At 40.5% G+C, this 144,179-nt stretch overlaps 2 protein-coding genes across 2 annotated transcripts; one reads left to right on the forward strand and one right to left on the reverse strand.

Annotated features, from left to right (window-relative positions):
* Nucleotides 1-9,469: 9,469 nt before the first annotated feature.
* Nucleotides 9,470-73,104, reverse strand: zgc:153039 (uncharacterized protein LOC767698 homolog). The gene is made up of 13 exons (XM_054602132.1): nucleotides 72,728-73,104; nucleotides 68,286-68,420; nucleotides 67,021-67,158; nucleotides 65,131-65,457; nucleotides 63,386-63,493; nucleotides 63,128-63,239; nucleotides 46,185-46,342; nucleotides 41,464-41,546; nucleotides 34,978-35,102; nucleotides 20,388-20,580; nucleotides 15,520-15,694; nucleotides 13,434-13,580; nucleotides 9,470-11,876 (listed from the first exon to the last, which is right to left on the reverse strand). Exons 1-13 carry the CDS (start codon nucleotides 72,939-72,941, stop codon nucleotides 10,918-10,920), a joined length of 2,874 nt encoding a protein of 957 aa, XP_054458107.1. The 5' UTR covers nucleotides 72,942-73,104; the 3' UTR covers nucleotides 9,470-10,917.
* A 24,287-nt stretch (nucleotides 73,105-97,391) lies between these two features.
* chrd (chordin) lies at nucleotides 97,392-116,839 on the forward strand. The gene is made up of 21 exons (XM_054599083.1): nucleotides 97,392-97,521; nucleotides 99,921-100,024; nucleotides 100,134-100,260; nucleotides 102,781-102,933; nucleotides 103,081-103,201; nucleotides 104,168-104,253; nucleotides 105,296-105,439; nucleotides 105,684-105,821; nucleotides 106,050-106,132; nucleotides 107,668-107,815; nucleotides 109,096-109,202; nucleotides 109,795-110,074; nucleotides 110,902-111,143; nucleotides 111,270-111,383; nucleotides 112,820-113,011; nucleotides 113,130-113,223; nucleotides 113,383-113,439; nucleotides 113,620-113,723; nucleotides 113,962-114,225; nucleotides 115,338-115,431; nucleotides 115,943-116,839. Exons 1-21 carry the CDS (start codon nucleotides 97,392-97,394, stop codon nucleotides 116,005-116,007), a joined length of 2,847 nt encoding a protein of 948 aa, XP_054455058.1. The 3' UTR covers nucleotides 116,008-116,839.
* The last annotated feature ends 27,340 nt before the right edge of the window (nucleotides 116,840-144,179 follow it).

Here is a 144,179-nt window from a genome sequence, read left to right on the forward strand (position 1 = left end):
AAGCAGCAGGACTGAACGGAGCAGATGAGGTCTGTCGCCTCTTCTTTTATTATTTTTTGTTCTTTACTTTTGGGTCACCGCTCTGAGTGCTGAGGATGAAGCGAGCACCGCTGAGCTCTCTTCTTCTCTTAATATGGTTTAAGCAGACCGATAAGGAACATTAGACACAATGTCGCAGTCGTGTGGTCGGGTCTTGTCGCGCTCAACAGGAAGAGCATGATTAAATCCTCACTGAGGAGAGTAATGTTCCAGAAAGGAAACGAGAGTGTTCCTGAGGTAAAAACCTGTTATATGGGCCGTTTAAGGGTTGAATAAAGATTGTTTTTCATGGAACAACCAACAGTTGTTACAGTTTATTTTAAGTGTGAAGTTTATGCACCAATGTAAGGAAAGATATCACACGTTTAATGCTTCTAATACTGTAAATTGATACATTTGTAACAAAAGGGAAGCCAGTGTTTCCCCCAGGAAGTCCTTAAAAACTTTGTATATTTAAAAATGACTTAGAGAGTAATTTACAGCAACTCGGCCCCAGGACGGGTCGAGTTGTGCTGTAAAGCTCAGAGAGCCGCAGACGGACTCCACCCGTGGATATTTTCCAAAATATCTCAAGTTCATACTTATTGTTATGTTTCTTTTTTCAGTTGTTATTTTGGAGAAGCTAATAATTAATATTGTATAATTTAGTAGGTTATTTTTTTTAATGTACATATATTTTTTCAGTGATACTTTTGGAGAAATGAGGTAGTTGTGGTGGTAGTATATCATTAAGTTGGTTACTTTTCATTCAGAAAGCCCTCAGCGTTCAGTTCCCCAACTCTCTTAAACCATAAAGAAAAGGAGTCGCTGCATTCTGAGAGAAAATGCACCAAGCTGCTCTTAATTCTTAATCAGGAGTCCATCCTCAAACTCTGCACAGCAGCTGATCTGAATAACCGTCAACTCCTGTGACTCCCCTTTACAATATGCAACTTCTTTATTTGTTTTTCTTATTAAATTTTATTTTCTTCTGTTTATTGTATTATATTTTAGGTCTCCTTATATTTACCATTTATTTTCTTTCTTTTATGGACGTGTGAAAATGTTACTTGTTTGTATTTGTACAACCGGAATGACAATAAACATCATGAATCTTGACATTCAGCTAAAATGACTTTAGGGAAAAAGGGAATTACAGCAAGTACCAAAGAATGATGGACTGCTGCAACATATGGTAACTTAATTGTTGAACAAGCAAACTTTAAATTCCTACTTTTTTCATTCCCACCCAAAAACTAGGGAAACAAGTATATATATTATATATATATGTCTGCCCTGTGATATATATATGGGATCGGCTCCATATTAACTGGATAAGCAGGTTACGGAAGATATGGATGGATGGATATATATATATATATTTTTTTTTATCCATTAAGGAAAATCTGACCAGGTGCCCAGAAAGAAGTTTCTCTAATATTCCTCATCATGAATACAATCCTTTCAAAATAAACTTCAGTCTTCACCAGGAACAATTTAGTTGGTTTAGGCCACAAAACTACTTGGTTAAGTTTTGGAAATGATCATAAAATTCTTAGTTAGGAAGGAAAACATTGTGAAATACTTAGGTTTATGCAACAAAGCTGCTTAGTTAAGTTTAGGAAAAGGTCGTGAAATAACAGTTAGGTTTAGGTTTGTGTTCCTTTTTGGTCCTTATACTTCCTTGTTCATGATTACGTGGATAACATACCAAAAGATTTCGTGAAATATCAATGAATTATGGTGCATTATTTTATATTTCTTGTAGGTACAGCTACAAATGCTGCATGAGATCCAGCCTGATGAATAGAGTGCAGATGGCTGGCAAAGGCTTCTAAATCTTCCAAGTCACAGTCTCATTTGTTAAGTTATTTACTTAATGCCTCAAAATCAATACAGCAGTGATTTTTTTGATGTCAAAATGCTACATGTAGCTTCATTTATAAAAAGGCAAAGCATTACAGAACAAAAGGAGACAACAAACGAGAGCTAATCTGGAGATTCATTTTGATTGTAAACGAGGGGAAAAGGAGCAGATCTGTGGATAAATGGTGGAGCGGGAAAACAGATGTTAAAATGAGGAGGACGCAGAGAGGAGCGCTGCTGTAGGTTTGTTTACACAGCCTGCTTCAGTGACGTGGGATTAATGCAGGAATCTGCAAGGCGACGGCACCAATTTATTCCCACAACTCAGGGACACACGGGGCTCTAACAATGGCCCTGAATCACCATCAACAAGGACACGAACACTGGATGTCTCCAAGTTCCACCTCACAGAACATTCCTGTTACTGGTAAACTTGAACTAAAGGCCATGAACAAACTGGAATGAGACCTTCCTGTTTCAATATACTCATGGTAGTGGAGATGCGCTCACTTTCTTTAAAACTGCAGTGGCCCCAGAATGGTTCCCCTTCGATGATGTCACGTTTTTTTTTTTCTTATCCCCCAAACAAAACAACACGAACAAATGTTTCCAGGTCTCACGGTGGGACGGTAAATGGAAAATGTAATGCATTTTAGCCATCTTGATGCACGTTATCCTGTCAGACCTGTGTGTGTGTGTGTGTGTGTGTGTGTGTGTGTGTGTGTGTGTGTGTGTGTGTGTGTGTGTGTGTGTGTGTGTGTGTGTGTGTGTAAATGAGTGGATACGACTCTGCAAACATGAAACGGAATAAGCAACAAGGAGCTCTCCTCCACCTGTGGCTCTGAACCATCCATATTCAAAAACATGACGGGAGGCTCAGCAAGCAGCGCAGTGTGACTCAGAACACAAGCTTCATGGATAGAATTTCATGGGGTTTGTTTGTCAGATGACCCTTTAACCCTATAAAAACGGAATCAAGAGCACATTACCTCAGTTTCAGCTTCACTCCATTGACTCCCAGTATCTTTTCAAGGTTGTTGTACTTGTTTTTAAAACTCTTAATGCTTTATTAACAGCCTTCATTGCAGACTCTGTTGTTCTATAAGGCTCCACAAGTTTATGGGGTTTACAAGTTCAAAGTTATGCTCACAAGAAAATATGTAGCTCATCTTTTTTTTTTGTTTTTACTACGCTCCAAAAATGTGGAATACCCTACCAAAAGCTTTAAGATCTGTGAACATTTATAAATGACACCTTAAAGCCTATTTATTTAATTTAGCCTAAAATAAATGTGATTCAAACGATTATAATTATTATTTTATTATTATCTTTTTTTTTATTGTATTATATTTGTATTTTAGTAATTCTCTAAACGGTCTTTTTTTTCATGTATATTTTTTTGCCCCAACTGTCTTTTTATTGTCTATCTGCCCCGTTCATGTTGTTGCCTTTTTCTTTTTTTTTTTGTGAAGCACTTTGAGATACATCTCTTGTATGAAAGGTGCTCTATAAATAATTTATTATCATTATTAAATGTATCTACTGTGAGCTGGAAACAAACGAGCCGTCCAGTGAGAGCATCTATCACAGAGCTGAAGGTAATAACTCAAAGAAATGCTCTCTGTTTGCAGCCCTGAGTCCTTCTCATTTTATTTACCACTCATTTGTTTTGAGGGAAATATGGAGAAATATGGTCCCACATGTGCTCGTTTAAAAACAACCAAAGCACATTGGAGAAGATTAGGGAAGTATCTTGTTATTCATTTTGGTAAAAAAATAAATACATATTTAGCCAAAATTTGAATTTGTCCAATATTTTTGTTTTCAGAACAGATGACATTTTCATCAGTCTTTTGTTGTACTTTGTGTTAACGCTTATTAGCAAATGCTAGCATGCTAACACAGTTAGGAGCTTAATACATATAGTGCAGACTGTGCAGTTATACTTGGACCTGTCGGGTTTTCAAGTAATTAAGAAAATACGGCTGTGAAAACTCACTTTTAATGACAAAAATAAATAATACAAATTGTGCTTTATATTCCCTTGAAATTATAAACACATCTCTGTCATGGTTTAAGCTTTTGGGGGTCAAAAATGTCAATAGCAACCTATGACAAAATGCTTATTCTACGTAAACTATAAACAATTTAACTAAATGATAGCAAAATACTTTCTTATTTTCTTTGGCATATAGAGACATGCCATAATGATTTTTGGGTTAATATGTATACATACGTGTTTATGTTGTCCAAAGTCAAGTCTCATTTGATCATGTGACGAGATTAAAGTAGCATTTATAGGGTTGAAAGTTTATCTGTAAAACCTGCATGCTGCTCATGGTGTTTCTACCCTGATTACAATGGTTTCCCAGGACTACTGTGCTGTACGTCTGCAGAGTACTACTGTGCACAGTAATATAACTAATTAGTATCAGTAAACTCTCTGAGCCCCTCAGCACCTTCCAATTATTCTCCTCTGACGGAGGTTTGTTCTCCCCGCCATCGGCTCAGAACATGAAACTCACACAGAGAACTCATCGCCGCTTTGAGGCAATCTCTAAAGATGTTCAACAATTCTCCATTTTATTTTCTAACCTTCCAAAAGAGCTGATAAACAGTTCAGGTTTGCTTTTGTTTAAGCTCCTCCCTAATTCAATTCCCTTGTTCAAACATGTGCACGCTCCACCTGCAGAGATGTCGGATGTTTTTGAGTTCAAACAGCTTATCAAGCTTCCTGCTTCCTGCTGCAAAGTGAAATCTGCATTCTGAAGAGTGTGTCACGTTGAGAAGAAGGGTTAGAGCACAACATGAGGAAAACACTTTTAAATAGAAGTTTGCAAATATCATTGCACTGGAACAGTTATGTGACGCATACCTGAAGAGATGCAAGAGGTCACATGACTTCATTACACTTTCTCCAACTGTATAAAAGGGTGCACAGTAGTGAAAACACAGATATGCCCAAGCCAGGTCGACTAGCTGCTACGTTAGCAGCTTGGATGGAAAGACTACACTTACCAATAATATATCTATAAATATTTATACATTTATATAAATTTACATTTATGTTCAAATTGACCAACACAGTCTCACAGCGGTTTGTGAAAGGGACATGCATTTTTCATATTTTTCTATTTTGAGTGACAGGTGAGATTGTCACAGTCAGTGAATAAAGGGTGACAACGGTAGAACCCTCACGAAAACAAAAACAGGTGGAGAGGATTTATGCAAAAACTTCCAGTCACAAGAAAAAGAAAAGGGTCAAAACACAGCAGTCTCACCCGGACCGGTGAGGAGCGAGTGGGGGAAAAGGGAACATTAAATACCTGCAGGGCTGACGAGGAAAGTGGGAACAGGTGTGTGGATGGGCGGGGCAGTCAGGTGATGGGGGGGGGGGACTAAACTGACGTCACCTGTTAAATGGTGAAGTGTGAGAGACGACAAGGCGTCAGAAATTGTTATGCACAATCGTGGGTTTTTATTTTATATATTTTTACTCCCTGATTTGAACGTCTTCCAGGCTTTTGCCTCACAAGATGAGAGGTGATTGTCAAATAATCAATTTATTCTTAAGCTTCAATAAGCAAACTAACATGTTTGATGAATAAACCTGTGTGTTTTATGTTCCACCTTTAATCTGTAATGTTTTTGTGGAAATCCAATACACCATGCTGAACACCCATGTTCCTGGTCCTCTTTGTTTACCTTTTTTACATTTCCAATTACCCTGTTGTTTATCGTCAAATTGCTGTGAATTGTGGGTAATTCCCTCAGTCAAAGTCTGCAGAAATGCCCTCATGGACTTTGAGGAAAAGTGTGAGAGTCTGTAAGTGTCCACAAGGAAGTTTGATTTCGTTTTTTAACTGTATGACAACTTCTTCCATCCATTTTCTTACCCATTAAAAAGAAAACTGATCTGCCTACAGCGAGAGAGGAGCAGGAGAGGATACCACCTCTACCTTTTAATGCACGGGTATCTTACAGTAATGTCAGACATCGAACAGCGTCATCTTCTCAGCTTGTGGACACGTTTGTATGTTATCTACCAGATACACACAATGTCACATAATGTGTGTATCTAGTTGAACTATTTCTGGTTGTCACAGAACTTAATGGTGAACGTATAGAACAGCTCTTGAGGTATAATTTCTGCTTAACAGCCCCAAATGTTATTTTTAGGAATGCAAACTCTGAATGTGGTCATACCTGTACAGTCACTTGAATTTGCATGGACATTTTTGCCCCCAAAAAAATAATTCTCAGACCAAAAGTATTTGCCGGCAAAAACCCACCGCGGTTTATTTCATAATGTGTGTTAGAATAAAGTGGCTGAGCATCACACACACACATGACAACACTTATTGCACTTTCCTCTGGGATGTTTGCCACCGAGGAGCATACATACGTGTAACAAACGTAGGTCCTGGCTGAGTAGTAGTACACTCACAGTACCACTCTGATAAAAACATTCAGCAGCGCTTTAGCAGCTCAGAAGTTTGAAGACTTTTTAAACGGCTTCCTCCTGTATTCTGAACGTGCACTTTCCAAAACATTATAATGCAGACAGGGTTGGTAGGAAAAGCCAGAGGTCTGTTTGGCCTCCGAAAAAAAAAGAAACCCCAAGCCCCAAACTAGTGATCAAATCTGGGTGTCAGCGTGACCAAATCCTACTTGACACCCCGACCGTCCTCTCCCTCCGACCCACCCACCACTCTCTGTGTCATGTGGCATTAAGCGGATCGGAGGATGCAGATGAAACAGAAAGTGTGGTAGAAATAATAAGTGTGTGTGTGTGTGTGTGTGTGTGTGTGTCCCGGCGGCGGGCCCGGTGGTCGGACTGTGACACACGGTGGAAGTGACAAGGTAGCGACAAGTTTCCTCTGATCAAGGTTTGCAGACTTGACAGAGTTTTTAGACTCCGAGGCGCTGATGGTCTCCATCTTTGATTTTTGTCACACACACACACACACACACACACACACACACACACACACACACACACACACACACACACACACACACACACACACACACACACACACACACACACACACACACACACACACACACACACACACACTTTTAGGAAACCCCCCGTGGGTGGGCGTTTCTTCTCCTCCTTCCCTTCCTGTCACCATCTTCTCTTCCTTTTTTTTTTTGCAGCCTGAAGATTTTTTGTTTTAATGAGCGAAACACTTTGAATGCAAAACTGAAGTTCTGACGCCTGAAGTGTTTGGAGAGAAATTAGCGTCAAATACAAACGTGTATGACGATTTCTACACGTGGTGTTCATGCGTGCAGTTTCCTATTTTCAAACATTTACCAATTCTAGTAAAGATTATTTAAAATTGAGCAGATTTAACTGCATTGCCACATTATCAAAACTTCTGTTTTGTACACAAGCTTATCTAAAAAGATTACATTTTGTTAAATAACTTAAAAAAGTTTTCAATCCATGTGTATGAAGTATTTAGGTTATTGCAAATAAAATGAATTAATTTAACTGTTTAAATGAAAAAACAACTAAATATCTTGTAAACAAGCTTAGTAAAAGTGTTTAATGTTAATTCAAACCAGATTTATTTTTAGTTTAGAGGGTAGGATTTACATTTTGTTTCATATTTATTCTCATTATTATCCACCCAAGATCTTCTCCGTTGACAGTGTTTTGATACATTTTTAAGTTAAATTAAATCTTAAGTAAAGCGGTGAACATAATGTATAGATATACATTTCTTCTTCTGCTAATTCTTTTGAATTTAGTCATATTGATTTTATATATTTACACGTATACATAGGTATTGAAGTCTTAAAATTACTTTGACAAAAAGATACATATGATACATAAATCAGTAATAACACATCTTAATAACACATCTTCCTTGTAAGAAATAGAGTCTGGCAAGTTTTGAGGACTTGTTGCAGATAACGGACATCCAGAGATCCAGCTTTGAGGAACACAATCCAGACTCGGTTGTCCACGTATGAAGAACAATGCAGCTAAATCACAAATCCAGCTGGTGGAGGCGTGACCCGACCTACATGCCCCAAATAATGAATTATTATGAGTTTATGTTGAAGTTGTGAGTTTATGTCAGGATGCATCTTCAACTTCAAGATTATATTTTTTTAAATAAACCAACAAACCGACATTCATCTCATGCTTCATTTCCACGCGTGGTGCGGCCGGACTCTTTTTTATCTATTTATAAGCCCATCGCCATAGCAACAGCGTGGGAACCTGCAGTGACATTATCTTAAACTTTCTGAATCCTTGAAACGTCTGAACTTTGTACGTGTAGAACACTGACATTTATGTATTTGTAAAAATACATTTTTTTATTTGTTCAAATTGATTGGTAGCCGGTTTGTTTAACAAAAAAAATGGAAAAAAAGCATTTTCTATATACATAAATAAATCATAAATTACTTAAATGTCAACAATTGTGTCACCAGCGTTGAGACTAATTTCTCTTGGTAGAAGTATTTAATAAATAAAAAACAGGAACATTGAGACACGCATCACAAAACCTCGTCCTGAACCTATTGTTCACACACACACACACACACACACACACACACACACACACACACACACACACACACACACACACACACACACACACACACACACACACACACACACACACACACACACACACACACACACACACACCTCTCAGAGTCGGGCTCTTTCTCTCGGAGATAAATGTGAGCCTCCCTCCTCCTGAGCAGATATCGATGGTTATTTGGGTTTATTCCTCCAATCTGTTGTTCACCTCGGAGCGGAAATGGAATCCATTTCTGCCTGGTTGGCGGCGAGGGTGACTGTAGGACGAGGTAATTTGGCCGGCTGGCAGCCTCTCGTATCTCTCTGTCCTAGCCGCTGAGCTATCTCACCCCTATTTCCTAAAGTTTACCTCAAACAAGCAAAGTGCAGCCGAAACACAAAAAGCAGCTCGGAGACACAAACTGGTCCTCAGCTGAAATGAAACAAAGTCCCAGACGCTCTGAGAGCTTGTTACGTTTGATCCAACAACCTCCAGAGGAAGGAAGAAGAAGAAGAAGAAAAGTACACGTAATACAAACTTTTTTATTCTTTTCAGTCATATCAGTTTCTTTCATGAAAAGTATAGATCTATATATATATATTCATGATTTCAACAGGAAATCAAACACTGAACATTTCATCTCTCCAACAAATGCATTTCTTTTTGTGAAATCCAGGGCGACGATTGGGAGAAATGTAGTGTGTCGACGGTTTGTCGAGGAGTGTAGTGTCCAAATAAAAACAAAGTAAACAAATATCTCATTTCAAACTCATATTAAGGTAAAAACCAAGAGACAGACTTTCCTTCAAATACGGATCACAGATTGTCAGGATGCATCTTCAACTTCAAGATTATATTTTTTTAAATAAACCAACAAACCGACATTCATCTCATGCTTCATTTCCACCGCGTGGTGCGGCCGGACTCTTTTTTTTAAAATCTATTTACAAGCCCATCGCCATAGCAACAGCGTGGGAACCTGCGGTGACATTATCTTAAAACGCGACATTTTCTGAATCCTTGAAACGTCTGAACTTTGTCTATTGAATGACGTAGTGTACTCCAACTTTTGCAAGCTGCCATTTTTTAAAATCTCGGTTGAGAGAATAAAAAAAATGATAAACTGCAGTCGACCAAATTTAGCTATTTTTTAAAAAATGGCGGGTTTGTGCAGGATGTCCCGCGTCTCGCATGGAACCTTGACGAGGTCGTACCATAAAAAAAAGTAAAAATATCAGCAAATTTAGCAAAAGAAAACCCATGAAAGAGCGAGTTGATTGAAGCCGAGCCGAGCCGTGCCGTGCAGAGTCAATGCAGCATTAGAGGTTATCCATCGCATCAATGCATTAAAGGAATAAAAACACTCATTTGCCACAAAATGCTTTTCAACACTTAAAGTGAGAGTATGTATCTTTTGTCACATGCTTACATGTTTTCCTAACTCAGTATTTGGGTTTAGCTTAGCTGATGAAGCCTGATGTAGTCTGGTATGAAGCTACGGTTAGCTGATGTTAGCATCTGTAGAGAAATACTGCTGTTCAGTTGTTATTACAGACTCCTCTTTGCGCTATTAATACATTATGTTTTTGCATTAACTATTATCCTGTAAATGCATCTTGTGGCCTCAATTCAACGAAAGTTACAAAGGTTCACTTTAAAGGTTACAAATATTTTGGGTAAAGGCAAATAATACAATTAATTCAGGCACAACTCAGTCACTGTCGAGTAAAAACTATTCTAAAGTTTTAAAGTACCTAAAAATACATTAAAAGAATCAATACAACTGTGTGGATAACCACAGTAGTTATTGGCACTGTAAACATGTTTAAGGAGTTTTTGCAGAGCTTGCAGTTTGGTACAGCGAGGAAAAAAAAAAAAGTGCTTTTGGGAGGAAAATAAAGTCTTCCTGAGATCCCACAAGAAATCATTTTCTGGAATAAAATGTTTTAGGACTTCTATAGTAGCACCGTCGTTATTATTGTATTACCTAAAGCTCCTTAAAACGGAAAAGCAGATTTCCTGCAGACGACTGCTCCGAGGTGGAACGCAGTCCAAACTTTCCTATCTAGCGAGGCACTTTTTTTGATCTGGAGGCATATGGAATGGTCATTTCAGGGGGTTTGAGCAGCGGGGGGGGGGGATCAAGGGGAGACTTCAGGTTCAGGTTGGAGTGTATCGGGATTTAAACCGCTCTCTCTATGGAAAATATGGATGAGGAAGTAGCTGACGGAGGCCGACTGAAAATATAAATATACCCTCTATGATACTGCTTTTATTGGCAGGCTGTACGTTTGTGTGAAAAGCTGTTAACTTAACTTGCATACATTCAATCAGCCTGTTGCTTTGACTGCTGACCTAAAAGTTTACCTTCTTGTTTCTTCAGAAGTTTGATGGGAAACCAGAATTGTTCGTGTCATTGGGTGGAGAAGTCAAACCTTCGGAGAGATCCTCCTGCTGATCAGGCCTCTGGAAGGAGGACTGTTCAGAGGTCAGTGGTGATGACGGGCGTGACCCCGTGGATGAGCAGCGTGGGGCCCAGGCCCTGAGTCAGCAGATCCAGCTGGTGTAAGTAGGTGGTGTAGCGACGGGTGTCGGCTGGGGGGCGGGGCAAATACAGGAAACGCACGGCGGGGGCGGGCCGAGCCGAGTCCAGGATCAGCGTGTTGACGGCCGACAGGTAGTCGTCAGAGAGGCGCGTGGCGTTGCTCGGGAAGCTGTTGACGTAGTCGTCGTCGTCCTCTTCCTCCTCCGCCCTCTGCTCCTTCTCCTCGTTGGCGGTGGCGTCGGGGGACTGCGTCGGCGGCTTCTTCTTCCCCCACTCGCCTTGCCGCTGCCAGTGGAGCGCCACCTGCTGGTCCCAGGGCACGGTGTAGACCTGCGCTTTGATCCTCAGCTCCTTCAGCAGCTGGCCCAGCTTCTCCTCCGAGCCCCTCACGCTCCGCCCGTCCTCCACGCACAGGAAGAGGCGGAGCGTGGCCCGGCGCCAGGCCCTCACCATGTTGAGGATGCACGCCAGCTGCAGCAGGAACAGGGAGCAGGTGTCCACGTAGCTGCAGCTGTCCGGGCGGAGGAGGTTGACGGGCCAGACGTCCACGTAGACGCCGCCCTTGGAGGAGGGCGGCGAGAGGACCTGGGCTCGGTCGAAGCCGTTGAAGTATCGGGCGAGCACCACGTTCTTCAGCATCTTCATGGCGTCGGCGATGATGGCTACGTACTCCTCGGGTCCTAAAACTTTACCGTCTCCGAACTCGCCACAATCCTGCCGGTCGCTGGACCCCCGCAGCGAGGAGAAGTGGAAGAGAGGGGGTTGTTGATCGGGATCCTGCAGGGAGTCGGGGAGATCCGTGGACAGACTGGTGACGAGCGACGGATCGATCAGCTTGTCCTTTGGAAGACAGTCGTCATAGAAACCGAGGATGAGGATGTTGGGACGCATCCCACCTTTAATAGAGGGGACGGAAAGAAAAAACATGAGAGGAAATAATGAGACTTTATCATTTGTAGCATTCTAATAGCAAATAGTTTCTTCTTCATTATCAGTGATTCCTTTTTATTTGTTATGTGAAGCATCGAGGTTCTATCAGATGAAGTGAAAGTAATGTGAGGAAGACGCTGGAGTGAGAACTGAAAGGGAAGCCGAAGAGAGATAGGATTAAGAAGTGGAGGGATGAAGAAGAGAGGTTGAAGCTAGACCTGAGTGACAACTCTCAGCAAAACAGGACGACAGCAAATAACTAGAAAACCACAGAGAGTCAAATCTCTTTTTAGTGTAAAGAGTAGGTGCTGCTGAAGAGGAGAGCATGCTCAAATAGTAATGTAGTGCTGAAACAAAGACTAAAACTAACTTGACAAAAGTATTTTAAAAAAACATCGGCCTGAAAACAAGCAGAAATACATAAACTAGAAAGGAAACATTACGTGTGCTTTTATTATCTGAACATTTGCAGTTGAAAAATCGGAATAGTTGCATGTCGTAACATGTCGAGTCTTTTAAAGTGCCTTTGTATTGCAGTTATCCAGTAGCTAAAGGTTGAACATATTTAAGGACATAATATTGAACTTGAAGTTTAAAGAACTGAAAGCAATCGAAGCGGCTGAATTACTGACATTAGTTGAAATTACAGTTACAATGGAAGTGCTGAAAGAAACTGAAGTGGCAGTTAAAATTAAAGCATTAAGAGGATGTATAGTCTTAGTTGAATAAAGATAAAGTGTCAGTTTAGGTAGAAACTGAAATAAATTGAAGTGGCACTTTAAAAAGCAGTTAGAATGAAAGTAACAAATGAGTTAAAGTTTAAATGTAAGCACTGAGAAATGACAGTGGAAGAGCCGAAAGAAACTGAAGAGGCATCTGTAAAAGCATCAAGGAAAGAAGATAAAATGTATGTTAGAATGGAAGTGATGAACAGGGTTTAAGTGTTGACTGGAAACAACTGAAGTGGCGGTTCAAATTGAAGTGCTGAAATGAGTTGAAGTGTGTAAGCACTGAATACATTTTAAGTGTGAGTTTCAGTGTAAGCACTAAAATAAATTGAGGTGGAAACTGAAACAAAATGACTAATGTAGTCAGTTCGAATCTAAGCACTGAATGAAGTTGAAGTGTCAGTTTCAGTTTCAGTGTTAGCACTAAAATAAATTGAAGTAGCAGCTGAAACAAAATGACCGACTGAAACTGACTTAAAATGGAAGTGATGATAGTTTCAGTTGAAGTGGAAGCATTGAATGAAGTTGAAGTGGAAGTAGCAAGACATTTTTTCCCCACAAATCATTCAAACCACAAGTAAAAGTCCTGCCTGAAGACGTAAACAACCAAAAATACAACCAGTTATGTCAAGTTTTACTAAAAATTAAAAACCTATGAAAAATGCCAATTTGAAAAATAACATAAAATACTTTACATAGCGTCTTTGATAATAATTTCTGTACTTATCAGTGTAATCTTTCCAATGTCCTTATTGGCCAGCCATGACATTTCGTGGTGATGATCGTAACACTCACCTAGTCCGGAGATGAAGAGGAGATGCTGGACGCCGTGACGCACAGAATCGGCCAACGTCAAGTTGACAAAAGATTTGATGTTTAGATGGTCCACCAACGACAACCAGGAGTCATACTTGGACTGCAGGGGGTCGGACGGCAGAGTGTCTGGGAGGGTGGGAAGAAAAACAAAAAGATATACGAATCAACTGAGAGAACGGAGAAGTCGGTGTGACGGAGCTGGAATCAGAGCGTGAGAGTGGTGAGAGATGCTGAGATGTTTGGAAAGACGCATGCACAGAAATCAGAATGTGAGACGGAGAGGAAGATACAGGGCAGCACAAAGAGACAGCCAGGTGATCAATCATCCCCAAAAACAGCAATATGCATGAAGAGAGCAAACCAGAGGCCACATCTATAGACTCGCCAGTGATAGTTTGAGGCGTTTCAGGATCTCTACAGACTCCTAAAATGGTTTCTTAAGTGGATTAAGTCTTCTTTTAATTAACCTTTAATGAAAACGTTGAAGTACTTGGGAGTCTTCAACGATAAACTCCTCCTCGCTGTTGTTATGTGAATGAATTAATCCTTCATATTTCTCAAGACTGAGTGGACGATTAGTAGTTAAGAGCTCTCCAGTGTGAACATATCACTTTTTCACTCAAGAGGATTTGGATTTCTGAAGACTCCTTTCAGGGCTCGTCATGGGCCACAAAAGGCCCACAAATATCCTCAAAAGACAAAGAAAACAATCAATGACCCTGCTGCTTTAATACTCTGCAGAAAAAAGAAAGGAGACGCCTCCAGAGATTTGTGTCCGCGATTACTTCCTCCTTTAATTAAAAAAACAGCAGCAGATGAGCCGATGTCACGGAGAAAAGGTCTAGAATGCTAAAACGGTGCATTAAATGATGCTTTCTGCTAAACCGTATACTTACATATTTTTAAAAAAGACATCACGGATATTTTTGAACCGATCCTGCATGAAAACACTTAAGCAAAGTGCCAATTTTACTACAGTCTTCGTTGCAGAGCGGTGTAACAATCTGCTATTAAAAATTCAGCAATAGTGTTGACAGGCAAGTCAAACAAGCTTTTAGTTTTGTCATCGCCGCCTCGAAATATAAAAACTATATCTTATCACCATCGCTGATTTGTTTTGCTCATAATTAATAGTCGACCTGTCACGCTGTGCTGGATTAGATGAGAAATGGTGCAGAAGAAAACTCTTCAAGTGATCCTGATGGCAAAAAACTTTGGAAAGTAAACACTGTCTGGTTTCCTGATTGTTCACAGGAGATAGAAGAGATTTATAAGAATTTTTCAAAGTAAGAGTCCGCTCCTTCGTGACTGTTGAGTGTTATAAGTTGACTATACAACATTCAGAGCGTGAACATAGTGCCAAAATGTTCAGGGTTTTGTGTCCCACTGGCTAGCTAATAGCCGCCGTTATGCACTGATTTTATACAGCGGTTAGCCTCGATACCCGAAAGATAGCGTTATCGCCGAAGCGTAGCATACACTCCAGTTCCACCTCTCAGGTAAATACTGTTTGCTCTGTCTGCACTGTTGCCATTGTTTGCACTGTTTGAGCTGCTGGCTCCGTCAGCTGCTAGCTAACTGCTGCCGTTCTGCACTGCGTTTATACGGCGGTTAGCGCTGATACCCAACTGATGGTGTTGTCGCGGAAGCGTAGCATCCACCCTCCGGTTCCCCCTCTCAGGTAAACACTGTTAGCTCTCTCTGCACTGTTGCCATTGTTTGCACTGTTTGAGCTGCTAGCTAATAGCCGCTGTTCTGCACTGAACGTATACGGCGGTTAGCGCTGATACCTATCAATGGCGTTGTTGCGGAAGCGTAGCATTCAACCTCTAATTCCCCCTCAAGTAAATACAGTTAGCTCTTTCTGCACTGTTGCCATTGTTTGCACTGTTTGACCTGCTAGCCCCGTTAGCTGTTAGCCGCCGGCTCAGTCATTGCCATGTTTAAAAGACCTACGGAGGCAGTAGATTTGCTCTGAATTCCGTGTAGAGTTATTTTAAGTAAATATGATATAACAGCAAAGCCGAACACAATCAGAGACTTAATAGTGGGTCGGCGTCCTTACTGAGGTCTCCGAGCTGAACGTGTCCCAACACGTAGAGGCCGCTCTTCTTGATGTCGTTGATGAATTTGATGAGGCCCACGCTGCTGCGAGGGTTGGAGACCATCAGCAGGACCTGAGGCCTCCAGAACTTGACGTGGTCCTTCCTCACGTCCAGCATCAGCAGGTACTTGCGCACCTTTAGGAGATGAGAGAATTGGGATGTGGGTTATTGATTGGAAGTGTGTTTATTTTTAACCCCCATATTCCTTCTCATATAAACGGTGTGGTCCATACCAGATTCAGAATGGCAATTGCATAATTTATTGTGATCATTATTGAGATAGTATAGTCATGTAGATTTATAAAACCCAATTTAATGCTACTCCAAGATGTTTGTTTGCATCTGGTCTTATTTTCTCACTTTACATTTGTTTTTCTCGTTTTATTTCACTAAACCCTGCTCCAATATTTATGTAATTTATCAAGCCCAGATTTTTATCCCCTGTTTTCTTTGGGATTAAAGGAAAATGCAAAAAACAAATCCCCAAAAGCTCCCACGAGACAGATCTGGCTTTCGTCAGAGGTGTGGACTGGATGAGAGTGATTTCAATTACTTGAACGAGCTGCCAAAAAATGTTGTTAAGCAAATGAGTTGCAGAGATGTGACTTGTGCAGAAGAGGAACAAATGGCACATCTTCCTCTTACAAATGAAAAGTTAAATTCACAAACAATTAAACCTTTGTGCTGCTCAGTTTCCGTTACTACAGCCTTACATGGTGTGACCAGGAGCTTATGGTAACTAATGTTACATATAGCAGACCTTATATACTATACTATACTATATATATATATATACATTTCAGTCTCTTTATCACATAAGTAAAATAGAACTAGACACGTCATGCCAATTTTTGGAATGTAATTGCTACAAGTGGCCACAAAGGGCGCTGTTTAGCAAAAGACGCATATCGAAAATAATAACAATGAGGTGCAAATTTAAAATATAAGCAATGCCAGAAACAGGTTATCAGTAAGGATCATAAAATATATCAAATATTATCTGGTAGAAGGATCAATCAAGGTGGGTTATGTATAAATATGTTTTTACAATATCAAATCTCAGATATTGGTAAGTGTTTATGTATCGTGATATTCAAGATTATGTTATTGCACATTATGTGTATTATGTGTATGTCCTGTAAGCAGTGGATAAAATACTGGAATCTTATTTCATCAACATCAAAGAAATCAAACGATCAGAGCAGAACAGAGCAGAACAGAGCAGTAATGGAGGCTGGAGACTCCTCATGTTCTCTCTGTGTGTGTACCTCCATCTTATATGTATTCATGTGCTGTTGTACTTAACTGCACAGACGTCTCTCATGTAGAGACAAATGACATCTCCAATCATGATGTGAGACTGTGGCAGGGACCAAATGGACTGTGTGTATATATATATATATATATATATATGTATGTGTGCAGATCTGAACATGTGTATGTGTGTCAATCAAACTGTTAATGGAAAACAATTAACCCAGCTGTGATTGACTATAAGTGCGGTATGTTTTAAGTATGGCTAGTGCGTATTGGTTTGTATTGCGATGCGCACTATAACACAATACTTATTAGGATTCTTGATGCGATGCCATCAAGGTACCAACAAAGTGGAACCAAACATTAGATCTAAACCGACAGCCTACTGGGAATGATTAACACTCACTTTATACCCTCATTGGAATTAATGAGCAGCTAGCTCAGTGCCGACATGTCCGCCATGTTAAAGCTGCTGCTTACACTGTCTGTAATTCTTTGTTTTCATGGTTTTTAATACTCTTGAGTGGATCCAATAATGTAGAGATTTTTCCTGCCTTTATTCAATTTGAGAGGACGACACTGCCTTTGCACTCAAATAGCCCTTGCATGCACTTGGATTTACTCTGCTTCTGCTACAACTGTAACTTTGCTCTCAGATATGTTGTTTCATGCACTGATTTCCTGCACTACAGCTTCAGCAGCTTTCATAAAGAAAGCAAGGAAAGTACATATAATAAGGCCTTGGTGGGCGGAAGTGGATGAGCCTGTTTTAGCGGGTAAACGCTTGTTTGGGGTGCTCTAGTAAAGCAAAAACACAAAGCAGGGTGCATTTCATTGATAGAAACTATACCTGGCATTGTACTTAACCATTTTGACAGGTTTTTCTCACAAAGAAATCAGAGAGCAGACATTTCTGGAGTACACAGAAGCAACCTGAATGTAAGGAGTGCAGGAAATCTGTGCAAGCAAATATATATCTGAGTGCAAGGGTTCAGTTTTAGCAGAAACAAAACAGATCCAAGTGCAAGCAGGTTCTTTTTGAGTGCAACAACAGAACCACGCTCTCTAATAAAGATAAAAAAGCTGCATAAAGTCACACTGTGTTCCAAGAAAGGTGGTTGAGAAAGTCATCTCTGATGCGGGAGGTGATGTAAAGGACGCAAACTTTACTGCAGTCAACCAATCACATCACACTTAGAGCAGCTGGGATGGGATGGGAGGCAGTGGAGCCTTAAAGCACAAGCCAATTAAAGAAGAAGCCTTTTTTCTTTATTTAGAAAATCACTCCTTAAATGGAAGTGCATAATTTGAGAACGACTAAATAAAATACTTCAAATTGACTTTCATTTGAAAACTCTTTAAGGTCGTGTTTGATAGACTTGTGGTAATGATGTGAAATTGTGGGAAAAATGTGTTGCGGCTCCACTTATGGGTTTTTATCCTGAAAAGAACCAGAAATAATGTGACTGACTGAACTCAAGGTCCTGATGCTCTGTGTGTTTGTGTCTATTCAGCCATCAATCAAAAGACTCAACCATTTGCGACATTATTACCATCGTAATCACCATAACTGTTCCCATGCTCCCGTCCGGTAATTGTAAAAAACAAAACAACGAAAAAAAAACAAGAGGCGCCAGAGGCGAAGTCCAACTGCCTCCACTCATCTAATCATCTGTCTCTCTTTATCTCTCCATTTCCTCCTGTCTTGTCATCCATCAGGCTATCATCATTTCTCTGTCGCTTCGGTCTCATCCATCACTTAGTTTCCCAATCACTCATCCCTTCTTCCTGCTGATATCTCTACCTCACGTGATACCATCAGCGTTTCTTGCTTTAGTTTGTCTTTTTTCTCCCCTCATTCTCTTTCGCTACTAAACACCGTTTTCAGCCGCCTGTTATCTCACAGTGCGTTTTTGTTGTGTTTTGCTTTTGTTGTGAGCTGTTGTGTCTCCAGTTCCTGATTCAATGTCACCCAGTTGGCGCTCTGCCACACATGGATACCGATAGAAGGTGCAGGAAGTGAAGACGAGCGCATGTGTGAGACATGAACATGCACACACTTGGCCTCTTCTCTTGCTGGGTCTATTAGTGTAATCGATTAAATGGGACTGGGCTCTTTGCCAGGGGCCGGTTTAGAGGGTGGGGGGGGGGGGCAGCATTAAAGAAATGAGGCACATTTGTAAAATTAGTAAAAATTGTGTTAAGACATACATTTAAAGCCTTGGTTGTTGGCAATAACGATCTGTGTCATTATTAATAGTTACGTTGTTTTATTCAGTGTAATTAACAAATGCCAAATAAAGAACTTTTAATATTCTAAAATGAATATGCTCCCCCCCCCCCCCCTATAAAGGAGCAACACACCCAGACTGTAAGAGTCATAAAACTACAACAATTATTTTGTGGTTGTTTCCGTCTCCTTGTTGTTTAACAGTCACTTCATAGACTGTATATAAGAAGTGGACATAGTCACGGTGACATCATCTGTTGGTTTGTGGTCTGTCGTATTGAAGCCTAAATTCCGCATTTTGGCAGTTGCCATCTTGGCTTCTTGCAAGCAGAAGTGACAGGAGAGGGTGGAGCTTAGTACAACCGAATGCTGAATAAGATATTTTTAAGGCAACCAAAATTTTACAATAACTCCAAGACTGGACAACGCCGTAGTAGCGACCTGTCAATCACAGTAGCCCCGCCCTAAAGCGTCCCCTGCTTTATGGTCTGTTTGACTCTAAATGGAGCATCATTTACTAAATGAACATCATGCTGTATTGAAGAAGACTTGAAACTAGAGATTGAGACCATAAACTCATGTTTACAATGTTTACTGAGGGAATAAATCAAGAGAGAAGTAGAGTCATTTTCTCATAGACTTCTATACAACCAGAGGAGTCGCCCCCTGCTGGACAGGAGAGAGAATGAATTGTGTTCTCTGAGTCTTGGGTTGAGAGAAACAGCTGAGGAAAATCTGAGGAGGGGGATGAAGAGGAAACAAAAAAAAGAAAGGGAAGGAAAGATCAGGAGGAAAAAGCTCAATAAGTTAAGTGGTTGTAATAATGTTCTACCTCCCGGCAAGCTGCTGGCAAACCCAGCCGCCCTCACCCTCTCTGCCCATAACCCCCCGCCGCCTTGGCAACGGGCCCTTCCTGGCAACCGGGCCCCCTCTCCTTGAGAGCAACAGGCTCGTCACATAGAGGACACCGGAGAGCCGGATGATGTAAAGCTGCATGCGAGTAATAAATGTGGAGCTTTGCTGTGGGGGAAAACATGCTGATGTGTGTGTGTGTGTGTGTGTGTGTGTGTGTGTGTGTGTGTGTGTGTGTGTGTGTGTGTGTGTGTGTGTGTGTGTGTGTGTGTGTGTCTGGTAGGCCTGATATAAAGGTGATGGATAGCTGCTGTAGGAATGAATAGGCAGTGATGTGTGTGTGTGTGTTTGTCTGCTAAATGCAAAGTGTTTGTGCTGAGAGAGAGAGAGAGAGAGAGAGAGAGAGAGAGAGATCAGTCCGTCTGTCCATGTGTGTGTGTGTGTGTCTCTATAAATATGACCACGGCGGCGGTATTGAGGGTGTCGGACCTGGTGGAAGATGAGCGCCTGGCTGATGTAGCCCCAGCTGGAGGTGGGGCTGAGGTAGTGGATCAGCAGCAGCAGCAGCAGCATGAAGGCGATGCTGGCCGAGGCGTAGATGGCGTTGATGAGGAACATCATGATGGCGCAGCCCACGATGCCCAGCACGCAGGTGTGCCAGGTGAAGTACCGGAAGGTGGGCCTGAGAGGAGGAGGAGGGGGGAGAAATGATGGTTTATATGTATATTTCAGTTTCAGAAACAGTCCCTCAGGCTGCATAAAGACATTCTTTCTTCTGCTAAGTCTCCTGTTAGACGTTACATACGTTATCATTGAGGTTTGATAAATGACAAGTCTTCCCTTTGAAAACCATCCCAATGTAAACATGAGGCTGAGGTGAGTTAGTGAAGGAGTGGCTCCTCTTCATAACCCTGCTGTTATGAATGTTTAGCAGTAACTTGTGTTGGAGTAGATTCTGTGCTGAATTGCTCAGTAAGCTTTCTCGGTTATTACAAATTTCTCCACCATATGTTTCCTTTTTTCTTTCTCTTTCTTCTTCTCCTTTTCCCCCTCCTCTTTATCTTTCTCCTTATTCTCTTACTCCTCCTCCTCCTTATCTTTCTCTTCCTACTTCTCCTTGTCTCTCTTCTTCTCTTTATCTTTCTCTTCCTACTTCTCCTTCTCTTTCTCCTTGTCTTTCTCCTTCTCCTCTTTCTCCTTGTCTTTCTCCTTGTCTTTCTCCTCTTTCTCCTTCTCCTCTTTCTCCTTGTCTTTCTCTCATTGTCTCTTCATCTTTCTCTTCCTACTTCTCTTTCTCCTTGTCTTTCTCCTTCTTCCTCTTTCTCCTTGTCCTTCTTCTCTTTCTCTTTCTCCTTGTCTTTCTCCTTCTCTTTCTCCTTGTCTTTCTCCTTCTCCTCTTTCTCCTTGTCTTTCTCTCTTTTTCTTTCTTTCTCCTTGTCTTCTTCTTCTCTTTCTTCTTCTCTTTCTCCTTGTCTTTTTATTTGCTTTTAATTCTCCTTGTCTTTCTCCTGCTTCTTCTTCTCCTCCTCATATTTTGTCTTTGTTAATGATATATGTGTTCATCCTTGGACAACATTCCAATAAAATATTTTGTTATTTAATTTGACCATATGTGAATGTTTCTCTCCTGCTTTGTTCAGTTCTGTTGTTTAAAACAAAAACAGAAAGTGGGAAAGAAAGAAAAAAACACATTCCTCCTTCCATTGTGGAAGTAATTCTAACTGTCCACATTGATCCGAGTTTACTCATCACCACTGCTGTGACATCTTTTTAAGACTACAAGTAACATCTCCTCCCATAAATACTGCCCAACAAGCTGTAAACATGACATATCACCTCATCAAGAGAACGTCTGAGCAAACATCGACTCATGTTCAGGTCCAGCAGACATAAACACGAGAATCAGAATCAGAAAAACGGGTCATCGCCAAGTACTTTTTGCACATAAATGGAATTTGGATTGGTATAAGATATGATTTAAGAATAAAAAATATGTTTATTTACGAAAACATGTATGATGAGCAATCAAACAAATTAAGAGTGTGTTTCAGGACAGCTCTCTCTTTTTTTTTATCTTCGCCAACTCCTGATTTACTACGTCAGTCGCTGACTGTGTCTGCCTGCTGTTGAGTGCTGGGCAGCTAGTGCATGAGGGTTTAGATGAGAGTCTTAGCTGCTGCTATCCATCAATACCACATGATGAATGATGATGGCATTTCTTCTAAAAACTGAAAAATTGCTCTGATTTAATGAATGAACCTGATAAAGGATTACCAATTTCTAAAGACAGAGGAAAACAAGCCGAAGTTCTACCACACATACTTCAAGTTTCTTTTTTTTTGTTTTCAGTTGAAAGTTCAAATGATCTGTAATAACTATACAAACTTTATGATAAAAGCGTGATGTATTTTTGCAACGTATCTTAGCACAACGGTTCGTATTGTATGTGACTAAAAAGCTTTTCTGTGTGAATTTACGCCCGTTACATGATGACGGTATTTACAGTGTGTGATTTAGGGGTCTTCATACGTCCTCGTTCAGGATTACAAGTATAACATACGAAAAAGATTCTGTGGGATATATATATATACGAATGACGTCGCATTATTCTACCAGGTATTGCTTCAAATACTGGATCAGACAGTCTGCTATATGAGGATCAACTCTTTTTCCCCAGACACATTAAATGTGACTAATGTAATCATGATCTCAATGTCTGATATTCTTCAACAGTTGTGACTGTAATGTGGCATTTTCCAAGTAATAAAGTCTAGACGTGGTGCTGTGTCTTTGTCTGAAGTTATTCAGGGGATATTATAAGAACAACCTTTAGGTGGAGGAACTTCACAAATGTCAGCTCTTTAGGCTGAGAGGGGTTTGATAAACCGATGGATGAGTTTGGTGAAAAGGAAGCGGGAATAAAATCTGATTGTCCGAACATGATTATCCACCATGTGGGTTCAAAAAGCTAATGATACAAGAATCTCATTAATACATTTTCAGTCAGAGTATAACTACTTCCTGACCTTATTCCCACGTTATCGGGTCCATTTTCAGAAAGCTGTTTTATAAGTCAGATCCTGAATCATCTTTTATGCTTTTGATCCTCTTTTCTTTAGGTCTGGAATTAGTTCATCTTAGCATTTCATGGCACGAGAGGGGTGGAAAGATTTAAAGATATTACCACTGCGAGGTGAAATGTTGCGTAATGAAACGTCATGACAACCACTGGATGGATTGCTCTGAAATTTGATCTCCATGGCATGAATCCTAATGAGTTTGTCATCACCACGGTGATCCGTTAACTCTTCTTCTAGTGCCATCGTCAGGTCTAATTATTCATCTGTACAGTCATACTGTGTGGGACACATTTAGGCCAATTTTGACAGGAGACATTGTCCCCGGTTTCCTCCTGGGGTCAAAGATTCTGTCGTATTTCTCAAAACTTATGAGAAATTTTATCTCACTTTTCTTACAGCGTTCATCAGCCCCACGACTCTGATCCCACCGGGGCCACAATACAACTTCAACAAATCTTGTTTCCCGTCATGCTCCTAAAAGCGAAAGCGAGCTGCTCGTGCCTCATAAACAAGAAGAACAAATTGAGCAAATTTGAGTCGTGCTCGCCGCTGGTTTAAGTTCAAATATCAGCGTGTGGCGCCTCAAAGTTCCATGCCGATTTGCGCTGCGCTTGAAATTTGCTCAAACGCAGCAAAAAAGCCGCCGTGGCGCGACACAAGACGTTGGAAATCATTGGTTTCAGGGCGCAGTGGTGCCGTTGTGTCTGAAAGAGCCTTAAGTAAGTGAAAGAGAGAGAGAGAAATGGAGAGTAGCCGAAAGAGAGAGAAATACTCAAGCTGAATTAATTAAATGAATTAAAACTGATGAATATTAGTTTATTCCAGAGATTCATCCAAGTATTCTTTCCTAAGAATTTTAATGAAATAAAAGAAGGCCTATTTAGGATTTAAAAAATGGGTTTGTAGTGTACTTATTATTATTTTTTCCATTCTTTAAAAGTCATCAGAATGCAAGAAACAAAGCTCAAATCATTCTTGGGGAAAACCCCTTTGACCTTCACTTTGGTTTTGAAAAAGAGCAATGATAAGCAAATACCTGCAAAAGTAATACAATTTCCATCAGCCTCAGTTATAGAATATATAACATTATATATTTACACTATATTTAATCTTTGTTGTAATTTTACTTATCTATTTTTGCTGATTCTTTTTTACGTTATTTATTTACCTTACTCTTATTGCTATTCTATTTTGCACTGGAGTCATATTTACATTTTCTTAATAATTGTTACTCTATCGTTCATAAATATTTATACTATTAATGTGTTTTTTTGTTATTCTTCTGCTGCTTTTACTTTGAAAAAGTAAAACAAAAACAAAAAATGCAGCTACTTCATAATAGGGAGTGAGCCATATGGAAAATTAACTTTCACAATTACTGAGAGAATCTTTTAAATAGCTGCTGCACCAACGGAGGGAAATCCATTTGTCTGGGTTTAACTGTTGAGTAAATCCACCACACAGGAACATCTAAGACTCTTAATACCGGTTGTTCATTTAGAAAGTGATATGAGATATAGAAAAATAAAACATCTTTCAATATCATGATCCTGTAGAAGAAAAAAAAATGTATCTGGAGAAGTTTTTGTTGAGACTAACAGGGTTGTTAGCTTTTCTTTTTTCAACTGAATGCTAATTTTTTGCTGTGTAGCTAAACAAACATTCTGTTCTGGGTGTTCGATCCCCGCCTCCAACTGTCCGCACTTAATTAGTAGCCTCTACTTAATAATAATAATAATAATAATAATAACTACTATATTTAATAAGCACCTTTAAAATCAGAGTTCAAAAAGAGCTCTGACACACAAAGCAAAGCTACTTTTTCTTGGCTTTTCATCAGGTTTTCATCTTGTTTTTAAACCCCACTCTCATTTTCAGTCTGGTGTCTTTGTACCATTGTGCCATATAACCGCTGTAGGATGAATACTAATTATCAGTACGTGACGGCTGATGTAAAACGTGCAAATAGGCTCCTGGGTAAGCGACACAGTCTCTAGAAAAGTAGACGTACAAACCCTCGACTATAATTAGGAGGTGTTACTTTGGTCAGCTAAACAAATAATACCTTAATAAAGCAATATACAGTTACGCTGCAATATTTGTTTTAAAAAGGTCAGATGTGAACCGAAGGTTATGTCTGAATCTTAAAGTCAGACAAACTATAATTACCTCAACTCTAATTCTCTACACAAACACACACACACACACACACAAATATGGAGTTGATGGCGGGACAGGAGCAATAATACAAAAACAAACAGCACATATGGATAATAAGCTTCCTCTGCAGACTGCCGAGCTCCTCTCGGTGCTCGTGTTCTTGAACTCGTATACGAATGAGTTGTGTTCACTGAGCACACATGTACCTGTCAAAATAACGTGTGTGTCACTGGAGGCGCTCTCGTGCTTTGGAGGATCACGTAATTGACCCCAATTTCCCCTGCAATAACTGCAGCCGCGTAGATAAACAGCCATTAAGTAAAATAGTCCCAGCTGTAATTACACAACGCAGCTCCAATGAGCGAGCGGCTTCCTCCCCGGATACATTAACAGATTCAGACGCTCTAAAGTAAACGCTGCCCAGCGGGAGAGTATCCGGAGGGGGGGGGGGACGGATCCACAGACTGAGAGAGTCATTAGTGATCCTATTGGTCAACTCTTCTTCATTGATTCTAAAAGGGGCAAAGGAAAATGTGAGCAGGTCTCAGGTTAAAGACTTTAAAGTGAACGCTTTTAAAGAACAAAGTTGCTAAAAGTCAGTATTTCATCCTGTGGAACTGAGACAGTAAATTAAATAAATAGAATTCATAATTTCTTAGTAGAAGAAGCGGATCAGATATGTTTTTTTAAAGGCAGATATCAAAATTTGAGAGTTTGTTTTGTTGACTTTCAATTTCAAAACAGCCGGATTTCATTTTTAAAAGCGGCATTGATGATGTGTAGAGTCTCCATACGCATAACGAGGTCCACCTTTGCTGAAACATATCTGTGTGCATGTGATTAACTCCTGATAATAATTCCCTGGATTGGATAATCGTGGTCCCCAGAGGATGAATCCTAATAACTTTGTTGAACCTCTGACGTTCCAGCAGGTCAACATTTTCCTTTGGTGCAATATCTAGAAAACTACGTCGGGACATTTGCCACACAAATTCATGTTCTGCTCTGGATTCATTGTTACTGACTTTTCATCTAGAGCCATCATCATGTCACCATTTTCTTTTTTCCAACACTTTGGTTTATGCAAAACTAATGACATTCCCATCAGCCTCAGCTCTATACTTGACATTTGTGTTTTCAATCAGCAAATGTCACTAAGATGATGAACATGCATGAATATACATGTCAGTGCTGTCTGGTAATGGATGCACTTCAAGAACATTTTTTTCTTATGACTTATTGGCCAACATTTACTCTGATATGAGTGTGTCTTAATCCTGCATTCTCTCTCCTGTCCATCAGGGGGCGACTCCTCTGGTTGTATAGAAGTCTATGAGAAAATGACTCTACTTCTCTCTTGATTTATTCCCTCAGTAAACATTGTAAACATGAGTTTATGGTCTCAATCTCTATAGTGCTTCAAGTCTTGACTTCAATACAGCAGTCTTGATTGTTCATTTTCCCATGTAAGAAAAGTTTATTGTAAAATTTTGCTCCAAAAATTTTATTCAGCATTCAAACTAGCTCCACCATAAAGTGGAGTATTCTATCGGGCTGGGCTTACTGTGATTGACATGTTCCTACCTAACCAAAGACGTATACGGCTCCGGTTGGGTCATCTCCGTTAACTGACTGCAAATCAACAAGTAGATTACAGCAAAAACACCAAACTCGAGGCATCGAATCAGCGGTTCATAAACTAATGGGTGACGTCCCGACGACTACGTCCACTTCTTGTGTACAGTCTACGGTCTCATCTATAAAACGAGTTGGAGCAGGAATCATCATCATGCTGAAATTCTCAGCACGACATAAGAGACGTATCCTCTCGTGTCCCTTTTGTTTCTTTTGGCATGTAGCATCACAGCTGCTGCGTCGCTTAACATGAGCCTGCTGTCACCAGTGTACTGATGTAAATACAAGATATCTGGCTTCAAGTAGTTGACTCTGTCATTTGGAGTTTTATCCGACGGATTCTACGGCGTTTACATTCCAGACAAATTGCAAAACTCATTCTTGTCCAGATTGAAAGTCCTCTGAAACAGCATTTAGAACACACGGGACCCTTCCCACCACTCAATGTCACACTAATGAAGTCAGTCTGATGAGCTGTGAGTCAGAGTTTGACAGGTTTGACTGAACCGGTGGAGTAAAATCCTCCAGTGGACCTCTAAAATGAAACTAGGATAAGAGATAACTGCTTGTTGAAACTCTGAAGGAAGCTTCCTCATACTGTAAGTGGATGAGAACACCACCCGGCCCTCTGCTGCAGCGTTCTGACCTACCGCCTCAAAACTTTGCTTTTATTTCTTCTCCACTTGATCACTTAGGCGTCGGCAGGGCCCAATAATCCTCTCGTCTTCTCCCTCTCTCTTCATCCCGTCGGAGAGCAGGTGTAATTACGATAAAAGCTCGCCCACCCATCTCTTTTGTCTCCGAGGTCCCTCTATCTCACCCTCCCTCTCTCTGCCGCCTCTCTTGCTCGCCAGCGTTCTGATGTCACTTCGCTGACACAGCAAAATAATCGGCAATCAAAGTTCCAAGAGACATAAAGAGAAACGAAACGGAGAGCGATGAAGATGGAGAGAGAGGAGACCCGGCCTGAAGCCAAAAGACACAAAGTCATAAATTGAGGAGAAGTGGGGACAGAAACCATAATCCTTACACTTCCTCCCCTCCCCCACGGGTTGCCAGGTTCTTTAAGAGAGAGGTTGGTGAGTGTGTGAGACGTTACGTCAGGCAGTGTCCCAACACTGGCAGGACACCAGTACAGACTGGACTGACCTTAAGAATCCATTTAAGAAATAACGTGATTTCAGTTCAGACTGGTGTAACACAGGAACCTATTGACCGTTCCTTAAGCCCCGCCCCTCGAGTGCAAACTAGCCAATCAAAGGGTTGAATTAGCGGGATATGACCTGGGTCCGACAACTATCCGTATCTGCTCCATAGACTCTAAAGAAATGTTTTTTCAGATGTTTATTATATTTGGCTGGTTATATTTATAGTCATGGTTAAATGTTGTGTTATAGGGATACTTGTTAGCCAGGTGTGTTTCTACCTAAAAACCAGTGGAGCTATCTTTAGAACGTTACGTTAGCACATCATCAACCAGCGTTAGCACTATGCTACGCTATCAACTGAAGGTATTCTGAATGAATGAACATGCTGCTCTTTCATTTGAATGATTCTAACAGTGAATAAAACCCACCCAGCTTCACAGGAACAGTGTTGCTCCTCAATTTCATCGACTTCTGTCTTTATCTCCAGGAATTGGTGGTTCACTTTAACACTTTAGCTTCTATCTTTTAATAAAATATATATATATATATTCAGAATATATCCTTCAAGCACATCTTATTGACCCTTCTGTCTGCTTCTCTTTACAATTGCTTTTCTATTTTCCCCCAAAATTTGATAATTATTCAGGGAGTGCAGTTAGTGACAGTGTGGGCTCCGTAGTAGCTCTCATAGCTTAATGGAGAAGCAGCAGGAGCAGGGGTTAGCAAAGGGTCAATTCAGCTCAATGCAACTTGACCTACAAGCTACCTGAACACAAGTGCATGATGGGATCTTGTTTCCTGCCTTCCACACAACATAATCAACCACTCATGATCATGATCTAAGTCCTCTTCTTTATCATCTCCCGTCAATACAGTATATGCTCTAACCAAAATATCCCTTTAATGTAACATGACAAAAGCACTCGAAGTTGAGATACGTTCTCAGTAACAATTACCTGAAAACAAAGATGGAGATAAATAGGGTCAATTTATAGCTCTATAAATAAAAATATATTGTTCTGAATAACTAGTTTGAGTTGAAGCACGCACCTCAATCCTCAACCATCATGGACATGTAATGATGCTCTAAATAGTTCCCTCTCATCCGTCCTCACACAGTTGGTGATCCATCTGGTTTTCTTCACTCTCCAATCTGTCAAATCACTCACGACTCGTATTTGGACAAAGGACGGTCCCGACAGAGGACAGAGCTTTTGTGTTTTTTTGGAGCGAGCGGGTCAGCTGGTCAATTCGATCAAGGTAGCTGCAGAGAAATCGCTGCTGTAATTTGGACACCGAGCAGGTAAAAGTAAAAAAAGAATAATTTTTTTCCATTTACTCCACTCTAACTGAAGGTCGTCGCCTGCGTGTGACCAAGTTCAGCGTTTTACCACAAACATCCTTTCGGCGTCAGCGTGCAGAGCTCAGTTGTGTCCTGAATCCTGGCCAGTGACCCTGTGACACTGCATGTCCACGTTTTCATGTATGTATGTGTGTGTGTGTGTGTGTGTGTGTGTGTGTGTGTGTGTGTGTGTGTGTGTGTGTGTGTGTGTGTGTGTGTGTATTCATGCGTGTTTAAGCCACAAGTACGAGTGTTCGGTGCCCACGCAGCTTCAGCAGCAGGACAACACAGCGACGCCCCCGAGGAACCCTCCACACAGCTGGAGCCACTGCTGATAAAGCTGCAGCCAACAGGAGCCTCCACACACACACACACACACACACACACACACACACACACACACACACACACACACACACACACACACACACACACACACACACACACACACACACACAGACACACACACACAGACACAGACACAGAGAGAGAGATCCAAGAGACAGATGCGCTCACACATCAATGATAAAAAAAAAAAAAAAAAAGACAAAATCACGCAGCGTGACTTGGATCTCAGACACACAAACTGCCTCCAAATCGCATGCCTTCACACTCACAAACACACACACACACACTCACACACAAACAAACAAACACACTTAACAAGCAGACATCTTTTCCGCTACATCATAATTTCAATCCCTCCTCTCACGACAGCGAATTTAAGGGGAAAGGGAAATATTTCTGCTAAATTAGTTATGCTAATTACAGAGCAGTTCTCAGGGGGAGAGACGGCGTTAAATGGCTTTTAATTCTGTTGTTTTGCCTGGAAAGAGACGTGGGAGAGAGCCAGACGGAGAGAGAGAGAGGGGGAAAAAAAAAAACAGTAAATAAAAACACACTGGCGTTGAGTTTTGCCCGGTGACACGGCAACAATGAACCAGCAGAATTAACAACCCCGGGGAAAAAAAAGAGGAAGGAGGCCCAAAGCAGGCGGCCGGCCAGACAACAAGCCGCCTTATCAGCTCCGGGGCCCGGGGGCCCTGGGTCTCCCCCCCGCCCGCCCGCCCGCCGACAGGGACCGGAGAGGTCGGCGGCGATGGGAAAGAAAAGTTTTGTGGGGAACTTTGTGTCCTGTAGCCTTTGCCAGCGGTCACACTGCGATAACGAGGCCGGAGCAGATAGCACACAGCTGGAGGCACCAGAGGAAACGCCGGGCACTCCGAGCGTGTTGAACACAAAGTTAGTTACCATGTACTCTCACACGAATACTAGAAAAGTACTGACACTGTATTCTGATGCTCACAGCGCACTCGTGTGGCGGTCGAAATGGTTGTATTTAACATCCAACAAGCAAAGAATCTGTTTGTATGAATGCGTTTGTCCTTCTTATGTCTAGAGAACCGTCCATCTGAGCGTCTTCACACCGGGTGGGATTATTGCTCTGGACCATAGACAGTATTTAAGAAGTGGACGTTGTTGTCGTGTAGTGACCCATTGATTTGTGGACTGCCGTTTTGAGACTCAAATTGAGGATTTTGTTTGCCGCCATCTTGTTTTTTTTTAACCCAGTGTAACCATATTTGGACTGTGGAGGAGTGATGTAGAGACGCTGTATACGTCTCTGGTTGAGACCTGTCAATCACAGTAGCCCCGCCCTAAAGCATCCCCTGCTTTATGGTCTGTTTGACTCTAAATGGAGCATCATTTACTAAATGAACATCATGCTGTATTGAAGAAGACTTGAAACTAGAGATTGAGACCATAAACTCATGTTTACAATGTTTACTGAGGGAATAAATCAAGAGAGAAGTAGAGTCATTTTCTCATAGACTTCTATACAACCAGAGGAGTCGCCCCCTGATGGACAGTAGAGAGAATGCAGGTTTTAGACATTTCAGCATTGTCTTCCTTTTTCAGAACCGGAGGTTTCAGCCCGCTGGAGGTATTTAAATGAATCTCAAAGCAAACCCATGACTTTACTCAACACCATGGTAACACTGGAGCACATTGCTGATTACCAGGTCAGCCTCAGCAGCAGAGGATGGAGACGGAGTGTCTTAAATGTCTTAGCTATGCTCGGTACAAAAATCACACCTTCCCACAGACGAAGAACATCTGAACATGATCACTTCAGACACTGACAGCTCTTTAGTTTCTACTGCAGCTCTGTTCAGCCAAACTGGATTATCAAAAGCCAGAGCTGCCGTTATACATAGGTTGTTCCTATGGACTCTATGGATAATAGTGTCAGAAAACATAGACTATGTCCTTTCTTAGTGCACACAAACAGAAAAGTAGATTTTTTTGTCCTGAATTGAGCGATCTTTCTTCATATTGATGTGAACATTTCACTCTGCCTCCTGTCAATCACCTGACACCCACAGGACGACATAATCAAAACATGTTCTCTGACAAACTGCACCGTCACTGACACGCTGTTCTTATTCCGGCTCTCTTTATGTGCCGCGACAGATGTTCCTTTAAAGCATCTGTCTCCGAATGGGTCTCCGAATGGTTCTCCTAATAGTGCAGTGCCTGTCCAGAACGAGACGAAGCTTTACTGCCATTACGGTAAAATGTGGACAAATTGTGCATCCCTAATAAGAAGTAGACTCTAAAGTAAATATTTGCTTATGAAGGCTTGGTAGGAGAAACATGAAGTAACTCCCAAATATATGGTTCCAGAGCTCACAATGGAAATACTTTTTCCTACCATGCAGGTCATCTTCCCTAAATTGTGACGAGAAAATTTCCGTACAAACTTCATATCTGTGTTTGGGATGGCACAATGCCAGAAATGTAGTCGTTCATACCAATACCAGTGAAAATCCACCGTTCTTGATACTAATTGATATCCAAGTAAAAAATGTTCATAATTCCCCTCTAATAACAATTTTACGTTGATGAAAGAACGTCTCTTTCCAACTGTATTTATTCAGGTTTCTCTGCAAAAACTAAATGTTACAAGATTACATTTGAACACATGACAATGTTAGAATTTAGCCTGGCCTCAAACAATCTTATTTAGTAAATAAAGCATTAACGCATCATAATGAAACTCAATGGATCCTCCGCTAATGTTAGCCGTTAGCTTCGTGCCGGACTGTGCTGCCCTAGTTGACTAGCTCTCGTCCGGTCAATTTGTCAAAACTGATTTGTTGTTCACAAGGTAACATTATCAGGGAACAAATAGGATGCAATTTTAGACGCCTTTAGTCTCGAGCAAACAAGTAAAGTCACATGTTCAGAGTTTTGGCATCGACTAGGTACCAAAGTGACAACTATCCTCACTTCTGAAATGTTTGCCTGCATTTGTCCGTTCCTACCACATCAACTGGCATCAAATAGGAAGCTAGTGGTGAAGTAGTAAAGCCCGGCTTTTGCTCGATTTGATTGGCTGCCTGGGCCGAGTGTGACATTGATGAGTGGTGCGACTCGGAGCTAAAAAGGGGAGAATATCTTAACTTTTACGCGGCTCTAAAACCGTTAGACAAACGTGAGAAAGCGAACGCCAGACGCTCTGTACCGAAGGAGAACACTGGTTTCTAGTGACGGTCTCGGTGTGATCGAGGCCTCAGACAGTTTAACTCCAATATGCAACTATCAATCTAATCCACTAACATCTTCATACTAATTATTCTGAGGCACAACAGTTAAATGACTCATTGTGCTGTGAATAAATAATTCAGAAGGATAATGACTTTGTTCTCCAGATGTACAGTATGTTTAAACTCTCCGTCGCTCTATCCTGATTTCAACTTCACTTGACTGATGTGTCCTTGACTTGGGAAGCTGTAAATGTTCTCATCTCAAACTATCACTGCAGAGGAATATATATATAAAAAAAATAAAAAAAACACCAAATGCAGTGCGGGAGGCAATCTGTCATAACAAAAAAAAAAAGTGATGCATGGCGTTTAAACGGGTTCTCTCCTCCAGAACAAATAAAAACAGAAGCAGTTGTCATGTTTGAAATGTATTTCACAGCCAGCGGAGGAGTTTAATCAACGAGGGTATGTCTTTAGAAAAACAATATTGGATTTCGAGGATGCACTTTTATAAATTAAAGTAAGATAGCACAGATTTGGATGACAGCATTTGTGACACCATCAACGCTCGACACGGAAAATGTAACTCGTAAAAAAAGTTGAATGGAAAAGCCAGGCGGCGTGGATGTAATCATCGAGCTACATATACAGTACACACCGTCCTCGGCTGGTGTGAAAACGGCTTTTATAAATCAGGATCATTGCAAGTGTCCTCGGAAATACAAACAACACACACAAACACTGTAAATTTAAATCTCTAAACATCTCCGTGAGCATCCAGTTCACACACACACACACACATATTTTTATTGTCGGCCCCTCTGCAGCATGGGGCTATAAGCAGTGGCCAGTTTTATGACTTTTAATTAGTACACTGTCACCATGGCAGCAACCGGCTGGCAAACGGCCACCTCTTAACACACATGCATAAACAATGGCAGAGAGAGGAGAGTGTTTAGGGAGGAGAATGTGCTGCAGAGAGTCACATGTCGGCCGCCGGCCATCCTTATGACAGCTTAGTGCTTCACCAGCAAAATGAGCATTTGTATATCAATTACTCCCACAGTGTTACCTTGAGTTCTTAAATAAACTGTTTTTCCTCTCTTGCCTTGACATTGAACGAAGAATATGAAACTGAGAAAAGTTGTGGTGTAATGAATTAATACGTGGCCGCCAAACAGCAAAACTACATAATTACTTCAGCATAACCAGTCTCAGGCTTGTGCAGGAGCACTGCACGTCTTTATGAGGAGCGTACCCGCCTGCTTGGGTTAGCGGTTAGCATCTGAATGGATAATTGAGAATTGGTTGGGAGAGTTTTTAAACTAGTGTTTTGATCAGGCTGCAACTTCCAGTTCTGAGAAGGGAAGCCAATTCAGAAGTACCTGCATTCTCTCTCCTGTCCACCAGGGGGCGACTCCTCTGGTTGTATAGAAGTCTATGAGAAAATGACTCTACTTCTCTCTTGATTTATTCCCTCAGTAAACATTGTAAACATGAGTTTATGGTCTCAATCTCTAGTTTCAAGTCTTCTTCAATACAGCATGATGTTCATTTAGTAAATGATGCTCCATTTAGAGTCAAACAGACCATAAAGCAGGGGATGCTTTAGGGCGGGGCTAACTGTGATTGACAAGTAATTCACTGATTGAAAAAAAAACAAGACGATGGCTAAACTCCAAGATGGCTTCAGTCGAAATGCCTATTTCGAGGCTTCAAAACATCAGTCCACAATCCAATGGGTGACGTCCCGATGACTACGTCCACTTCATATATAATCTATGGTTCTGATATATATTAGTATTGTTAAAAATGGCCCCCATTTACTTCAATTCATCAAGAGTTTTCTCTGTTGTTGGATTCTTCGTTTGCCGTTGAGGAACAGTTTTTTTCAAGGATTCAAGGCAAAGCGATAGGGCTGTGTATTTGCATGAATCTGCCGATATGATATGTATCATGATATAGGGGTTGCAATTCAATATTTTGCTATATATTGAGATACTGTAAGGGCCGCTGTCTGCCACAAATCTTTGCTTATAAACCTTCGAAAATCGAATCGAATCACAAAACATAATATCTTGATACTCTTGTGTGTCAATATGTCCTCACACTCCTATGACACTGGTGTGTGTGTGTGTGTGTGTGTGTGTTATGTGTGTTTACCTGAAATTAGGTGCGGAGGCCCATTCCAGAGCGAGGCAGGCCAAGTCCACGGCCGCATACACCAGCAGGAAGAAGATGGTCACAATGCTGGCGATGGTGTTGAGCTTCCCGGAGAAAAGCACCAGCTGGAAAAGAAACAAAACAAAGGGATTAACATGTCATTCTGACAGCTACTGACAGTAAGGTGTATTTTCAAGCATCCACCTACATTTCACCCTTAATGTGAACCTCAAAGCCAACCACTGTATTTTCATGTTCATGCGCTCCCGGGAGTGAAAATAAGCCGATTAATCATCTGATTTATAAGCAACTGACATAGTTTACCTCACCGCTGTCTTTCTTCACATGGAAAGAGGCGACACAAGCTCATGTATTAGTCTCTAAAGCCGCTATGTGTGGGAGCTAAAGGCTTCAAGACATTTAAAACTAAACTCGGTTTTGAATAATGTATGGCATTTCCAAAAGAAAAGTTCAATTACCTTGTTAAGAATTCTTAAAATGGCATCTCCTCCTTCTCCCTCATTGAAAAAAAAACTACATTTTATGACAATGCAAATATATTTCATTTCAAAAGTTTAAGTGCTGGACAAAAGAAATCTCCTACTTCGCTCAAACTCTTTATGTTGTTTGCTGGAAGTTTCAAGGTGAGAAAACAGAAACCTCCCCCCCTTCCTCCAGCTTTTTAGTGTCAAACTCTGCACCGAAAAGGTGGAACATCCATGCAAGGCAACAATAAGCAAAACAAAACAATTTGGATGGAGGATGGTGTTAAAGATTTCTTACCATAGCAACTCCTAGATTTGGTATCTACTATGTGATGTTAGTACGTATTCTACTGGACTCCTGGTCTCGATTGATCGAATCTGAATTCTTTCAAATCCATTTTCATGAGTAAGCAACTCAGTTATACGTTCCAAATAATTAAAACTTCATTAAAGATTCATTTTAAATTCGTAATCTCCTTCACTGAAACACTATCGTTTTTAGTGGACGCCTGATTTATGTTCACATTCTGTGGCTACAAAGTTTAAATTATATAAAATGTTGCACTTCTACTACTTATAATTACACGTTATTTATAATGAATTACTTTCTGAAAATACTCTAGATTCCAATTAAGACCAATTTAGTTTATGACTTTAAAATTATTTAAAAAAGAAAAAGTAAATGCTTCCCATAGACATTATAAAATGTTCACGGTTTATGAACTGTAAATCTTATATAACCCATGTAATCTTGAGCCAGTAAGTGGACGGCTGCAGCTAACAAAGTCAGGTGACGTAGTATAAAGAGGGACAAAGAGAATGTTGGGTTGATTGGGCAAACAAACCGGTGTCCTGTTTGGGTACCCTGTGAAGGGAAAAGTCATCATTGACTTCTTTAAACTTACTTTTTTTACGTAACTGGCATACTTAACAACCATCGCCTATAAGCTACATAACAAACATTTATTTTACGTAAGAAAAGTAGTTATGCATCCAAATGCAGAACTTCTTTTCCTAAACCTAACCAAATACTTTTGTTGCTTGAACAGGTTTTGCACTGCAGGGGTTTTCAACAAACCATTGTATGAGGATACGTTATAAACTCACCATTCATATACATTCATTAATACAGTGGGGTACTACAGGTTAAATGACGTTTGTCATATTAACCGTAAAAAGCAACATGCCCAAACGGTCACCAATGTGGATGAAAGTCAACCATTAAAGGTCAAAGCCGGCTGAAAATTAAACGTCTGACACCTGAATGTTTAATAAATTGCTAATTCTTTATTTATTTAAGACGAGCTTGAAAATCAGGGTATTTTTCCAACTTTGAACTGAATCCCAAATGGAAGCGGTTATCAGATCCCAACGCAAACCACTAAGAATGACTGACAGAAACCCAGGATGGACCCACCTATGTACAAATATATATAAAAAAAAATAGATGCCATTAAAATAATTTGCAACATGTTAAAATTAAAAATGGAAATCTTACACATGGGGGTTTTATGTAAGCTGCTAACAAGATGTTTTGGAACCCCAGATAATTGAGCATTGGTCCATTTTGGTCCAAAGAGACCTTTTAAAGATGTTCTGCTGTTAGATATGATTATCTGTCTGCACTGAAGAGGTGACACCAAGGTTAGATTTGACCGACGTCTAGGGAGAGAGACGCCGTTAAAATTAAATTGTTCTTGGGGACCACTGTTGGACCAAAGGTGTTCCCCAAGCTCCACTTGCTGAGCCACAGATGGAGGCTAATGTTCACTGTTAATTAAGATGCTATCTAGGCTGCAGTTTGGTCGCATGCAGTCAGTTTGTGACAACACAGCCAAGTGGAGTTACACTGAGAATACTTCGTGTCTTGACGACCCCATTATAGGTGCTGCTCCCTCCCATGTTCTCCGACACCAGGACTTCACTCACTGTGAGTTACCACGGGTGTGAAAGCCAAGCAGCTTCCACCGTTTCACCTGCATTATATCTTGCTTTAACTACCATGATTGTGGTAACATTTGTGACGCCAGAGCTATGAGCAATAGCTTTCACATGACAATAGTCCTTTGATTGTTGTTAAAATAAAAAAATGTAAGGTTGGTGCAGCTCCAAAGGTTAAAGGAACTGTAGCAGCTTCAAGGAAATCAGGGTTTGGTCACGGATATGCACAATTATTCTTAAATCTAATCAGGTATGTATTCTTTATGCTGCATTACCCTCATATTAAAGTTATCAAACTCATCATTTTCTAAATCACTCATACAGTTCACATAAACAACCAAGCAATAATTACTACTTTAGTTCTTACTTTTTTTTCTGAAAGTGAAGGTATTTATTTGACTCAAAACTTTACGATTCATTCAGTGTGTAAATTACACTCGTTTCCAAATGTGCTCTGCTGAAATGTGAACACTTTCAAATTATAACAATTGAAATCTTCCCCATCGCTTCCTTCCATTCCACATGAACCACACTTTCTTGTGTTTCATTGACATGAAATCTTTCAGGAAATGGTCTTTATTATTTCTTCTGAACTGAATTAATCTTTTTCTGCGGATGTGTCTTCATCATCAAGTGTGCTTTTTTTAGATCTGTAAGCGACTGATTGCTCAGAGAAGGAGGTAACTACTTCACTGTACCTGGGAACAAACACAGAATAGTGTCTTTCTCTCCAATTATGTGTGTGACGATTGTTGAGAAACTCCGCTGGAGTTGGAGCTCAAGGGCGTATCATTGGTATTGATGGAGGGGAGATCACTAACTTTGTGACCATGAAGCAGAAGTAAACTGAAGGGGATAGAAGGTAATGATGGGGAATAGAGATGAATGATGTGACATTATCGACAGGCGGTCAGAAAGAGAGAAAGGAGAAAAATGACGAACAGAGGGAGCAAAGAGAGCGAAAAAAAGAAGAAGATGAGTGGAAAAGAAGAGAGAAAGAGGGTAAAAAATCTTCTCTGACCTCTGGCAGTCAAAGTCAGTGGGTGTCTCTCCAGCGCTCCCCCGGGAGTCGTCTCTACCAGAGCATTAATTAGCCATTAACTCACAGACACAGGCCAGCATGGACAACTGCTGTCACCGTGCACGTGTGTGCACGTGTGTGTGTGTGTGTGTGTGTGTGTGTGTGTGTGTGTGTGTGTGTGTGTGTGTGTGTGTGTGTGTGTGTGTGTGTACACATGCACAATAAATCTCCTCTGGGTATGTTTTTGTGTGGCCATTTCAAAGAAGGAAAGGAAAGCGGTGTGCATAAATTGCCATAAATTTTTGCAAAAATAAGTGGGCTCACACAGGCACTTATATTAAATAGAAATAATTGAAAGGCAGCAGCTGAGTCATGTTTTGGACCGCAAAGCCAAAGCTTTTCCAGAAAGGCCCCGGGTTACAAGTCACCATTGGACAGTGGATGTTTGAGTTAGATGCAGCTAATGAAGTGATTAGTTAAATAAATATTTTATTATAAAGTATTGTGTGAGAACACATTGTGCCCTCGTTGTGTGTGATCAATAAATTACATGACAACGAAATTTGTAAAAGCTTTTGCATAAAAGTCTGCAATGACTTAGTAGAAAAGTAAAAAACAAAATGTTTTTTTTAAGAAATTACTGCTAATCATGATGTGCAGCAATATTTCTTAGTTGGTAGAAACTGCATTGGACCACTTTCTTTATGTGCCTCTCAATGTTCATTTGTTGGTCCAAGAAAGTTTTTCTGAGGTTCGCTTATCGTTTGCTGCTAAAGAACCAATGCACTGCTATATTTTATCATAAATGCTCTCAGGGCCTATGATGAGGACTTTATACGCAGGGTGAGGTTGGAAGAAGTTATCCGACATCTGATCCTTGATTACGGTTAAGAAGTCTTGCAAGGTAGAGAGATTACTAAGGTAATGTCATTTGAAAGAATAGCTGTGTATCGTCTGCATAACAGCGATTAGAAATACTTCTGAGGGCTTCTGACAGAAAACTGGGGTTTGCTTCCTTCAGGGTAAGAATGAATCCCACATTTACAGGTGGATTGTTGCGATTAACCGGTCCAGCTCTGTTCCAACCGTCCCCTATTGTTAATGAGCTTTAGTTAATGATCAGAATAATGTAATCACAATTGAATGGGCTTGAAAAGAACAAACAATGCATGTCCATCTTTTTCATTGCATTTACTTGTGCCAGGCTGCAGACTACTTTCACCTTCAGCCTTCTCATCTTCTTACTTCTCTTTCAACTTTTTCTGTTTTTCTGCTCCCCTTGTTCTTGCAGTCCGCCCATTTTTGCTTCACTTAAAAGTCAAATAAAAGAAAGCCTTGGCCCCGTGTCGCCCCCCCTCCTCCTTCCTCTTCGCTTTCAATCCAGCAGTGTGTGAGGCGAGATTACAATCAGACCTTTGTCATCAGTGAATCATTCAAATGGCGGAGGAAGAGGCAGAGAGAAAGAGGACGAGGGAGTCAATGATCTCTGATGGAAGCAGCGGCACGGCTAACGATTTCCATCTAATTGCTCCTCCTCCACTCCTGGAGATTGGCGAGGGAGGAAGAGTAGAGGACGGGGGAGAGAGCAAATAATGACAAACCATTTAGGCTTCAACACTCACCTCTGATAATGATGGGATGGTCCGGCCTATTTACTCCAAAGATCCTCCACCTTCTCTTTGTCTCTCTGTCCTCACCTCTTTACCTCTGCCAATATTTTTCTCTTCAGGCTAAATGTACTTCTTTCCAACATAGATGGAACAATAGAAGAGGAAAAACACGACAGCATTTGTTTTGTTTGTTTGTTCCGTTCAGATGTTCTCCTGTTCTCCTCTGTCTGTCCAGGGTAGCTCTGCCATAATTAAATAACGACTCCCAAGTAGATACGGTATATATTTGATCATCGCCCATCTTTTAGCCCTTAATAATAGAGATGTTCCGATACCAGTTTTTCTTTCCACATACAGATTTCAATACCTGAAGTTGGGTATCAGACAATACCGATATATAAAATCATTACTATTTAACAGCTCTATACTACTAACCCTGAATGGATGTGGTATGATTGATCATTGTTGTATGGCGTGGCTCAGGCCATTGGACGCCGTCACCTTGCAGCATCCATTGGTTTGTGCTCTGCCTTTTTGAGCGCCTCGATTTCAGCGTTTTAGACATCGCCATCTTGGATAACTGCAGTCGCCATCTTGACTTTTTGCAACCAGTTAACGAAAGTGAACATATTATCGACTGTGTAGGAGTGGCGGTAGGGACCTGTCAATCACAAGGTAGCCACGCCCTAAAGCATATCCTGCTTTAAATGGACTATTAATTACTAAATGAACATCATGCTGTATTGAAGAAGACTTGAAACTAAACCATGATTTGCCATTATCCCATAGCAATGCTAGAGTTCATGCATCATTTGGTTGATCAAGAAACAAAGACAATAAACTGAACTAGTTTCTTCAGTTCTGTTTGAGGAAAGAACTATCTCGAGTTAAACAGGAGGACTTTCTGCCTGAGGACACTTTCTATGACTAGCCAAACAATCCAAACAAAAGGAGCTTGTAACTTGGATCTATTATCTAAAACCATAGTAGCTTGTTTGAAGCTTCTCTTCCTTGCCTTTGTACTGAGCTCCACTGCTCCTGTAGCTCAGCAGGAATTTATCGATTTCACTGAAATATTTAAAACACAGTCCAGTGTTTCAATCTTCATAGTTGAACTTGGCTTGAAGCTCGATATTTTAAGGCCCATTGATCGGACAATCAAACAAGTGAGTGCAATCAAAAACGTTTTCCAGTCCATTATCAGGGGAGTAAATGAGTGAGAGTAAAGAAATTAGATTTCTACGCCCCTAAGGGTTACACTTCGGGTTTAGCTTTCTTTACATTTGTGTTTTTTAACACCACATCAGATCAACTAACAAGCAGCTTTTCTGGGATTTCCCTTTTGTGGTTACTGCAAGTTGCTTTTGTCAAGTATCAAATGTATATGGTGACTCTCTCCATCATTCTGCTGTAGTTTATCTCCACTAACCTGCACAAGGAACCAGGATAGGAGCACCGATACCCAGGGGTTACCACTGTGGGACGTCTTCTTCGCCGGAGATAGCACCTTACCTGCAGGGAAGAAAAGAAATGTTTGCAAGAAGGTTATTCATTGGCATGAAGATTGCACAGAACACTCTCGAGCAGCAGCTTCCATATAATATATAAATATAGATATGTTGACCTTCAAACCCACAGAGTGGAAACACTGGATGCATACGGCCTTAAAGGTTGAATCAAAGAAGGAAAAAAAAAAGCAATGGACAACCATCCTTGGGATTGATGGAGAATTTCTTTCACAGAATTCTCTATTTAATGACAGCAGGTATTACTTCCAACACTGGAAAATGGTGCACAAGGTTGGACAGTCAGAAGTCACTCACAACGAGATACCCGTTCACTTGTCGATACTTACGTTTAACTTGATCTCCCCTATTGACACCTCCTCCTCACTGCTATTCCTGATACTATTTCCTCCCACAAGTCCCCATGAGATATTAATGTATTCACTTGGCATGCAAAGTTTGGTGCCAGAGGACATTATCTTAGTGATTTGCACAAATTAGAATATGAAATAAGGAACAGAATAGTGAAAGACTACAGCGTGGTGGAGTTCTGCACTCAGGATGATGTTTCAATTTAATACTTTCAGTTCAGAATTGATGCGTCATTTGATCGGCCTTTACAACGAAAACCGGCCGATAATGACCAATGGGGCGATCCATCGGAGCAGTTTTTTGAAACCCATACCAGACCAGTCCTGCAGGGTTTATGACACTGAAAGCTCCTGCAGATACGACAGCCACTTTGATTATGCACAAGCCCACATCATCCTTTTCTTTACCTTTATTTAAATGCCGGACAACCAGCGCTTCACCTGGCTTTATCTTAAATAAAAGGTGCTGGAGGCATCAAAAAGCTTAAACGGGTAAAATAGAGATCTTCACATTTAAATCTATACAGAGAACATTTTGTAACAATTTAAAGCGTTCTCTGCATAGATCTCTTCTTTAACAAGAGACGTCAATTGAGAACTAGTTTTCATTTACCATGACGACACATGTGGAGCATCATTCCATTGAAAATGTCATGTCATGATTTATCTTGGTCCCCAAAAATAGTGATTCACGATATCCTGATTATCTTCAAAATATGCTTAAAACTCTTAAAATGGCCCTAAAAATAAAACTGGAATCACTTTACCCTTACTTAATAAAGGATAAATACCATGACAGAAATAGCAACAATGTGCGAGTCTGTTTTTCCTTTTATTATTCCTGGAGTTTTGAACATCAGGCTCTGTCTTTCATTTCTCTACCATGATGGCTAGCTAGTGATCCTCTTCAAGTCACTCTAAATGATTCTCACTATTATCTTCATATTTACTTTACTGCAATTATTTTTTCATTACCATCAATGGTACAATCATATTTAGTCCAATCACTACGTCCCACTAGGTGCTGCAGTGGCCAATCACGATGAAAAGAGATTTATCTCGAAGCATCTGAAAGCGAAAACACGTAGGCTGCCTCTGGTGATTTGATGTTTCCAAAACCTGAGCACGAACCCAGTTGTACATAAATTGTATGATATTTCTGGTAATATTTCAGTGTGCAAAGACTACGCCGGCATAAATATCCCACGATGCAATGTGATAAAGACAACAATGTTCATGCCCTCAATAATTAAAATTAAGTGAAAGCACAACATTTACATTTTCTAGAGTAGACGTCACAAATCATTGTTTGGTCACATGAGTTTGGCACCGGTTACCACGGCTTTGGGTCTCGAACCAACAACAAGGAGGCCCTCAAGAAGTGAAGTTGTAATTACAGTTTGGTGCGTCTGAAAAAAGATACATAAGACTGTTTATTCACACCAAATGTATGTGGTGGACAGTGTGTGATTCTGGATTACGGAGATGGATTGTGTTCCTGTCTCTTTTATAATTTGTGTTGTTTCCCACGGCAATGGATACAGATTATGGAACATCGGAACTCGGAGCAGCAGCGATTACTTTACAGTTTTCATATCAAATCAAATTTGGACCAAGGACGTTCAATTCTAATGTAACTGACATTTAGACAAAATGTATGTAATTAACTGCACGTCTATTCAAGACAAGAGAGAGCGAGAGGCGAGTGGGCGGGCGAGGCGGCGAGGGAGACGAACTAAGCCGGCTCTTAACTTTATTTAATACCTTACAGGCCTGTTTGGTTTATTGAAAGACAACTCATTTGCATTTTCTCAATATGCGCCATTCCATCGCATGGCGATGATGATATTTGTGTTGTACAGTAGAGGTTCACATCAACATACATTAAGGACAAGAGGAGCAACTCGAAAAGGGGGGAGACGGGAGGAGTGGAGGTGACAGGTCGGTGGAGGAGGAGGGGGGGGGGGGGGAGTCTGAGTTTTTAAGGCTAAATTTCACAGTTGATGAAGGATGGGAATTAAATCAGCGAGACTCTAAAGTGGAATCAATGCGGCTGAGAGGAGCAGACTGAGTGATGGAGAGGAGGAGAGAGAAGAAGACAGGAGGTGAAGGAGCTGGAGATTAGTGACTTAAAAAGAGAAGAAACGGGAGGTGTGTGTGTGTGTGTGTGTGTGTGTGTGTGTGTGTGTGTGTGTGTGTGTGTGTGTGTGTGGGACGGAGGAGACCAACTCCGCGTCGGAAAAAAAGTTGACGCATCCATCACTCTGTTTGCATAGGACGGAGGCAAGGTGAAGCTGTGAGCGGCATACATGAACGGCAACAACAAGAACCACACACACACACACACACACACACACACACACACACACACACACACACACACACACACACACACACACACACACACACACACACACACACACACACACACACACACACACACACACCTACAAGAACATTACACATTTATGGTTCCACAGTCATTGACTCTTAATTAAAGAGATTAATCTAAGTTAACCCTTTAGTGGTCAGACATCTTAACTCTCTACTACCTCTGATCACTACGCAGAGGAACTCCCACTAGTTCACACACACACACACACACACACACACACACACACACACACACACACACACACACACACACACACACACACACACACACACACACACACACACACACACACACACACACACACACACACACACACACACACACACACACACAAAGGCCAAATCAATTTGCAATAGACCCAGCAAAGGAGCAGAGGACAGGATAAGGAAGTTGCTCACCGTCATTAATAATGACAAAGCAGCGGGCGGCGTGGATTCACACGGAGAGGAGGAGGAGGAGGAGGAGGAGGAGGAGGAGGAGGAGGGGGGAGGGATGGGAGTCACACCGATGCTGCGTTCGCTCCGTGTGGGAAGCAAACTTTCAGGGCTCTCTGCTCTCCATCTCTTATTTATACTTTTATAGCATTTTTTTTTATTTTTTTTAAAGTTCCTTATATGATTTGCGTAATTTCTTTCTTTTTTTTTTGTATTTTGTTCCGTCTCTCATTCTTATCACCTCGATTAAGAAGGAAACTATTTAAATGTACCCATTACCGCATTAATAAATCCTAGGGTAATATTTTATTCATTGTTTTAATTAAATTTATGAACAGTAATTTTAACGAACATCATTTTTATCAACTTTACAAACGGGGTATAGAACGTGGAAGTCATTCCTGCATCTGTACCTGTGCTCTTTTAAACCTTTTCATTTCTTACTTTTATAGAGAAGTATAGATTATAAGCATCCATAATGGTTTTAATAAGGACATTTTAAGATTGTTTTAGATTTAGTTTTAGTCTCTGTGTGCCCTCGCACCTCATATCATCAATCCGAATGCTAAGTTTTAACCCTTTGGACAGTCTCTACTCTGAGATAATTACATGTAAAAAAAGTAGTTGTGTTTGTAAAAGAAGAGCTTGAGAGAGGTCTGACACCGTTGCTTTTAAGGCCACATCTCTCCTCTCTCGTTTCCCGCCACCTCTCCACCCTTCGCTGTCCGATAAAGGCTCATAAAAATCTAAAATGTAAGTATATAAAAAGAAAAGTGTGTGTGAAAAAATATTCTTCTTTTACCTAAAGTGAATGTATTGTATGTATACTCTTTTCAAAACTTGCCGGTGGGATTCAGAATTTAGCGACATCAGAGTCAAGTCTTTGGTTACCGAATGTAAGTTTAATGAAAGCGGTGTTTGACATATAATCTGAATCCTAATCTTTATGTTGCATCTGTGTCATGATCATCATCATCACTGTAATGTTTGTGTTTCTGTGCAGAGCTGCAGTGGAGGGACAGGGACACAGGGACAGATGTTTTCTTCTAAGAAGACGAACTGGCGGATAAACTTCCATGAACATATCTTTTAACTCATATCTTTATTTTTCACTTGCTTTAAAAGAAAGATTTAAAAACAGAATGTTTGATTGTGAATTTATTGCATTTATCATATATTCAAAGTGTAAGAGTACTTTAATTTCCCAATAATATTGTTATTTAAGTTATAAATACTCTTAGGGGAGTATTACAAATAAGTATTTTTAGCTACTGAGCCATGAAAAGAAACTTGTAAGTGGACCTTGTGTTAAAATGATTTCCTCAAACTCCAATAAGAATGGTTGTAGGTTTCCAAGGAGACCATTCGATGTTTCTAAAAACATCCATTTGGACTTTCAATGAGGTAATAAACATACGAAATAGGATCCAACAGTCGTAACCTACCAAACAGGTCGTCCCTGGCGAGGGCGTAGAGGATGCGCGAGGCTCCGATGAGGTTGCTCATGGCGGCGGAGAGCGTGGAGGAATAAACCCCGACGGTGACGAAGGGGTTCCAGATGTTGATGTCTCTCAGGAAGCTGTAGTCCCTCTGGAGGAGGACGCTGGAGAGACACAATGCAAGAGGTGACTTTAATGAGGGTGCATGGAAGTTTGGTTCAGACCGAGATTTCTACTGATTATCGTCCAATATTCAGTAGAAATATGCGATCAGGAGATCTGCGTTCATGCTTTCTGTTCGCCGATCTTGGATATTGTTACATTGTAAACAACAAATCGGTGTTGAAATCAGCAGGAGGAGAGCTAGTAACGATAGCAGCAGCGCTAACGGCTAACGTACAGAGGTTTCATTCAGCTACATTATGAGGAGTTCAGGTTCTGAGTCCAGCTGTTTGAATGAGATGTTTTCACAGCAACAGAAATATATATTAGAGATAAATTATGAGCCGTTTAACTTCCTAACATTAGCTCTAAACAGATTATAATACATCATTAAAAACTACTAATGACAAGATCTGTTTTAATCGAGAAAAATATAATATTTTCTTTCATTTTCATTTGATTTGTGTGATTTAATGAAGAAAAATAGATGACTATAACAAAGTTAAAGAGTAACATTTGGAACTTTTGATGGTTTACTGACTTCAGAGCGGTTGAAAGGACAGAAAAAAAAAATCTGGATCCTTGTAGACCAGCTGCTATAACAAAACAAAACAAAACAACATCTGCAAATATGGCTCATCAATGATCATTAGTTGGTAATGGTGGGAACAAAACGTTACATTTGCTCCCTTTTTTATTTTGTGCCGATCCAATCCAAGACTAAAATCTGTGATACGATCCGGAAAGTGAGTTTTTAAAGATTCCGTTAAACCCCAAACCTATAGCATCGAACAGTGTCGCATGCAACGACACCACCACCCGCACAGAAGAAGACCTCCATCTCCTCTGAACAGATCAACTCCTCACGTCATTACATTCATATCTGGAGATCAAAACCAACTGGTCCGAAAACGGTTTTCTACGTGTCCGATAAAAAAAGAAAAAGATGATTGAAGAGGAAGTGATGATTACTCTGCTGAGGACGTCTAATGATGAGACCCTGAAACAAACCGGCTCACACTCCAGCACCAGTGTGTGTGTGTGTGTGTGTGTGTGTGTGTGTGTGTGTGTGTGTGTGTGTGTGTGTGTGTGTGTGTGTGTGTGTGTGTTGGAGATGCTGTACTAGACATGGAGAAAGAGAGATCAGATGGTACAAAAAAACACAGCAGGGTGGTCATGATTGCAGTTCAATGCAACACGACTGGAGAGAGGAGAATTAGACTGCAAAGTGTGTCTCTCTCTCTCTCTCTCTCTCCTGATCCATCTCAATCTCTCTTTGTGTTGCAATACACACACATCCAGTCCATCTATCCCCCTCCCTCCCTCACCCCCCCTCCCTCGTCTCCTTCATCATGATGTTTTTAAAACCCATTCAAAAGGTTGTCGGGTTTTTTTTCTAGTTTTCTCCCCCTCTCATTTCATTTTGTACCACTGTCCGTTCTCCCTCTCTCTCTCTTTCTCCCTCATAATTAACAGTCTCATCACGTTCTCTTTCAGGTCCAGTGATTTTAATACTTATTATCATGGCCCTGTTAAGTATTGTTCGCTCAATCCAAAAGATCTGAGCGCGCTATTATTTCACACAGAGGCAGGAAACACGTGCCCACGCACACACACATACACTATTTTTTTGCAGTACCACAAATCAAAGGTGCTGCTGGGAAGTTAACATCACCCTGGAAATTAGGAAATGCCAACTACTTTGTTTATTCGCCCTGTGTGTGTGTGTGTGTGTGTGTGTGTGTGTGTGTGTGTGTGTGTGTGTGTGTGTGTGTGTGTGTGTGTGTGTGTGTGGGGAGTGGGCACTGCAGTGAAAAGTTTATGAACCGCTGCTGTAATCAGACTCTCTGACATATTCATAACAACTGTTCACCGGTGTGATACGCCGGCATGCCATTGGAGGGGAGTCTGGCTGTGTTTGCTGCACACACACGGAAAAAAAGGTGCTAAACATGATGAGGAATTAAAGTGTGTGTGTGTGTGTGTGTGTGTGTGTGTGTGTGTGTGTGTGTGTGTGTGTGTGTGTGTGTGTGTGTGTGTGTGTGTGTGTGTGTGTGTGTGTGTGTTTGTCTGAGGTGAGTAATGATGTGGGTCAAAACTTATAGGCTGATTATTAATTTCTCTGACGTGCAGCAGGAGCAAAATAAATCCCGAAAAAAAGCTTGACATTTCCAAACCGGCTCTCAAAAACAAAGCTGGGTGACAGCGATGACAAATGTGGTGTGTGTGTGTGTGTGTGTGTGTGTGTGTGTGTGTGTGTGTGTGTGTGTGTGTGTGTGTGTGTGTGTGTGTGTGTGTGTGAGAGAGAAAGAGGGAGAGAAGGAGGGAGGTTGTTCATGTATTGGGTCAAAATAGAATGAAAAATGATACGTATTCTGTGTTTTGTTATCGTGCGTTTCTTAAATGTGCACTTCCAAGAGTGTGAAGCTTATATGTGACTCTGTGTGAATGTGTCTGTGTGAATGTGTGTGTGTGTGTGTGTGTGTGTGTGTGTGTGTGTGTGTGTGTGTGTGTGTGTGTGTGTGTGTGTGTGTGGGGCCTGGATCGTAATTATTGATCAGATCATCCAGCTAAAATGAGCTCTGCCATCCAAATAAAGAGGAGAACAAAAGCATGAGGGGAGCGAGTGACAGATTAAAGGAGCTCGTTTAGAGCGGAGGAGGAAACAAAGCTGAGCGACTAAAAAAGAATCCCACAGAGATCGAACGGGCCGATTGTTCCCGCTCCTCCACCCCGGCACGCTCCACCCGTCAGCTCTTTTGTTTACCATTTGTTTTATCCATGCCCTCATTTGTGTACTCATACGTATTCATCTTTTTAATCCATCATTCCGTGGCATTTGATGGCGCTTTCGTAGAACATTATGGATTAATTATCTGCAATTCTTTTCATAAATGAGGTGTAAAATGAGGAGCTGATAAGCAGTGTTTAGGTGTGTTATGACAGCGGCGTGGAGCCCTCGTCGTCACTGCGATCCCGGGGCGTCTCGGCTCTTAGAGGGCGAGGTCGCTCCTCATCACGGCAAACATAACGACTCCGGATCATCTAGTTTAATGATCCAGAAGAATAAGGCTTCAGAATGTCCAATAAACGCTCCAGTGGGATCGTAGCTGGTAACTGGGATCGGCTCTGGCTTATGGCTAACATCACCGTTATGCTCATTGCACCATTATGTGGCCATTTGTGTCTCCAGCAATACGGACATGATGATCCCAGGAACTGGAAGTCAATACTCTGAACTCTGTCCAATGCAAAGGTTAGTCGCTCTAATGAATCCCTCCATCAGCATTACCGGGACAGCGTTTATTATTTTACTGCCTTTTCTTCTGTTTGCCCTTTTCTTCCTGTTTGTAAACAGGGCTGGGGAGATATAGTACTGCTGTTTTTTTTATTAAAGCTCAGGTAAGTCATTATTTGTGCTCTTACATTCAAAAAATGTAAACAGGCCCTATTATGCTATTTTCAGTGTGCATATTTTTTATCTCAAGTAACAGTTACAACATGTTTACATGCGTTAATGTTCATAATCCTCCTTGTTTTTCTCATCCTGGGAGTCCTGCAGCACCTCTTCTCACCCTCTCTCTGAAATGCTCCGTTGTAGTGCTTGCTCCTCCCTCCAGAAAGCAAAGTCTGCACTGATTGGTCAGCTAGCCCGCTCTGTTGTGATTGGTCAATGTTTCACATTTCAAAAACTCTTCCTCCGGAGCTTCAGCTACGTCTCTCTCTTTTGTTGTTTGAGGGCCAAACTAGCCAGAAGGAGTTACGTCACTTCCGTTACATTGTGACCTCATAAAGTTACATTGTGACCTCATAAAGTTACATTGTGACATCATAAAGTTACAGAAGTGAAGGAGAGAATTCAATGGAGCCGTTTCAAAAGCTCAGGAGCTTCTGAGGGGGAGGGTAACTCCTTTTAGGGGTGGACCTCAGGTTTTACGCTCTACGAACCTTTAGGGCCACTTCAACTATTTTCATGCACAAATTCCTCTCCCAAATTTAGATATTTATGCCAGACCTGCCTCTGAAATAAAAGCATTAAAGTTGCACTAATCAATAAATAAATTCTAAATCAACAAATGTATATGATTATGCCCAATGTGAAAGCGGTCATTCAAGGTGACGAACCCAGAGAGAAATATTGCGCATTTCCGCACCTCCACTGTGTTTTTTAGCCTACTTTAGCTCGTTGTTTCGGTTTTCCAGTCAGCACATTCTCATCAACTCCCCTTTCCAGCAGCAGTTCCCCACTGTACACCAGCCGCCCTGCAGCAAAACAGCAGAGCAATAAAGCTCGTGGCTAGCTGGTGAAGAACGTCGGACATCTAACAGCTGAGGAGAGTGAATATTGGATTTTCATTCGTCATGTTCGACAAAAACACGACACCAAATGAATGCTAATGTTGCTTCGGGTCTGCTGGATGCGCAAATAGCCAATTGTTTTTTAACACGTTCACCATAACAGCATTAAGAAGGTGATAATATCTGATATATCTCAGAGTTGAGATGCTCCCAAGTGGTCAGAAAAATAGATGGCTGCAGCTTTTAAGATCCCCTGAAATGGGAAAACTGATGGGTGGAATAAAATATGACCTTACAGATGATGGGGCGAGTCGAAACAATACCCATGAACAACCCAGACTGCTTTTTATGTTCCAATCTCTTTTATAAGATCAAAAAAATGAATAAATGGCTATCTAAATTTATGTGGCAAAACTAAGGACCCAGAATTAGATTCATAAGAATGGTTTGCCCAATCCAACTTGGAAATACAGTATATGATTGGGCAGCCCAGCTTTTATCAATAAATGCATGGATATCTCAATATGGGTCAGGATGAAACAGACTGATTGCCCAAAAGTGCATTTAGACCCATTTATGAATAATCAAGATTCCTGTAGAAGAAGTAATAATATGAGACCCAATGTCAACATCTAGAGCAATGAAGATTGGACAATAGCCTTGGGTGATAAGATATGACTATTGTTCCACACAATATTGGTTGGCCACAATATTGGTCCTTACGCACCAGTGATAACAGAACTATATTGCAAATTTCCCCGCTGTGGGACTATCTTATCTTATCTATATTCAATTATGCAAAGTATGTTATGACTTTTTTCACTTTTTTTTCTTGCTCTCTCTGTGCTTCATTGCATTGTTGTAGCATACAATAAAAATTTTCAAATAACGCTACCAGCTTCAGATTTTGTGTTATTGTGGTTACATAAAATGTAATGTATGGTGCTGTTAGATTGCTGCTACACCGCCTCATTAATACAGGTGCGTTTTTGACAGCAGGGAAATTGTAGTTTTTTAAAGGTTAAACGCCAACCATTTGGATTAAAGCGAAATATTGCTTTTATAACTGAAAGACAAAAACATGTTGTGGATTTGGGAAATTATTACATCTTTATTTGTTACTGTTTGCTTTTGAGAGAAACAGAGAGGGTAAGAGCAGGTGGATGTCAGATGACTATTGCATTTGAATCTTTGAATGTTTAATTTCAATGTCAACGTTATGAATGAAGCTTCTGACCATTTAGTACAGCCTGAATCCATATAGTCCTGACTCCAGCAGTAAAAAAGAGAGCTTACAAAAAAGGAGATCCAGAGAACGTGAACGAAGTGATTTGTAAGCTGTGAGATAAACAAGTCCTTACTAAAGACCGAAACACCACAAATCTCCGCTCCCATCTTAAAACCCACCATTCTGTAGTACTGGCTAGTGCTTAATATGACAAATAAATCAAAAATTCCATGTGTAAAATTGGCAAAATGTCCCTTCCAAGGACTTTTTTTAAGGCCAACAAGGGAGTCCCATAGAACTGTTGAGTTTTCAACACAATCAAACCAAGATTTGACAATTCTATGACCCAATTTTCCACCATGCCAGCGGGGGGGGAAAACAAAAGAGAACTCTTTCGGGCGAGCAAAGCCAGCGGCAAAACCCTCAGAGCACACTTCAGAGGTCTGAACAGCCACAGCCTGAACACATTGACGACCCGTGTTGCCTTTACAGTCCGTATGTGGCCCCGTTGTGCTTAGAATGAGCTCGGGCCTCTCGGAGACGACTGAATCGACTCCATAGCAACAAACGAGCCGGAGAACTACACCTTTTTACTGCTGGGATTTAGTGTTGGTCTTTAGCCTCACTCCACCTTGACCTTGTAGGTACTTTTAGAGTGTTGCCACGGTGCACGAGGGGGCGAGGAAGACATAAAGACGCTTTAAAGAAGCAGCCGAGGAAAAAGGGAGGCAAGCGGAGAGTAAAAGGGATTCGGAGAGGGGTTTGTAAGAGCCAGCGAGAGGGAGGGAGGGAGGGAGGGGGAGAGTTAAGTGCTCTCAGGGGAGTAGACTGTGGTTAAGGATTATTAAATGGGATCAATAACTAACAAGGCCACACACACACACACACACACACACACACACACACACACACACACACACACACACACACACACACACACACACACACACACACACCCTCCCTTCTTTTCTATCCTCCCTTCCCTCTTCTCTCCCAACCTTTCACATGTACTCTGCACATCTCGGCTTTTCCCCATCGCGACCGTCAACCCGTTCAGGCAACAAAATATTTTTCATGGCATTTTCCCCCCCGATGCTCTCATCTTGTTTTTACGGCTGCTCTCTGTTTCACCGTTTCCAATTTGCAGCCCCTCTGTTCAGTCAATCTACAGCCACTTGTTTGTGTTCGTCCATCATCTAGACCACTGGGTTTGGAACTAGGGGCTGGCTGATATGAGATGGTAGGAGACAAACGTCTGTGTTCTCTGATATTCAGGAACAAACAACCAAAAAATAACAAAAAGAGAGTCAAAGGTAAACTGGAGTACTTGTATCCTCTTCCAGAAGTACATCTCATTGCAAATCACACTGACTTTTGTAATATAACTACATAACAAGGAATCTATGCATTTGTGTGTCCTTAACATACCTCAAGAACCTTATATTTGATCTACTTCGGGGTCTGATGGGTGAATTGTTGGGGACCCAAGTACTCAGTACAATTCGGTTTGTAACAAAATACCTGCAAAACTGATGACGATCCCATCAGCCTCAGCTGCACTTTGACAACGGTGTCAACTTGCCAGAAAAGCAGCAATTTTATTACATTTGCTCCCCAGATTGGCACATACTGTGTAATATGAAGCTCCACAACACAGGCAGTGTGTGTTGCACTTTACAGTGATGTCTATAACACATGATGCTGTAGTTCATGCTGTAAGTGCTGTAGTAAAAACACCTGGGATTTCTCATTCATAACACTTGTTCTTCATCAGCAGATGGAGATTGCTCATCTTTCATGGAATATTTTTAAGCCAACGCGGAGCAGAAGACCTTAAGGTACTGGAAATTTGAACATTAACTGGGCAAACGCCATCTGCTCGTGAAGATCATGCGATGTGATCAAAAGCTGAAGTCTCTTGAACTTGCATTCTCTCTCCTGTCCATCAGGGGGCGACTCCTCTGGTTGTATAGAAGTCTATGAGAAAATGACTCTACTTCTCTCTTGATTTATTCCCTCAGTAAACATTGTAAACATGAGTTTATGGTCTCAATCTCTAGTTTCAAGTCTTCTTCAATACAGCATGATGTTCATTTAGTAAATGATGCTCCATTTAGAGTCAAACAGACCATAAAGCAGGGGATGCTTTAGGGCGGGGCTACACACTGATTGACAGGTCTCTATCAGAGACGTATACGGCGTCTCTACGTCACTCCTCCTCAGTCCAAATATGATATCTTCTGTTCATAGGTTTCAAAAAGTCAATGGCGACGAACAAAATGGGACCAGAACTCATAACGTCGGTCCCCAAAACAATGAGTGACGTCGCGACTACGCCCACTTCTTCTATACAGTCTGTGGGTGGGATTCCTTTCTCAACTGATGTTTCCAAGGTCAAGAATGAAATTTGAACCAAATGAGCAATGTCAAAGTCATGAAGGGTTTGAATTAGAAGAGCTGGTGGGATTCTCACTGATCTGAGAGTTTGTTTGGACAGTAAAACCCCAGAAAGACCTTTTATTGTTATTCAGAAAGACACCCTTCAATGAGAGATTGCACTGCGTTACAGAAGACTGGTTAGCACAGCAGTGACGTCTGGACTTCCACTCTCTCCTCATCACCGCTTGTTGGAACCGGATAAAAAAGTTTAGTGCTTTCCATAAACGACAGGTGAGGTATTCATCAATTATAATAAACTGCCTCATATCTTTCATGGACACCACAAAGTGCCTGCCAACCCATTTTAAATTAATATCTAAAATATCTAAACCTGTCACCTGTCACCCTTTTTCTCCCCCCCCCCCCCTCCAATCCCCACCCCTGCAGCTTCTTTAATTCAGACGGGACACGTTGTTGAGGACTTGGCCTGTACTACCACCATTGTTACCTCAAAAACAACAAAATGGGGACAGCAGCAGCGGGAGAGAGAGGGGGGAGAAAGTAACTGGAATCTCTGCAGTGGAGAGATAGGGGGGTGAGTAACAAAAGGAGGGAGCACGGCTGTGTGGATGGATGGATGGATGAATGATAGAGAAGGAGAGGAGGGGGAGAGAGGAGGAGGAGGAAGGGAAGCCAAGAATGCTGCTGTGGGCCGATAGTGCCAAGAGAAAGGGAGGGGGGGAGGGAGGAGGATGAGGAGAGGAGGGATGTTGGACTTGTTGCCCTACGATGTGTAGAGTCTGGTAAAGGAGGAGGAAGAGGGATGATAGTGTGAGGTAACATGAGTCTGCTCACACTTTGGGGACAAAATGGAATAGAATCTGAAAACAGAGGAATAGAAATAGACATGTAGGTGAAAAGACAAGAGACATAACAGGAAAGGTTTGGTTTTTTATTTTTTGGAGGATGGAGAGAAAAAAAAGAAAAGTGCCGTGACGAAAAAAGAGGCAACTTTTCTAGAAAAGCGAGAGGAATTAGACTCAGCGTGTGTGTGTGTGTGTGTGTGTGTGTGTGTGTGTGTGTGTGTGTGTGTGTGTGTGTGTGTGTGTGTGTGTGTGTGTGTGTGTGTCTGCTCGTCAGAGATAGCACAACAAAAAGAAGTCCCAGCAGATTCAAAAATTAATATAATTATCAAGTCAGTTATCGTTAATACAAGAGCTGGGCGGATTAGCTTACAGGTCACTGACACACAGTACAGTGGAGGACACACATGTCACACACACACACACACACACACGCCTAAAGCAGTTGGTTGTAAAGTAATAATAGATTTAGATCCCTGATCCACACACACACACACACACGCACACACACACACACACACGCACACACACACACACACAACCAAAAAGAGGTTGATAAAGCAGCGACAGGGCAATCTGTCATAGCTGGCTAGCTGCTCACATAAGGTTAATAGATTCCCCTTCTGTCTCACGTCCCCTCGGCCGCCATCGCCGTCATCAGCAGCCCTCTTACCACGGCGGCATATCGTCGGCGATAATCTCCAAACAGACCAAACAATATAAGGCCGCTCTATTTACAGTGACCTGGAAAACAGGTTGTTTACGGCTTTTACATCCAAATGAGAGCGTTTCAGTTCATCTGTAAAGTCAGTCTCACAGTCGCGGGATTCCCACCGTGTAAAATTCAACAACGTTAAATAAATAACCTGCATTACTTAGCTGGGAAGATTCTGAAAAGTATTTAATGCTGTTTTAAATGTGTTATTAAAAAATGTATACAATTGTAAAGGACTGGATAAAAGGTTTAACTAAATGTTCCTGCTTGGCACTGGCTGAATAAAATAAAATAAAATAAAATTTGAATTAAATTAAATTATATAAATAAACATAAATAAAACAAAACAAAACATATATGTATATAAAATTATATAAAAATATGTTTACATAAAAATAAAATTAAATAAAAATTGAATAAAATAAAAGAAAATAAATAAACATAAATAAAATAAACAAAACATATATGTATATAAAATAAATATATATATTTTTTTACATAAAAATAAAATAAAATAAAATTTGAATTAATAAAAAAATAAAAAAGTAAAAACATACATGTAAATATATAAAAAAATAAAATAAAATGTTTACATAAATATAAATAAAATAAAATAAAATAAAAGGAGTAAAAAGACAACATCACATAAAAGCCAGTTTGTAAAAAGGGTTGTAGGAAGTGATGTAAAAGAGATTACTGCTTGCTTTCTCTCTGGTGTAATGGGAATATATGTCAGTCAGCTTGTGCTGCTCAAAGCGGCAAAAAAAAAGAAAAAAAAAAAAAGAATACATTCAACAGCAATGTCCCTTTTTCAGAAATCATGACAATCCTTACACAAGATTATTCACAACTCACGCCAAAACAATCTAGAGGATAAATAGCACTACAGGTCAGAGGAGAAATATGCATTCATGATCTTGGAGTGAGCTGTCCCTTTAAGAGAATCCCATGATTTTCCAGGAATTCCATGACTCCACATAAAGAGAGCATGGGGGAGGAGTAATGGAAGGAGCTGTTGTAGTAGGCCTATGTTATAGTTAACGGGTCAAAGTATAAGTAACACACACACACTGACACCAGCACACACACACACACACACACACACACACACACACTGACACAGGTATAAAGAGGTGCAGTACTCTCTCACCCCCCCGACATTCACGTCTACAGACAATCTTAACTGCTCTGCCTTTTAAAGCTATGATGCAGAACTACAATTTGCAGAGGGAAGCAATTTAGAGGAGCGTTATGTAAAGGTTAGTTTGTCACTCTAAATCTTCCCTTTTTACAAAAAGGGAGCCCGGGTGCTCGGTAAGAGAGTGTGACTGCCACCACCTGGACAAACTCACGCTACTACAGCGCACACTGTTGCTTTTATTACAGGACCATGAGTGGAAACTTGTTTGAAATGTGCATTTGTAATGCATAGAAAGACCCAGTTGGAATGAAAGATTAACCATGAAAGCATTACTGACATGATAAGCTCGTTCTGTCACAAGCCTGCAACCTTTAACTGGAACATCCTCCAGTAACGCTTTCATTTAACCCTTTTATTAACAGTTTATGAAACAATTCATTCCCACAATATATCTATATTGTACCTATATTCATATTTCAGAGTCATTTTAAGTTTATTTATTTAATTTTATCTCCACCCGTCAAGCCGCAAGTCATTTTTTAAATTAAATTATTTTCTATAACAACAGACCTACATTTTATTATGCCCATTTTGCTTATTATATTTATTCAATGCTTCTTCGTTCTCATGACAACCGGGCGAACTCTATCCCCCGATGAAGGCCTTGAGATCAGGGAGAAATCTAGTAAGTGGACCTCGAGTCTTAAACAGATTAAACCCACCTGTGAATGATGTACATGTGTATGAAAGTGAACACTTTCTAATACATGCGTGAATCGTATATAATTAAATATGATTACAGCTATGTGTTTCTGAGCCGTCAATCATTCATCATGTGTTAATACAGACTTAGATATACTTACAAACGTACCATAGACTGTATAAAATAAGTAAATGTTTTAACAAATGGCGTCACCCGGTGGTTTTGCGGTCTACGGGTTTGAAGTCTCTAATTTGGCAGTTAATGGCCGTTTCCATCTTGTGCTCTTTGGATGCCCTCTGACTGACTGAAATGGATGCTGGTCGATATGTAATGTCATGTTTTCAAATAGAAACCACAACCGACCACTGAATAAGACATTTTTAGTCCACAAAAAACGTTACTTTCATGGACTGAAAACTCACTGAAAGAGTTGAAGTTGGAAAATGAAAACATGGACAACTCCCAGACCGGACAAGGTAGCCCCGCCCTAAAGCATCCCCTGCTTTATGGTCTGTTTGACTCTAAATGGAGCATCATTTACTAAATGAACATCATGCTGTATTGAAGAAGACTTGAAACTAGAGATTGAGACCATAAACTCATGTTTACAATGTTTACTGAGGGAATAATTATTAAGATTAACATCATCATTTGACTTATCCACTTTCTTGCTGAGAGTTTGATAAAAGGATCGATACCAATCTCAAATCTGCGCGCTACATATAAAGTATAATTAGCTTAGCTTAGCATTAAAACTGGAAGCAGGGGGAAACTGGCTCTGTCAAAGTTTTTAAAATATGAATTTGAGTATCAACTTCATGCAGAAGGTTAACGTTCTGTGAAAAGATTTTTGCGCACATTATGCCCATCTACCACGTCCCACAGTGACATCCCATAATAATCAGACACTGACATCCTCACAGTTACCCTGGAGACTCGTATGAGGCGTTGGGTCTTCCCTGACATGACTTCATGACTTTAATAGAGGCAGCCATATTTTAATTTATGATAATTTGGTTAGCCTGCATAATCTAATGCCAAAAACAACCTTCTGCCACATGCTTGTGTGTTATTTGGAGTTTGATAAATGTAAGATGGGTTTTGTTTTCCCATCACTTGTGTTTTTATAGGAAAATCAACGCATAATACTTCCATTCATATGCAGATAATTCAAAGCTGTTTTCACAGAATGCTTTCTCTGAATAGGTATTTGATCTTACGCGTATAACGGATGACCAGAGATTCCCTCGCTCCTGGAACAATTTGCTCTCCAGCTCTATGATAAATATCAGTCTTTCTTTCATTTCCTTACAGAAAATCAATAACATTTTATGATGCACTTTAGGTATTGTTGGTCATATTTTTTGAGTGAGCCGCCTTAATGTAGCAGAAACAGCGGCAAATGAAAATGTTTTTGGGATTTTTTTTTTTTTCTCCCAAGATGAAATACGCTGCTGCATTCCTGTGAGTGAGCTGTCAAATACCGTCTGGAGACTTTTTTTTCTTTTCTTCATCCACACAGTGCACAATCACACCATTGTGTTTCATCAAAGGAAGTGAAAGCAGTACATTCCAGTCATTCCAATGCAGTGGGGAAATCACCACGAAACAGAAAATTCTGAGTAAACTTCTAAGATCGGGATGAGAAACAAACTGTTGAGGAATATAATGCCAATAAACAGAACTGCTTCTGTTGTTCTTGTTTCAGAACAAAGTCAGACATCTGGCCTTTATGAGAATGAACATAAACAACAGTTCAATAAGAAAACAAGTCAGTTCTACTCGTGCTTCCGAGAAGTTATTATACATTTTCTCCAGAAAGATAACGGCTCATATCAGCCCCAATAAACCGAACGACCCGGAGCTAACTGGAGATAAGACAGGGAGTGATGGCGTGAAACCAATAAAACGCCTGTCTGTGTTTCATAATCAAACAGTTTTCATTAATAAGAAACGTTTACATTTCCTCTCTACGGTAAGTCATTACCACTTATGACCAGAATTCTCATGCGTGATGTCACATGTTGATATCAGCAAAAAAAGAGAGTTGCTGGACAGAAAAAGTCTCCATTGATCTATCTGCAGCACCAGAAGACTAAAGGTCATGCAAGACCACACCTGGAATCACAATGCTACCCAAACATGATCAGACTCCACTTCCCTTTTGGTTTGACCTGTGAGGTCAAATCAAACAACACGTCCAAACATGCAACAAGACACACACACACACACACATTTCCACCGAGGAATTTCCAATACATTCTGTTTGTCAGTGGTGTCGAAATAATGTTTTCATCCAATTGACCCTTTGCCAAGTCCCGCCCCCTTAAACACAGACTGGCAAATCACAGCGTAGCTTCGGTCGGCTCTGACAACTTTCCGTCTCTGCTCCATAGACTCTCATCAATGGTTTCCGTTTTTTCTTCATTTTCAGGCTGGTTTAAGTGGATTTGGAGCTAGTCATGGTTAAATGTTGTGTAATAGTGATACTGGAAGGAGATATCGGTTTCTAAAACGTTATGTAAAAACCTGTTTAGCTAAGATTAGCAGAATATACGAGCACAAATCATCATTAACTAGCTTTAGCACTACTATGCTACGCTAGCTGCTGAAGGTATACTGATTGTCTTCACATGCTGCTGTTGCTTTTGAAAGATTATTCACGGTTACAAAGGCCTGCCCAGCTTTACAGGAACAGTGTCGTTCCTAAATTCACTGCTTCCGTCTCGATCGCCAGGTGTTGTGGTGGTTCACTTTTACACTGTGACCTTTCGCTTCTAGCTTCATTTTTTAAAACTGTTTTCATTGCTGAATCAACTGACATCCTAGATAATCGCCTTTAAACACATATTGTAGACCCTTCTGTCTGCTTCTCTTTGAAAACCTTTATTTCAAACAGTTGGATAAAGTCTCTCCAGCAAGTGCAGTTAGTGACAGTCTGGGTTCACAGTGTGGTTTGTCTTCCTTATGTGTCCCTGATGTGACCTTATTCCACTGCATCTGCAAATGTATTTAGAGCTGAGCATGTGTGAACAAGCCCCCTGCGCACACACACACACACACACACACACACACACACACACACACACACACACACACACACACACACACACACACACACACACACACACACACACACACACACACACACACACACACACACACACACACACACATGAGGGACTTTTTGGCATCTTTGTTGGGTCATGTGAGTCAGTGCTGACTTGGTTTTAGCCTTCTTTAATAACCAAATAACTCCACATCCGACCAGATATCTACACAGCAAACTACTTGAGATACCTACAACCAATGAAAAGCACAATGTAAACACACACCACCATAAAGTACCGCAGATATCTGTGACTCTGGGGACAAAGACAGAGCACAGCAGAGGTGGAGACAGTGTGTTCAGAGTGTGTGTGTGTGTGTGTGTGTGTGTGTGTGTGTGTGTGTGTGTGTGTGTGTGTGTGTGTGTGTGGTATAGGCGGACGCTTGGAGGACGGTGTGGCGGGTAAATGATGGCAGTATTGATCTCTGATGCTCTTTTATTGCCCTGTCATGTCAGTTTAGCACCTTGGCAACACTGGCTTTAGAGCTGCATCAATACTGAACTCTGGCACTCAGCGAAAGACGGATAGAAAGAGACGGATAGAGAGAGAGAGAGAGGAGAGAGAGAGAGAGAGAGAGAGAGAGAGAGAGGACAAATAAATAGAAAGAAGCAACATCAAGGTAAAGACTTGACCGCTCGAACCTCAAGAGTGGAGTGAAGTGAGGACACCAAAGTGACCCCAGCTTCACTGATGGACTGTTAGCTGCATGCTAACGCTTGGTTAAAGGAATACGTCGCTTTATATCGAGTTTCAGACAGGCTTGTGGATTACGCGTGTGTGGTTTCTATTGCCAATTTTGGTGTTTTTTGACACGTTTGTTGAGTCAATATTGAAGTACTTTGTAATTGTTGTAAATTCAAGCAGAGAAAAGCTAGCATCCTCTGTAACAAACTTATCACAGCTACTTCTCAAGCCTACAAGTAGCAAAATATAGAATTCAAGTGGAATATTCCTTTAAAACGAATTCAGTTTTCAGTTTTGAGCGGCAGAAGGCCTCTAGCAACAACTCAAAACCAGGAAACAACACTTGAAACTTGATGCTAATATTATGCTTAATTGTTGAAGTTGTAAAAACGGAAAATAAATATCTTAAAACCTCCAAACAGACCGTAACAAAAATCTGGTCAATCTTTTTACACTTTATACAGCTAGCTTCCAGCTAAACCAAATATACTGGATGCTACAGTGTTAGCATGTTGTAATTGATCCACTGAAGACTGATTTAGCTGTCTGTCTCATCACATATCTCGACCAAAAATGGTGTCATTCAAGGTTTATTATTTATTATTAAAATCCAGCCTCCTACTGGGGAGAAAACTATTCAAACTAACTCTTCAAGTCAGAAGTTATATTAGTTTCTTTATTCTGACATTTAGAGCACAGAAATGATATTCTGTAGAAAGTATTTTCACACAAAGACTGCACAAAAACAATCCCAGCGAATAAAGGAGTTGGAGTAGGTGATTGCTGATTTGTCTTCAATCTGAAATCGTGTTTCAATGTAGTATTAATCGGTCGCCAAGAAAGCTAAGTATGAGCATGCTAACGATATTTTTCTGTGTTTCTTCTTGTTGATGGAAACAAAAATATAATTCCACGCATATCAGCTTGTTGTTTTCATGTCTGTGTCTAAATGATGGACACTTAACATCTACACTTTACGAATAATGATTAATTCACCGATGATACAGTGTCGAAAAATGGGCTTGAAAGCAGGCACACTGGTCTCTGCGGTGTGTTTCCGTTATTTTGTCCACCTCCATTCATGCTCGCTGCAGCTGTTGGGATTGATTAACTGACACCTGGTGTTGGACAACATTCACTTGGGAATAGATGGTTTGGAAAGCGGCCTCCTCTCACGCTCCAGTTCGGTTTGGCGAAGCGGAAAATGAACCCTGTTCTCGTTATCCGATAGTCACTAAGTATTGGATTTCAGCCGCGGCAAACCAAACATGCAAACATCCATTACTACAGCGCTGGTGCTCTTATCAACCCCAAGGTTTAATTACCTTGTCTGGATCCAATGTTCAATTATGGGCCCTTTCACTGCAGTTTGTTTGTTTGTAGATGTAAGAGATAGAACTGGATGCGTGACAGGAAGTAGTATAAAACCAAGTCACTTGAAAATAAATGGGAACATAAAGTAAAAAGTATAAATAAATTGCTTTTCTAAAAGATTGAGTAGTTTTTTTAACCACTACATCAGAGAATATGAGTGTAAAATACTCAGATGACAACGCCTGAGTGTGTGCATGTACAGGAGTGTGTGTGTGTGTGTGTGTGTGTGTGTGTGTGTGTGTGTGTGTGTGTGTGTGTGTGTGTGTGTGTGTGTGTGTGTGTATTACTGACCGGTCACAGGAGCAGGCCACCAGTATGCTGAGCAGGTTGTAGATGATGAAGGTGAAGATGACGGCTGTGATGGTGCCGCGGGGGATGGAGTAGCTTGGATTCTTCAGGTCACCTGGTGGATATCACAGGTTTACAGTGTGATCTCACACACACACACACACACGCACACACACACACACACACACACACACACACACACACACACGCACACACACGCACACACAAGCACACACACACACACACACTGCCCTCACCCACCTGACATATTGGAGCCGGCCATGATGCCGGTGCAGCCGTTAAACATGACGGCGAAGACGGTGGCAAAGGTCATCATAGTGTTGGTTGTGTAATCCACCGTGTAGTCAGCTGTGGGACGAGATAACGGAGGATAAGTCAGAGTAGTTGTGTGTGTTTGTTTTTATTTGTTTTAAAGTTCAATTTGGTTTGTTGGCAGACGCTCCTCTGAGCCGGCTCGCCAACAAAAGCTTCATTGTGTTTTACAGCGTTTGAGAAAAAAACAACGCTCAGCACATCGTTTTCTTTGGTTTACAGAGGCAGCACTCTACTCAGTCACAGGATGTTGGATCCATTCATGAAGTCGAATTACCACCTCGTGGTTTAATGCATCCGCATTAGTCATGTCAGTCCAAAATGTCATCACGTTATCAATTACACATTTGAGAAATTGTTATTATTAGCACATGAATTCTTGAGTTAAAATAAAACATGTTTTTGTGATGTCACAGTGACATTTGACCACTAAATTGTAATCAGTGGAAGGGGGAAATTTGTGGAAAATTTGCTCAATGCGTCCCCAAGAGATCATGAGAATGAGATGGATGTAGGTCTCAGTAACCTTGACCTTTGACCACCAAATTCTAATCAGTTCAGAATTGAGTCCAGTTTGACTAGAATACCAAATTTGGGGAAATTCCCAACCTATGTTCCTGACATATCGCAATCAAGAGAATGGACTGGACGGACGGACAACCCAAAAACATTAATCCACCAGCCACAGCTGTCATGGAGGCAAAAAAAACATCTTGTTTGAGGTCTTAATGTGTGTAATTGGAAATAAATATCCTATCCAGCAAATAGACTTTTGATCACCATACCCCGGCCAACTCTTTACCTTCTACTGATCCTGCAGAACTTTCCTCTTCCACTAAAAACAAAGCTCTATAAAAGTACTGAGCTATATTGATTAATGAAAGTCAATGAAATAATCCAACAGCTAATATGAACAGTTTACAGTGTAAAGCACCTTTCTGCTCCTCAGTACGTAATTAGATCCATTCAGAAACCATCATTAGTGGGTTTTAACTGTAAACACATCATTACCCCTTCTGTTCTCTGGACTCCTGTGGTCAGATCTCGGGCTTATTCGAAGCTTGGCTGTGTAATAGTTCTCACGTGTGCCTGAGTGCATGCCCGAGCTACACCAAACAGCTCAGTAATCATGTGCTCGGATACAAATCCCTGCAAACGGAGCGGAGTAATTGGATGGATTTCCATGGAAATTAAGAACCAGAGAACATGCACAACGTCTATTTACAGATCAATCTTCCAAAGCTGCCTGTAATATAAAGAACTTTTGAGGGTTCTTCCAATACAATAAATCTGTATAATTAACAGTAAATTTCCCAGTAAAAAGCAGAACAACACATTGAGTGGTAAGGCCCCTCAAGATTTCCATTAACACGAATTAATGGCCATGCAGTCGTCCATTAATTCCTAATAATGGACACCTTTTAGGCAATTAGCCCTTACATCACGTAGTGGTGAAACTGCCCAATGCATTGCTTAGTATCACTAAGTCTACATGTCTTATATAGACATTTTTGCCTCATTCATAAGCAAAGTCTTTTTTCTGCACCTCTTCTATCGTCACATGGCAAAATGAACAAAAGTCAAAACACACCACAGATCAAGCGAGGCACTCCAAGCATGCTTGGTATGAGCACATCCAGCCGAGAGAGGCCCAGCAGCCTCATGCAGCTTACCCCTCAGGTTCCCCAGCAGCGTGTCCAGCTTGAAGCCGGTGAAGTTGGCGGTGGTGGGGAAGGCGGGGCCCGTCCCGTTGGCCGTCGGGTTGAACGCGGCAGAGCCGGGCAGCACGATGGTACGCGGGTGTACGGCGAAGAAGCTGATGAAGATGGTGCCCAGGACGAACATGACCACCAGGAAGATGACGAAGGTGGCCTTGGCGTAGATGTGGGCCCCCACCAGGCACACCAGCAGGCACAGCAGGGCGACGCCCGTGGCGTAGAGCAGAGACCACCAGTAGCCCGACGGCAGGACCTGGTAGGCAGAAGTGACCACAGACCCGTCTGGAGGGGGAGGAGGTCATGAGGGAAAAGATAAAGGGGAAGATGTATTACTGCTTATAATAGTATACCGATATAGCACATATGAAGAGGGGCATTTAAAAAGCTTTGGAAGCAAAAACGGCTTTTCACAATAATGTCTGTGCCCTGAGTGGAACTACGATCTTTCAGCCAACAGAACACTGTTCATTCCTCAATGTTGATTTATGTGTCACGTAACTTTCAAACTTCAGTAACGCCATTCCAGTTATTTATGTGTCACGTAACTTTCAAACCTAACTCAGTATTTTACCATCTTCCAAACCTTATTTAAATCTTTTCCTAAACCTAACTAAGTATTTCACCATCTTTAACTAAACCTAACTAAGTATTTCACCATCTTTAACTAAACCTAACTAAGTATTTCACCTAACTAACTAAGTATTTTACCATCTTTTCCTAAACTAACTAAATATTTTACGTAACCTAACTAAGTATTTCACGATCTTTTCCTAAACCTAACTAAGTATTTCACGATCTTTAACTTTAAGTATTTTACAATCTTTTCCTAAACCTAACTAAGTATTTTACAATCTTTTCCTAGGCCTGACCAAATAGTTTTGTTCTCTAAGCCTAATAACTTAGTTGTTTCCTTTGAAGACGGCAGTTTATTTTGAAAAGAGTTACTTTTCATGAGATACCATACAAACTGTTGTATGAGGATACCTTGTTTCTACACACTTCCTGCTTTATAATAATAATAATTAAGCCTTTATTAGTCCCACAATGGGGAAATTACAATTCTCTGCATTTAACCCGTCCCGGAGGAGCAGTGGGCTGCTAAGAAGCACCCGGGGATATTATTAGCAGAACAATCCACCCACAGCTCAGATGTTCTTTCTATTCTAACACATTCAGTTTCATAACACAGAGCTTTCTTCTGCTGTGAAATTAAACTTTCCCATGACTTTCCATGACTACGCCAATGTCTCAATGACCTAAACCCTCTTGGTTTGTTAATGTTAAATTTCCACATTATCAGATGGAAAAACTAACTACAGAAAATAGAAAATGTATTGAGCTATATTTATAGAAAAACAATGTTTATTTCTTAAAGATAATAAAAAAATGATAGTAATTACAGTGACTAACATTACCTGACCAAGAAAATTGCCTAACCCAACTCTCTCATCCTCCAAAAGCACCACACGGTATTAAGATGATAATAGAGCCATGATGGGGCAGCAGAGCGGTGCAGTCTTTAGCTGACAGATAGAAGGTTTTGGGTTTGAAACCACTGATTTTTTTTGGTTTTCCCCAGTTTCCTCCCACAGTCCAATAACAAACAGGTCCGTTTAATTTGCGACTTTAAATTGAGAATGTGAGTGTGATTGACAGACCACATGTCCAGGGTGTACTGCCCACTGCCATTGATGTAGAGTAGATGACCTACATTAAGTTACACAAAAAGCTAATGCCATAAGTTATAGGGAACTCATTTAAGGGTTACGTGTTGGAAGTTAAATGTACATACCACCACCAATGACGAGCCGTCAGTATTTAACAGCGTGTCAGAAGGAAACTCACCTTCTGGCACTCCGAAGGTGGCCACGATGGCCTCGACCAGACCGAGCACGTAGAGAGCGCTGGCGCACACGTTGGCCAGGAAGAACATGATGCCGATGCTGCCGCCGAACTCTGGACCCAACGCTCTGCTGATCATGTCTGAGAGAAGTTCAGGCCAAGTGCACTGATGTGTTGAACGTTTCTATTTCTATTCTCAAAGAAACCAATGAGTGTTTAAGAGCTTTACTGCAACGTAATGAGGGCCGATGGTCGTTTCCTTTGCCTGGCTCTGTCCAAAATACAAAACCCCGACACAGCTTTAGTGCAGTGTTGGAGATGAGGGAGTAAGACGTGGGGTATTCAGTTGGTTGCAATCTGCAAACTCACCACTAGATGGCACCGAATCCTACACGGTGTGCCTTTAAGCGTATTTCTAAGAATGTCAAACTATTCATCTGAGATTAAGATGAGTAAGTAATGTAGATGTTACATTTAGAATTGGCAGTGTTGAACTAAAGGGTTAGAGAAGTGAACTATCAAGCAGAAGGTTGTCGGTTCAATCCCCCTTGACCATCCGAATGCATTTTTGTTGGAAATAGTTAAAAGGAGTGCTTGCTCCTCCCTCATTGCCACCACTAAGGTGCCCTTGAGCAACCATTTACCCCAATCATTGCCAGCAGATCAGACTGTGGTTGTACTGGGCCGTTCCAGGTGTTTATGTGCGCCTTTGTGAGTGTTCCTCCTAAAGACAGACTTCCTCTCAGTTAAATAAAGAACAAAGCAAAAAGGAGAACCAGAAAGAACTGGGTGAAGGGTATGATCATGGTTGGAAGGTTTGAAACACAGTCAAAACAAAGTCCTTCCAAGCACTATAACAGTGTGTTAATGTTTAACTCCAGACCGTCCATGTTTAACAAATTACTTTTACTCACTCGTCTCCAGGAAGTCACTACGGCAACCGCTGAATGCCAAGGAGACAGAGCTCTTTACTGTAATGCTTGAGTTTTAACTGAAGAGAATGATGGTGATGGTGATGATGATGATGATGATTGATGCACTGAATGGGGTCATTTACCAGATTCCTGGCAGTAAAACATACTGGCCTCTATCTAAATAATGAACAGACCAGGCCCACATACAATGCCACAACACACCACCATAAACAGAGACACACCCCGTCATGTGATGGTGTGTGTGTGTGTGTGTGTGTGTGTGTGTGTGTGTGTGTGTGTGTGTGTGTGTGTGTGTGTGTGTGTGTGTGTGTGTGTGTGTGTGTGTGAGGATACAATAGGCCCCTCCGGCGTCCAGGGCTCCGTTGGTGGAGATGGCGCAGACCGACAGCACGGTCATGCAGATGATGAAGTAGGCCACCAGGAGCATGGCAATGGCTTGGTACAGTCCGGACTGGCCCACCATGAATCCTGGTCAGACAAACAAAACAACAAAAAATAAATACACAGATCAGCTGGTTGAAAGCAGACCGTTGGTCTCGGGAGGGTCAGTTCCCCACTTTACGTAGGTACAACCAGGAAGTCAGCATGGCACTGGTTCCGTCTACAAAAAGCAAACAGGATTTATCTATTTGATTTTGAATTATTGGTGAAAATAAACGGCAATAACTTTTGAGACCAAGTATTTCACGAGTTGTTTCCTGTAAAGACGGAAGTTTATTTTGAAAATACTGTATTTATTGAAACGTGTTGCAGGATTTTTGTAGGAAAACACAAGAGAAATGAGGAGTTTCTTTTTCATAAGATATCATTCGGACAGTGTTATGACGATACGTTGTTTCTAGACACGTCCTGCTGTATTTTTAGCAGTTCTACGCATTCACACCTCAGATGTTCTAATTTTTGTGGACAATCGTTTATGATACTTACACATTTTGCTCAGGAAGAACACCACGTTCATGATTTTTGAAGCGTGAATACGACCAGAAGTAAAAAGCTAATGTTAGCACGAGCGCGGGTATAAACACAACGAGGCTGTGAAGGCGGATTAGTCACGGTGATGGCGTTTTGTAGTCTCATTTAGACACTTGTTAGTCTCTTTTAAAGACACATAAAAGCTTCTAAATTTAAAAAAGAAGGGTATTTACAGACACATTTTATATGGTAGAACATAACGTTAAAATCTGTCAGGCTTCTTTTAACCACAGACCTTATTTCAGGCATCTAACTAGAAACACATTCAAAGAACACATTGATTTAGAGACAATGGAACCAGAAGCGCAAAAAAACAAATGGCTCCGTCCAAAGTACCTTACTCAGACATTTCCCACAAAAAAACCAAACAAAAGTGATGTCACAAAAACTAGTTCAGATTCCGGCAGCGGTTGATTAACATAACTGGAACATCACATCTTCAGAAGCAAAGTCATGTGAGTCTAAATCAGTGTGAGAGAAGATATTCACACTATGTTAGACACACATGTTCCACATTGCCACCACTGTACACTACTCTGCTCATTGATTAGATATATCTTCATGAAGTCAATGACAGTGACCAACAGCGTTATCCATAATGCTTTCATCTGCAGCGCTGATGTTGGTGTCACATCGTTTTTGCCCTAATGCCATTATTTTTTAAATGTTTGATGTAGAAGATGTTTTTATTTTAGATAACAAAATAACATCAGTTGATTTATTGGGATAAGTTAAGCCGTGATAATGTTTGTTTTTCCCCTTCCTGAATGTCCAAATGGGTCAGAAATCTACTGGCCCGGAGTCAATTTTTACTTTACTGTTAGCGGTGATCAAATAACAACAAAGAGAAAAGATGATTGCTTCACTTAATCTTAATTTTAAGTAAACGAATCAGAACAGCTCCAGTGCGAGCGACACTCCAGCATTGTTTTACAGAAACTTGGCGAGTATTTTGAAGAAAAAAAAAACGTTTTATCCGCATTGTTCTCCAAATTGCATCAAACGGCACAAAACCTTTATGGAGTTTAACCCAAGTCGTCTGTTTTCACGAGAAGTGAAATGCTCGCTTGCACTTCAGCTCACAAACTTTGGGCAATCCTTATTTAATCAATTAATAAGTTCTTGATCTTTCTAACATATAAAAAACAGGACAGCAAACAGCAAAACCTGCTCCCAAAAATTATGAAATGTGTCATTTCTGTCGCATTTTGATACATAAATATTACTGTTATTGGTCAAATCTGACGGCAGATAAAGCTGCACGTGTGTTTACTTGCTTATACAGACAGTTTTGTATATGAGGAATTAAGGATGGACGTGTTTACCGATGACACTGAAGATTCAAATCCTCTAAAGTATCAGAAAAAACACAAAGAACAAATCATTTAGTTCCATCCCTCTTATAAAGCTTTTATCAGTTTTAATGTCACATTTTCAGTATGAAGCCGACGTATAACTGCACAGAATCGTAATTAGTCAAAATATAGATGTGACTAAAGATGGCAACACACAGTTTCGGTTTTGGCAACCAAAAGCTAGATAAGTCACCCAACAACACATTGGTTTCTTCATTTATCCATCGTTTCCATCGAGGCTTTCACAGTTGGTCCGTTGACAGAAGTTTCACATCCCCAATGAAAGCACGGGTGGTTCCTGTGCAGAGTGGCGGCATGTCACACTGAGAGAATAGTAGCTCTAAGTCCACAGGCAGCTACTATGTGTGTGCACGTGAGTCTGTGCATGTGTGTGAGTGTGTATACACTATGTGTGTCTACTGCACAGCAGCTGACATCTCACGAGACGGGGGGGGGGAGGGTGAGAAAACAACTTGGCTGTACGACAAGGAGAGAAACACACAACAGCCTAATAACTGGAATTCAGATCAGAGAGATGAGAAAATGGAGTTACATATTAAATGCTGGGTTTATTTTGGTGCTTCTCATTTATCAGTGCCTCAGTTGGGTTTTTTTGTGCTTTAACAGCAGAAATGTAAATCTGGGCATCACATGGCATTATGATTCTAGCATCACGCAGACACTTTTCAAGGGAATGCAGAACCTTTACGCTGTTGACGTGGAACAAACGGATTTATCTCTGCGGTTTTAACCTTGAACCTACATATCATTACTCAAGACGCAAAGCAGAAAGCCTTCCTCTGAATGAAGTTGGCCTATTGGCCCAGAATCAATAACAGTTTTACCAGTACGAACCAGTATGTTACACAACACTTTGAGAAATGTTACAACTACTTTATTCTGTATAACTTAGATATTAGCTCATCCCCCAAACAATCTTTTGCAAGAGAAAGGAGGTTATGCATAACTTTCACAAACTAAAGGACGCTCTGGTCAAACATTAACACATACAAAAGTGCAAATAAGGAGGGAAAAATATCTTCTGCTGACTCCAGTTACATGCAAAACTATGTGAAATGTGGAGGGATTTAATACAAAAAGAACTAGTAATAAGTCCGATAAAGATGCTGGTGATACTGAAATAAGTGCTAGATTTAATGACATAGTATAGATCGATTTTTATCTCAAGCAATGCACGAAAAGGTTGCTGTCAAACTGGTAAAACAGAAAATAGGACCCTGGTTTTGAGTGCAGGTGCGTTTAAAAACCTGAGGTGACAAACATCACCTCACAGCTTTAAAACCACTTCATAATTAATCTGCTTCTTAATCCAAATCCCATTCATGAACAGCACTGGATCAATGAGGGCAATTATAAGGGATACGTGGGTTTAATTTATTCATTTTATCAGCTTTGAATGTCATTAAGCTCAACTTTATTTAAATAAAATCAACAGTGTTCAATGGTGCCGTCCGTGGTAATTCAGAATGAAAACATTGAAGAATATAAACTATGAAAACAAGCCAAAATTGATGAATGGCTTGCATACAGAATTTAAGATAGTTTCCTAAAAAGGTGATATTCATTTTATATACAAAAAAACTTTACTGACAAACAAGGAAACATCCAAATCTCAGAATTGTGAATGGGGTTTGGTGTACCTCTATTGAACACTTTAAAACGTTGATGTTACTGAAACAAGGCAAAGTTTGCATGCCGAATTCAACATTTACTACTAAAAAAAGTTATTGTTGTGTTTGAAACCAGAATACTTTATTGACAAACCAGCTGACATTAAAATTGCAGAATTTTGAATGGAGTTTGGTGTACATCTTTTGAACTATTTAAATGTTGATGTTACTGAAACAAGCCAAACTTTATGAATGGCTTGCATGCCGAATTCCACAATTTTTAAAACTACTAAAAAACAAACCAGTAATTAAAATGTAGTTTTGAATGGTTTGTCAAAACTTTTATTGACAAACAAGCAAATCATTAAAATTGCCCAAATTCAACAATTTTGAATGTTAATGTTTTGTGTTTATTAACAAACAAGGTAAGATTAAAATCCCAGAATTGTGAATGGAGTTTGGTGTACTTTAAAAAAAAGTTGATGTTACTGAAACAAGCAAATCTTTATGCCGAATTCAACAATTCCTTCTTAAAAAAATCATAGTTATGTTATAAACTACAAAACTTTATTAACAAACAAAGTAACATTAAAATTGCAGAAACACTTTAAAAAGTTGAAATGCCGAATTCAACAATTCCTTCTTAAAAAAAATCATAGTTATGTTATAAACTACAAAACTTTATTAACAAACAAAGTAACATTAAAATTGCAGAATTGTGCTGACATTAAAACAGCAGAATTGTGAATGGAGTTTGGTGACCCCATAAACCCATGAGCAGTGCTTTAAGGGGACTTCTGTCATCATCCACACTCACCTATCCGGAGGAACACCACCACGCTGAACATGGACAGCAGGGTGGGGATCACCACCCCGAAGAAGATGGAGAGCTTCTTGGGCTGCTGGGTGGACCTCTGCCTCGGGCTGCCCGGGCTCTGCACCGGGGCCTGGCCGGCCGGAGGGCACCGCAGCTCGGACTCATTGACGCTGGTGGAGAGGCGGTAGTGGAGGAGAGGGGTCCGCTCTGTCATGATGAGAAGCGACCTCACAACCTCCTGGGTGTTTTCAGAGAGAGTTAATCCAGTTCATCTGTTAAAATGACCCATAACACAAGTTCACAGCAGGTTAGAGGTCCACAGGCACTGCCCATCTCCTCCCATGACCAGTGTGTTACAATGTAGAGATACAGTGTAGAGAAACAGTGTAGAGATACAATGTAGCCTCACTGAGGAGGAGTCATGTGACTGAGAAACATCAAAGGACTACATCACAAGGGGAACTTCTGCTTGTGACTTTCAGTATAAAAGCTGCTGATTTAGCTAGTACAAAGTCTTGGAAATAATACAAGGCAAACTGGAAATTAAAGAATTCAACAGGAATATACAGAAAACAGAAATGATCTTGTTCTTCTTGCCCTATATATATATATATATATATATATATATAAAGTATATATATATAAAGTATATATATATATATATAAAGTATATATAAATATATATATATATATATATATATATATATATACTTTATGATACAAATAACTTAATGTTTCCATCTATATATAATAATAATAATAATTTATAATAATAATAATAATATATAATAATATAATATAATAAATAATATTTAATAATAATAATATATAATACATTTCTATAAAGGTACTCAAAGGTCCTTTACATGAAAAAGCCAGAAACCAAATAGATTAAAAAAATAAACATGATATTATAACAGTAATAAACAAATAATACTTTATATATAATATATATATAATATATAAATATATTTATATTTGTATAGTAGTATAGATATAATAATAATATAATAAATAAATAAATAAATAATAATGATAAATAATAATAATAATAATGTAAACATGATATTATAATAGTAATAAACAAATCTTTAACAAGACAAACAGAATAAACAAACTTAGATATAAATACTTTTTATATATATAATAACTTTATGTTACAAACAAACTTAGCATTAGTGTTTGATATCAATTCAAACCAGATTTATGTTTTTGTTTAGATGGTATGGTTTTAAATTTGTTTTCATATTTATTATTAATTTATTGCCAGTGTTTTGGTACATTTTGTAAAAAAAAAAAAAAAAAAGTTTCATGAAATCTTCACTTAAGAGGTAAAAATGAAACACCAAAGTATGGTTTACATTTTATACGTCCTTGTCATTTGCCTTCATCATTTCAAGTGTTGATTGTAAAAATAATGTTATTTGTATATATATATATATATATATATATATATATATATATATATATATACAAATATATATATATATATATATATATATATATATATATATATATATATATATATATATATATATATAAGCTCCTACCACTAATAACATACAAGCCATGATAAATAGAAAAAGGCTAGAATAAAACATGATACCATACAAACACGTACCAAACTACTCATCATATTTAGAGCCATTCCCTGGTTCTTCAAGTCTCATAGAATATTTAACCAAGTGACATGTCAGTACTTGAAATATTAATACTTAGATGTGGTACCTTTATTTTTCAAGGCAAATCCTACCGTTTCCGTTTTTTGTCCTTCCTAACAGTATCTAGCTTGACAAGTGGACTCTTCTTCCTCCCTTGTGTTTTCAGCCTGTTGCCTTCGGTCATATGACCATGTTGGCTGGGCCAATCAGAGCACTGCATTCTATTGGCCACCTACTGATGAAAGTGCAGAAAACCACTTCACATCTAGGAGATGAATAAATGTTTAAATGTAGTTAATTTTTGAGCACTTCAGAATATAAAAAGATAAAAAAGAAGAAAGAAATATATATATTAAATGCATTTATTATAATAGATACATTCATTATGATTGTTTAATGAAACGTCCCGTTTAAAAAAAAGTCTGTGTTTTTTACTTTTTTTTATTGGTAACACTGGCATATAAAAAAAGAATCAGACCAAAACCAACATGTTCCTCGTCTTCTTTCACTTCTGTATTCTCAAAGAATGATGCAATTGCTCTGATTGCTTTTAGTTTCAAAATTGTGTCTTTAACACAGAATAGTGCGATGATGGCCCACCGGGCTCACAGACAATCTTAAGTCCTCCTCAGTAAATAAATAATACATTAACAAACGTAACAGAGTGTCAGTTGCAGAGTCTAACAGTCTATTTCTACTGCAGCATTATTACAAATTATACAAAATACACCGTATATACATACATTCAGACATCTTTGGACTTTTACCCTCATGTGATAAGATCTCAAATAAAACATGATGACCTTAAAAAGGATTTTGTTACAGCACACAACAGGAACCCTGTTTAAAAAACAAGAATACTTCCTAGTTCGATTTCTCTTAACTTGAGGACATTTTGCCATTTGGGGCCTTTAAGGGGAGAGTTTGTAGGATTTGGTGTCATCTAGTGGTGAGGTCGCAGATGTTCATCATCCTCTCTCAGAGGCCATACATACCATAATACTTCTTTAGGAGCAACGGAAGTCAGACAGTGTATGGGCCGTACCACGATTTGGCACCATTTGTATGCACTTTTTCACATTATCGCAGTTTCAAAAGCTTTTCAGAGAACTACGGTGGCCTACAAGTATGGTGAAAACATAAAAAGGTTCTCTGCAGAGCCAGCGTTTGGTTTGGCCGTTCTGGGCTACCAAAGAAACATGGTGGACTCTAGAGGATCTGCTCCCTATGTAGATATGAAGGGCTCATTCTAAGCAAACGAAAACACAACAATTCTTAGTTTTGGTGATTACACACTTCTAAAAACATAGTTATGAATATTATAAATTATTTCTGCTAATTGATCCCCCAAAAGGCTACACACTGGCCCTTTAACAAAATCACCAAGTGTATCATTAACTGTATCTGTGTCAAGTTATGAACATTTTATTTACATTTAAATGTTTTTTTAATTCCTTCTTTTCCTCCTCTTTTTTCAAAAGATGAGCTTAATATGAAGAGGGTTACATTTGCCGGCCTTCAACAGTCAAAGACGAAGATGAAGAAGAGACGAGATGCCCAAAACATGGAGTCCTTTCTCATCCATCACCCACAGAGAGCGCTACAGCTACAGTTTTTGATCGCACATTGCATGTATAACCAACAGAGTGCACCAGCCCACACTATGCTCATTTTAACAGTGGTGCAATTGGTGTACATTACAAATAGATTTATACCTACATCTATAAAACAAATGAGTACATGGCGTCTGACTTAAAGCCAAGGTATGACAACCGCAATTCCAGTCAGATTAGTTTCACTTGATGGACCCTGAACTCGTATTCTCGTAAAGGTTCTGGCACTGAGCCATCCAGTCCAACGTGAGAGAACGTTGAAGTAGAGCCGCAATCACAGAGAGGCTTATCACGACATTCTCCAGGTTAAAGGTAAACACAAGGAAGGCTGCAGCTCTTGGCAAGCAACTTGTATCACCATCCCAAAAAACCTGCTCTCTGACAAGGAAACCACATTCTGCAGCAAAAAACAAAGGAGATAAAAAAAAGGAAGCAAAGCAAGAACAAACAGCTCCGCGGCTTTTTCACCAAATGGAGAAGGCTCTTGGCGAGTAAAAAAAAGTGAGGTTTGGCGCTGAACTCCTAACGTTTCTTTCAGACTGGTAACATCCAACGTCGGCTATTTAGCCAAACGTATCTTTAGTGCAACTAGCAAAAAAACAAACCGTACAGAAAAACAATCAAAATGACGTTGATATATATTTGATTTGCTGGATTTCTTGCTAAAAACTGACCCAAGCAAACTATAATGTAAACTACAGGGCGACGACACACATTAAGGTTTTTAAGAAAGACGTTTCACTTTGACCGGCTCTCAGAGATTCAACAGTTTGTTGGTATTTTATTGCATATTGGTTGTTTTTAAAGATTTTGATTGTTTTGGAAAAAAGTAGTAGAGGTGAATTTATGTCCCCTTTTTTGTTTTGGATCATGTGACCAAGCATCACACACTGCACCTTTAAGAAGCTTCTAACATCTCTTTGGTGAAAACTTTAGGTTTCAAGTGGTCTAATTGCCTTTTTGACACTGAAAATATCTGTAAAAAACCATCGGACCTTGTGAGTTTTTACGACATTCAGGACAAAACTGTTGACACCTCTGATGGCTTTCAAAGCCACCCACTGGTTTCTGCCTGTATCCATCCTGGTTTCCAGTATAAATGGTGAAACAACGGATCATTTTCCACCACCACGCCATTCTGTCCGACAAACCCGATCCCAGTCCTTTCTTCTCAGGTCTTCGTCAACAGGACGGACCCTCTGAATCCACAACGTGCTGGACCTTCCCTGATATCCTGTCGTGTCTTGGATCACTTCTCAAGGCACAAATAAGTTACGCTAAGTCCTTTAGCGGCGGTTGTCAATGTTCCTCTTTGGACATTCGTCTCGGAGGTCGACGGCGAGGCGATCCAGCTTCCCCCTGAGAAGGTTTCTGAGCTGTTTCAGCACTTCGCTGGTAGAGTTCACGCTGGAACAGTTCTGTACTGCAGACGGAGATGGTGTCACTGTGCCATTCTGTGAAGGGCCCAAAAGTGGAATTAATTCAATATAACTACAATAGTGACGTCACTGAGACCATGTTCATGTTTTACATTGTCTTTGTTGCACCCTTTGAAGGACTAAATGGTCATATCCAGGAAAAGAAAGATGTATTTACCAACTGAGTAATATGCCGATGATGAATGAAAATCCGTCAAAAGATAAATAATTAATTTCCAAGATCGGCCAAGTCTGAGAATTCAATTCAGGAATGAACACAGAGAGGATACAGGAATAGGAATAATAATACAATATTCACCTGTACATACAATTAAACCAAGAATTATACAATGATACTATACTAATAGGGAGACTTCTCTGACTTCCAAATATAAATATATATATATATTTATATATACATATCACTATTATTATAGTATTAGTATAGTATCATTATGCAATTATATATATATATATATATATATATATATATATATATTTAGAAGTCAGAGAAGTCTCCCTATTAGTATCATTATACAATTATATATATATATATATATATATATATATGTATACATATATGTGTGTGTGTATATTTAGAAGTAAGAGAAGTCTTAGAACAATTGTAAGTTAATATTATGTCAAAAAGATGATATTATTAAATGTATTTACAAGAATAAGTGAATTAGTGTAAAGTAATTATGTCCTTTTGTTGATGCTAAATCTTTGTATTCATTCTACAATCATCGTTTCTCTCTCTTTCTCTCTTATCATATGAATACATATAGTTTAAGTTTTTTTAGTAGATGTTTATGCGTAGTATTTTTATCAGTGCATACAATGCATATTCATGTTAATGCGCATCACCTGTATGTGAAGCCCGCTGACGATGGTCACATAGTTTGTGATGTTATGCTCCAGTTCCTTCCACAGTGAGCTCTGACACTCCGATGAGCTCTGATTCTTCGTCGCCTGCACGCCGTCTAGAAAAACCTGGAAGGCCCCGACCACCTCTGCACGCTTCTGCTGGAGCTGGAGCACAGACACAAACCGCACTGACTGCTTTAATATGTCCAGTAAAGATCTGTTTGGACTGTATTCCTAAATTAGCCTTAAGGGCTTTTTTCTTCCAACCCTTTCACAAAAAAAGCCTGAGACATATAATAATTTAATTATATAATTTAACAGGCAAGCATTTTTGTGTTGTTTAGTCACGCCCCTGGTGTGAAAAGGTTATACAAGTTCAATCACTGTAACAGTCAGGCAAATATAGATGGGATGCAGACATTAAATTAACCCTGACAACCATCCAAACACATAGCAATCTGTTGAAACATGTTACTTTAGGTTATGTAAGTCAAACCGTAGTATTCACAATACAAAGAACGCATATAAGCAAAAAATAAAAGAAATATCCGGATATGAAATGTTACTTTGTTAACTGAAAAGCATTGTTTTGGTTGTAAAATCCACAAAGTTTCTCATAGAGAGATGTCATAAAAAAAAAAGATCTGGGAGCGTACGGTATTGATGACATCACAGCAAAATTCCCTCAAGATCTTTTTGATTAAATGCCAATATTTTCTTGTCATGTTTTTGTTTCATTCATTTTGATTAATGAGACCTGAAACCTAAACCAATGCTCTTGGCAGTGTCTAGATTTACAAACGGTCTCTTCTTAGGTAAACACATGTGAATTATCATTTTTTTTATTGTTATTTTTATGATGATATTTTACATCTTCTGTAACAAACAGAGCGCTGCTTGATCCTCAGCACCATTTAGATCTTTACTAGAAGATGAGATGTGAAATGTTTTGCTTCTAAACATGTTAAATGCCAACCAAAGTACCATATTACTGCACTGTAAAAATATTCTCTGTATTCATTGACAAGTAGTGAACCAAGAAACAAACACAAAAAACTTGTACAAGCTGTCAGTCTTTTTGCAACTGACTGCCACATGTCTGAATGACTGGTTTATGGTCGGTGAATGTATACGTGCTTGGGTGGATGTCAGGTACTCACAGTTTTTTTTGCCCATTCTGTTGAGTGCAAATAAACACATGGCAGCTGTACAGCAGTGGTCAGAGTGTCTGAACCCACGCAGGTCATCTGAGCACATGAACAAAGTGTCGGCAGAGAAATTCAACTTTGTAACATTTTTGCTTGACAAAAAAAAATCGAACATTTATTAAGAAAGCTCTTGTTGGACTGATTCTACTTTCTTTAATCAATGAAGAATGAATGAAGATTTCCCCACCATGTTTTTACTCAGCCCGTCAATCTTTTTCTCCATAATTTTCCTGGCTTGACGGTTGCACCAAAAGTCGGTGGATGAGGCCTGGACAGAGGAAATCACTCCAATCAGCAGCAGCAGGAGTCCTAGGAGAGCGCACGGCAGAGATGAGCGACAAGCCGCCATCTAGACCCAACTACGTCTCTTCATATCTGCTTCCCCCCTTATTTTTGTCCTCAGTCTGACTCTCCCTTGATGGTGTGGATTGCATGTGCTGTATCTCACCTGCTAGCTTCTCTCATCTTGCTATAATCTCCACAAACATGTTTTGCCCTGACACGTTTCTCTAAATCCATTCATGTTCACATAATCTGATATAAATACAATCTTTTTAAAGTGTTGCTTTACTCTGTTATCCTTTTATGGAGTTCCTCTGTGCTCCCAATAAAGAGTGTGGACAATCATAATGGATCGAGGCATTATATCACAGCCATAGTCCAATCATTAACATGATATCTACAACATGTAAGATCCTAGCGATACATTTACACCACTGGAAGTATTGCATGAACCCACAGTGACACCAGTCCTCCCCCACTTCATAAATAAGAGCTGCAATACAGGGAACGAGTCCAAGCAGTCAACTTACTGCTATAAGCCATAACCCGATCCTGGGTGCATGGTGTCCCTCAGCTGTGGTCTGTCAACCTCCATTCTTCTTCCATTCAATGAGCTCAGAACACAGACCCTCAAAAATCATTCCGCGTCCAGTAGAAACGCCATTTTTCGGGTTTAAAGTCCAGAATCACAGGTCTGCTGAGGATCCCATACGGTTGCTTTCTCTTTGAGTACTTCTGGCAATGGTTTCGTAAACTTGTTTGTCATGAGGCAAGCCGTGACACGCATTGCAAGCTTTTATATTTGATTTAGCACAAAGTTAATGTTTGACTCTGGATGCTCAATGCAAATAAGACAGGAGAGGCACCATGTAGACCCAGCCAGGCCTAACCCAGTTACAACATTGTGATGCAGCTATTGGTTGATGTCATGCTAGACTATAAAAGGGCTGTATAATAAAACACTACTACTACTACTACTACTACTACTACTACTACTACTACACTATTTTTTAATAATAATACTATTAGGTTGTTTTAGGAAAATTACAATACACAATATAACTATTTTCCTTTATTCTCTCTTTTAGCTCTATTTTGGTCTCTACCAGCAATTGACAAGAATATCTGTCTCTTTTGCTGATAGAAAAACTAAGATGGCGACGGACAAATACCTGACATAAAAGGCCATGCTGAGTTTTACTGGAGTCATCTTACACCATATTTGTTGCTCAAAGGAGTTCCCATGAGGAGGAAGAAGGATAATACCTGAAGAGAATCACAATTTGCAATAAGGCGCCTATGCCTGGCCTTTTTCCTTCGAACTGTCAGCCATAATTGTTTTATACCCTGGGGACAAATAAAGTGGTTTGATTTTTGTTGAATACTGAATGTAGAGTATGACTTATCAAGTGTTTGTGCTGACAACTCTACCACCTTCAGATGCTATCCTTTGTTCACGACCACACATGGGGGTCAGAAAAGTCCTAAAACATTACTTTTGACCAAAACTCAAATCTGATGTTCATTTTTGTGGTATCTGTCTTGTGTGCTAAGTTGCTGCCAAACCAAATCCAGTGATTCCTCTGCTCCTATTTGCCCCATTCTAGTAATGGGTGAACCATTTGAGAGAGTGATTGTTGATTGTGTGGGATGGTTTCTACTATCAGTTATGTCATCACCAAGGCTCAACGTTTGGTCTGCCAAAAGTGGATCAAACTGATTAAGGCACCAGTTTTAACAATGCAACAATTAGTCTCTATCATCCATAAAACCTGTGGGCACCAGAAAGATTTCATCAGCCGAAGAAATGTTTCACAAACACTCTCATGATTTATAGAAAGGTTTGGGATGCCGGAATTTTTCTTGTTTTGTTTGCCAACCGCAAAAAGCCAGGTTTCAGTTTCAATTATGTAAAAAAACTAAAACCCGAGATTAGTCACTTAGCACAGGGGAACTCCATAGAAGGATAACAGAGTATAGCAACACTTTATTCATTTAGTTCCAACTGTACCATCTCTACTGAATTCTGATCCTTAGGTAGAAGAGAAGAAATTCCGTGAAACCAATTACGTCATCTAAACATGTGACCCCAGGTGACAAACCACAGTGTGTCATGCCAACATGGTGAAGCCGTGCCACTTCCGAGAAACGAGTCAGCCACAGCCCACGATGTAAAGACCAGTGTACAAAATACTTGATTGACACGTCAGACCTCCTGGAAGCCTCAGTAGCAACATTTCGAGGTGTCTCTATAATCCCAATACACTTTTTGTCACTTGCAAAAGTCACTAAAATGTATTTTAAAAGCTTACTAATGCCAAACAGTTTTCATAATTCGAACTAAAAAACATTTATTAACAAGTATGAACAGTGAGTGCGAGGCAGCCACAAGTTGTGCAATTTCTTCACTTATGTTTGTCGTCCTAATTGGACCCATTTTGGACAAATCTGATCCAGTGGTGTTCCTGAGAACCTAGATTAAAGCAGGACAATGTCTCTGCTCTTTTGGATGCCAGGACGGAAACTAGAAGAAACCAAGCAAAGGTCTGTGTGTTGGGGTTTAAGCTTGTACGTGTGTCCGGTTAACGAAAGAGGCGAGTGTGCTACACATATTCTGTTGCAGGACATAGTTGTTGCCATATTTCTAACCTGAATGGATTGCCACCGGTTATTTTGCACACCGGTGAAGACCAATGTCTCACATATGGCTTAATGGCTTAATAATGCACCCTAATTTGTAGATATCCCACGATATTATTTTCTATTCTATCCATGTAATCTACGAGGAAGACTTGGCGAGCGGAGGGGAGGTAGATGGGTCAAACAAACAGAAGTCAATGTTGATGCTTTTAGTCACATGACTTGCGTACTTTAGTAACGGTACTTCCGTGGGTATTTCAACCCAAACAATGATCTTTTCCTAAACCTAACTTTGTAGTTTTGTTGCATTTCCTGTGAAGACGGTAATTTATTTTGAAAACACTGTATGTATGTAAAGAGCCGAAATGGACACATAATGCAGGATTTCATAGAAAACATACAGAAAATGAAGGGTAACTCTTGAGGAGCTCATAAGTGACTTCTTGTGTCTGTTTAATGACATGTCCTACCAAACTTCTCTCATAACTCATGGCTTTGTCCTGACTAACCCTATACAATTCAAGCAGCATACGTATCAGGTTAATCCAGTTAAGAGGGAAAACGTGAAGAACCACACATGAACAACCAATGAAGTGCTACATTTGGTTAGCCTCCACAGTATTTGAAGTCCCCCCCCCCCTACGCTGACCTCGGATCTGCCCCTCCTACATTGTATACAAGGCAAAAGGGGACAATGAGCCTTCTCCTTCTCACCAGCAGTGAATTACAAAGAGCTGTGACAAATATCTTTCACATTCACATCATGTAATCCTGAGGGTGGACCACTGAATCTCCTCCATAAGGGAGGCAAAGCTGAAGGAGGAGATAATGTGTGTGTTTGTGGGTTTGTCGTTGTGGCGTGGCTTGTGCTTGTGGCAGTAATGAGCTCTTTGTTAACACTCAGATGTGTATGTGCACAAGGGTTCAACGCGCCGTATTATCTTTCAGTTGTGCGTCTCTATGGGAAGAGCCATTACCATGGCAACACCAAGCAATGAGTACCTCTTAAAAGGCTGGGCTCCTCTCTCTCGCCCTCTCTCTCTCTCTCAGTCTACCACTCTCTGTCTTTTTTCTGCTCTCAGGCCATTCCACCTATTTCACCCACAATAGTCAGCCTGGAGACAGAGAGGATGGAACAACGGGAGGATTTCTCTGTATCTGTTCAACTGCGTTTTTGCAGTCTGTTAGAGAAAAGGTAACTTATTTCTGCCACAGTGGAATATCTGTACTCACTAGAACATCTTTGAGCTTTTCTTGCAAAAGGATATCTGGACAACAGGATGTTGGCCTTGTGTTTCTTTTCTGGGCAAATGGATTGTTGATGCAGCTTCTATACGTAGGATGATAGCTGGATACACACAGTAAGGTATCATCTGCATATTGGGAATAAACCGATTTTTGGGGGCTTTCTCTTAACTGCGAAGTAAAACTGGATCTCTAAGGCAACATGTGGACAAAGAGCTTTACTTTGCTGGATTTGTTTGCGAGACAGGATGTGAGAAAGTCAAAGAAGCCGCGGTATTTAAAGAATGTATTTAATTGTCAGTAATGTCGGTGAGGGCGTTTTATCCATGGAGAAGACCTGAGGAGCAGAAGCTTCTGGGTTTGGACGCAGGGAAGTCTGATGAGGAGGAGGATTGTTTGCAGCAGCTCTCTCTCTGTCCTGCCTGCAACCAGGAGTGTGACATCGTCCTGTTGCTGCCGTGTTCTCACACCATGTGTGCTCCCTGTATAGCAGCGGCAGAGGGAATAAGATCAGGTCGGCCTCGTCAGCGTGGCGTCGGCCCACCGGTCTGCTGTGTGCTCTGCCCACGCTGTCGACATCCTGTGGAGCTGCCATGCTGGGCCTGGTCATCTGCCACTTCCTGTCTGCCAAAACATCCCACCCTGAGTCCTGGGTGTGTCCGCTGGGAAACAGACAACAAGGATGGAGCATCTGAAGATCAGCTTCAACATCTGCAGGTAAAGAGACCAAAACTAACGAGAGAGATCCTTAAAGATTTAAGATTGAAATGTTTTAATCTGCACATGCTGGTACAATATGATGCATGCAGGGTGGCGTATGTTGACACCTTGCAAAGAGCTTTTGTGCAAAAAATAGAAATAATTAGAAAATAAATAAATTGTATTAATAAATGAGAAAAAATAATACATGTTAAAAATATGCAATAAAGATGAAAATTTTAAGATACTATATATATATATGTGTATATATATAGTATATGTATATACAGTATATGTATATAAGTATATATATATATATATATATATATACATTATATATATATAGTGCAAAAACCTAAAAAGTAAATTCTAGGTTCATTCCCTTTACTTAATCCCCCCTTTTAAGCATTTATAAGCAGTGTATACACATTTTTAAGTTTGGGTAGGTAACATTGGAGAAACCACAGTCAGCCAAATCAAATCTTATTAAACTATCCAATTGAAAAAACCCAGCCTAGTGTTGCCAACTCTTTTTTCAACTAAGGTAGCTAGCAGCACTAGCTCCTAAGCCAGTGCATTTGATTTATTGATTGCTGTCAGGATGTAAAGAGAATCTCAACAAATACAACAAAAAATGTCTCAAAAATACATAACCTGTCCTAGCTTTAAGTCTTTATTAAGGTATTTGTCAAAAAGTGTAACTTCTTCTAACGATATCAACCATTTGTTGAGGCTGCTTTATTATTATATTGAATATAGAGTTAGATACAGTTATGATAATAGGAAATATGCCTTCATAAGAAAAGTTATAATTGTTGTGAATATGAATAAAAACATATAAATGTCCTTGTGTCAGCTATATTATAGTTTGTTATAAAAATAGTTTATATGGACTTACTTACTTTTCAGATTCTATTCATTGATGTTGTGAGAGAGAAATACTAAATATTTAAATTGTTTATTTCCCTGAATCACAGGATCATCATCACTAGTGAGAGCAAAACTAAATTCTCGTTGGACAAAAGCTGGTTTTACTGACAAATCACGATAATTTTCATGTGTTCGATGCTACTTATACTGCACTGAAAGCAGTATAAGTAGTATTGTACTAGTTCCATGAATTCAGCTTTCATTCTATGCAACATATGTCCCTGGTTTGGATTCACAACATGTGTCTTCTATTTTGTATTTTAACCATCACCATATTTAGGGGGACTCATACTGCCCGGATCCAAGTGACAAGACAGCGCGGAGCAGCTTACATGGTGAGTACAGTAATGTATTCATCGGCTCAACCAGTTTCTCAGAATAAACCTTTATCTACATGATCTGTCAACATGAAAACCTACATAACTGTGTACACTCTCCCCATTTGACCCAGGCTCCACTGCTGCCAGTTCCTCAGTAGCTCCAGTGGATGGCGGTGTAGACCTACAAGAGGAGGAGATGGAGCAGTCTGTCTTTGGTCAGGAGTCATGCATTATGGCTTTAATACAGCTTTACGAGTATGGAATTTTGATTGAAATGGATTACCATAACAAAAGTCAAAATATTCTCTTATGCCTTCTGGTATATTTTATTCTAGGACTATGTTTTGCTCTGGACCCTTCAACCGTCCCTCCATCCCTCCATCTTTCCAACTCCTCCCTCACCGTCACCTACCAAGGAGAGAGTCCTCCCGGCCCACCTCCAGATGACAAGGTCAGGAGATCGACGACCTCTGACCCCGGGGTTACGTCGGTCCTCCCCCAGGTCTTTGCTGATGTTGTCATTTCACGAGGACAGTATTACTGGGAGGTGGACGTCTGCAACAGCTCCGTCTACAGGATCGGTACGAGCTCTCTCTGTTTGTTTTGCTTGGTTGGCTGCCAGTGTGCTTATTGCTTCCAGAAACCTCTCGCTGTTAGTCAGCAAGATTGTGCTTATTTCAACCCAATCTCACATGCACACACACACACATGCACACGTCATCGGACACAACTTCAAAGCTCATAGTGTCACCAAATTGGTTCGACCATTGAGAAATCATTGATCATTGGTTGAGCAACATTGGGAAGGGGAGCTTGTGTTAAACTTTATAGCTAGTTCGGTGTTACAACATGTTTTCATTTGTTTTAAATGTGAAGAATAGACACAAAAAAAGAAACTTTAATTAGAGAAAAGATCATATTTTCAATCATTTTGGAAAACCTTTAAAGATATTACTTCTGTCCATTATACGTTAACCCTTTGCCTTAGGTTTGGGGTCATAAACCAAATTAAAGTGTTGACACTGGATGAAAAGTTAAGGGATCAGCAAAATTAATACAATTGATCAGAAAAGAAACATTAATGTGTGAACCAAATTCACAAATTAAGTGACCATATTTGGACTGTAGTGGAGTGACTTAGAAACGCTGTATACGTCTCTGGTAGAGACCTGTCAATAACAAGGAAGACCCCGCCCTAAAGCATCCCCTGCTTTATGGTCTGTTTGACTCTAAATGGAGCATCATTTACTAAATGAACATCATGCTGTATTGAAGAAGACTTGAAACTAGAGATTGAGACCATAAACTCATGTTTACAATGTTTACTGAGGGAATAAATCAAGAGAGAAGTAGAGTCATTTTCTCATAGACTTCTATACAACCAGAGGAGTCGCCCCTGATGGACAGGAGAGAGAATGCAAGTTTGAAGACACTTCAGAATTGGCTTCACTTTTCAGAACGGGAGGTTTCGGCCTGGTCTGTACCAAATTTCTCAATCCAGTAGCCACTGATATATTTCTAACTGGACCAATGCAGTCAACAAACCATCAGACCTGCGTTGCTTTTCCCTGAACCACTAGCATGACTAAGACTAATGATTTGATTTGATTTTTGCCTTAAAAGAATAAATCAAAAGAATAAGACAGGATGTATCATGTTCGAAGATTTCTAAAGAGTCAGGGGATTAAGGCAAATTCTGCTATTCAATAAATTTGCACAGTGAATGTTAAACTTAATTGTTCTTGTCTCTCAGGTGTGAGCTCACTGGACGGTTCTGGCGGCTGGTGGCTTGAAAGACAGGGTCCGTCTTTTCGTGCGGTGTATGACGGGAGCCGGGAGTCGCTCTGCTCGGTCCCGCCTCAGGTCAAAACCCTCGGGGTGTTCCTGAACCTTGGAGGGGGCGCCCTGAGCTTCCACAACCCTCTGACCTGGGAGCACCTAGCCACCTTGCCCACGCGCTTCAACCCGGCTGGAGTTGTCCCGGCTCTGGGCCTGGGCCGTGGTCGACTGAGGCTTCGCTGCGGCCTCCCACCTCCTCCCCACGTCTTCCTCAGTAAGGACTCGGCCTACAGGGGACTTTCGGTCGCTGGCGGCGGCCGATGGCGGGGGGAGATTCCCTTCCAGTCGGTGAGGAAAGTCATACAGAAGTTCGAGGAGCTCGCTGCGTCCGACTCCGACTCGGGCCTGGTGTCCAGTTTCGGATCGTCCTGCTCCACCTTGGCTTCCATTCCAGATCTCAACACTCCTGGGACGATTCCTTCCGGGGAAACAGGACAGGAACCCGGAGTTTGAATGAGGAACCCCTTCAATGGGATCACCAGAAACACTCCTCCGAGAGGGTTTGATCTTTAGGCTGTCATTTGAAAGGCTAATTTTTCATCTTGAAGGACTTCTGGCTGCCTCTTCACCGCTCTCTGCGTGACCCCCGGAAACCTGCAATTGACTCTCTCCCCAGGACGCTGCCCCTTTCTCTCAAGCAAACAACCCCCACTGGTTTGGGATCGGGCGCCAGAGAGAGAGTCCTCTGTAATGTGAAGTGTGAAGTTTTGAGCAGCGGGACTCCTTGATTTGTCTCTGTGTGACGGCTGTCCGACAGTAGGGGGTTCTACATTAGTGGTTGTGCACGTCCCTGCATGTGTGTATGTGTTCACAAGCGGCCGTTTGCTCGGCGTGTTTGTGAGCGAGCAGGAGGCCACAACGTACGATCGGCGGGGGGGTGAGATGACGAGGTGTGAGTACAGTGACACCGGCGGCGTCGACAGGTGGTGGGATAGGTTTGTCCCGCGGCCTGGCCGTCGATTTCGATAGGACAGTAGGGCTGCCCTTCTCTGACCCCCTTTCTGAACACCACAGGACTCCCAGAGGACTTCAAAAGGGGCGAACAGAGAGCAGGAGAACAGAGAGGGAGAAAGAGAAAACAGCATGCGTGAAATAAAGACAGCAGGTGATGAGAGAGAGAGAAGGATTCACAACAGCTTTTCATACCCAGAAGCTCAGAATAGATCAACTGGCTCAGACCACCACATCTTTGATGTATTTGATGTACATTTATGTATATTAATAAAGACGCGTGAGTATCTTGGTACATAAAACAATGAATTTGTCACTTTCAGTCAAGTCTTTTTATTAGTCAGATGTTGAATAAAATGTATATTTTTATACCCTTGTTTTCTGAGGGGTTTTGCTGCAACTTAAACCACCTGTTGTGTCTGTTCTTTATTGATATTCCTCAGTATTCCTTTATTGAGTAAAGGAGACGCATACTTCTATAGATTTTAAGCATCTTTTTGTTGTTGTTTTGTGTCTCTTTGTAGTCGTTTAGCATTTCTCTGTGGTTTTGTATCTCCTTTCTTGTCCTTTTGTATCTCCTTGTAGTCATTTTGTGTCCCTTTGGCACATAAAACAATGAAAGTGTCACTTCAGTCAAGTCTTTTTATTAGTCAGATGTTGAATAAAATGTATATTTTTATACCCTTGTTTTCTGAGGGTTTTTTGCTGCAGCTATAACCACCTATTGTGTCTCTTCATCATTGAGCATAGGAGTAAGACACACAGACTTTTATAGATTTTTTGCATATTTTGTTGTTGTTTTTTGTCTTTTTGTAGTCGTTAAGAATTTCTCTGTGGTTTTATGTCTCCTTTCTTATCATTTTGTATCTCCTTGTAGACATTTTGTGTCTCTTTGTTGTTGTTTTGGTCTTCAGTTTTTGTGAGTTGTTAGTTTGCCACCCCATTTCTTTTTTACATTTAGAGGCTTTTTGTGGTTTGGTGTCTCTTTTTAGTCATATTGTGTCTCCTCGTAGTTCCTTTGTGTTTCTTTGTAGCCATTTTCAGTCTCTTTGTGTTAGTTTTGTGTCTCTATGAAGTCATTTTGTGTCTCTTGGTAGTTGCTTTATGTGTCTTTGTAGCCATTTTGTCTCTTTGCAGCAATTTAGCATCATTTGTAATCATATTGTGGTTCTTTGCAGCAGTTTTGCATCTTAATGTAGTCTTTCTGATTCTCTTTGAAGCTGCTTTGTGTCTCTTTGCAGTTGATTAATGACCCTTTGTGGTAGTTTTGAGTGTCTTTGTGCTTTGTGTCACTCCTTGGTCGTTTCAGTCTCTTTGTAGTTGTTTTGGTCTTTGTGTAGTAATTTGTTGTCAGCAGTAGTTTTATCTCTTTGTAGTCATTTTGAGTCTCTATGTCGTTGCTTTGTGTCTCTTTGTTGTCATTCTCTGTCTCTTTGCAGCTGTTTGCATCTCTTTATGTATCTTTGAAAATATTTAATCTTTCTTCGTGGTTGTTTTGACATTTTGTAGGTGAAGACCACTTTGGGCCCCTGGGTCTGGGCTGTATACTTAATGCTCTATTGAAGTACTTAGTCGCACCATCTAAACTGTAAATCTCATTTTAAGACGAAAAAAATGCTCGCAATTAAAGCAAGCATCAGTCAGAAGTTGCAACACAGGGGCTTTCGGTGACGACTAGTAGCCGTGGAGTCGGGCCAGTTTTCCATTTAACATCTTTCATTCCATGCAAGAACCAAATCAGTTAAGCAGCGAGGTCAGACTCAGTAACAACCGGTGAGTCAAAAGAGAAGCTTGTCAGACTGTCGCCTCTCAGACCACTCATCAGCATGACTGTGTGTTGATGTTTAACGGTCGGGGTATTTACCGGGGGAGTTTAAAAAAAAAAAGAAAGAAAAAAGAAATTGCATGTGCCGTGACCGCTTTTCTGGGGCGGCTCTCTCTGCAGATCTATCTCTGCTTTTAGGAATAAAGTGTGTGGAAGCAATTTGACTCTTGTAAACAGAAATGAGAGGGACGTGATGCAGATTTCAAAGAGCCGAGAGGAGAGAGAGAGAGAGAGAGAGAGAAAGGGGGAGTTTTCCAGGAAGGATGGATAAGAGTTGAAACTTGTTGTGCCATGTGTGAGTGTTTGGCAGCGTCTACTGTAGGAAGTACTCTCTCTCTCTCTCTCTCTCTCTCTCTCTCTGAACATGAACTGTTTGGCAGTGCTGGATTGTAATTAAGTACTTTTACTCAAGTAATTTAGGTTTTTGATTTATTATTCACATCTTGCATTGAACTGTATTATAATGTTAAATGTTTTTATTTAATTTAAACTTATATGTTCCTCTTTCATTTGTCTTTTTTGTGCCTTTTGTTTCTGTAACGTCTCATCTCAATGCCTTTTGATGTCTCATGTAAAGCACTTTGTCTTGCTGTGTTGTTGATCAAAGTGTATCTTTGCCTTTATACTTCTACTCAGCTACATTTCAAAGGGAAATATTGTATTTTAGTGCATAACAATGGTGGAATGAAACTACTCAAATACTGTACTTATGCCAAGTTTTGAGGCACTAGGTATTTACAATTTATGTCACTCAATACTTTGCTTTTATACATTTCAGAGAGAAATATTGTTCTTTGTACGCCACTATATATATATATTTGCTAAAGATTACTTACAAAAAAATACAATTAATTTCCCCCCCAAAAAAGTAAAGTAGTTCAAATTTGCCCCTTTTGCCAACAGTAACAGAAAAACATTGCTTAAACTTTATTGCATCTGTAATGACAATCCAAAAACATAAGGTCCAATAAAAAAAACACATATTCTGCCCAATAAATGGTACTTCTTTTGATAGTTTAAATACATTTTGCTGATTATACTTATGTAGTTGGGATGCACCATAAAGGATTTTTAATTGTATTTATTAAATGCTGATTTTACTTAAGTAAGATATCTGAATAAAGGGTTTAGATTTGACTGTATTAGGCAATCATAACACTCATATGGGGCCATTTTATGAATACATACAGTACCAGTCAAAGGTTTGGACACACCTTCTCATTCAATGGTTTTTCTTTGTTTTTATTTTTATTTTTTTCTACAGATTTTTTTCTACAGATTTTTTCTACAGATTCTTCAAAGTAGTTGAATGAGAAGGTGTGTCCAAACTTTTGACTGCTATATATATATACATATATATATTTATATATATTCTACTTTACAACAACAACAGTGGTAAAAAAAAATGTTTTACTTAAGCAAAAGAAGCGATATCACAGTTTAAAAATTGCAAGTAAAAGTCCTGCATTCCAGATTTAAAAATAATATCAGAAGTATTTGCTACAAATCTTAGTAAAAGTAGCCTATCAAAAGTAATAAATAATTATAATGCAGAGTTGCTATTGTCAGTGTTATACCATTGGATCATTGTTAATCATGTATTTATACAGTACCAGTCAAAAGTTTGGACACACCTTCTCATTCAATGGTTTTTCTTTATTTTTATTTTTTTCTACATTGTAGATTAATATTGAAGACATCCAAACTATGAAGGAACACATATGGAATTATGTGGTAAACAAACAAATGCTCAACAAACCAGAATATGTTTTATATTTTACATTCTTCAAAGTAGTTGAATGAGAAGGTGTGTCCAAACTTTTGACTGCTACTGTACAACAACCAGTTTTGAACTAAGAGAGCTGAAGACCTAGCAGGAAATTGTCAATGAATACAGTCTTCATTGAACAGATTTCTATCTGGACTGAATGTAAATAGTCTCAAATATATAGTTGCAGGAGATTGAGATTGTAAAATCTTATAACATCACATTACATTACATTACAGTCATTTAGCAGACGCTTTTATCCAGAGAGACTTACAATAAGTGTATTCAACATATACAGTACCAGTCAAAAGTTTGAAAAACATTGAATGAGAAGGTGTGTCCAAACTTTTGACTGGTACTGTACTCTGTTCTGTTTTATTTTTAATGCACATTTTACACTGAAAACTTCTTCCCTTTCCAATAACAAACAGATCTGACACCCCACAACATAAAAAACTCCTCATGTGGAAGCAAATCATGTCCATCATGACTGAACAATCACCTTTTTCCTCCCTAAATGAAAGTCTTTATTGGCGGCCAGTGACGGCAGACTTCACCCTGTAATCATCTCCCCTCTCCCCGAGGTGTCAAAACAAACCAAACACCCCCAAACACCCCACAGCAACCGTAGCCAGTGCATTTGGGGGAAATAGCTCCTGCCCGCTAATTGCCTGCAGTAATTATTGCCACACTCAGAATAAGTGACGGTGAGAGGAGACACAAAGCAGGTCCCACTCCTGTGGACTGCGTCTGCAAATTGATTCCGTTTGTATGAATAAACATCGACTCTGCAGGACTCCACACATTTGCATAGAGGGTGCTCCATCCCCCTCCACCCACCACCACCACCCACCAACCCACCCTTTATGTCCCCCTGTTGCAGCACAACATTAGCTTTACAACTGGCCGGCCGCCTCTTATTACCATCATTATCAGCATCAGCATAACAGAGGAAGAAATAAATAAAAGCAGCTTTTTTTTATTGTTTTTTTTTTTTTTTTTTTGAAGCTCTGTCACTGAAGAACATCCTCAAATAGTTCCTGTAGAGGATGGAGGTTAGAGTGAAAGAGAAAAGAAAGAGAAAAGAAAGAGTTGCATCCTCAGATGTCTGCCTGTGATAGAACCACAGGAGGAATGCAGCTTATCTGAACATGAGTCAGAGCTAATGGGCTCTTTAGATGCAACTTCCAGCCAATTAATGGTGAGAGGAGTAATAACAACAATATAAAAGATTCATGATGTGTCAATTCTTTTTTTTTTTTTTTTTTAAACAAATCACACGCTTATTTAAGTCTGATTGTAAAAGCAAAGAGCGAAACATGTCATGCTTGTTAGTGCAGTAAGCTTCCATGTGATGAGGAACAGGTGGTGTGTGTGTGTGTGTGTGTGTGTGTGTGTGTGTGTGTGTGTGTGTGTGTGTGTGTGTGTGTGTGTGTGTGTGTGTGTGTGTGTGTGTGTGTGTGTGTGTGTGGGGAGACATTCACATCTGCCAGGCTATCATATAGCTCACTGGTTGAATATTCACACCTCCCCAGTCCGACCAGCAAACAGGATGCGGTCCCCAGTGATTGTGTGTGTGTGTGTGTGTGTGTGTGTGTGTGTGTGTGTGTGTGTGTGTGTGTGTGTGTGTGTGTGTGTGTGTGTGTGTGTGTGTGTAGTCAAGGCAGACAGATTAAGAGGGAGGAGGAGGTGGTGGTGGTGGTGGTGGAGGGGGGGGAGTGATACTGTTAAACAACCCGCATTTATGACCCGCACGTCTGACAAACAAGAGCAAATACACAGCGTGGAGTACCCATTATGTGTGTGTGTGTGTGTGTGTGTGTGTGTGTGTGTGTGTGTGTGTGTGTGTGTGTGTGTGTCCAGCTGCAACCATTATGCCAATATGGATGATTAACAGACACACACACACACACACACACACACACACACACACACATAAGCAGTGTTTCATATCGTCACATCCCAAAAAAAAAAAAACCTGAAATATGGAGAGATTTTTTTTTAATATAAAAAAAAAAAAAAAAAAAAAAAAAAAAGTAAAAAGAACAGCGTGACTGCTCATAATCGAGCTCCATCCACGGATAATCGATTTTATTAGGCTGAGATGTTTCCTGGCGTTTTTCACGATGACTTCAGAGTTTATTCTCTCTCTCTCTCTCTCTCTCTCTCTCTCTCTTCTCTCTCTCTCTCTCTCTCTCTCTCTCTCTCTTTAATCCTTCTTTTCGACAAAACAGAAACAGAGGATGTGGATCAATTCAAGATGAATGTATTGTTTTCTGTTAATAATTCATCATATGTAATTACACCAATCATAACCCTATAAATCGGTGGCTGTGGAGCTCAGTGGAATCCAGCAAACATATTCTCATTGGCACCAAAACTGTTCAATTCATTGCAAACCAACATTATAAGCAATATATGCCAATATAAAACATGTCAAATAATAAATAAATAAAAACAAAGTGTGCATGAGTGGTGTGGTGTCGGTTGTTCCAATCATTTTGCTTTTTTTGTTCCAAAAAAAAAGTCGGGAGCCTCGTTAGGAAATCTGGCAATTATATGTTGTTTGCTCACCAGAAGTAAGTAAAACTGCACGATGGTGCTAATAAAATGTTTCCAAATCTAAAAGGAATATTTTTTAATTCTTTAATGCATGCACCTTAAAGAACAGTTCATTCATAATGTTTCCACAGATTATCCAAAAAGCGCATGTTGGTATATCTGGTGAGAGGAGCTTTAATAACAGTATATATATATATATATTGTATCATAACATCCTTATTTTTCAGACACTGTCTTGCAGTAATGAAATAAAACATGTAGCCTCCAATACACAACGACATGTGTTAGCTTTTGTTAGCTCCAATAGACAATCCTCCATCCAGTCAGCCTAATGAAGCACCGAGTGCAGCGTCGCTTATCACCCTATGATGAAGTGCAAACAGGCCATCATCGACTGGAGCTCTGGGAGAAAGGTGGAGGTGGGTGGAGAGGATGGAGGAGGGAGGCGTGAATCTCCACACCCGGATGGAAGTGGCTCCCACAGGTCACATCATGGCGCACATGTAAAGATGACACCTTGTTCTCGCACCCTGGCCTGCACTTTTGGCACAGAACGGACGACATTTAGCACGTTTGTTTAGTGCAAAGACACAAAGTTTGAAGGTCTCTTGTGTGTTTTAGTCCCTCAAAGTGAGAGTTGGAGACTTTTAATGGCCACAGACAGCAGAGTTAAAAAAGACATTTCACACAACTGCTGCACTTACTGTATTAGTATCAGTTCGCTGCACTTATTGAATTAGTATTTGTTTACTGCACTTATTCTATTCGTAGTAGTTTGTTGCACTTATTATATTCGTATTAGTCTGTTGCACTTATTGTTGTCGTAGTAATCTGCCTCTGCACTGTACTTTTGCTCTGGTTTATGCTTTAAGATGCTTGTTTAAGAAAGGAGATGCACTTATGACTTCTGGTGACTAGTAGTTCTCTTGAATACCTATGTTGAATACACTTCCTGTAAGTCGCTTTGGATAAAAGCGTCTGCTAAATGACTGTAATGTAATGTAATGTAATGTAACTCCCAGCCTGTTCTCTACAAACTCATTATCAGAAAGCCCCCCCCACCCCCAGAATCAATCACTCCTTTTATTACAAACATCTCAGCCACGTATAAGCCTGACCTTTGCTGAACTCTGTGAAACAAATCACCCATAAGCACCCCGACTACAGTAATGTAAACTTGAGCCACATTTTGTTTCCGGGCCCCCAAGAGACCAACTATGAGGATCTGGACTGTTGCTCAACGGCTCTGTTTTGTTTGATGGGAACACTTCCCAGATCTAAATAGGCCCCTAATAAATTTCACTAGTTGTTGATGTTGTTGAAGCTCCACACTGGTGGCCACAGAGAATACAAAAAAAAGAAGAAGATTTGAGGCTTTTGGCACCTGTGTCCGTGTGTGAGGGTCATAATGAATGTGATTTTAAGCCGACTCATCGAGGTACACGGCCAAAAAGAAAGAGTTTGAAACAGGACAGAGGTGTGCAGACGGCCAGGACGAATTGAAACGGGTTGCCTCGAGGTATTCCAACTATTTTAATTTGTTTCTGTTAAGTCACTTAGGTCTGAGAGCCAAACGCACTTGAGAAAATAAGACGGTGCAGCCAGACGCATACGGCAGACATTCACACATTCCTAACTGTACATGATCTGGAGATTCACACATCTCCCTCCACGGGAGCGCTGATGTGCTCTCATGCCCCATCGCTGTCAGCCCTCTGGAAGGCTGGGACACAACTATAGAGGCAGGTTCTTGGGTTTTCTCACTGCTGCAGGGTGTGAAAATGAGCATGGACTGATATATGGAGGCCTTATGGGAGGCAAACAAGTGAATAGATGAGGAAAATGCATAAGGGAGCATGTGGCAATAAACACCACAATAATATTAATAATAAAAAACGTACAAAGTAAGGAAAAACTAATAATGAAAAGTAAAAAAGTAAATAAAAAATATTCAAAATTAAATATATAAAAATGTAATAAAATGAAAAGTAAAACCAGTAAGAAATTAAAAATAAAAGTACAAAGTAAAAACAACAAAAACAAGTTTAAATAAATAAATAAAATAATAATAAAAGCAATATTTTTACAAAGGTAATCTATAGATATTTAATGGTTTTCTTTTTCTTTTTTTTTTTTGCTGTTTTTTCCAATTGCTTTGTATATGCCAGACCGAAAGATGTCATATGTCTTGTTACCCCATGTGGGTATGCATGACATAGAAATACAATATACTACAAATACACAACTTTAATATTGTATCTTAACATTTGGGGTTTGCATCTTACAGTTCTTTACATTATGAAATAACAAGTAAACCACAGACCATAAAAACAAAACCAAACCAAAGCTGTGTCTAGTGAAGTTATTCCACTCAGCATGTGGTTTTAAATAATTTCATATTCATTTAATAACATATATTGACCCCAGAGATGTTTTTGGGGGTAAAAACAGAGTTATGGAAGTTTTGTAAAACGATTCAGACTCATTTGCATATCTTAAGGGTTAGTGAATCGATAGGGGCGTCAATTTCCCTTTTCCATCTCCTCCTCCTCCTCCTCCTCCTCCTCCTCCTCCTCCTCCTCCTCCTCCTCCTCCTCCTCCTCCTCCTCCCGGTGGCTGCTCCAGGCTGTCAGGGCAGCAGCAGGCTATAAAGCAGAGAGGGGACGGGGCTGTGGAGGCTGCTGGTACTGAGGAAAGACACGGAAACCCTCAGCCTGAGAGTTTACAGCAGCGGACACTTGGACGTCACCAGGAGAAGGAGCATCTTGTTTTTGGGGTTTCTTCCTCTTTGTGACCAGTCTCTCTGAGGAGACGGTTCCTGCTGCAGAGGTTTGGGATGCTGGCTCCTCTCCTGTGCGTAATGGTCTGCGCTTGGCTGCAGCACACCGGCTCGGCCTCCAGGCTGAAGGCTTCCTCTCTGCCCATCCAGTCCGAGAGAGAACCGCTGCCCTCCAAAGGCCTGGCAGGTGAGACAAATACAAGGCATTGCATGTTTTGTTCCATGTTGGGGTAAACTGGGTTATGTGCAGGAACAAAACCAAAAATGGCGTTCAGACTGTGTAGATCTGAACCTCTGCTTGGCATAATACAGCTTATATGAAAGAGAAAGCACTAGGTCATTACTCAAAAGGAGCCAGTCATCAATTCGGCTTACATTCAATACAAAAAAACATCAGTTTACTCTCAATTACAAGCTTCAACCCTCCTTTTTTGCACCTCTTTTGACCCAACACTATCCAAAGAGGGCAGCAGCGAGCACCGAGCAGTTCAGTCCAGTTTTACTTTCATTACATGTGTTTATTTCCTATTAAAACAACACCGGATTACAGTGTGCATGCTATGATTGCAAACATCTCGAATTGTGAGTATTAAGAATACATATTTAATGCTGAAAAAAGCAATAACGTTTAGATTTACGCATCTTTGTTGTGGTGCGTCTGCGCACAGGGGGCCACCCGGGTTATGACCCGAGTCCATCCCTGTAAGCTGCTCTCCAGAGGCTGAAGTGGCCCAATATCTGTGGTAAACAAGTCCTAAAGTGTGTTCTCCATGTGCCACATCATTCCAGTGAGGTTCCACGTGTCCTTGGATGGTTCCTCATGTGTAATCTAGAGGCAAACAGCTGAGTCATAACCACAGTGAATGCCATTTGATTTATGTGAGAATCCCCAACCTTTACGCACAAAGCCCATTGTGGTTTTTTTTATATATATATAAAAAAAAAGGTAACTAACTCAAACTCTGGAGTCCCAAACTGTTGGAGACGCCTCCACGTAAAAGTCCACCCATGGCTGGAAACTCAGTAATCAATCGGAGTTTCCATTACCAGCATTGGCTACTGTGAGATGATTTATTTGGGCTCAGACAGAAGTGGCAGGGAAAGAGAAGGGGCTCAAAGTCTGGCTCCCTCTAACTGGACTGGACTGTTTTAAAGTGTGCAGTCACTTTAATGAAAGAATAATGTGAACCAGGTTTGTAGCAGTGTGTGTGTGTGTGTGTGTGTGTGTGTGTGTGTGTAGGCAGTTATCCTAACCACTATAATATTCCTGTAGTAACACAGCGTGACTAACACCCCATTATGATTTTAGTATAGTAATAATAACACTAAACGCTATTTTTATCTCCCTGTAACATAAATACAACAGTGCATTCCCTATAAATTAGAACGGTGACGCGTTATGGCTCGACTCCAGCCAGGGTTCAAGTGGAACAGTGACTAAGATTTCTTTCATCCACAGTTTGGTAAAGAATAGCAACTTTTTAAAAGGCCTTCAGCCTCGACATGGTCTGTTTGATGTGGATGTAAACACAGAGTCCACGCTGTAGCCTCATTATCATTATTTCATTTACATTGTGATTAAACTCTCCCATTCTGTATGATATCCTCTGCAATAATCCTTTATATATACATGTATATATAAGGGAGGGTTTATTGTAAACTGGATGCACTTAAGGGTACTTTTTTTTATCATAATGTATTAAAAATATCATTTAATTCATCAGTTATTTTGAGAAAGCCTGGGTCAAGAGAAAAACAATCTTTTTACCAAGATAATCTGTAGATATTTAATGTTTTTTTTTTTTTTTTCCCCCACTTGCAAGAAACGAAGAAGTATGAATTATAGTGGTGTTTTATAATCCCATATGGGATGGGTCAAATGTTTGGCATGACACAGAAATAAAATAATATTATAAATAATAATAAAATATTATATCTCAACATTTAGTTTGCATCTTACAGAACTTACATTATGAAATAAATTCAATAAAACAATATCATCTGCAACAATCCCTTAAATATGGATGTATACATAGGGGAGAGTTTATTGTAAACTGGATGTACTTCTAATAACATTTGCAGCATGTGATCAAAATGTATGAATCTACTTCATAATATCTTTATCCTACATTCATGCATATTTCTGTGAATCTCTAATAATATCGAAAAAAAAAATCAAATGTCTCCGTCGTCGTCTTCTCATGCATCATTAAGACGAGACAGGATGTGAGGTCGAGTCCCAAAAAAATCTCATGAGACATCCAGTGAGCTTCAGTCTGCTTCTCTACAAGCCTGCACAATGAGATATGCAAGATTTATTTGTTGTTAAATATTTAAAACATGGCGTACGACGGCTCAGCCTGCAGATCTTGTCATGCTGCACGTCTGGCGCTCAATAAAGAGACTTGTTGTTGCACTTAAACGTTAAACAACATTATGTTAGTCGGCTCTAAAAACTACATTCCTCCGTGTTCCCCCATAATAAAAAGACAAACCTCTTATATCATCTTGTAATTTCTCTCAGTTTGTTCTCGAGAAAAGAATCATAAGCAGCCGGTGTTTTAATCAGAGGTGTTTGTGTTCCAGGATGCTCGTTCGGAGGTCGGTTCTACTCTCTGGAGGACACGTGGCACCCGGATCTCGGGGAGCCCTTCGGGATCATGCACTGCGTCCAGTGCTACTGCGAACCTGTACGTTTTCTGTCACTTCTCTCTCTCTCTATATATATATATATATATATTTATTTTTTGTGGGTTTCTTTATGTGATTTGCGACTGACGTGTCTTGTTTCTCTGGCAGCAGAAGGGCCGTCGTGGTAAGGTGTTCGGGAAGGTGAACTGTAAGAACGTCAAGCAGGACTGCCCCAACCCCGAATGTGAGGATCCCGTCCTGCTGCCGGGACACTGCTGCAAAACCTGCCGTAAAGGTACGAGCCCGACCCGCTGATCTCAGATATGATTTTAAATGTTTATTTATTGCACGACAAAAGACAAATACAGAAACAGAACAAGAGGGTTGAAAGAACAGAGAGACGTTGGTGTGTGTGTGAGCTATGTGAGAGGAGAGAAAAGCAGATACGTAAGTAAATAAATAAAAGAGCAAATACTATGAATTATAAAATTATAGCATCAATAAACATGTGCGCTTAAGATAAAATAAAATAATCCTTTATTAGTCCCACAGCGGGGAGATTTGCAGGATTACAGCAGCAGAGAGATGATAGTGCAAACAAGAGACATAGTAAAACACATGATCAAAACAAGTATTATAAATAAGTAAATAACACAGTAAAGAATATTAAATAAGGAAAAAAACTTTAAAAATCCACAATAACTAAAATATTATATAAACAAAAAGAATAATTTTGTTTAATTTATATTAATCGTATATACTATTAATAACACTATAACAATAACAACAATACTAATAATAATAAAGTGATTAACGAGCAGCAAAGCACGACCAAAATAAAAAAATAATGCTATTTATTTATTCATTTATTTATTGTTTTAAAAGGCAATTTGTGCATTGTTCTTGTTGTTTTTTTAGTTTTTTTACAATTTTTTTTTGGGGGGGATTGACAGACAGTTGAATTAGCCTTTAAAAAAATCTTCATCCAAATTCTACTTTTCCTAAATGAATGCAACAGTCATCTGAGAAAACATGGAGGCACCGATTTAGCTGCAAATTGCTGCTAAAATGAGTTTTCCTTCAGGGGTCAACTAGTTAGTCCTCAGAGCAGCTGTTAGGTGCAGTGAGCAGGTTGATGGATTTCTCGTTCAGCCTCATCTAAACGGACGTTTCCTCTAACAAGCACCTCCCGTCTTTTTAGCCTCGTTCACACATTAACCACGCGCTGCTGCACACACCATTCCACCTTATTAGAGAATCAGAGCGCCGCTGCACACACACACACACACACACACACACACACACACACACACACACACACACACACACACACACACACACACACACACACACACACACACACAGGGTGGGTCTTCAGCAGATTGGGTGTTTTTCTACACTGTGCGTCTGGTAATGGAAAGTAAAGGTAAAGCGCTGTGTTGACAGGCCCAGGACTGTGTGTTTGTGTGTGTGTGTGTGTGTGTGTGTGTGTGTGTGTGTGTGTGTGTGTGTGTGTGTGTGTGTGTGTGTGTGTGTGTTGTGGTCAAGTTTTTTAAGGAAAAGGTTGAGTGTGTTTGTCTTAGCTTTTGGCACCAAAGCAGTTTGTGCAAGTGATGGGAAAAAAAAGGTGTGTTTTTTACGTGTGTGTGTGTGTGTGTGTGTGTGTGTGTGTGTGTGTGTGTGTGTGTGTGTGTGTGTGTGTGTGTGTGTGTTATGACTGGTGCACCTGAGGATACTGAGCGTCGTTAAGAGGGGAGAAGTGAGAGTGACATTACCCAGAAGCCCCCGAGTGTGCCCAGTGGAGCAGAGGTCTGAGGGAGGAACAACTAGTTTGTGTGTGTGTGTGTGTGTGTGTGTGTGTGTGTGTGTGTGTGTGTGTGTGTGTGTGTGTGTGTGTGTGTGTGTGTGTGTGTGTGTGTGTGTGTGTGTGTGTGTGTGTGTGTGTGTGTGTGTGTGTGTGTGTGGTTGTGAATCAGAGACTCAAGGAAGTACTCAGCCAGCCCAGAAAAATGAAGTTTTTGGATGACGAAGAGCCGCTGTGTGGTTTTTCTCTTCTTCAGATCATGACAGTGGTGGCCTTATTTGGCTGAGTAAGCATTACTGCATGTGTCATTGTGTGTGTGTGAGTATGTGTGTGTGTGTGTGTGTGTGTGTGTAAAGTAGGGTCATTGTTGAGATCGCACGCCAGCGTCGGTCCCAGTTCTCCTTGAGCTCCTCAGCTGCAGGAGACAACTCTGGTTAGTTAGAGAGAGAGAGAGAGAGAGAGAGGGAGAGGAGACTTTGGCCTTTTATGTTCTGTATTTTCTACCTCTCTTGCTCAACCTCTAAACGTCTCGGTTTGTCTCTCGTTCACACTCGTTCGGTCTCATCTGCGCTCCAGACTGTGAGAACGATGTAGCAGAATGTGTTTTGAAATGTTTGGCTTCATTTGGGTTTATCCTGGCAGACACAAAAAACGGCTTCAAAGGCGGACACGCTAAAAGTCTTTATCACAAACCCTGTGCCAAGAAATGTAATTAAATACAATATATATTTTATTTATGTATTTATTTATTAATGTATTAATTTATTTAATTTAATTTATTTAATTTTATTTAATTTAATTTATTTTAATTTATTATTTTTTGAATTATCTTTTTTATTTTTATTTTGTAATTTCTATTTTGTAATTTTTATTTTGTCATTTCTTTTTTGTCATTTGTATTATTATTATTATATAGGAATATATTCCTGTTCGTACAAAAATCATCTTCAGACACCAGCAGGTATCTCTTATTTATTAACAGTTTTTCATTTCCTTCTCTCTCCTCTTCAGGCGACGATGACAAGAAGCAGAGCGACTCTCTGCTGGACGGCTTCGAGTACTTCCAGGACAAGAGCAAAGACAAAGAGGACGACCTCCACAAATCCTACAACGACCGGTCCTACCTGAGCTCTGAGGAGCTGAGCCCCGGGGAGAGTCGCACCGGTGAGAACGAGCACCAACCCCACCAACAATACACCCGTAGAAATATACATGAATACATGCTGCAACCACTGAAACACACAAACAGGAATGTTTATCATGGCCTGTGTTTTTACCTTACCCCCTCTCTCTCTCTCTCTCTCTCTGCAGACTTCGTTGCCGTGTTGACAGGAGTGACGAGTGAGTCGTGGCTGCCGAGCTCCAACGGGGTTGCCAGAGCTCGATTCTCTCTGACCAGAACCAGCCTGGCCTTCTCCATCACGTACCAGAGGTAAGACAGCTGCAGCCTCTGGGATTTGTTTTTTCTCTTAGCTTTAAGATTACTTTATACTCTCCGTAGTGAAGCTGACGAGAAACCGATCAGACCTTTTATTCAGATGTGACTGTCACAAATAGTCACTTTTTTACATGTCTAGGGATTGAACAAAGAAGGGCAAATTGTTTTTTTTAGATGAAAAAACAGGAAATCTTAAATAAATCTACATTCGATTAAATATTTTGCAGCCAAATTAAATAGTTTACAGGATATTTAACCTTTGTTTCTTCATAATGCATGTAATAGTTGACTTCTTTCTTTACAGAAATTGTATAAAGACAATAATGTAGTCTATGAATATGAGATATGAGTTTAAACTACAATTCCTTCTCGGCATTGAGAGCTGGTTTATGGCGTTGTGCCGGTTAACACCCGTTGTCTTCATGATTCTTCACACTTCATTTTGTTTGTACGTGCTCTGGCGTTCTCAGAGAATAATGCAACAGCAGATAGTCGAGTTTAAGCGCCTCCAGTCACGCTTCTAGCTTGGAAACAGACCTTTACTCTCTGGAGGTGGTGCTCTTTTCTTTTTCTGGCATCCTTTCCTCCGCAAATATAAAACACGTCACAATCTGTCTGTTGTTTCAACCATAAGATAAGATAAGATAAGATAATCCTTTATTAGTCCTGCAGCGGGGAAATTTGTAGGATTACAGCAGCAGAGAGGATAGTGCAAACAAGAGACATAGATCAAAACAAGTATTATAAATAAGTAATAACACAGTAAAGAATATTAAATAAGTTAAAAAGTTAAAAAAATCCACAATAACTAAAAATATTATATATACAGACAGAATAATTATTGTATTGCACTAGCCAACCAGAACATTGTCGTAGCTTTAGAAGTTGCAAACATGTGGTGAGTTATGTTTAAGAATAATGCATTTAAATCATCTTTTTTTTACCCCCTTGTCCTCTCAGAATGAGCCGGCCCAGTAAAATCATCTTCCTGGATGCAGATGGAACCTCTGCTTTTGAGTACCGAGTCCCCAAAGGACAGTCAGACATGGTAAGACATCACATAAATAGAAGAATCATCTCCTCATGCTTGTTTTCATTATGTGTGCATGTGTGTTTCCTTACAGAGAGAGAGATTAAGTACCGGTTTGATGAATGCTCCCGCTCCGTGACTCCATGCTCAAACTCTTTGACTTTCTTTTTTGTTTCCTCTCATAACTCACTCGGCGAAAAAAGAAACGATAAACACACACACATGCATGCAAACACAGCGACACTTCCTCTCTGCTTCATTGGCTCTTTTCTAAACCGAGTCTGATTGCCTGTAAACATCGACACACACTCACCCGCTCGGGGGGGGGAAACCTCCATCAGGTCAGAGGTGGACCAGACTGAGTTTAATAAAAAAGCCCAATATTATGCAGATAAATCAGCGGTCTGAGATGTTGGTGTAACAGTAGTACACATGCATGCATACTCCTGAAGACTCTGGCTCCATCACTACACATCATTTCCTGCCAAAACACACACATCTCCTCATGAACACGGGTCCCATTATTATTTTTAGATGAATGTCAGTGTCAAGCACCAGAGGACCTTAGAGAAAACACTCCGACACAGGGGGAGGGGGGGGAGCGAATACTTTTGGAGAAAAGAGACATTTTTCACATGTTATATCACCGCTTAGCGAGGCGACAGAGAGCATCGCTGATTAAAAAGGAAGATTACCTCCTGAACCCTGAAAGTTATGAGGCGCCGGAGCTTTTTCTTTCTTTTTCTTTTTTTTCCTCCTTCGCTCTCAGGGAGAAGCAGCGGCTTTATGTTGACGGTTTGCAGACTGCGGTTTCTAGAGAACAATCACATGGTTTGATGTATTCAGCAGATGTGTTGGCTGTTTTGTCTGCAGGCTTTTTTTTTTTTTTATATATACATGAGCGAGAGATTTGAAAATGCTCCGAGTACAACTCCTGTAGTCCCTGAGACAAGAATGCAACTTACCTGTGTTTCTGTTTGTGTGTCTGTGTGTGTGTGTGTGTGTGTGTGTGTGTGTGTGTGTGTGTGTGTGTGTGTGTGTGTGTGTGTGTGTGTGTGTGATCTGTGGGGTGTGGAAGAACCTGGCCAAGCCTCTAATGCGACAGCTGCATTCGGAGCAGATGCGCATCAGCATGACCACGGCGACCGGCGGGCGAGAAGAGGTGGAGGGGAAGATCATCAAACACAGGGCGCTGTTTGCTGGTGCGTGCAGGAACATTATGACATCATCGGGATGTTCTTTTTTAAGACATTTGTATCCCCCTTTTGTGTTGAAGGACAAAGTAAACTCAATATTTACAAAGCAGAGGGAATTGTGTAATCTTAAAAAAAAATCCTCGCTGAAGAAGGGGGGGTGTTTACAGAGAGAGTATTTGTGCAGAAGGTCAGAGAGAGAGAGGATGCAGATACTCAGTGTTGATGCTGTTTTTTTTTTCATCGTGTGCAGAGACGTTCAGTTCCACGCTGACGTCGGAGGAGGACAATTCGGGCGCCGGAGGCCTCGCCATGTTGACGCTGAGCGACACGGAGAACAACCTCCACTTCATCCTCATCCTGCAAGGACTCGTCAAACACAAGGACAAAGGTGAGAGAAGAGAGACGACGAGAGGGTTGAGAAATAGTACTTTTTGCAGAAAAAGAACTCCAAAACTAAGATTTGTCAGCCCTGCAAGAGCTGTTAAAATGCCCCTCAATGAGACACTTTATTACTAATAACAATCCTCTTCTGTGATCTTTTTTTGCCATTTCAGTTTCTTCAAATTCCATATCAATGTGTCCAATTTTTTATCTAAATCCTGGTCTTTCTCCTCAGAGCCTCTATTGGTTCCCATCAGAGTCCAGCTGGTGTATCGGCAGCACATCCTGAGAGAGATCCGAGCCAACGTCACCTCTCACGTGAGTAAAAACACACTTTATATTTACATACTTTTCAAGGTACAACAACAAACAAAAAAAGGTACCAAATATCTTTCCATTCAAATATTTGGGAAAAATAAATCCCAATATCCAGCATGGAACCAGTGGGAGGCGTTTAGGGTTCATTAAGGGTTTGACTGGAGGAGGAGAAGTGTTGTTGCTGTTGGTTAGGAACACACACACAGCAACACACTCCTGCTGCCACACCACCACCACCACCACCAGCCACCAGCACCACCCGATCCTCCCTGAGACGGATGTGGTCCTCTCACCACATCCTAGCGCTGTTTGTCTCCGACGCTCCGATCACAGCTAACAACCCCGAGACATGACAGGGAGAAAAAGAACGGAGGAGAGAAAGTGTGCGATATGGGAACTTTTCTTTTTTTATTTATTTTTTGCGGGGATACAGATGTGAGAAAGGGATGAGAGAGAGAGGGAGGGGGGGAGGAAGAGAGGATGGACTGCATACACACTCCTCACACATGTCAGTGGTTAGTGGTCTGTGGGCTGAGATGGATCGAGGGGGAAGAAGAAGAAGGAGGAGGAGGAGGAGGACTGATGAAAACCGGGGTCTGGTTTTAATTCTTGCGAGCCTAGCGGTGAGAGAGACTGTCCGTTTTGGGAAAATAATATGTGCAAAAAGTTTGGAGCTTAGAAAACGTGAATTAAGTCTCAGCAGCCGAACAGAACAAAAGAGCGTAGATCATTTGTTCAGCAGAAGAGGATCCGTTCCCTGTCTCTTTTCCATTTTTCATCCCGACAGTGTTATTGCTCTCTTTGATTTACACTTCACCCCCGATATATATATATATATATATCCGTTTGCACCTTACTCCACTCTCATTACTCCATCCATTCACCCCCCCACACACACACTCCAATATAAGGCACCTCCTTCCCCTCCTCCTCCTCCTCCTCTGCTTTGGCTCCTCGCTGTGTGGATTTACAGCACATGTATATTTATATTGAACCGAGGCCCCGGAGTCATAAAAGTAACATTTCTTCAACACGCTCGTACAGCTGTCCTATTACTCCGACATATTTCAACTTCCCCTCCTCCTCCTCCTCCTCCTCCTCCTCCTGGAGTCCAGCCTGTCTGCTTGACATTAACCTTCACTCAATATGAAACCCATTTAGGCCATATTTTTCCTGCCCAGGGTTTAAGTATGCACTCGTGAGCGGAGGTGATTTGTGTCCCTTAAGGTTTATGACTTTAATCTTATCTCGAGGAGATGATGTTGCTTTTCTTGGATCACTTTTTCTTTGGTAAAAACTGAAGGGATAAGCTCATTTTAGGTGGAAACATGTCTGTCTGTCTTTTGTCTCAATAAGTTGGTTTCTCTGGTAACATGTCAGTGTTGTACCAACATCACGTCAACAAGTAATTAAAAGCTTCATATTACATGTTCTGGTATTTAAAGGGAATTTATTAACTATTTAAAAAGGAGTTTCGTGTTTTCTTTATTGAGTCACTTCTTGACCTGCGTGTTAACGGTTGTCTATCTGTGCAGGATCCGGACTTCGCCGAGGTGCTGACGGACCTGAACAGCCGCGAACTGTTCTGGTTGTCTCGCGGTCAGCTGGAGATCGCCGTGGCAGCCGAGGGTCAGGACCCCCGACAAATCTCCGGCTTCATCACCGGCAGGAAGTCGTGCGACAGTGAGTGTCCCCTAGGAATCCATTTTTTGTAAACATATCGTTCCTCGCATCGTTCCAGCGAGGTGGTACCAAACAGAACGCACGCAGGTCGCTCAGAAGACAAATGTGTTTTTTGCGTCCATCTGTGGATGTTTTTGTCTTTTGTCCTTCTCTAAATACTTGCTCTCTTTTTCATTCTGTCTCCGTCCTTTCAAGTCTCATCGCTGGGGGGGTAGAACCATGTTTATGGACCCTCTGTTTGTCCCGGTGGCCCACGCATGAACGTTTGTGTGTAACAAAGAAACAGAGAGTCTGGTGAAAAACATGCACACATGGTCTGTTCATGGGTTGCATACTTGAACATGGCGGTGTCCAGCACTTTGAGAAACACACTGTGTGTGCATGTTACGGCGTGACGATTGACCGCAAACAGACAGAAAGATGTATTCGGCTTTTTTTCCCCAACTTTTACAAAGCGGTGCTGCCAAGGTCACAGTCTGCTGGTGTTCCAGTTCTGTGATTAACAGCTTGACGTTATGTGTGAAGAATTCAAACCCAACACGCTCTCCCTCTCTCTCTCTCTCTCTCTTTCTTTCCACCTCCTTTTTTACTTTCTCTCCATTCGTGTCTCGATCCTTGTCGTCGGCCGTCCTTGACGTCATCCCTCCTCTCTCTCCATTTTCTGAATTTTTCTCCCTGCTCTTTTTTCTCGTCCGTCTCTGTTACTCATTCCCTCCTGTCCTCGCTCAGCTCAATCTCTTTAAGCCTGCTGCATTCAGCGAGGGTTACCTCACTCTTAAGGCTTAACATCGCCTGTCTTTTTGTGTGTGTGTGTGTGTGTGTGTGTGTGTGTGTGTGTGTGTGTGTGTGTGTGTGTGTGTGTGTGTGTGTGTGTGTGTGTGCACTGATATGCATGCTTTTTGGCAGAAAGGTCAATTACGGGCCTCCTGATTAGTGGTTCAATTGAATCTGTCTCCTCAATGTCTGTGTCTCGGTGAAGGGTTGACATTATGAGTGTGTGGTGTGAGTGAGGGAATGTAGCGTGTGTGTCTGTGTGTGTGTGTGTGTGTGTGTGTGTGTGTCACCCCCCTCTTTCCCTCTTTCTCACCCTCCTTCAACTCACCAGCAAATTGTAACATGACAGAAATCATTGCCTCATCTCTCCTGCTGTCAGGAACAACTATAGTTTAACTCCGATGGGAAAAGTGACAGAAATGTGAACCGGAATGCTCTCTAAAGTGGATTTATTTTATCTCTAGAGTGAAATATTTGATATTAATCTGTCTGTTTTTCCGTCTCAGCTATTCAAAGTGTGATGTCCAGCGGTGATGCGTTGATCCCTGGGAAGACGGGAGGTGTTGGATCCGCCATCTTCATCCTCCACGACAACGGCACGCTGGACTACCAGGTATGAGATTAGTCCACTACGAGCTGTTTGAGGAAACACTACCTGACTGCAAATATTACAGCTTTTCAAAAGTCGAACACAATTCATAAGCATGATGTTATATATTGTTGGTGTCATGTGCATTTAAGTTTTTAATTGACATGTTTTTTAAAGGTGTAAACTGGAACAGAAAAAGGAAATAAATCATTAAAACACTTTAATATAGACATCCATCTGAAAAATCCACAACGTAAATAACTCTCCTTTAATTAAAGATAAAATACTCGAAGCTGGAATAATAATTTGTGTCTGATATGGTTTTTCAAAGTAAAAGTATGTCTCGACTTCTTAATATTGAATCTACTCTTTCTCATTGAAAAATCCACAATTTATGACTGAGCTAGTTTTGTAAATAAATACAAAATTTACAAAATGTTCCACATCACACAAGTTTGCAGAATGATGACGACCAAACTAGTTATCAGCAGATGGATTTAAAAACAGCCTTCTAGAGTCAAACTGCACAAACAGTGACATCATTCTGCACAGTGGAGGTCAAATTGCATGGAAGTGGTGACTTTAACCATCTCTCCCTCATCCCCTTAACCTCCAGGTCCAGGTCGCCGGTCTCACCAGTGAGTTCGTGGGCCTCACCATCGAGCTGAAGCCGCGGCGGCGAAACAAGCGCTCGGTGCTGTACGACCTGACGTCGGAGTACGACAGGGCCACGGGTCAGGCCCAGGGCAGCTGGAGCCGCCTGGAGGCCCGAAACATCCACATGCTGCTGCAGAACGAGCTGTTCATCAACGTGGCCACCACGCACAGCCAGGAGGGGGAGCTGAGGGGCCAGATCAGGGCCCTGCTCTACAGCGGCCTGGAGGCGCCCAGACACGGTAGGGACCAGGCGGGAAAAAACATCCGGCTCTGAAAAGTGAAGCCGAAGCGGAAGTGTTTGTACTTGTGCATGAAGTCTTTTTTTTATTGAATTGGAATTCAAAGCAGCTAGAATCCATATTTTCATATTATCAAATGTCCAAATGGCAATGTGTAATCTGAAAGGGGTCGCCAATATTTAAGAACAAACAGAGAATTAATTCCATCTCTGCAGTTTCCCCTCCAATCTATGCAACATTTCAGCATCTTTCAGCTCAATATTTTGGTTTTCTTTTCAACGAAAACTTTCCGATAAATCCACAGCACTACCCAAAGATAAAGACTTGGGACTTGTTGAAGTGTCTTAAAACTGCATTCTCTCTCCTGTCCATCAGGGGGCGACTCCTCTGGTTGTATAGAAGTCTATGAGAAAATGACTCTACTTCTCTCTTGATTTATTCCCTCAGTAAACATTGTAAACATGAGTTTATGGTCTCAATCTCTAGTTTCAAGTCTTCTTCAATACAGCATGATGTTCATTTAGTAAATGATGCTCCATTTAGAGTCAAACAGACCATAAAGCAGGGGATGCTTTAGGGCGGGGCTACCTTTTGATTTATCGTCACTCCTCTGCAGTCCAAATATGGTCACTTCCGTTCACTGGTTGCAAAAAAACAAGATGGCGACAGCCGAAAAGCCAAACTTGAGACGTCAAAACCATAGGGATCAATGGAAGGATGTCAAGAAAATTATAAAAAAAACTCTCTCAATGAACCATGCCTATGAGAGAAAAATGTTTCCATATCCTTGATCCACGCCTCATCAAACCATTTCCTCCTTCTTCCAGAGTTGCCCACTCCTCTGGCCGGTCACTTTGTGTCTCCCCCGGTGAGAACCGGTGCCTCCGGTCACGCCTGGGTCTCCGTGGACAAACAGTGTCACCTCCACTACGAGATCGTGGTCACGGGACTCAGCAAGGCCGACGACCTCACGGTGAACGCCCACCTCCACGGACTGGCCGAGATCGGAGAGCTAGACGACAGCAGCACCAATCACAAGAGGCTGCTGACCGGCTTCTACGGCTCACAGGTACGTCACACACACACACACACACACACACACACACACACACACACACACACACACACACACACACACACACGAATGCAAATAGACACACGAACACACACTCAAACACACTCTTCTCTCCTCCAGGCTCAGGGAGTGTTGAAGGACATCAGCGCTGAATTACTGCAACACCTGGACCAAGGAACGGCCTTCATCCAGGTCAGCACCAAGACCAACCCCCGAGGAGAAATACGAGGACGGGTATGTAGAGAAAAACTTTATGATCTTATGTACTTCTGACTTTTTATATATTCATTATTGAATTTTATGGAGCTTCCTCAGGCTTGAGAGAGTTTTCTCTGAAACAGTTTCACTAGTCTCCATTTTACTGAAGGATTTTAGTCTTCTATAAAAGGCACCAATATTTCAGAGGAAACACTCTGAGGATACAATAGTGATATTTTTTGGCATTCAAGTATTTAAAACTAATGAATTTATGAATATTTGCAGCTCAAATATAGCAAAACTTTGCATGAACATTTTACAGCCACAGCCACATTTTCACAGACTTCTAGTTAAAAAAAAACTATTTTCCAATACAAAACAACCACTTTACAACCAAAAAACAATGAAATGCTAACAGTCCAAGCTAGTCTACCACTATAACAGGGCTCGATGAGAAGGGATTAGCTTATTTATTCTTTATAAGCCTTAAACATACATTTCCAACAATGAACTGAACAAATATTCTCAGATTTTAATGTGATTGTGCAGTATGCATGCTAAAATGTTGGCCGTCAAAGGCGCAAGTAAAAAATAATTGTTTATATTAGAAGTTACATTAAGCTATATTCTAACAAAGAAAATCTTTAAATTTATACTTTACACTTAAATAACTTATTTTTAAGTACTCTTCATTTGTTTGTTTGTTATTTTTATATTATTGCATTATATTACTATTGCATTGAGTTATTTTTATTCACCAATCAGCAAGCCAAACTCCTTGTATATGCAAATGAACTTGGCAATAAACCAAATCTGATTCTGAAGCAAATTAAAGTCAGAACATTGAAAAACATAATAGAAAAAGCAGAATAAATGATTATTTTACAGAAAGAAGACCGTCTGAGTGTTTATGTGTGTGTGTGTGTGTGTGTGTGTGTGTGTGTGTGTGTGTGTGTGTGTGTGTGTGTGTGTGTGTGTGTGTGTGTGTGTGTGTGTGTGATTGCTCGCTTAGCGCTCTCTCTCACCAGCTGCTGTCTGACACGACAGACTTTGTTGAAAAGTAAAAAACATTTATTGTGGTTCAGAAGAAGCCCACGCAAACGGAGAACACAAGCTCCCCCACACACTCTATTTGCAGGTGTGGTGTTTGAAGAGATCCTTGAGGTTCTACTAGCAGAGAGCGTTATGACACACACACACACACACACACACACACACACACACACACACACACACACACACACACACACACACACAGCAGTAGGGTCCAGCTGTTTTAATAGCAAACAGGTCCGACGCATAAAAACAACCATCTGCTTAAGCGCTCAGAATCTCTCCTATTAGGAACAATTAACAAGTCAGCTGGAGTCCGGCCTCCAGTCAGGTGTGGACCACTAAACCTCTAACCTCCTAACCACCCTCTCTCTTTTCTCTCCCTTCTTTTTTGTTTGTTTCCTTAACATTTTTTCCAGGTCCACGTGCCAAACAACTGCGAGTTAGGGGCCCGGGCGGAGGTGGAGGAGGCAGAGTTCGACGACCTCTTCGTGAAGGACCCCGAGGAGCTGAAGAAAGACCCCCACACCTGCTTCTTCGAGAACCAGCACCAGGCCCACGGCTCCCGCTGGACCCCCAACTACGACAAGTGCTTCTCCTGCAGCTGTCAGGTAAAGACGAAAAGAACGAACGGCGTTTGAGGAGAAGCTGGGAAGCGTGTTTGTTTGCAGAGGAATATAATTGTCACGTTATGTCACTAATTTAAAAAAACTGGTCGTCTTTCTGCAGAAGCGAACTGTGATCTGTGATCCGGTCATCTGTCCGGTGTTGACCTGCTCCAGAACCAGTCAGCCCGAGAACAAGTGCTGCCCCATCTGTGACGGTGAGACACACATTTCACTTTGTGCATGAGATATGTGGTTTTTTTATAGTGCTGCTTTGAGTTTCTGCATTTTTTTTATATTTTAGGGGAATTCCCGACAGAAATCACAAAGTTCTAATTCTGTTTTATGTTTTCTTTTTCCTTTTCTTTCCTGCTTAGAGAGCGAAGAGCTCAAAGACATGAAAGTTCCAGAGAGGGTGGACGAACATCCCGAGGGTAGGTGCTACTTTTCTTTTCTCCAACGTAGCTTCTCTCTGTTGTTTCTTCTTGTGTCTTTTTCTTTCCACGCGACTTTCTTTCGTTGCATTTCAGCCTAAAATCAAAAGATAACTGCATCTTTTTCTTGCTGATTTTCCTCCATAACCCTTTATTCACTCCTCTTTCCCTTCCCCCCAGGTTGTTACTTTGAAGGAGACCAGAAGATGCACGCCCCCGGGACCACGTGGCATCCCTTCGTTCCTCCCTTTGGCTACATCAAATGTGCTGTCTGCACTTGCAAGGTGAATAACCATCAATAAACCCGCTAACATCTGGATGGATTTGCTTTCCAAAAATCCCTTAATGGAACATTTATCTTAAGTTCGACGGCAAAGAAGCTGAAGGCATGAATGAATTTCTCATAAGTTGAAACCTTGGGGAGAACGTTCAGACTATTTATGTGGAAAAAAGTAATAAGTCAGCATTTTGTGCAAGAAAGGAAACATAGAATTGCTGCTAACGCTACATTTTCCTGCGTAGGGATCTTCAGGAGAGGTGCACTGTGAGAAGGTGATGTGTCCGCTGTTGACCTGCAGTCACCCCGTGAGACGGAACCCCTCCGACTGCTGCAAGGAGTGTCCCGAGGAGGAGAGGACCACCGCGGGGCTGGAGCACGGGGACATGATGCAGGCGGACGGGCCGAGGCACTGCAAGTTCGGCAAGAACTATTACCAGAACAGCGACAACTGGCACCCCTGGGTGCCGCTGGTCGGGGAGATGAAATGCATCAACTGCTGGTGTGACGTAAGTAAAAGAAAATACGATCCAAGGTGGATTTTGGAGGCTGATAATACAGTTATCGACTTAGAAGTAAAGTGTAGATATTTTCATGTTGCATTGCAATAGCCTGTTGCTAAACAACTAATCAACTAATACTATATTCTAATAGATCACGTTTTATTTAAATAACAGCTTTTAAACAAATCAAATGCAATTCAACATGATTAACAAACAAAGATGGAGAGAAGAAGAAGAGACACCAAAGAAAGTTACGAAACTAAAAGTTAAAACTATAAATTGATCATGGTATAACAGTAGTTGGGTAAAGTTAAAGTTACGTACAGTACCAGTCAAAAGTTTGGACACACCTTCTCATTCAACTACTTTGAAGAATGTAAAATATAAAACATATTCTGGTTTGTTGAGCATTTGTTTGTTTACCACATAATTCCATATGTGTTCCTTCATAGTTTGGATGTCTTCAATATTAATCTACAATGTAGAAACAAATAAAAATAAAGAAAAACCATTGAATGAGAAGGTGTGTCCAAACTTTTGACTGGTACTGTAAATGATGTATAAATACTAAACCCATAGCATAAAAACAGATTAGAAACTGTATCAAATCAGATTCAATAATAAGCAATAATAATAAAATACATAAAACTTTAAAACACTACTTAACAGCCAGACTGAATGGATGAGCGTTTAATTTCTCTTTAAAAATATCGATATCTTCAGCTTCTCTCAGATCCTCTGTTCCAACGGTTCAGAGCATTATTGGCTGAAGTACAGTCACTAATAAAACAGAGGATCTTACTGGCTCATAAACTAAAACGCTTCTAAGAGGTCGTTTGGTTTGAGGCCATTTAGTGCCTTATGAACTAATAAAATAACTTTAAAATCAAAACGAAACTAACCAGTGTAAAGATGAAACTTTTTTTTTGGTCTTAGTTAAACACTCAGGCAGCAGAAAAGAGAAGAAATGATAATGATGATTATGATGATGATGATGATTATACAGTGGCCTGCATGCTTTGAATTCCTTGCATAAAGCAGCAGAAGACAGAACGTTCTTTACAGCTTTTCGTGCCTCTTTTCACCGACCAGTGTCCTTCCTCCCTCTCTGTCTGCAGCACGGAGTGACTAAGTGTCAGAGGAAGCAGTGTCCGGTCCTGACCTGCTCCAACATCACCCGCACAGAGACCGCCTGCTGTCCCGAATGCCTCGGTGAGCAATGAACACACACATGAACAAAAAACACCAAGCATGAGCTAGACTGATAAAACACTGTATGAGTCAGCATACTTAACCTCCACCAGCTTCACTACAACCAGTAGAAACTGAGCTTAAGAACAGACGGCAACCTCCAGTTCTGCCGATAGAAGCCAATTGGGAAGTGCCTTAAACCTTGCATTCTCTCTAGTGTCCACCAGGTGGCGACTCCTCTGGTTGTATAGAAGTCTATGAGAAAATGACTCTACTTCTCTCTTGATTTATTCCCTCAGTAAACATTGTAAACATGAGTTTATGGTCTCAATCTCTAGTTTCAAGTCTTCTTCAATACAGCATGATGTTCATTTAGTAAATGATGCTCCATTTAGAGTCAAACAGACCATAAAGCAGGGGATGCTTTAGGGCGGGGCTACACACTGATTGACAGGCATCTCTACTTCACTCCTCCTCAGTCCAAATATGGTCACTTCCTGTGGTTCTAATTCGATGTTTCTGTTCTCCACAGATTCCAAAGAGGAAGAAGAGGTGACGGTGAAGGCTACAGACAAAAGACGGAGCTGGGGACACTGATCTGTTCTGGACAAACGACAGCCAAACCCCTCCTCTACCCGGTTAACCCGATGGACCCAAACCCAGAGCTGCACACTGGGTCTCATTTAGCCGTCCTCCCTCCCTCCCTCCCTCCCTCCATCACACCCACCCCCGTTATCAGCTTCAGGATTGTAATGAACAGAGATCAGAGACGGAGACATAACAAGATGAAAACCCTCCAAAGACTCTTTAAAATGAAGGGATGAAGAGGAGCAACCGGACTTTAACAAACCTTTCTGCTTCCTGCCTCTCCGTTGTTGCTGGAATTTCTTCTTTTTGCTCAGTTTTTTTTTTGTTGTGTTTTTAAAAAAAAAAAAAAGCTCAACAGGACATTAAAGGTATATATATATATGGATATATATTTTTATATGTAAAAATATAACACAGCAGTTCTCAGCTTTGCCTTGTGTCAGTTAATCGACAGAGCTTCTTTTTGAAGTACAGCCATAGCTTCTGCAGCTCTCACCGCTCTCACTGGATGGAGAGGAATGTGTTGCTTACATGTGTGTGAATGTGTGTGTGCGTGAATGTGTGTGTGTGTGTGTGTGTGTGTGTGTGTGTGTGTGTGTGTGTGTGTGTGTGTGTGTGTGTGTGTGTTTTTGTGTGTGTGTGTGTTTTTACCAGTAAAGAAAGCGACTAATCAGCAATACAGAGAACAGTAAACGTCCTCGGCAGCAGATCAAGTTTCAAAAACTGTAAAATAGAAATGATAAAAAAACGTGGAAACATTGTCGTCCTTCCAGCCAGAATGCAGCTTTTTTTTTATTGATTATCAGATTATATTTCCAATTAATATCGATCAATGAAGCGATCAGGATGGGTGCTACTTCATGGTTTCTTCACTGTCGTACTAACACCAGCTTCGCCTTCACCTGCTGCGGATCTCCTCGACTCTCTCTGCTTCGGTTGTTCCTATTTCCGTTACGAAATAATTAATATTTTTTATGATTTCTTTTCTATCGTTGTTGTTTATGAATTTGAAGCTGGTTTGTATTTTTTTTTTTGTATTTATTGAATGATGTGGAGACTAAATAAAAATAAAAGATGTTTGCTGGTAAAAGAAGTGAACACCTGTGTGTGTGTGTGTTTGTATTCATGACATCTGGGGCCTCTGGGAGTTCACTTTCTTTCTTTCTTTCTTTCTCAGTCTTTCCTTTCTGTGTTTCTCTTTCACAAAGGATGCTGTTATTGATCGGACTCAACCCTCGGCTTTCTCTGTCTCCATTGTTCTTCCTCTTCCTCTTCCCTCTCTTCATCGATTACCTTCTTAGGCACTTTCTTTCTCTCGTCTGGAATTTTTTGCATCTGTTACTTTCTCTCACTTCCTCGTCGTTTGATTTCTAATTGTCTTTCTCTTGTCACACTGTATATCCTTTCCTTCTCCATCTTTTTCTTTCTTTCCTTATGTTTCCTCTCCTTTCCTGTTCTTTCCTGTCTTTTATTGTCCTTTCCTTCCTTTAATTTGGTGTATTTTCCTTTCCTTTCATGTCCTTCCTTTCCTTTCCATTTATTTTCCTCCTTTCCGTCCGTCCTTTCTGTCCTTTCCTTTCCTGTCCCGTCCTTCCTTCCCTCCCTTCACTTTCCTTTCCTTTACGTACCCTCCCCTTCCCCTCCTTTCCTTTTGTTTGCTTTCCTTTTTCTCCCCTTCCTTTCCTTTTCTTTCCTTTCCTTTCCTCATTTCCTTTGCTTTTTCCTCAGACAGTCACCTCATGTCCTTAGCAAGGTTTTGTCCCTTACATACCTCCACACACACACACACACACACACACACACACACACACACACACACACACACACACACACACACACACACACACACACACACACAGTGCAGACAGACTGAAACATAAACACATACTCACCTTTCCTGACTTTTTCTGTCCTTTCCTTTCCCTCCTTTCCTTTCATTCCTTCACAGACAGTCACCACATGTCTTTAGCGAGGTTTTGTCCCTTACAGACCTCCCCATGTACACACACACACACACACACACACACACACACACATACAAACACACATCAACACACACACAGTGCGGACAGACTGAAACATAAACACATATTCACAGATGAACACATTCATACAAACTCCTGAATCAGGAACACACACATTGCAAACGAGCAAGCAGAAATATTTCCAATACACACACACACACACACACACACACACACAACACACACACACACACACACACACACACACACACACACACACACACACACACACACACACACATCTGCTACACTGCACTCTGCTGGCCAAAACACACTATTACAACAAAGGTTCCTCCTAAAAACCAGCTGGTTGACAGCGCTTCTGCTGGCACCTGTTGACCTCAATGTGTGTGTGTGTGTGTGTGTGTGTGTGTGTGTGTGTGTGTGTGTGTGTGTGTGTGTGTGTGTGTGTGTGTGTGTGTGTGCCATGTTGGAAAGTCATCATCAGGCCAGGGGGGTGGAGGTCAAAGGTTAAGCATGCTGAGCTACAGCTTGGGGAGGAAACATGCCTGAGCTCAGCATCTGCACATGCTTTAGCTCTATTCTTGAAATCGTTATCCAAATATTTGACAAAGTTCTGCTATTGGCTTGTTTAGTTTCTTTGGTTGTAGCATGTGCACAAAACTATTCAACTGTTTTTAACCTGCCAGAGATACAGCATAACAAAGAACAGGCTGTTTGACCCGTGGCTTCTTCTTTGTCTCTCACTGACACCTCATCAGATATCTGTTTGTTCTGTTACTGATAGGAAACAGTTGACCAACACTCAGTGTTTCATATTATTTATTACCGCAGTTACATTTAAATCAGAGCCACATGTCATGAACTGTACTCTGGTCCTTTTTTCTTCTTTGTGGTTAAAAGGAAAACACCACACTGTTTTATTCAACATGGATGTCAAGCTGGTTAGTTTTCCTTTTCATTCTCAGTTTTGCTCTGTGTACAGGACATTCCGACTGCATGATTATATTTTGAAGCCAAAAAAAAGAATAACGGGGTCTCTGCAACTAAGTCCCACCCCCAAGGCAAATAAGACAAACAGCCCCACCTCCATTAAAAAGACATAATTGGAAACTAAAACTACAGATCACAGTTTAAAAGTGATTATATATTGTATTTATATATTTTTTTTTTTGCATCAAATAGAAGTTAAAAACAACCCCTCTGTTTTAGAACAAAGTAAAAAGAAGAAACACGTTTTATATGATACAGATGTGAGGTGGGACGTTAGGGTGTCGATGATATTTGATGCAAGAACTTTGCCAATGCAATTATAAAAATGAAGATTAAAGAGAAAACTATTGTTAACTACTAGATAAAAAAAAAACTAAGAATAATGCAGATGGTGTCATTAGAGCAAACTTCAGAGGTGAGAGAGGGTGATGGTTTATGAAAAAAAAGTTTGGTTCAGAAGATGAGAGGGATGAATAAATTGTAGGAGGAGGAGGAGAAGAAGAGGTTGGTTTGCTATGTTTGGTATGGTTTTATATTTATTTATGTTTTAAACTGGAAAGAGACACTGGGGAATAAAGTGTGTGTGTGGACGTGTTTTACAGTCTTGTGGGGACATTGATCTATTTACACAGTCACATTATGGGGACTCCACTTTCTTATAGGGACAAAATGTAGGTCCCCATAGCATAAAAACTACATTTTAGGGTAAGGTTAGATCAATGCTAAGGTTAGGATAGCAGTCATGTTAAGGGTAAGGGAATGATTGGTATGTCCTCAAAAGGAGTGTGTGTGTGTGTGTGTGTGTGTGTGTGTGTGTGTGTGTGTGTGTGTGTGTGTGTGTGTGTGTGTGTGTGTGTGTGTGTGTGTGTGTGTGTGTTTGTGTGTGTGTGTGTGTTTGTACAGCTATCTTTGTGAGGACCGATTACCGAGTTTTAGGACATTTTGGGGAAATTAGGTCATTTTGGCTGGCACTCACTTTGGGACAGACCTTCAAAGGGTTGTTTGAAGGTTGAGGGCTTTAAGGTTTACGTTAGAATAAGGTTCAGGGAAAGGGTTTGGGTCAGGCATTTGGTTTTGATGGTTAAGGGGCAGAGGATTGCATTATGTCAATAAGTGTCCTCACAAAGATAGAAGAAGAAGGTTTGTGTGTGTGTGTGTGTGTGTGAAAGAAAGAAAATAGTGAGCGAGGTCCCTGACAAATAAATTTCACCACCTGTAAGTCTTGGTGGCATTTTTTCATTTCTATATTTTTGAAAGCACCGACAGAAGCACACATCAACAAAACCAAAAGACAGCACAGTTTGAAATATACTGAGGGAACAATAGAGCCTGAGAGCTGATACATCACAAACACACAATCACACACACACACACACACACACACACACACACACACACACACACACACACACACACACACACACACACACACACACACACACACACACACACACACACATTTGTTATGTATTGACAGTAGAGGTATCGTGTGAAAACAGGTGTTACAGTCATTAGAAGTCCTCATCTGTCTCACATACACACACACACACACACACACACACACACACACACACACACACACACACACACACACACACACACACACACACACACACACACACACACACACACACAAACACAATTCTCAGTTTTTTTCACAAATCTTACAGTTTCATTAAATGTTATTTAATGCAATAGTTTATTTTTTTATTGTTTACCAACTCAGTTAATTTCTTTTAATTTTATGGAACTTTAGATTTTATTTTACATTTTTCACAAAATAGAACAGTCCCTGATTAAAGACCTCAAAAAACAAGGCACATGATAAAAATAATAATACTAATTTTGCTAGAAGTGAATATATATATATATATATATATATATATATATATATATATATATATATATATATATATATATTATAAAACACCTACACATACATGCATATAAACATAAATGTACACATTCACACATGTAGAAAATAAATAAATAATAGATTTTATATTTTGATAAATATATATACATACAATAAAATTAAATAAATCTGCATCAAATGAATAAATGCAAATTAAATAAATACAAATAATGAGAGAAACAGACTTTTATAAAAGAGCGCCATTTGTATTTAAGTGAAATTTTCATGAGTTAACAGTAACATTGTAATTACTGTACTGTAAATCTTCTCTCCTGGTTGTTTTCGTTTGTAAAATCCTGCCATGGTTACAAAATAAGCCATAAATATTCTCTCTGAAACTATCTATTTTTGTTTTGAATGACGTGTCGAATCCAGATAACCATGTGAATTCATTTGCAAGGTTTCAGAATCTCAAACTTGTGTGTAAAGTACAAAATATATGTTATGGTTCAGCACACCAGGTAAACAGATGGGCTACATGAGTTAGTGGTTTCTACGTTTGGGTCCTTGAGCACCAACACTTCTCAGCCTACAGAGCAGAGAGGGAGGCTCGTCAATATTTTATCACTGCTGCCCTCTGCTGTGAACAGCTGAACTGACATCTTGAATCACAGCATTAAAATGAGGATTTACAATGTTTAACCGACCACATATACACACGGGTCCATTATTTATATATATATACATATATAGCATCATAAAATTGCTCTTTAGGCTTGTACCCTCGCTGCAGCAGAAGCCTTTATGGCGTCATAATGAAGCTTTTAAAACTACTTTCAGCCACTGAATTTTCCCTCTCTTTACATGCTCCACTGGCACATTTGCACGGGGAAATGCCTTGCACAAGGGCATAACAGCAACATTTGCTCAGGGAATTTTTTTCTTTTTCTTTTTCAGCCTTATTTCAGCCTCAGTTGTCTAACCTTCAAGCTGCTCCTGTATTCACGATTCAGCTTTAGGAGCATCCGAGAGAATATAGAGAAAAACTTTGCACAAAACCAGTTTTTTTTTTATCATATCAAAAGGATTCTGACAGTCATTTCTAAGAAATTCACCTTTCTGTCCAGCCTGTGCCTGGAGCAACAAACCTCCCTCTTGGGTTTTGGATGAAAGTAAAGCACTTGATTCTTCACACGTGGCCAAATATTATATAATAAAGGTCCAACGCTTCTTATTACAAAGGACAAAAGTTTTCTTTTTGACTTTTTATCCCTTTGTAAAACTTCAACGTGAGTACTGTATGAGTTTTATTCCAACAGGAGCCAAGTTAAAACCTCTTTGCCTGAAGGAGGGTCACTCCCACACCTCCATCACTTTCTCTTTTCAGTGTTGGTAGATCTTCTGTGACATCTGGGATTTCACAAGGTTAGATTGATAGTGACTGCAGATGACCAGCAACGCCCAGAAAAGGCAAGTTTATGTGCAGAGCAACCTTTGGACTATGAGGCAATGCAAAGGGCTGCAAATAAAACAAAAACAGACATGATTAGATTGAAAGAAAATGTTTAAAAATGTATGATGTTCAAGAAGTGGATTCTGGATAAAAAAAAGTTAACGTTACTCCTGCTTTGAACGCAGCCAAGCAAAGACTAACAATAAAAAACAAAACTACATCACAGACTTCTTCCTACATCACGGAAGAATCAAGCAATCAAAGAATAACCAAAGGCATGCACACCAAGAACATGTTGTAACGTTCCGTTCTCCACTGTGGCTATCGGTATTTGGCCAATTAGTCACAACGTTACTGCAAACCGCCAATGCGTTTTTGCATTCAGTCAGAGCAAGAGACGTAGTACAAGTAGCAACAATTCAAGCAGGTGATGTATTGTTTTTCGAGCAACTGTTATTGAAAGTCACGTGGAATAATAACGAGTATCACAAGCGAGAGAGTCCACTAAGGGTGAATAGGTCAAACAAACACAGGACTTTCACCCAGGAGCCTGTTGTACGTGTCTCGTGTGAAACCAAAAGTGGACGTTGACTTTAACCCTTGTTACGCAGTATCATTTAAAACAGTCGGCTAAAGGCAGTTTTTATTTGTTTACGCTAGTTTTTGTTACCAGGGTCACTTTACGTTGTAACGTTATTATATAATTATTTTAACAAAAACAATAGTGTTTTTTCTTACCAAAACCAAGAAGTTTTATTGCCTAATCCTAAAAAACGTATACGATCGTATTTCAACCTAGCGTGATTGCAGAAAAGTTTAATCCCAACATTTCTTAAGGGTTGGAATGGTTTAAGAACTTTGACCCAGAAATCTTATCCATGACTTTAGTAAACTGCATTTTTTTTCATTACATTTCTCATAGCTCCCTCTTACCTCTACGGGTGTGCAGTTTTAAATACAACTGAATGTTTTCCAGGCAGCTCCCATATTTTAATCTGTTCTTACTTGTGAAGCAGTTTTGAATCCAAGGGAAAAGCAAAAAGCTGTAGTATCTAACTTAAGGACACTTGAGCCAGGAAGCAGACCTTTAACCTTTCCACTCACACAGAATTGGTTGCTAGATTCTCCTCTTAGATGGAGACAGGTTGAGATTAATGCGCTCCACGTCCTGTGATGTTCCCGTGGTTACATAAAGCCTGTCAGAGGTGTCCGTGCAGGTTTTCTTCATCTTGACCATCTGAGATGAAAGCGCTTCACATGATGCAGGAATCTTTGTTTTTGAAGTCTTTCCAGATGACATAAAAGGTCATTTATCATGTGAATTCTTTATTTATCCATTTTATTTTTACTAGGATGTCCTGTTGAGATCAAAAATCGTGTTTGCAAGAGAGACCTGGCCAACATACAGCAGCCATACAAACAATTAAATATATACAACATGATTCACAATGAAACAGAAGAACAGCTGTTTAAAACAGTTGCGTTTCAAGAAATACATCCACACCTTCCATCACCACATTCTTTATGATGCTTTTGAATTCATCAATGGATATGAATGTTTCTAATTTTAAATCTTTTTTGGTACATCTTCCCATGCTCAAAGTGCATAAATAGACAAATGCTCTTTACCCGGAACATAAAGCTTGCTAATGTTTGTCTATTGAAATAAAACGGAGCTAAGATGTGAAGTCATTAAGTTGCTTTTTCATTGATCCACGGTTCCAAATTCACATTGTGATACCTGCAAAAAAAACCTCAGCTGCAATTCATTTTAAACGATAAATGGTTAAATTCCGTATGACCCTTTCCACATACATGTGTGTATTAACATGTTGCATGTGGATGGTTTCAATTCGACAAATCTCCCCTCTTAAAAGTTCAACTCCTCATTCTTTTATGCAAAACAGCAAAACTCATTGAACTGAAGTGTATCAGCGAGTGTCTCTGAGAAATAGATGAACCGACCATCTTTCATTCTTTCATCAGTGCTTTGATGGAGAGAATTTAATTAGAGACGCTGAAGCATTGACTGGTTTAATATTTTATCCAGAACTTATTAGGAGCTTTGTGCTGAGAATCTCCTGTTAAACTGAATGTTGTGGTATGTTGTTGTGTTATATTCTTATGTTATATTATGTTTTTTATGTTATTTCTTGTCTTGTCATGTTGTGTTGTGCCAGTGTCATATTATGCCAATCTCATTTCATGTAATGTTATTTTGACATGTTACATTAAGTCATTTTATGTACTCAAAAGACAGATTGCATCATCTAATCATATCATGTCATATATTATATCATATATGTGCTGTCACTGGGACAGAACTAAACACTGACAAAGACAAGGAGGCAACAGAAAACATTGTAATGATTGAATTAAAAACACTTTAAAGAGCAAAGGAACATAGCTGGTATAAACAGGGATTGAGTTATGGGGAAGTGGGAACAGGTAAGCAGGAGCACAGGTGACTACAGGGCTGACGAGACTCAGGTGAGACTAATGAGGGCGGGGCAGACAGTCACAAAGGCGGGAAAACAAACAAAGGTAGGAAAAGCAAGATGAGACACATGAGGACTTTTATTTAATTTGATTTAATTTAATTTAATTTAATTTAATTTAATTTAATTTAATTTAATTTAATTTTTTTATTTTATTTTATTTTATTTAATTTTAATTTTATTTTATTTTATTTTATTTTATTTGAGGTTATGGTGTGTTATTTTATTCCATGTCATATTTTTATGTCATGTTATGTTGTGTTATTTCACTTATGTCATATTGTCATGTTAAGTCTTGTCATGTTACGTTCTGATATGTCATTCATGTAAAGTCAATGGTATCTATGCAATGCAATGTCATATTGTTATGTTAGGCTGTGTAATTTACTTAAATTTGATTACATTGATTACATCTGATTAAATATTTGCTTATGTTCTGTTATTTAAGGAGTCAAGGCTCCAAGGATCATTTATTGTCATTATGCAAAACAGGGAAGCACAACAATATTCAGTTGAAACCAATTTGTAACGCAACAAACACATGACAAACAAAACTAAAACTAAACAGTAGAACATTCCTGTAGTGCATTTTTTAAATTTACATCAACAGCAGCAACAAAAACAATTATCTGGGCAGATATTATGGCCGACATGTTACGTTACGTTACGTTACGTTACGTTACGTTACGTTACGTTACGTTACGTTACGTTACGCTTCTTGTATTGTGTTATATATTGTCCTATATCACTGATGTTTCTTCTCACTACTTGCATGTTGAAACACATAAGATTGTGAGCTGTAAAATCCTTCCACCTCTCCAATGAGTCCAGAGCTGGAAACAAGGCTTTTCTGACAACTGCAGAGATTCATATGCAGCCAGAGGACAGGATTTATAGATCGCTAGATGAACTCTCACTGTTTTCTACATGCAGGAAGCAGAACTGGTGCGACAGACTGAAGCACAAACAGTGTTCACTTTACTTACCCATAATCCGCTGGTGTGTGGTAAGAAATATATATCATACACAGTATATCAGAACTAACTAACCTGAACTAATAGACAACATGATGGTGCAACCTCCCAACATGTCTCCTCTGCCAGCTGAACACGGCATCGTTGATCATTTCCTCTGCTGTGGGCCTGTCAGTGACAGAACTATGCAGATACGGTGATGTCAGAGTATCATTACTCCTACTACCTCTATTACTGACATGGTCATTATCACAGAGGTTGAGAAGGCCAGAGGCCGGACAGCTGGGGACGTCTCTTCCATTCATCTCGCCCTCCCCACACACACACACACACACACACCGTTGACATCTGCTGAAACAGAAGGACGGGGAAATACATGGAAAGAATGTTGAACACGAGGAGATTAGAGACGCGTTTGCTTTTTCAAATGTTTCCTTATCAGTCGTCTGTGTCTCCCACATGTTTTATGATAGAATTAAAGCTTCTCTTCTGAGAAAAGACGATAATCTTTACTGTGTCAGATATGAAATAAACTACATGTAGGTTTCCAGACAAAATGTACCACGTACAAAAAAACAGATAGTGGAAAATCCAGTTGTTGAGTCTGTAGGGATTGGCTTGTTTTTGTAGACCCTAGTGGCCATTTGAGGAACTCCAGTTTTCAGCACTTCGGCGATGACTTCATTTTTCAGCTCCATCATATAACTGGTCAACCGTTCGTGTGATATTTTTCGTACGTTTTCCGATGAAAGCAAGCATCGAGAGTCAATTTCCGCTTCTTACATGCATATGGTTTTTCAAAATAAACTTCCGTCTTAACGGGAAACTCAGTTAGGTTTAGGCAACTAAACGTCTTAGTTAGGATCAGGAAAATAACCATTACATAAACATCAGCCCTCCTGAATATTATTAAATATCATTAACAGTTTCAAGTTTTCACACTTTCCGTTTTTTATTGAAATTGACGGCTTTTAAACGAGATCTGAGTCAAAAATATAATACCTAAAAAAAAACAAAAGAAAAAAATCAAGGCAAGTCCAAGTAAATCTAAACAAATTACAAATAAATCTGAAATAAACAAAATAATAGAAGTAAGAATACCAGAAATATTGACTAAAAAACAAAGCCATAATTCTAATGTTATTAATAATGATAACTGCATTGCTTTCAGTTTATGCAAATCTACAGTGCAGTAAAAGAAGCTCTTGCTTTACAGACTCCATCAAGACCAGCAGCTCATTAAGTCGGATGCAGCCGGCTCCTCACACATAAACAGACCTCCCGAAGCATAACGAGCAATAACATGCTAACAGTTAAACCCACAGTGAGCTTAATGGAATCAAACCGTTAGCTGCTGCTGCTGCTGCTGCATTATTCTCACTATTCTGCAACACGTAAACCCAGAGCCTCCTTCAGATCCACCGACCCTCGGCTCACATCTGCTGTAAAAACCTGGTAGCAGACCACTTACAATTCAAGCTGTTCCATTTCCCCCCCCAAAAAGTCCAGAAGTGTTGCACTCTATTATTGGTGAGGGGGCTCTGTCACTTCCACTGTGCTTATCAAACCGTGCAGACTAGAGAGAACTCGGTCGTATCTCGCCCTGGCAGAGAAGAGCTGAAATCTCTTTCTATACATATTATTAATGCAGGGTTGTATGGATACAGTCTAAAAGAAGGGAGGTGGAGAGCTTTTTGGTGCCAAAAAGGATGTAGATTGTTTGCTTTTTAATATGCATTGGTTATTTTTCTCCAGTCTGAGAGCAAAGGGGATAATCATCACCGTCGGGCACTGCTGCGTATGTTAATAATGCTCATCAATGCTGCAGAATAAAAAGAGATTCTCAAACACACTCGGGTGATACAAATGAGACACGAGCAGCCGAGAGAGAAGCACAACGGGGAAGCTTCCTCCTCGTTTCTCCAAAACCTGTCAACCTCTAGACGCCCCGTCACGAGATATCAGGCTCTAATTAGTGCTCATGGGTTGCAGGTTCCAAAACAATAGAATTCCCAACGCAGCGTTTCTTTGAATGCCATTTCGAAAGGGGCGATACAGAGGTGGCGAGAATTACTTTATTGACTTCTTGATGCTCTCTGCTTCATTCCTGGTATCACAGTGTGAAGAGACAATTAGGGGCCTCAGCTTCACGCTATCTGTCAGAGGTTCACGCTAAGTCCCGCCCCTTAGTTACCTTTTCTCCGCCTGTCAAGCTCCCCATTCTCCCATTTACACTTATAATAGATTGCTGCAGGGATATATTTGCATTTAGCATCACACTGGTTCCCTCGACAAAAAGCCAGTGGGATTCATCCAGTGGATTTGGGTTTTTTTTGCAGTAAATAATCTCTGTTGCAATAAAATGTTTATTATATTTACACTTTTAGGATTTTTGGAGCGTGAATGCAATGGCCAGGAGTAAAAAGCTAACTACACCACGGTCACACGGACGTGAGTATAAGCAACGAGGCTGTAAACCGCCTCTTTAAAGACGCTTAAGAGACTCAAAATTCACAAGAGGGGTATTCACTGACGATTTGTTATATCGTAGAACAAAATGTTAAAATAAGCTTGTGCCAACAACAGACATTATTTAAGGCATCCAACAAAAAAACTATTAAAAACCTTGACTTAGAGACGAGGGAACAGGAAGTACTTCTGCAGCATGCATTTGGTCAGACACAATTTACAGTATTTCTGAAATGTTTACACACTTATTCTGAAAGCATACCTCATATTCTAAGAACTGCAAAATACAAAATACACACAAAAAGGCAAAATTCCACAAATCTCCTGCAAAATGAATCTGCACTCAAAACTAAATTGTACTTTGTGTTCAAATGACGCTGATAAAGAAAAAGACTTCGGACTCCAGACTCCCTAACTCTGCTCACTATTTGCAATTTGCAAATGTAAGCCATTTATGTAATTCTTTTGAGCGTTGATATAATAATACTTTCAAAATAATGGCATGGTATAAGCAGTGCAGGTGTTTCTCAAATCTAGAGTATTCTCCATAAATTCCAGGATAACAAGACTTCTTTTGATGTTTCTGTTAAAGGAATCTGCACTGATGCACAATGAAAATGCCAGCCTAGGTAGATGCCAGAAGAGCGAGCCAATCTTCTACAAAACAGTGTTTGTAATAATGCTAATGTATTTAAATTCATGTGGTAATGATTTATTGATGCCTAAATTCTCTGCACGTTTAGAAGTGCGGAGGTTTTGTACATGGGCAAGAACTGCTTTCACTCTATTCTTTAAAAAAACGTTATTTTTCACTACAAAATATGTAAATGTTGTGAAATATATTGCAAAATTGAATGTCAGCTATGCTCATTTTTAGCTTTCTCTCTCAATGGCAAAAGTAGAAGCAGCCCGGTCTGCAGCCTTTGTGCATGATATCCTCTTCAGGACACCGTTACATTCATCTTTCAGTTCCCAAACGCTTTGCTGAGATGTTACTTTTCAACGGACTGCCCGTAGCAGAGTGTCCCACTCAGAAATCTAAAAGCACTGCAGTCTGCTGGTTTTAAACTGCTCTCATAATGTCCACGTGTAGATACGTCTCAAATCGGAGAGCCATTAAATAAAGGGGTTACATTGCAGATTTTATTCTGCCGCGGGGTAGAAGAAAACTTTAGAAACAACCTCCCAGAGCGGTTAATTGATCTACATTCAGGTTCTTTGGGTATTTAAATGTGTCAGAATGCTTTAAAAAGGTCCAAAGTTCTCCATGCGACATGGAGCCGTAACGCTGCTGCAGTGAGCTGTGAAACGAAAGTCAAAAAGAGATATTATGGTGCTATCGCCACCCTTAATAAATAACTCATAAGATGTAACTAATGACCTTATTATTGTTAGTAAATCATTCACTAATGCTCTATAGATAAGTAAACATTCACATATTTGGGATGCCAAGTTGCACAAAAATCGAGTTTTTCTTTCTATTTCCTCATGAGGCAATAATAATCTGTTCTGTTGATTATCGAGCGTAACATTAATCGCAACGTCTCTGGTCAACGTATCCTTACTCAAAGTTACTCCTCAACATTTTGAGCTCTTTACATTTAGTCTTTTCAAAATAAACTTCCATCTTCACAGGAAACAACTTAGTTAGGTTAGGGCAACAAAAATACTTAGTTGGACCCATACACCTCCACTGTTTTGGCTTTTTGCTGTATTTATATTTCCTCCTTCATGATAACGTGCATAAAATATTACAAAATACTTTTGTGGGAGATCAAACAATCCCGGCGCATTATTTTTCCTACGTTTAGCTACGTATCTTCTCCCTCTACCCACAATTCATGCTTTTTCACTGTCCATCTGTCAAAGAAAAGCATAAATGCCCCCTCAAAAGTCTATAAAATTGGTATACTGTTCATAACTACACACGTTTCTATCTTTTTAATAGATCCTTTTACAAAGAGGAGTTTCCCAACAGAAGTACGGTGGACTGCAACCTAAACAAATTGTCTTTCCACATCTGTGTGCTATTAGTGACTGAGTGGAATACATTAGCAAGTGGCCCAATATTCAGCGGCATTATTCATAATAATGTACTTTGAATGCGATCGTGGTTGCTCGTAGTGACGGCAGCTGCTGAAAACCTGAACAGAACATGTCCTCGTAAAAGCCTTCAATCAATCGTTAATACATAATCATCTGTGTTTATCATCTAAGCCAACCATTTAGTTGCTATGACAACCAGGGATGTATTTGGCTGAGAGTCACCAGTTTGAAACACCTGTTGCTTTGAATCTGTTATGATCCCGTATGAAATCGGAAGACTTTGAATCCGTTGTTGGAGTCAGGCTTCAACTTCCAGTTCTGCAGAGTGAAGCGAGGAAGTGTCTTAAAGCTGCATTCTCTCTACTGTCCATCAGGGGGCGACTCCTCTGGTTGTATAGAAGTCTATGAGAAAATGACTCTACTTCTCTCTTGATTTATTCCCTCAGTAAACATTGTAAACATGAGTTTATGGTCTCAATCTCTAGTTTCAAGTCTTCTTCAATACAGCATGATGTTCATTTAGTAAATGATGCTCCATTTAGAGTCAAACAGACCATAAAGCAGGGGATGCTTTAGTCTCTACGTCACTCCTCCTCATTCCAAATATGGTAACTACCCTTCTTTGGTTTCAAAAACAAACCAAGATGGCGACGGCAACATCCACGAACTCGAGCCTACAAGAACCTCAGTCCACAAACCAATGGGTGACGTCACCATGACTACCTCCACTTCTTACTAACGGTCTGTGCTTGGAATTGATCCTGACAAACAAACAGACATTAATATGCTCGTAACATTTTAAATTCATAATTTAAAGCTTGATAACTCGTCTGTATGGCTGCAGCAAAACACCGCTTCAGTTGCAAACACAAGCACGGATATTTTTGCTGACATCGGCTGTAAAAAAAGGGACATTAAATCTGAAGTTAAAGGGTTTGCAGCTGTAAATGTTATTGAGTTTTCATTTAATAGATTTTTCCAGGTAAGTGTTTTAAAAAAGTAATCTTTAATCGAGATATCTTTTCATATAGTTTCTAGTTTCTGTAAAAGGACATCACCTTAATATAGATAACTAAAAGATACGGCCAATGGCACTAGTTATTTTGAATGTGAATGACCCACATAGGACTATGTTATGTTGCACATAACACATTATTGGAGGGCCGGCCTCCCACCCCACAGGCTCCATGTGTTCCTGCCTCACTTCTCTGTATGTTTTCTGAGGGATGATGCTGAAATGATTGCAACAAAAAAAAAAAAAAAAAAAAAGTGAATGGCCTGGAGCAGCCGAGTCAGAGTCCAGATCTCTGAAGAAAAAATACAAAAAAACAGCACACACAAGGCTGCTCACTCATGATCTCTAGTGCAAAGGATAGAAAACCACAAGTGTCCTGATGTGCCAAGCTGATACCGACCCATTCACAGAGAGCCATGGTTGTAATTGCTGCCTAAAGGGTAAGGAAAAAGGGGGGGGTGGGTACTTTTTATAGGCACTATAACTCAAATCAAATCAAAACTGCACCAGTGAATTTATAGCTAAAGATTAATAAAGCTGTATGAAGGGGGGGATAGTTTATTTCTAAACTAAATCACGAGTTCTTGTAATTGTTTGTTGTCAAACGTGACGTTTTCCTTTTTGTACTATTTGAAATGATCTTCCATCCGGCGTCACGCGTCACGCGCACAGGTGTCACATCTCTAAACTAAAATCCAGCCATGGTAATTATTATATTCCTTTATTATTTATTCCTTTATTATTATATTCCTTTATTGATCCCCATGGGGGAAACTCAAGTGTTGCAGCAGCTCAACTACACAGACACAGACAATAAATACACATACTATACAACTACACAGACAATAAATACACATACTATACAACTACACAGACAATAAATACACATACTATACAACTACACAGACAATAAATACACATACTATACAACTACACAGACAATAAATACACATACTATACAACTACACAGACAATAAATACACATACTATACAACTACACAGACAATAAATACACATACTATACAACTACACAGACAATAAATACACATACTATACAACTACACAGACAATAAATACACATACTATACAACTACACAGACAATAAATACACATACTATACAAACTACACAGACAATAAATACACATACTATACAACTACACAGACAATAAATACACATACTATACAACTACACAGACAATAAATACACATACTATACAACTGACAATAAATACACATACTATACAACTACACAGACAATAAATACACATACTATACAACTACACAGACAATAAATACACATACTATACAACTACACAGACAATAAATACACATACTATACAACTACACAGACAATAAATACACATACTATACAACTACACAGACAATAAATACACATACTATACAACTACACAGACAATAAATACACATACTATACAACTACACAGACAACATACTATACAACTACACAATAAATAAATACACATACTATACAACTACACAGACAATAAATACACATACTATACAACTACACAGACAATAAATACACATACTATACACAGACAATAAATACACATACTATACAACTACACAGACAATAAATACACATACTATACAACAAAATAAAAAATAAAAAATAGAACAGGAATAAAAATGTACAGTATGATAATAAACCTCAGAACTTCTTCTCCAGCCATTGTTGGAGGAGCTCAATTAGGTTTACATTCGGTCGTTTTTTGGAGACAGCGTGTCGGCATCCAAACTGGATCCACCAACAACCTCCCACAGGTAGAAGCCTCCTCTCTCTCTCTCTCTCTCTCTCTCTCTCTCTCTCTCTCATCCATCTCCCTGCGTAGTCTCTCTCCCCCCCCCCCACCCCCTTACACCTCTCCAGCAGTGCGCACTCCACCTCCCCACGGTGTCCAGACCGCCACCAGCCGATGGACGCACATCTGGATCAGGGAATCGAGTGGTTTTCTTCCCCATTCTCCCGCATTGCAACACCGGAGCTGAGGATGCTGAGCGCCAGCTGTTGAATGTCAGAGAGGAGCATCTCTCTCCTCCTCTCAGCCAACAGACAGAGAACCACGTTGGTCACGGGCAGTCACAGCATCCCATTTTTCCTTTTTTTTTTTTCCAAATCTATTTCCTTTTCTGATGGGATTATAAATAGGGTGTGTGTGTGTGTGTGTGTGTGTTTTGAAGGATATTAAATGCGTCTTGGAAGTTGAAGCTGTTGCAACCAATAGGATCTCCGGGCAGCAGCCTGGAACAACAGGATCCAGTCCGGACTAGACGGCAGAGACTAGGAACCTGAGGAGCAGCAGCACTCCAGTTCTGGTGGAGGATAAACTGTTGCCTTGAATCAAACTTTCTCCTTCAACTCCCAGGATTCTGACCTGCCGGACGCCTCCCTGTCCTCCACCTCCCCAACCTCCCCCCCCTGCGCCCCCTCAGCTCCCTGAGGGTCAGAGATGGAGAGCTGCAGGTGACTGACCGCTCACCGCCGCATCAGGACGCCTGCTGGACCGACTGGGACACCCAGGGGCCCCGGGCAGGACGGTGGGTAGGCATGCATGACTAGTGTGTGTGTGTGTGTGTGTGTGTGTGTGTGTGTGTCATCCAGCATCATCCAGCCTTCATGTCGCCTCTCAGTCAACTTCCTCACCCCGTCCTCACCTCCACCATTCCATCACAAACACATGCGCGCAGGCATCCATACAGGTCCTGGTGGCTGTTTGCGCGCGGCTGTTGGTCACAAGATAGATATAGATATCTGCACATCACACACACACACACACACACACACACACACACACACACACACACACACACACACACACACACACACACACACACACACACACACACTATCTGCTGTTTAAATTGGGCGAGTGATCATGTGCCTAACTCTTTCAGGAAATTGCACTCCACTCTAATTTGTAAAGCTTGCATCTTCGGTCATGCCCACACACACACATATACATACACACACACACACACACACACACACACACACACACACACACACACACACACACACACACACACACACACACACACAGCTGAACTGGGCCAGAGGCAGCGAGTTGCCTTGATTTCATTAAGTAGAATCAAAGGCAGAGCGCTGGCCCCTCGGCGGAGAGCGTGAGCACTCCACAGGTCCTGGTTCTTAGTTACACTCTGCACGTTGACAGTCCACATTCAGGGACCATGACTGTGCCCGGATCGTCCCACTAGAGGGCTCAGAGCAGCCAGTGGTGCATGCGGCCTCCCAGATTTAACCCTGTGCTATGAAAACAAAATGAAAGTTCACCGACTCCCAGGCAGAAACCATCCATCTGTGATTACAGGGGATCTTTCTGAATTATGTGTTTGCAAGTTTTGCCTTTTCAGTTTCCCCTCAGCTTGCCTCAACTATAGGGCTTGTTCTTGGATTCTTGGTTCCCTTTAATGGATTTCCCTTTCAACGGCTTGTTGCATCCAGTTGAGTTGTACATGTACGTCATGGTGTGACGATGCTGACGTTGTTAAATTGCGTTGTGTCTGAACTGCACTTCTGTTAGTTTTGTGGCAAAGTTTTTGTTCTTTCATTTCGGAGAATTTGCAACAACAACTTATGTAAATGACACATTTTCTATTGATGAAAAAGCCCCTCTGTGTGTTGTGGATGGATGACACATGTCATTTCAAGTAGATCTCTGATGAACTCAGAGGCAATGAATTTAAGACAACAGCACAAACTATTGTCCTGTTTTTCAAAATAGAGAAATTCCATGAAATAGAAACATCTCAATTATCCTCAAATCATTTTAGTGCAGCATGTCCCTTAATTTAAGGGTTTACTAGTCGGGAATATTTGACATTTTCTTTCTTGAGGAACGGTAAAACCTTTTGATTAACAGAAAAGTAGCCGATTGGTTTTCTGCCAATCGACTTATCGTCAACGAACTAAATGTGTCAGCTGTAGATTTAAGTTTTATCTGAGAAGTGACTCAAGGGATTAACATTTGAAGTAAAACATTCAGAGTAAATATTATTATCATCAGTTACTTAACAGATGAAACTCAAATCTACAGCTGACACCTTTAGTTTGTCGTATAATGGGGATTCCATAAGGGTTCGTTACATATAACAGGGGTGGCCGGGGCGCAGTGGAGAGCAGGGTAGTTCACCAATCAGAGTATCGGCGGTTTGATACCCGGCTTCGGCAGTCCATGTCGCTGTGTCCTTGGGCAAGACACTTAACCCCAAGTTGCTCCTGAAGGCTTGCCATCGGTGTGGACTGGATGATGAATGTTAGTTAGAGTCTGATGGTGGCACCTTGCATGGTAGCCTGTCATCAGTGTGTGAATGGGTGAATGATATGTAATGATATGTAACATAAGCTTTGAGCTACTGATTGTAAGTCGCTTTGGATAAAAGCGTCTGCTAAATGACTGTAATGTAATGTAATGTAATGTAACAGCCAGTATCAGCAGATTGTGAAATAGTCACAAATGCAATCTATTGTTTTTGTGTACAGGGACACACATTGTTAGTTGTTTTTTTTTCCGTGTCACTCAGTGCAAAAATAAAGCCAAAGGAGAGTCAGTTAGGATGCTTTTTCGCGGTGGACACAAAAATGTAAAACATCCGCTTCACTATGCAACTGTCAAAACTAGTGACATAGGATTAAATGTCGAGAAAGACCCCCGTATGATGTGGGGGAGGGGAGATGGATGGGTCCAACAAACAAACACAGGACTGGTGTTGTGTAGTGTTGTTGTGGTTTTGTTGCATAAACATAATGTTTCTGATTCTTTTCCTAAAACTAACTAAGTAGTTCTGTTGCCTAAACTTAAGTTTCATGTCTACCGTAATGTCGTCCCCAAAAACAAGTTGTGCCAAGTGACACGGAAGAAATCAGACAATTCTTGTCACTGTGCACAAAACCAATCGATTATTTCTCATAACTATTTTCCAAACAGCCGTCAGACTGTTGTCTAAAGTGTCCTTGAAGGAGATTACTTTAGAGGGAGGAAAATGGGTGATTAACGTGGAAACATTACTCATTCCGGATCTTGACATTTCATTTTTAATATTCTTTCAATAAGATATATGAAATGATATTTCATCATAGTGTTACAATAGGTCAGTATTCTTTCCCTTTCCTGTCTAAATAATGGCAATTTTATCTTACAAATTGACGACTGATGCATCTCTCAGACTGTGAGTAATAAGCTTGTGTGCCTGAGAAGTTCAACTTTTGTAATTTTCATTTTTAAAATGGGAATGTGTAGCTGTTAATAGCCTGTGATGTGGGGTGATGTCTTCGTCCTTCCTTGTGAGACCAGCTTCATATCGGGGATACGTTACTCTGATACTTTGACCCTTCTGTAAAAAAACTCCATTAACTTATCTAACGCCGTAGTCGACGTCTAAGTGTGAAACAATTAGCAGAGGCAGAACCCGGGTCGGCAAAGAGCTGCAGGTCTGCAGGGTTTTTTGTTTTTTTTCTAACACCAATCAGTCCGACGTATCCACGAGACTAATAGAGTTGTCTACCGCCAAATAAACACCAAGACTATCAGTGGACGCGCTGCCCAAGGCCTGTGATGGATTTCTCTTTTAAAGTTCACCACTGTGAAGGGACGGCGTCAGACTTGCTCAGACAGGAGGAGAGGAGGGCGTGAGGTGAAGGGTGGAGGGGTGGAGGCAGATGGAGGTTGGATTGCTCCCAGGATTTCATATCGATCTCTGAATCTCGCTTTCACTTTGATGGCCTGAGAGAGTGTCGAAGTGTTGGACGACATGAAGTGGGAAGGAGATCAGAAAAGCCTGATTGGTTTTTCCAAATTGTGTTCAAAGGAAAGTACTTTTTTGCTAAATTTGCATTTCATTCTGTGGGTGGAGCTTTAGAAATCAGGGCTTGATTGAGATTGTCTTTATTCCACGTTGCTCTCTAAAGAGCTCTGAAAATCATTTATGTGTGTGGGCAATGCTACTAACATTCTGGTTCAATTTGTGCTGGATAATCTGTTCCCTTGATTGTACACTTAGTGGAGCAAAACTCAGATGGGTCGCAATGTTGAGCAAATTGCAGGTTTTTGGTTGTTGGGACACTGATGGTAAAGTAATGACATCCAGCAGAGAGACACAACAAGAATGTTTAGGCCCTTGAGCAGAGTGGGGGGGCTTTTTTGGATTCGTTTTCAATGAGAGTGACGTGTTTTATGAGCCACTTTTGCACAGATTTTTTTTTTCAGGAGCACCCTGAACCCCTCAAGTTGAAATTCGCCAATGGAAAAAGCACCGTTAGCCGTTAGCCGTTTGCGTCACTTTCTCGCTGTGATGACTTTTGTTGGATACCTGGAGCTATACGAATTTACCAAACTGAAAACTTGAGATGTCAGGTTTTAATTGATTTAAACTGTTCTTATAACTAGGTAGCCTACAGTTCATGGTTTGCGTTAAGCTAACGATAGCACTCATTCCGTGGTTGCCCATAGCAGCAATTAAAAGAAAATGCTCTGTCTGATCGGGCGTCTTCAACAACAAAAGTGTCCAGAGTTTTGAATTGAATCCTGAACATGACACACAGCTTCTGTAAAAGATTCATGAAAAATCCAAAGTAGTTATTGCTCCAACAGAGTCCCCTTAAACCCAGAAACCAGGACCAAACAAGACCTTAGACTAGAGGCAGTCTAATCAACATCACATTGCCAAAGCAAATAAGCAGAGTGTCTCTTCAGTGTCAGAGATCCAGACGGATCCTGACCACATCCAGACAGTCTCCACAGTCTGGCCTGAGAGGAATAACACTACAAGAAGTCCTTGTTTCTAAATATAGGACTGTTGTCACAGCAAAAATATGACATCATGGCACTTAAAATGTGATAAAAATCAAAATCCCTAGACTAGTTTTATTTCTCCTTCAGCCAAGGTCTTCGTCACTGACTGAAGGACGGGAGCGATGGGAATAATAAACTTGACAATGCTGAAGACTATTCTATCTGATGGTACATGTTTCCAGTTTGGAATTACCAAAAACAACTAGATATCTGACATGATGGACATAAGGCAATCACTTTTTGTTTGTCTCTCATGGTTGAAAGTCCTCACTCGAGACCATTGCTTTTCTAAAGCGGGCCCGAATTTGCTCCTCTCTTGTGCCACTCGTTGCATTCATCTAGCAGTTTATAGATACCCAAAAAGGTTCAAATGTTCTCAATTTGGCGGTGGGGTCACACTGCTCATCAGTTGTTTTGGCCTACGACCTTTGCCAAGAGCCATTTCTGGAAGCAGCCACGTCTTAGTGTGATCGGGGCTTTAGGGGACCTTCTTGCTGTTGAATACATCTGTTTGTTCAGAGCATCTGATACCGACGCAGACGGGTTTAACTTGGTGTTTCATCGGTACGCTAAAAGGTGCCCCCTGGTGTCGGGATTTAGAATGGGATTTAGAACGGGTAGGCTTTTTCTTAACTCTGTTTGTTTATTTTTTATAAACACTCACAACATAATCACTGATGCTTTTTCTTCAATACACCTCACCAATAATTATGAGGATCATTCACTCATCTGCTTAGTTATAGCAAGGTCAAGCGTTTCTGCAAAGCTTTATTTGCCAAAATGTACAATGTAAACAGGAATTTGACTCGGAGATACATTGAAGTAAAACCAAGTATGGTAAAAGTTAAAAAGGTTAATGTTAAAGAAAAGTTAATACAAGAATTATACACAGCTAAGAATGATAAAATGTTGAGTTATCCCACCTAAACTGTAAACTGTTAAACTGTAAATCTTGCTACTTGTACTGTCCATTTTGTGCTGTGGATAGTAGGGAGATGTACTGTGTGTGCATATGTGTGGGCGTTGAAAGGAGTCGAGGGATGTCTAGTGGACGGTTGCAGGATGAGTTTTTGAGGAGAGCTGTTTTTGGGGGGAAACAGTTCAGGTGTCTTGTGGTCCCGGTGCTGATGGGAGCTTTCTGAGGAGGCAGTGAGCGAGATGGGTCAGCCACCATCCTACCGACTCGCTTACTGTCTCTGGCATCGTGCAGAACACAAACGGGCGCCTGCTTCTGGCCCGTGAGCCGCCAGGCTGTTTGCAGGAGCATGTGTTTGGAGTGGGCAGAGGATGCGGGGTACCACACGGTGATAACAGCCTCCACCAGTCTCATGATTTAATGCCTATGTGATCATCCGTTACGTGAATATATATGAGATTTCCACACAGTTGGAGGGAATCTTTTTTTAAAAGCGTTCTGTTATAAAATCCTAGTGTTGCTTATAGCACCGTCAGCCGAAGACAGCATGTTGTGCCGGCGTCTGGTCTGATTCAGAAGTAGTTCAGCCCACTTGTCTGCAGTCAGCTGGAGCACCTGTGAAGTTAACATAATTTCAACTTCTGCAAGTCTCAATAAATAAAAGTTTACATCCTGAGCTGCCAACTCCGTCTGCTCCGATGATTCAAGCACTCAGGGAGCAGCTGTAGTAAATAACTACTTTATATTCCTTCATGTTTACAGCTTGTTGCATTGGCTCCAAGTGGCAGATAAAAAAAAATCAGTTAACACACATTGTTTTGGTCTGAAAATGACTTTCTTTTCAACATACACTTCCAGACTTTGTGGTTACATATTTCATAACAAAACAGAAACATGTAAAGGCCACCAATACATAACGCATTGCAAAGATACATAAATGTTGAAAGCCATCTGGTTCCTGCTTGACAACATTTCATCATCCTGTTAAAATATTTCATATTTTAAATACCAGTAAAACCGAAGTTAGAGCGTCCTTAACTTCTGTACTTTATACATTTGCCAGTGAAACAAATATTTGAGCTGTATGAGGTTACAAGAGAGATTTAAATGAAATATTTTGCATTTGATTGGACCGCTAAAAAATGGCCGGACTGTGGTGTACCGCGATAAGGAGATATGAGGAATGTAGCTCCACACACACCTCTTTTCTTGCTAAAAGTTGCAGATTGATTGATAGATGTCATGATATTATTGGTTGGTACTAGCTTATGAAAGCTTATGTTTTAAAGGAACAAAAGATGATTAGATTTTGTTCTAAAATATGGGGACTTTTAAAAAAAATGTATTTTGCATATATTGTTTAATAGGTTCAGATTGTGTGAAAAGGCATTTTCCAGAGAAAAAAATAAAGCTTTTGCTGCCTCAAGTGCCCTGATGCCCAAATAACATCCTGATTAAGCCCACTGATAATTGCCAGTTGGCTCCATAGTAAATATATCTATGTGCACCACACCATTGATCTACTGTAAGATATTGGCTTTAGCTGGATTCTTTAAAAGTCCAGATTTAGTGCCATCTAGTGGTGAGGTTGCAAATTGCAACCAACTGAAACTTCTCCCGTGTGCCAAGCATGTAGGAAAACTTCTGTGGACGATTCAAAAAACAAGAATGTTTTTGGTTTTGTCCATTTTGGGCTACTGTAGGAACATGCAAGACTCATGAAGGGCTCATTCTTAAGCTAAGCTATGAAAACATACTTACATACATAATATTATATTGCATCCCTGCTTATACATTACATTACATTACAGTCATTTAGCAGACGCTTTTATCCAAAGCGACTTACAGGAAGTGTATTCAACATAGGTATTCAAGAGAACTACTAGTCACCAGAAGTCATAAGTGCATCTCCTTTCTTAAGCAAGCATCTTAAAGCATAAACCAGAGCAAAAGTATAGTGCAGAGGCAAATTACTACGAAAACAATAATTGCAACAGACTAATACGAATACAATAAGTGCACAAACTACTATATAAGTGCATATTGCATCCTTCTGAAGAGGTGAGTTTTCAGCCTGCGCCTAAAGATGGGCAGCGACTCTGCTGTCCTGACGTCAGTGGGGAGTTCATTCCACCACTGAGGGGCCAGGACAGAAATCACGAACACTGGACCTTTAAGCCGACAGCAGCCAAATGGAAACAGAAAAGAGAACGTAGAGACGCTGAAAATCAAGACAGACAAGAACAGAGTTACGGTGACATTTGCATGTGTCAGGATCTGTTCCCCATCACCTCAGGCACCTCCATACCTGTGGATTTCCATCACTGGCACCGTGAAACCCATTTGTTTAAAAAGAAAGAAAAGAAAGAAAATGAACCAGTGCCTGTAGCTTCTTTCTTTCCATTTCCTCATTCTCTCTTTGCCTCAAGACAAAAATCGAGAAGAGGCGCCTCCTCCAACTGAGCGATGGATGGTGGGAGGAAGAAAGAAATAACGAGAAGGAGAGGTAAAAAGGGAAGCCAGACTTTATGGATCAAGTTTAATTTTAAAAAAACGACTGACACCTGACTCACCTAGATTACAGTCCAATCTGCTCACTGTGAGTTGTTTTAATTATTATCTATGTCCATATATTGTGACGCATGATTTTTTTGTGTGCGCTTCATCAATTTCATAATTTATGAGTAAATCAAACAACTCACCTGCCAGCATGTGAATGACTTTCTTGTGCAACATAAGCGCAGAGAAATTAAGCTTTTTGTGTCTGGAACGAGACGTGCAAATCACACAAGGCAGTCACACCTGAACACACACACACACACACACACACACACACACACACACACACACACACACACACACACACACACACACACACACACACACACACACACACACACACACACACACACACACACTCTGTGGATCAGAGGATCTTTATTTCTTGTAATTGAATCATCTCCAGGTTTCTAATCCCAGTGGAGACCAGTCAGCACGTACACTCAAGGTCACTGATGGATGCATTCACACACACACAGATGCTCAAAACTACAATGAATACACACAGTCTACTGGAAGCACGTTCACATGCTCAGTATTCACCTGTTTGCAAGCGCTGCACACACACACACACACACACACACACACACACACACACACACACACACACACACACACACACACACACACACACACACACACACACACACACACACACACACTTAAACAGCTGCTAAGAATGACAACTCACATTCTTCTTCTTCTTCTGCACTAAGTAGCAAGCTGAAGTCTTGGTTCCAGTCTGTGTGTGTGTGTGTGTGTGTGTGTGTGTGTGTGTGTGTGTGTGTGTGTGTGTGTGTGTGTGTGTGTGTGTGTGTGTGTGTGTGTGTGTTAAGCTGATTAAGTAGATGTACTTAAACCAACAAAATGCTGTGGAGAGGACATCCTGCTGCTAACAGTGAAAGCAAAATACCTGTTTTTGACACTAGTGACACTGGAAAAAAATATGTTGCACATGGAGAGCGCTGTTTCTGAGTGAGTCCCTAATTTGCAACGCAATAAATGTATTTCCATGACGCCATTTTCTTGCTATGTAATCGACAGTTGCTTGCAGTACAGCACCGAAAAACATAGCGATGTGTCGACAAAAGGCAACTAGTTAGAACCTAGCAGACATTAGGACCCTTCTCCGACCGCAGGGACTTCCTTCAGGGACTAAGAATCTTTTGAGAAATCAAAAGTTTTGATGCCATGTGGGTTTTTTTTGTAACAGTTGAACAGAAGTTGCCGTATTCCGAATGCGGAGAGTGTCTTAAAAACTTGCATTCTCTCTACTGTCCAGCAGGGGGCGACTCCTCTGGTTGTATAGAAGTCTATGAGAAAATGACTCTACTTCTCTCTTGATTTATTCCCTCAGTAAACATTGTAAACATGAGTTTATGGTCTCAATCTCTAGTTTCAAGTCTTCTTCAATACAGCATGATGTTCATTTAGTAAATGATGCTCCATTTAGAGTCAAACAGACCATAAAGCAGGGGATGCTTTAGGGCGGGGCTTACTGTGATTGACTGGTCGCTGCTGCTACAAGAGAAGTATACCGCCTCAGTACGTCAATCCTCCACATTCTAGATATGATAACTTCCGTTTATCGGTTGCAAAAAGCCAAGATGGCAACAGCGAAATAGCCGAACTCAAGGCTTCATAACGGCAGTCCAGAGACCAGTGGGTGATGTCACGATGATTTCGTCCATTTCTTATATACAGTTTATTCTTCATTAGAATTTTTTTTGGTGTAAGGTGTCTCCAGGGGGAACAGTGATCCCCCTTGAGCAGCGATGTCACTTGGGGGCTGCCGACTACAAGTTTGAAAATAGTTGTCTGGGTGGTTAGAGAGAATGGTGGAATGAGGCTTTGTTTATCATCTCAAACTGACCCGTGTTAGAGTGCAGGATTATGTGCAGCGCATTTAAAATAGGCTTCCTCTCCTCTGGATGTGTACTCGTACATTTCCCTGCAAAGCTGGTGACAGGAAGGCAGAGAGCGCTTTGTGAACCTTGACAGTGTAGCCGTCTGGCCCGGGGGATTTGCAGGATGATTTATTCAGCGCCGACCAGCTGATGGAAACACAACTCATTTACATTTGGTTTTAAAAAGTTGGCTCAACAGCTGGATACAGAGATTTGCTGCAAATGACTAATGGAATAAAATATGGAATAAAGTAGTACCGGGATGGATAGGAGAAGGTGGAGAAATGTCTAAAGACACTTTCTCACAGTGTGGGTAGAAAATGTAGCTGCAAAGATTGCTGCTGCACTGTTTGTGGCGCTGAGTGAAAGCTGAAGTCACAGAGGGAATAATATGAAGTTTGTCGAGATGTCTGACCTCAGTCCCACCAGAGAAAACAGCATCAAACAGCAAATATCCACCTCAAGCTGTTGCTTAGTGCTGCTTCTCTCAGTTTGTGTGTGTGTGTGAGTGCGTTGGTACAGCTATATTTGTGAGGACCAATCAGTTCAAGGCTGTCAGAGTGAGGACATTCTGGCCGGTCCTCATTTTGGGACAGACATCAAAGCTCTGTTTGAGGGGTTTCATACTTGGTATTAAGGTTTAGGCACAGACCGTATAAAAGAAGTGGAGGCAGTCATCG

This window comes from Anoplopoma fimbria, chromosome 1 (assembly GCF_027596085.1).
Source record: "Anoplopoma fimbria isolate UVic2021 breed Golden Eagle Sablefish chromosome 1, Afim_UVic_2022, whole genome shotgun sequence".
NCBI lineage: Eukaryota > Metazoa > Chordata > Actinopteri > Perciformes > Anoplopomatidae > Anoplopoma > Anoplopoma fimbria.

Bases quoted from the DNA above. Each gene is read 5' to 3' on its own strand.
- zgc:153039 (XM_054602132.1), bottom strand. From the start codon at position 72,941: ATGACAGAGCGGACCCCTCTCCTCCACTACCGCCTCTCCACCAGCGTC. The intron at 68,421-72,727 runs GTGAGTGTGGAT...TTGTCTGACCAG, and splicing joins GGTGGTGTTCCTCCGGATAG to GATTCATGGTGGGCCAGTCC. The intron at 67,159-68,285 runs GTATCCTCACAC...AACTTCTCTCAG, and splicing joins GGACGCCGGAGGGGCCTATT to ACATGATCAGCAGAGCGTTG.
- chrd (XM_054599083.1), top strand. From the start codon at position 97,392: ATGCTGGCTCCTCTCCTGTGCGTAATGGTCTGCGCTTGGCTGCAGCAC. The intron at 97,522-99,920 runs GTGAGACAAATA...TTTGTGTTCCAG, and splicing joins GCCCTCCAAAGGCCTGGCAG to GATGCTCGTTCGGAGGTCGG. The intron at 113,224-113,382 runs GTGAGACACACA...TTTCCTGCTTAG, and splicing joins GTGCTGCCCCATCTGTGACG to AGAGCGAAGAGCTCAAAGAC.